At 43.5% G+C, this 144179-nt stretch overlaps 1 protein-coding gene across 2 annotated transcripts; it reads left to right on the top strand.

Moving 5' to 3' along the window:
- Nucleotides 1–33203: 33203 nt before the first annotated feature.
- flrt2 (fibronectin leucine rich transmembrane protein 2) lies at nucleotides 33204–94246 on the top strand. Of its 2 annotated transcripts, none has more exons than XM_080491289.1 (2): nucleotides 33204–33637; nucleotides 91481–94246. In XM_080491289.1, exon 2 carries the CDS (start codon nucleotides 91924–91926, stop codon nucleotides 93904–93906), a length of 1983 nt encoding a protein of 660 aa, XP_080347415.1. In that variant the 5' UTR covers nucleotides 33204–33637; nucleotides 91481–91923; the 3' UTR covers nucleotides 93907–94246. The 2 variants fall into 2 exon arrangements, with proteins under 2 accessions (XP_080347415.1, XP_080347414.1); XM_080491288.1 differs by lacking the exon at nucleotides 33204–33637 and adding an exon at nucleotides 88439–89077 and having other exon boundaries at nucleotides 91481–94240.
- The last annotated feature ends 49933 nt before the right edge of the window (nucleotides 94247–144179 follow it).

The following is a 144179-nucleotide window of genomic DNA, read 5'->3' as shown; positions in this document are numbered from 1 at the left end:
ATGTTCCTATCAGGATATAACGTGAAGGTTAGTGACATTTAACATCTGGCAAGATGAGTAAATTGGAACTTTTTAAAACGAGACTTTTGTTTTTAACACACAATAAGATTGAATTTGCCTGAAAATGATAAATAGTGTCACAATACATGAGTTCCCTTCCCTCTTGTGGTTATTCCTTCACAGGTGCATCTATTTCGAATTACAAGAATACCTGAGATGCTTTCGACTCACGTGTGTGTGTTTGTCACTGTACAAAATGCAAAACTTAACACGACTTTTCAAAAGCGCTCCGACCCAGTCACTGTGGAAAAGGGAGGAAAGAACACAACTTTTTTTTTCTTCTGATTTGCCTGAAGGAAAAAATATTTACCATGGAGGAGATTGTACCTATGTGGCGGTGGTGTCGTGGTGAAATTAATTTCTGTTTGGAGTTTGCATGTTGGTCCGGTGCCTGCATTTCTCAGAGATAGGATTTTTATTTATTTTTAATTTTTTTAAACTATGCATACATGCGCAGAGAACAATACACTATAAACTTTAACAATGGGAGTACATTCGTATGGACAGACAACCAAGTTGGACTGTTATTACGGCGACTGTCAAAATAAAAGCACCAAGTCCCAGGAGAATATGACGCTCTGGAGGCGGCCATGTTTGTTATTGTCCACCCACTCGCACATTGTGCAGAAGAATTGTTCACTACCACCACGGTGGACAGGCGCAGTAGCAACGTTTCCACCGTCTCCACAGGGACGGAGCCTGAGTCGTTACAAAAAGTTGCGTTTTCTCCATTTCCACGGCGAAAGAGTTCAAAAAGTTGCATTTTTAAGTCGCTCCGACTGCAGTTGCCTCGTGAACAAACTCTTAAAACACAAACAAAAGTTTTCTGTCTTCACTTGAAAACCTCCTCTTGGAAGTGTTTTGACGTTGCTTCGTCTTTTATTGTGAAGCACTCGTGAAATCTGTCTCTTATACAGACCGATGGACCAAATGGATGTTGCCGTCAAGTCATCTTTGATAAAATAGTACATCCGCAAAGCCAGCGTCCACACAGGTTGTGTGAAAAGAAACTTCTCGTCTGAGGAGAATTCAGGTGAGTCGACGCTTTTCATTTAATTAGTCGGTGTATTGGTATTGATGACTTCATTTAGGCATTGACCGATGACAGAAACATTCTCAATGACAAAGTGACAAAGAGCTTCAGGACATACAGAACGAGTCTTATAGCTTTAATCAGGGAAGGTAATCTTTCAGACAAAGAAGGGCTTCAGATAAATAGAAAATCAAAAAGAGTTTTAAACTATTTATACCAGTTTGTGACTTAAAGCTACTAGAACTCATTTTAAGGGGAACGGTTTTCATTTGTTACCAAACGAGGACTTACATTAGGAATGGCATTAATTAATGGATGTTCAATACCCAATTAGTTTCTTCACCTTGCTTTGTTTTTTTTTGTTTTTTTTCCCCATTCGTTTCGTCATCTGTCAACCTGCCTGAGTAAAGTTTCCTTGATTGGGCTTTAAGTGAAAAAGTTGTTGGCTCCAAATAACAAAACAATAAGCAGAAAAACACAAAACTGCAATAGTCAGACGGATAATATTCTGAGTTTGTCTTCACAAGTGAATGTTTTTCTATTTGATGTGTTGCAGTGGTTTCCAGGCAATAATGTAATAAAGCCAATAAAAATAATAATGTAATATAATAGTATGAAAAAAAATATCCCCTGTTGCATAGTGTATTTATATATATTCATATATTATAGTGTCTGTGGGGTAGTAATACAAACGCAGAGGTTTACTCACATGGAATTCACTGAAGACTTATTTCATTATCAAGATTGTTTTTGTAAAAAAAAAAGCTAATTAAATGATGTCGCCAGCCAATCATGTATTAAATTATCAAACTATTGGCAACATATATTCATGATATTGGCTCAGAAAACACTTTTGGGAAACTGCTGCAGTTTTGGCTTTCGAATAACTAAAGTTTTTACATGATTGGTTTGTTATTACAATATAGAGTAATATAGAGACATTTGTGTAAAGTTTATGGTTCATAGAGAAAGAAACTGCCACAGGTATTTAAATTCAAAATTCTACCTCTTAGGTTATTGGAAAAAAGAAAAAAGCACAGTGTATTTGTAGTTAAACACTAAATTCAAACTTGTATAAATTCATTTCATAACTGCCCTATTGGCAAGTCGCTGAAGGTCCTATCCCTTTAGAAAAAGTGGTATCAGAGCCTCCTTGGTTTGTATCTTCATTAGAGCCTCAAGTCATCAGTTCACGACAGTTTTAAAAGTTCACCTGTGCCTAATCCACAGCGTTGGTCTGAGCTCCGGCCAGCGGCCGCGGCGGCCCGCCTTGATGACCCGCGAGCTCATCCGTCTGTCCTGACAGACCCAAAGGGCAGTGGGATTAGTCACCTATTAAGCAGGCGACCTCACTCTTTAATCACTGGTGTCGCTGGGGAGACAGGAAAGCGTCGGCGTACGTGCCTCGGTGCCTCCCGACTGCGGCAGGCCGCCACAGGAACACAAGTCCCGGAATAGCGAATCCAATTGAAGGAAAGTTAACACAGTGTAGAGTTTCTAGCGCTGCAGTGGCTTGACCTCCTTTTAGATGAATATCTTATTAGCAGCGGCTCATTATTATTCGACACCTATTAGTTATTGTGAAAATATATGTCCTAGAAAGAGCAGGGATAAAAGGGACATAAAACAGTATGTAAATCTTACAGCGCGGTATTAAACACACCCTATATATTCGCCTTTCGGCTTATTAGATAAAGGAACTAGACGGTGTGTTGTTGCAATTGGATCCGTTATCACAGTTCTTCACCAAAGTGTACCCAAGTTATGTCTGTAGGAGGATCCATGGGGGATTATTCCCACTAAGAAGATATCAGGACAATTATTGCTTCACTTTGCAGAAGGTTCATACAGCAACCAGAGGGAGGGGCTTCATACAGCCGCGTTGAAACGTTGTGCCTCTGCAGCTCTGACCAGAGGTCACCAGGAAGAGCAAAACCAGCTCTGCTGTGGGTTACTGCTTGAAGCATTCATGTTAAAAAAAAAAAGAAGAAGTGTGTTCTCACTGCCTATAGCACTGGAAGCACGGCAGCTTTATGCATTAACCTCTCTGAGCTCAGCAGAAACGCTTCATGCTCTATTTATGCTCGCTTTCATAATTCACAAGACGAGCTTGTCATTATTCTGAAATCCGGAGACCTTTTTTCTACAACATTTAACATTCTCCATGCAAGTAATTAGTGACAGCCGTCTGCTTGCAGCTCGACTTACGAGTGATCACAGAGGAGTGTACGGCCAGATTGTCGGGTCCGAAGCAGGCCTTTTTTTTTAAGACGTGATCGGAAGATGTCCTGAGATGAGATTTCGTAACTTCTGCCGGTCCTGTACCTGAGACACTGGATGTTTACAAGAACCAACCTGAGAGGAAACTGTCACTAAACTGAACTAACTGGTCAGACTTTACTAATCCCCTTGAGGAAAGTCCTTTTTCTGCATTAACCTGTTTTGAGGAAGCGGTCGTCGGCCATCTAAAGGCCTTCTGGGGAGCCGGCCGGGGTCAGGCGACCTCACAGTGGTGACCTGGACGCTCTGGGATTTGAACCTCTGAACTTCTGACCTCGAGTCCGCTTCTCTAGCCTCTGGGCCTCCCACTGACCCCTACCCTGACCTCACGCAACACTCTGATTTCCTACACCTAAACACCTCTTTGCACAGCGTTAGCTCCAAACAGGGATCTACCCCAGTGAGGTGTATCCACGTAAAAATGGGTGTCGGCATTTGTTTTGTTCACCTTCGCCGACGCAACGTTTGTCACCATGGAAACCAATGGATCCGCCACACCAGTCCGTCATTTGTCATGGTCGTTTGAATTGGTTAAATATGTGACGTTTACATGATGTTCTGTTGGTTCCCCTTCCTTTGTGGTACTTGAATGCGCCGTAAGAGTGAGCTGGCCTGTGATTGGCTGAGAGTGGGGAATGTGAGGGGGCGGAGTTAGCACTGTGCTAGACAGACGACTCGCAGTGGAGCTCCAGCGTGTCGACAGTGGAGTAAATATCTTCCAGAATCTATTGGATTATATCAAAATATCCCAGAACCGTTCTTGCCAGTCGGGTTATGAGTTTTTGCGAGAAGTTGTTAAAATACATAAATACATACATGAATGGCGTTCACTGTTATCATCTGATGGTCCCACTCGTAGGTGCAAGTCTGCCTTTACAAAAGAAAGAAAGAAAATCATTGGACATGAATAAAACCCAACAAGACTAATTCAATTAACCTCGCAACATTTTCAAATAATCTTGAAAGAATGAAAATACAAGCGTGACGCTGCAAAAGAATGCTGTCGGGATGACGCGGCAATGGTTTGCTTTCACACGATTCAGAACAGAAGAAACTTAATCTAAGGGTTTTGTGTTTTTGTTTTAAAGGCCAAAGAGTGCAACAGCGATATTAACGTGACAACTTGACAGCTCTGAAAGCCTTTCAAGGGAAAGGCCTGGAGAAACAGGGTCAAGGGCCAGAAACGGTAAGGAAGCCTTCACGCTGGGTTCAAGCTCGGGTTCGACGTTGAGGACGGTCGTGGCTGCCGGGGCAAAGTCAAGTTCCAACACATTTCGGGCGGCGTGTTGCGGTGAAACCGTATCGTCTCTTGTCACAGATGCAGAGAGATTGCCTTCACTTTGGGGCTGCAACTTTATCCCGCTTGGCGCTTCAGGACTTCAAAACACAGAGTTTCGTGTGAAAATAAAAGCAGAGTACAAGTCTCTGCTCGCCGCCCGATGGCGAAGCGCCGCCGACCGTTGGTCTTGAGTGTCGATCTGTCGACGGAGCGCCACTCATCAGGTGCACGCTGGAATATTTCTGCGAAATTGAGAGAGAGAGAGAGAAAAAAAAGAGCTGTTGCATTTATCAAAAAGCTAATAAGTCTTATAATTTTTCACTCAAGGATCCTGGCTTTTTGTCTCCTCGCTGACAGCGCCCTGACAGTCCTCCCCTTCACTATAATAACTGTAGAGAGACGGATACAGCGACATGAAAGTGCAGGTGGAGCGTTAGTAACATGAGGGCAGAGCGGGATGAAGGCATTGCATCAACAGAGATAAGAGGCCAGGCACGCACGCACACGCACACGCACACACACACACACACACACACACACACACACACACACACACACACACACACACACACACACACACACACACACACACACACACACACACACACACACACACACACACACACTAAAACAATACCACCAAGGCCCCGCCATCTCTCACCTGTTACACAGCGACCTTCAAAAGGTGTCGTTTTATCTTTTGTCTACAAAGTGTCGGGGAGTTTGAGCAAAGAGGGGAGTGTGTTTAGTCTGTTGAGAGAATGTGTGTGTGTGTGTGTGTGTGTGTGTGTGTGTGTGTGTGTGTGTGTGCTGTTGGGCCGGCCCAGTGGAAGTTCATGCTGTATTGGATGAAACAAGTGAGAACGTTCCGGGAATGTTACCGAGCCTGCATCCTGTGTTCCCTCTCAATAAACCCACGTAGGCTGAGCATACATTGGTCCCTTTCTCTCGCTGAAGCGCTTCACTCACCTTCCTGCCTGAGGTGGCTCGGAAGCTCCGGAGCCTTTGAGGCCAGACGAAAACAACCGTCACACAGACGGGATAAACTCAGATTTGAACCCTTGGTATTGTCTGAGATGCTCAACTTTATACTGAGGCCAGAGATGATGCTCTTTCCTGAAGCAGTATAATGACTCATGGCCTGTTTATTCACAGTAGATCCTGTATAAATTGTGCAGGATCCCGAAATAGACGAAAAATGACCAAAAGTGACATCATGTGCAAAACTGGAGTATTCAGATGAGGTTTCTATATACATTAAAACCTGGTAAATTGTAAGTACTTACTTACTTTCTTGGATATGGCTCACAAGGTGCTTTATAGCACTAAAGACTGAAAAAAGAAAATTTAAGGTAAAATTGAGCAGTTACAGGTAAAAGCATGACTTTATGCTTGAGTTCATCACAGAGCCACAACAAGCACACAGTGAAACCATGGAGGGCGAAGTGTTGGTGTAGGACATTATCAAACTTATCGAACCACTAAATCCAATACATTTTTGGAATTAAAAAGAAAAATCTAAATGTGGGAAATTATCTTTTACAAAGTTGAGGAAAAAAACAACGTGACATAACATAATGCAACTTTGTCCTCTGTCCATACGAGTGTCCGTGTCCTCACCATTGTTAATGTTTATAGCATAGTGTTCTTTGCGCACATTTCTGTGTCAACAACGGCACCCACTAGTGGCCCAACAAGCTTCCTACTTTGCTTTCAGCGTCTCTTCAAAACACTGCCACGCAAACGGGAAACTTTCCTGAAAATATGCGTAATTTTAGGACTATAAGCCGCTACCTTTTTCACAGTGACGCGGCTAAATTGTGGATTTTTACGGGTTAACAAGCTTCATGCCGCAGATACATGGGTGATGTGCATCACGTAATTCCGAACTTTTTTTTTTTTTTTTTTCCTTTTTAAATTGGGTGGAAGTTACAGTAAATAAATACAGTAAATCACACTGGAAATCATGTATTTTTTTACATAATTCTCAATGCACCCTACAAGTAGACTTTTGCGGCAAAATAAAGAAATAAACAACAACAACAACAACAAAAAAGTTGCTGTCATTGGGAATTCTGCCCCACACTTTCCTCAGGTTCACTCTCGTAGTGGACCGAGCCGAAGCGCTCACCTCTCTTCAATCATTAATCACTCAGAGTCTTGCCAGCGAGGATAGCTCAATCTCAAAATGTATTAAAGCTAAAACCCAGTCTGGCAGGTCGATGAATTAATAATGATGTTCACATGAAGGTCTATTCAAAGTGTGGGGGGGGGGGGGGGGTGGTGAGAATCAAGGTCTCCTCGCCGCTATCGCTTCGAACTTCGCGAGATCTGTGTGAAGTGTCTGAATGAAATATTACCTTGGGAATATTTAGCGTGGAATCGTTTTGCTGATGTAATACCGGCTGGAGTCACATCAAACAAGCGCTCCTCCAAAAGTATTTTTAGAGCGTTTCAGGGGTCATCTCTGTGCGACTGGAGGAAGTGCGCTTTGATGGCGCTCCGAGCTCGGCTGTGTTACGTTGGGATTTTATACCGCCGCCATAGGAAGGTTGCAACGGTGCCACAATGAAAGACTTTTAATGTTTTAATCATGAAGTGTTGGAACCATCTGTTATCAGATCCTTATTAAAAACATGTTATTTTTGCTAATGATACTAGGGGTTGGAATTTATTGAAAGTAGCTGAGAATCACTGATTTACTCAAGAACGAGCGAAGGTCAAAAAACTGTTTTCCATCATCGCAAAAAAAAATATATATATATATACTCTGATTCACATCTAGCCTGAAGCTGTGGAAAAAGATACACACACAAAAACAATTACACCTTGTTAGAGGCTGATTTGGAACAACAACTCGAATTGTTATAAAATAGAATGGAATAAAACCCAAAATGTAATAACTGGTCGATAATGTAACAAGATTTAACAAGAATTTAAATGTGACCTTAATATGTTTAATGTTATACATCAAATCCAAACCCTAAATCATTGACTCACTTTTTGATGTAATAAAATTCTTACAATATTAGGGGAGAAATATTTTTTCATTACAATATTGACTGGTTATTACATTTTGGGTTTATTACATAATATTTTATTATATTTTGGGTCGTTCTTACATATCGGGCTCTCACACACCTCAATAATATAACTAACATTTTATAGATTTCCCCCCCCCATCACTTCACTTGTGATCTGATACATATCAACTAAGGATGCACCGATACTGATACCAATATCAGGTATTGGACCGATACTGGAAGGCGCAATCGTACTTTTAACAGATCCCCAATACAAAGCGAATATTGGTATCAGCAAGTAAATGGTTAATACGTGCTCGTACATCCCTAAAAATCAACATCTAAAGAGCGATTAAGGACCTTTAAAATAAAATATTTTAGAGGATCAAAAGCATCCATAAATTTTAAGTTCATCTTAAATCAATATTACATTGCAAATTGATTTTAAATAGCTGCTGATATCTCCTGAGGCGTACCTATCTCCGACAGCAGAGGGTTTTAAAACCAGACAATCCCCAAAATTGAATGGCGGGATCGGCTGCATGCTCTCATAACCTTGCTTGTGCAGAAATACTTGACCTGCACGGGAGTCGTGCCAGGAACCAAAAAAAAAAAAAAAAAAAGCCCTTGCCATCCTAATGGAATATTAGAGTCAAACTGTTCGACAATGAACAGACACAGTGAACATATGCTGTTCCCGTGTACTCGGTGAATAATGTAAAGCAGACAGCAAGCTGTTTTCTCTTGAAGAGTCTTCTTACTGGAGAACAAAGAGAACTTGCTGGAGCGTTTCCTGACAAAAGGGACAGAATCAGTGGAGGACAACTCTAAATGTGGCCCGCGTTCACCCAGTGAATACATTTTATTTTTATTTAAGCTGTTCTGTGAAGCCACGTTACAACAACAACATTCGGTTCATCCAGTCGACAGTCGTCTGATTCCAAGCTTCTCAAGTTAAAACAGCCTCATGTAAGCATGTTCTGATCAGTTGTCCATGATCTGATCAGGGATCATACAAACTGCACATTGGATCGTTTTCCGTTGTCGAGGCTTTTTGTTGTACGTCTTTTACGTAATGGCATCAAGTGATGATCCACACCAAAGAAAAGAGTCCCGGGACTGAACAACCGGTCAGCGCAGAAGGCGACGTTGTTCTTCAGCTGATTTAATGTCTAAAGTACTCGAAGGGCGCTTTAGATGTAAACTTTGCAACAGTGACTTAATTAACCAAGTCCAAGGTAATAAACTGAGAAATCCGTCTCCAGGATGTGGGTTCATGTGGGCAGATTAGAACGTCGGTTCAATTTTAAATTCATTTTATTGCTATAGTACAAATACAACACTGTCATTTCAAAGCACGTCCACAGATAAGAAGTCAATTCCACATTAGTAAGCAGAGGAGATGGTGGAGCCAGGCTCATAGACGGAGACAAAGACGGTCAGACCACAAACTTGTGCATTATGGGATTGATCGACGGAATCAGATTAAACTCTTAGTACGTTTAAACCGTCACATCAATCTGATCACTTTATCAAGTGTTTGTGTAAAAGGAAACTGTTTCCAAGTAAATGCAGTTAATGAAGACAGTTACCAAGTTCAAAGAACCTCTTTGTGTGTGAAACTAATCTCAAGTGACCCGAAGCTGGATGAAGCAGATAGAAGATGAAGAACTCTACCAGCAGGCTACTCATTTACCTAAAAATGCATTTTTTCTTTCCCTGGCAGTTTTTTTTTTTTTCTTTTCTGCTAAAGATGCACAAATTGCCCGTGGGCTATTTAAACCCATGACTTTGCTGCTCAAAAGTACATGAACGGAGGAATCCTGCGCAGTGAAGCCGCCGCCCTTCAACTTTCGTGTTTTCCACATTAATTACACGCTCACCTGCATGCGGCGGCGTTGCATCCACCGCCCCCGCCTGCCCGCCCGGCTTCGTGGCGCAGAACGGGGAGGTTTGGCCCCGGCAACTTCTCGTTCATCAGCAGATACTGCAGACACGGGGTGCGTCTGCTAAACGGTGGGTGACCGAGCGTAATGATGCTGCTTTCGGCTTCGCCCTGCGTGCGGCTCATGACCCCCGGCTGCTGCCGCCTAACTCAGCATTTCCACCGTATCTGTGGGCGGCGGCTCAAGCGCGGTGGTGAGCTGCGAAGAGGTGAACTGAGTGGAAGAGATGGTGGATTTCTTCTCTGTGTGTGTCCATTCTGCCAGTTATCGCCCTGAACATTCGGGGAACATGACGTCCGGCTTGGTTCTCTTTCATCTGCCTTTTATTAGTTCCCATGATAACGATAATATTTCTTAATGCTTTAATGACTTTCAGACATTTTTAGCTTTACCATCACCACAAAAACACACATGTGTTAAAAACACCTCATAACAAAGACACAAGTTCACAACTGGACATTTAACTCTGCTTTAAACCGTCTAACCAAACGGGGCTGTCTGATAACTACAGATACACTGCACCATAAAGCTGGCGCACAAGATGAAAACACCTGCAGTCTTTCTTGCTGACGGTTTCAAAAGGCCAATAACCCGAGAGCTCACAGCTGGAGTCGGAACGCAAAGGTTAGAGATTAACTAGATGAGATGGTGCAATGTCATTGAATATTTCGTAATTCAGCTCCTTAAGATCTGCCCTTGCTTGAAGAGGCCAGGCTGCAGATGCAAGGTAAAGGCATGTGATCACATAGCATAGCATAGCATAGGAGTTTGTTTTTTAAAATAATTATTTTAAACCACAATTCAAAACCAGCGTCTGATTTTCATTGCTTAATTTTCATGGAATTTTCATCTATTATTACTTTTGCCAGATTCAAGTTATTTCTGTGACCATTGGGGTTTTTTCTTTCATTAACAGAAGGGTACCAACAATTTTGTCCACATGTGTAAAAGTGTAAGATCGGGCTTTAAAGTCACTGATTTTGCCACAAGTGACAAAGTTAAACCAAATTTTTTCACACTTAAGTTACCCTTAAGATCGCCCAAGGACCAGGCAAGGCTACTTTTACTTAATATGTTCAGATTTTCCATCCATCCATCCATCTTCTCCCGCTTATCCGTTTTCCGGGTCGCGGGGGTGGCAGTCTGAGCACCGTCACCGAGATCACATTGCGCCCATTAAGAACCTTTCCTGCGGGTGGTGAGCCCACGGGAAGGTGACGCCCGGCGTGGGACATGAACCCTCTACCCTGAGATTGTGAGTCTCATGCTCTCAGGAACGTGATCAGATTTTCATTCAGAAAATTATCTCCTTTGTCTTTCTTTCTTTAAATACTAAAGAGTTGGCTGAGGAGAAACAACCTGGTTTCCCTCTATAGACATTGAGCAGATGGCCTCAGGCCATGGACGCGAAGTGCAAGCTCAAAATGAAAAGCGAGCTCCTCAAATCTTCACCAAGTGGAAATTCTTAATGCAGATTTCAAGGGATCTCCAGGGCCGAGCCCGAAATGAAGCTTTCTCGCGGCGGTGGGTCAATAATGCATGTGCTGCAGATCAAAACAACGGGAGCCGACAGCTTTCAGCACCTGCAGATACGTCGTCTTGTCACGCAGACGCTGCATCAGCTGCTCAGGTTCAGAGGTAAAAAACGTTTCCTCCAGTGGAAATGAGTGTCTGGTGTAACCATCCCTCAAGGCAACACTGGGAATAATGCGCCGTTTCAAGATTTGACTAATGAACACATTCTGATCACTTATAATCAAGCAGGAGCACACATCTGCTCGCCTAATAATTGCTTATTATTCACAAGCGTCCTCATAATTAGTCTCCCAACTCCTGGTTTTGGTTCATTATTGTCACTTTGACTGGATTCATCTCTGATTTGTTTGATGATCAAAAGGAACAATATGAAAGCTGACTAATCGATTCTGTTCCTTGACATGCTTTGGATGAAATGAACGTCAAGAGAGGGAATGTTGTAACGATCATGCTGGAGGCTGACTGGTTTGGTGAAATAATCTTTGTTCTTTTTGTTTAATTTCATTTACACTTTAAAAGGGACAATGTACAATTTAAACCTGGATGTTGCCATTTGATGCGTCGTACCAGATTTAGCCGGAGGCCAGTTCGCCTCTGCAGTCCCGTGGCAAGTAAAAGACAATCCATACATAAAGACATTCACAGGACAATGTTTAGCACACAGAGACGAATACCAAGACATGAAGCAACAGTAAAAAAAATAAAATTACCCTGACTTATCTCTGCCAGGGGATGGGTATGTACTTTTTCTTCTTCTTCCAATCAGTTCATATAATGGCAGGTTGAATAAAGTGCAAGGCTGAAACTTTGCAAAACTAAAAAACTAAAAAAAAGAAATTACAGAGAAATCCCCACCAGGGACTTTGGATCCAACTTCACGCATTTGCATAATTATGTTTACCATGTAAAAATGGTACCATAATGGCAGCTTTTGGAGGCGTGTGCACACCATGTAATTTCTTCCTCTGTATATGTGTGTGTGTGTGTGTGTGTGTGTGTGTGTGTGTGTGTGTGTGTGTGTCACATCTGAGGTTTGTAAATTGTTTATCCCAGTACAAAACGAACGCTTGATACAACTCGGGACTACAGAAGGAGTCAATGGAGTGTGATAATGGTGCAAGATCATGAGCAGGAAAACAAGTCAGTGGAAAGATTTTGAAATCGGGGGGGAGTTGGGAAGCGGAGTTGGGAAGAGAAAGCTAAAAAGCTTCAAGAAACCAAAAATAAGCGGTTTGTGGGTTTACTAATGCGGCGCTGCGATAAACAAAAATTACAGATCAGCTTTTTTTGGTTTCTGGAACCGCAAAGCTGATTTTGTGTTTATCTAGATATCGGTAGTGGAAATCCATACATCACTGAACTTCAACAAGAGCTTTTATATATATTAATTTTTTCTTTTTCTTTCCTGACTCGACATCTGCGTGGTGACACACACACACACACACACACACATATGAGTCATTAGTGCGAGGGGGTGTGTGTGTGTGTGTGTGCGTGTCACGCCGGGGTGAGGTAGGTCACGCCGTTTGCGCGCTGAACGAGCTTCTGTCAGCGCGTTGTGTGTGTGTGTGTGATGTGTGTGTATGTGTGTGTGCAGTGTTAACACTGACAGTGAAGGTTTATTGTGAGAACGTGCAGACAGGAAAACCTCCGAGGCACTTTCTCATCGTTTCCCCCAGACGAGGTCTGCCATGAGTAAAGGGTGTGTGTGTGTCTGTGTGTGTGTGTGTGTGTGTGTGTGTGTGTGTGTGTGTGTGTGTGTAAGGAAGTACACTTGAGAGTAGATAGAAGTTCAGATAAAAAAAACAAAAAAAGAGTGCATTTAAGCACATCCTGAAGAAATTGTAATCCGCAGCAGACGTGAACCTGTTAAGTCGGGTCAAGGCGGCTGTAACAAAACATCAGTTTTCGCGCGGATCCTCGTCAGCGACGGGGGTCTCTATGTCTCCATGTCTCCATGTCTCTATGTCTCCATGTCTCAATGCGTAAGAAGAACTTCCATTCATCCGGGGAACAAAGGCTGTACGGTAGCAGAACAACCATTGTGTTATTCACCACCTACGCCGATACTTGTCCTTGTGTCCGAATCAGAAGGTTTTACGAAATACACTTGAGCAGAAGACGCAGCCTCAAGCTTGTTTTAAATCTGAAAAAAAAAAACTAACAAAAAAAAAAAAAGTCAATGTGGGCATAATTTCCTCCGAGCAGTTGGAATTATCTCAAGAACTTTTACCCATTGTCCTTGTTGGATGTCTTCCAGCCACACATGTTGCACAAATACATGCTGTAAAAGGCAGAAACCTTGCACATGGACCTCATTAATTAGCACCGCTCGCCACACGAGGAGGTTAATATTTGATAAAAGTGCAACCTTGGGGTTCATGTAAAAATAATCTTGCGGGGGCGAAGTCGGAGTTAATTACCGTGCGGACCACCTCACAGAGCCGCTTTTGTTGTGCGACAGGAGTTTACGCCATCAGTCAGAAATGCACGAAGGTGAGCTTCCCTCAGGCCGAGTCTCTGACAGCTTCAACTCTCACTGCTATCAAAATACATCGGCTTTTTTTTTTTTTTTCTTTCTTTCTTTCTCTTTTTTCCTCCCTGAGCGCTGCAGGGCCGACGGCAAAACACCAGGCAGAGCCGCCCCGTCTCCGGCCTGAAACGTTATACAATAGCCAATAAATTTTGAACTTAAGCCTTGGCCTTAAAACCTTAACGCATAAATGTAAAACGACCTGACTTGTCAGGAAACACCCTTTTAGCACCAGCGGGACGGAGTGGGTGGGTGGGACGGGCTTGTTGGAGTCAATCAAACGGTGTACTTAGTGTTCATTCAGTCAGCGTGAAGTTGGATGTTGTCACTTTTTTTTTTTTTTTGTCTGACATATCAACACCTTTCATTTTATTGCTGTTAAGGTGGAAAAGATTGTTGTCTTGTTACAGTTTACTGACCTTCTACAGGTGTATGCTTCTGGTTTGGGGTTTGAAACGTCCGTCCAAGTGTTTTGACTCATTTAATCCGAGCCTGGCGAAGCCCTTTCAACCCTTCATCCCTACAGAGGCATTTCAACACAGGGTCTCGTCGGCCGGAGTCGCGGTGTGAAATTGCTGGTACGACCTTTTGCCACGAGCCTCGCAATAAAGCCAGAAACTCCGTCTCCAGTTCATCAGGTCTCACTCCTTGGGCCACCTCGACCTTGGATCTGTCAGGCCAAGTGTGTAACTGGAGCAGTGGTCCTGAGGCATCTTTTTTTTTTTTTTTTTTTTTTTTAAACTATGCCCCCTCGGATAAGTCTGAGGCGGCTGTAAGTTCACAACAAGTGACACGGCTCGAAAGAAAATTCCCCCCAGACTCTGAAGCACTTCGGACATCTGAGCACTGAAACAAAGAACTGTGTCTGTTCGTGGGACCGATTCTGAAGTACGGGAAGAGTACTGCCACTACGGCTCCGTTGGTAGAGGCGGCTCGTCTTTCATTGAAAAAGTTACAGGTTCAATCAATGTCAAAGTGACTTTGAGCAAAACACTGAACCCCAAATTGCTCCCAACGGATGGATTGACCGTCTCGGTGTGTGTGTGTGTGTGTGTGTGTGTGTGTGTGTGTGTGTGTGTGTGTGTGTGTGTGTGTGTGTGTGTGTGTGTGTGTGTGTGTGTGAATGGCTGAAGGTTATTACAATATGACATCCACTGACCATAACTGATAGGACGAGATCGATAAAAATCACTAAATTGATTCCCCTTATTGACATTATCTCGAAGCACCTCTTATATATATATATATATATATATATATATATATGTATATGACCGACCCCCAGAATGACATTATTAAGTGTGTAAGTGATGCAGCTGTGAAAACGACCAAACATTTTGCACGTAAATTAACCTCAGCATCAAATTTACTGTTGGAGTGCTTTCGTGAAAACATGGAACTTAACTTATGTGTCAACATCCAACTGGAAAGATAAAATGTGGAGGAAGGCATAAAGTTAAATTAAATCTTCTTTTTTTGTTTGGTAAGTGCAAACGGAAAGCTTAATGTATTTTACTGTATTTTGCTCCAGGAAACATTGCGGAAAAATGGAATGGTGTTGAAAATGTATGATGTTTTTTGTTTTTCTGCTTTTGATGGTCAAATTCACCCAGTCACACACACACAATCACTCGCCTATGAAGCTGCCAGGGAAGTTGGTTGTACGCCATTGGGAGAAAGTTTGGGTTCGATGTCTTACCGGACAATACGTCTGATACCACCGATGTGGTTTGGATGACAACCCACCCTGCTGCCCGAAATAAGACGACTTATCATTCCAGCATCACTTCATCTGTACTCATGTTCAGGCATTGATGACAAGACCTCATGCAGATTCAAGAGGTGTTTAGCAGGGAGGAGGAGGAGAGGGCGGCTTGCTTCATCTGCAAAATAAAGCTCCACTTCTGTTACACCAGTGTGTTGTTCCCCCCCCCCCCCCCCCCCCCCCCCCAGCTGTCAATAATCCACCACAGTGGACCCCCTTTCTAACTATTGGGATCATGACAAGGCAAAATGTCATACACCACAGATCAATATTTGCAACATCACAAGACTGGCTAATAAATTCAGTATTTTATGCACCGTTAACATATTTGGTCTGTCAGATGGAGCTGTACTGCAGTAGATTATGTTGATGACGGATCGTATTTCACTGTCTTACATTAACATAATGTTCTACCTGGTGACAACAGACCAGAATTCGGAGGTATGAAAGAGCAAAAATGGAAGGAAAATGTCTAAAGACAACGAATCTGCTCTGCTTCTGCAATGCAGCTGGTGGAAGCTGCTTTTCTTTGATTCTCAATAAGGAGAAAGAGCAAATACCAAAGACTTCATTATTATGTAATGCTCAGTATTATCTCATACTGCATGTTTAATACCATGCAGTCCGACGTGAACGATAACCAATCGCGATGAAATCTCTTGTTATGGCCTAAAAGTTTTCCAGATATCTAAACCGCACAGTGTGCCTGCTGCTACCGGCTACAGCGCCTAACAACTCATAGAAATATAGTAGAAAATCACAAAACGACCACGTCCACAGTCTCTGTTTACTTCCACCGGGAGTTTTCTGGTTTTGGTGCCGCTAAAACAACAACTCGACTCCTGGTTCACTTCATTTCTTCATTTCCTGAGGGCTCCAGCGACGTGCCGTAGATGACGTGCAGTTTTTTTTATTCTCAACTCTTGATGCACGTTGGAGCAATTGTCACTTCTGATTCAGTAGTGAGCAAAACTGTGCATTCAAGTTGTACCCAGGTGAAAAAAATAAAAAAAATCAACATTGAACAGCATATCAGGAAATGAACTCATCATTACTAAAATTACCTGCCGAAGCTTTAGGTTTCCCCATGTGGCGCCTTCGGAAATTACAATCTTTCAGCAATGCACTCAAATTAAACACACGGGCGCTTGTATGTCCAGAAAGGCTTAAATCAGTGAATTTCATCTTAAATTTTATGTTTTTAGAATTTAAAAAAAAGGCAATTCATCTCCACAACTTCAGCGAGCACTGCCAGCCTGAGTAAAATAATACGCTGCATTGTCGCTACGCTACTCAGAGTGTTAAATTCACAGCCAGAAACGCTGTAGGAATTCTTAACATTTTTGGGGAATGAGTTTCCCTCTGGCTGGACCACCGACTGGGCCAATTAAGGGTTTGGTTCTGGGCCACATGTGGCCCGCGGGTCGCTATTTGAAGAGGCCTGCTCTAAGGGTTGGCGGTGTTTGTTTGCTTGGTCAGTCTTAAACCGACGCCAAACAAGAGCAGAAGATATTCCGTTTAAAAAAAAAATTGGCCCGAGACTTTTAAATCCTTTAGGTTCCACTACTAAAAGAATTTTTCTTTTTTTTTCAGAATGAACCTACTACACAATCTCTCCACGTATCCCATGGCAGCTGCACAAATACCCCCCCCCGTGGTACCCGAACCCCTGGTTGGTAATCATTGATCTATCCACCAACTGAGCAAACGCCAACCCGAGTCGGAGCGTCGGCCCCCCGCGGGAACGTCGGCGAGGAGCAAATGACATGGAAATCGCCTCATACCACATGCTCCGCGAACTTGACACCCGCGACTGGTTTATTAGACACAGCCGTCCTTTAAGGCTCTTTAATATGGGAGTGGTGCGGTGGTGCGCTGCCGCCGGGCAGCGTTCACTGGGTGTCAACAGCGACAGTAAATCAGCTGCCCGCTCTTTATCTCCCGACCGCCTGAGCAGTTAACAGGATTGGAGAGTGACAAATTCCATGCCGCATAATTACATCCATCTGATTGCAAATTATGCTAATCCTATTACAAAAAGTGGTGAATGAGTAAAGTGGAGATACTTGTGAGAAGTATTTGACACATTTGAAGGGCTAAAAGCTCAAGGATTTGGGTGTTTTTGTGCTTGCCAATATTGACAAAACTATTTAGATTGCAATGATAAATCTATTTGCCTCTTTGGGGAGTTTTTTCTGGCTCTGAATACCTCGTCGGATAAACGCTAACGCTGCCCTCGTCGGGGAGGATTCACCTAATACCCGTGGTACCAAATCATGTTTTAGCAGGTAGTAGAGCTGCATTTCATTTCTGAGAGTGACCTTGCCCTGTTTCAGCCCAGCAGCTGCTCAATCTGTCAGTTTTCTTTCTTTCTTTTTTTTTTTTTCCACCGAGTGCCACAGCAGCAGCTGAGGAGCCATTTTAGGGCCTGATGCATTCAACAGCTGGTGGTGCCAAGCCCAGGGTGGGCGTAAGAAGGAGGAGGAGGAGGAGGAGGAGGAGGAGGAGAGGGTTGCGGAGCGAGGTCGTCTGCCCGTTGAGCCGTAGAAACATGGGACGCCGAGCATGTCGGACGGCGGGCGAGCAGCCAAACGGCCAAAAAAACAAGGCTTTCGCGGGAGAGAGACGGGAAACAGAGTGGCACTTTGCTCGCGTCGCTATTCCAAGTTCCAGCCCTGACCTGAAATCACATTTATAAACTGCGGCTATAAGCATCGCCGTCACTCAAACTCCGCGCGTAATGCATTCCATGAGTCGCCCGTACGCGACGTGTTTTTTTAGGGTAACGAAAGCCCAGAGCTGGTCTCGGTTCCCACCCACTCTGATTCCAGGTATGTGTGAGGGAGGAGACAGAGCGCCACTTGACGAGTAAAGTCAAAGAAAAGAGAAGAAAAAAAAAAAAAAGATGGACGGTATCCCTCTGCTCCTACGATCCCAGGATGCGTTTACATAAAATCAGCCTTTAGTGGTGTCTGGTAATGGAAATTTTATTTATTTTAAATCTCCCTTTGCTTCGAGTGTTTACAGACACTAGAGGATATGAGACAGGGAGTCAAGCCGGTTCGGCCGATGACATTTGTCTTGAAAAATCTCGAACCTCGAGCTGCAACTCGCTCCAACTCGCTGATCACAATACTGAACCAGATGTTCAAAGGCCCCCGTTTCTTTACTCCCTTGTTCGCGTCTCTGGTGCTGTTTGGAGAATTGTGGCGCACGCTGAGCATCGGTTTGGTCAGAAGAACACACAGAGCGCGCCACATGAAGGTGGGGTTTCCTGTTAACTTGTTTTTCCTCGAATGTAAATCGTCCTCGAACTGACGCTGTGAGACGAGGGTTTTTTTTTTTTTGCTTTATGCTTCGTTCAGTCTCGTAACCTGCTGGGTGTGTTGGAATTTCTCTCTGTCCTTACAAATTACGCTCTCTGTGTACTCTTGAAGCCTTCTGTGTGTGTGTGTGTGTGTGTGTGTGTGTGTGTGTGTGTGTGTGTGTGTGTGTGTGTGTGTGTGTGTGTGTGTGTGTGTGTGTGTGTGTGTGTGTGTGTGTGTGTGCTTTGAAGGGCGTCTGCAGAGATGACAAGACAGCTGAACAAATGAAGAGCGAGATAAACATTTGGACAGGACACACCAGGTGGAACGGCGAGCGCCGTCCAGACGGCCACTGTGGCGAATCGCTCGGTGACACAGCTCCGTACGTCTCTGAACGTTTCCTCTTTGTGGGAAAAATGCAAAAGGTTGAGTCAAGGATACTAGATTGGGAGACTTCATTGCGCATCGCAGGCTGTATAGGATTGCCGTGACGTGGTGCAGGTACCCTCAAAACAGACCACGGAGGCAGATCTCACACTGTCTGAAAAGCTTCGCTCAATGCATCGGCAAATAGAAGTGTGCAAAACCCAGAATGTTGGAGATTACAGGCCTCTCTTCACAGCAGATATTTGGACTTTGCTGCAAAACAAACACAAATGTTACTGTCGCTATTATTTATTCTGACCAAATAAACCAGCAAATGGAGACACTACTTAGATTTGAAATGAGAAAGACTCTGCTGTAACCTTTTACTCGACGCAGGGAAAGAGATTCTTATACCCACGTATTCTCAACATTTAATCTCTTCAATCCATTGTCGATGGGTGAATAAAGGTAAATACTTTATGATTCTTGAAGACAGCAATGTACCTCTTAACAGTAATCAACACTGAATGTAAAAATATGCCAGTGAGAGGTTCGATGCACACACGATGTATTGTTGGGGATGAACCCAGAGAGTCTCCACCTCGGAGTCTGGTTCTGCAGGTTTCTTCTGGTTAAAATGGAGTTTTCCATTTCCACCGTTGCCACTGCTCGTTTGTGAACGATTCTCTGTAAAAGTGACTTGAGATGACTGTGTTCATTTGGTTCAATAGGAAAATAAAAAAAAGAAGAATTAATTGAGTATTGCAAAAACGATATGATTTGTGATGAATAAAGACTTAAACAGGTGAAATAATTCGACTAATTAAAGGTTTTTATTCGTTAAATCGAACACTTCATATGAATTATTAGTAACAAGAGCAATCACAGATTTCTGACGAAGTTGATCCGAATTGGTGAAGATCCGTCACGTCCTTTTGCCTTAATCCTTCAAGTATATAAAGTGAAATCACCTCCAATGGCCTAATATCCATCAGTGGTGAACATTTGGACTAAATCCGTGCAGTGGTTTTGACGTAATCTTGCAAACAGACATGCAAACAAAGAAATATATTCCAATGATATTATTATGTTCTTGGCGGACGGAATCAGTCATATTTCTTTCATATTTAAAGTACCCCCAGCTTGAATTTGCAGAGCACGAATGTACAGTGCATGGAAATAATTTATCGCAGGTTTTTGTTTTTGTGACATCACAATAACGGTACATTTGGTTTTGTCTTTCTTAAGTAAGTGTGTGCCTCGTGAACGCCTCGGAGCCTGGTGAGGGAATTCTAAAAATATCTGCTGATGGCGTTCAACACACATATTCCGCTGTGAGGAAAATCCTCTGCAAGAGGCTGAACAATTCAAACAACTGCTAAACGTTGGCGGGACTGACTGTCGGCCTGGGAGCGGATGTCGCCCCGGCGCTTGATGCCGAACCAAATTTTCGATTGTATTAAGATCTGCAGCAGGTCACGTCGCCGCTGGTGTGTAGCGACTATCATAGTGCATGGGAACCGTAAAGTAAAAAGCCTTTGACATCCAGAACTGTTTCAGGGTTCGGAGTTAACCGGTGAGCATATGTTCATTGTATATTCTAATAAAAAGCACCTGGACTAATTATGAACACAAAACGAGGCCTTTTCAAGTTTCAAGAGACTGTTTTTTTTTTTTTGTTAGTTTTTTTTTGGGAGGAAATGTTTCGAGTTACTTCCCCTAGAACAATATGATTAGAAGTCCTTGTTTGCCCTGGTTTAGTTTTAGTCCTAGTAGGTCTTCATATTGCCTTTTAAATCAATATGGACTTGGCGACGTGGCCATGCAGGAGGTACATCGCATGATAAGCAGCTGCTGATTGGTTGTCGGTGCATTCGCAAATGAGCAAAGTTTCGTTTGGCGGTAGATGGGACAGTGGGCTGTTGAGAGGGTGAAGCACTACATCGGGTCATCGTGCTCCACCGGGGGGGTTGCAGACCTTCCATACAGTGTGTCCTCCAAGTAGCACAGAGGAACACTCAGCAACAGTGGGCTCAGCCAGAATGACCTGAATCTGTTGTCTGGCGTTGAGAGCAACGGTCACTATTTCACCGAACTCCTCTTCATACAGGAGTTCGATAATCCTCAACTCAGTTCTCCTCATGACAACATGAAAGATTTTCTGCTGTAATGTGAACAGTTTAAGCATTAGTTTAAGGAACCATTCACGTTTGAAGAGTCGTGGTTGGTTGTTATTATTTTTAATGAAATCACACACATGCACCCAGAGAACAATACGCCATCAACACTAACAACAGCGAGCTCGCAGACATTCATAAGGACAGTCGACCAAGTCAGATTGCTATTACAGGTGACTCTCACCTATAAAACTAGCAAGTTCCAGGTAGAAGATGGAATGGGAACCATGACACTCTGGAGATCGCCATCGTTGTTATCGTCCGTCTACTGAGCGTGTGCAGAAGAACTATTTACTACATCAAACACGCATGACGACCAATACAAGAAAAGAAAGAATTGTAAGATGTGTCATGAAGATATTGTCAAATTAAATATCTCTGCATTCCCCCTCTCTATGCAGTCGCTAAATCATAAACCTTTTTATTTTTTCCAATAAGCCTCAGACAGAATTCCTCCCCCTGTCCTGATAACGCGGCCAAGGCCTGATGTTGAGATGACTCACTGTGATTAGCCTGCATTTCCACCGGGTTAGATGGACAAGGCTGCCATATCCTTATTTGACACACTATACACCTCCTCTGCTGCACCCAAGGTGTGCCAATGAATATTTCAGTGAGTCAAAATGGATATTACTCCTGAGTCAGACGTGCTGGCTCAGGCTGCAGCGCTACAAGTGGGGCATTAGTGCCAGGCACGCTCAGAGCACAGGGGTAATGTAGCAAGACATTATGAGCTCAGGTCACTCCACTATTTGATTTTTTTTTTTCTTTCCTTCTTTCATTTTTCAGAAAGCCAGATAAGAGGAGGTTACATGTGGACGACTTGGCAGGAGTTACAGAAGGCTTCAGATAGATAAGGATGTGTCTGTTTTTAACTGTTCCACCATTTTATGTCATCGGTAGGCACAAAGCTATGGAGTGCATTCATTCCTGAGACTGATCAAATACTGAACTTTTCACTCAGGATTCTGGCTTAAGTTCACAATTTATTTTATTTTTTTCATCTATTATTTGTGTGTATGAATTTTCTGATTTGTCTAGGTAGAAAACATCTCAACCCAAGTGACCACTTCAATAAGGGGAAAACGTTTTCAAAGATATATAAGCAAGTCTAGTTGACCTGATTCGATTTGGATTGAGAAATAAGCAGGATTATGATATTTTCAGCTATATCTGATTGGTCCAAGCAGCCACTCTAATTAATAAATCAAATCAAGATTGAGCTCTCTTGCAAAAATACCCCAAACCACACTAATCTATCAGGGAGGAGTCCAACTTGCCTAACAAATAAAAAGTAAAACAAATTCCTCCCTCCCTGTCTAATATAAACATGAGAAACATGTTGAACTTAAATTCACAGCTCACTCAATTCAATTCAAGTACACACTGCCTGCTCTGCCAGCTGAAACACATTGAAGGCTGGCCACACCCCTCTGAACCAATCTGCCACCGGGCGACGTCGTCCCTCCCTCCTTTAGTACTGTTGTACTTGGTGGATTTGGCCAATCAGGTCGTCGGGACGGCACAGCCCTATTTACATAGTTAATTGGCAGGGAGAAGCACACAGAGGACTGAGGCCATGTTTACACGCATATTTCCCCCTCTACATTTAAAAAAAAAAAAATCTTCATTGAAACGGACCTGCATATACACCGAGGCCAGAGCTGCTATGAGCAGCCAGACCTGTAGGGGGCAGTGTAACAAGAAGCATGAAGCCTTGATAGCCAATTAGAATCCTGGAAAATAACACAATGTTACTAATTGTAATGTAAATATCCACCTGCCATCCTTTAGATGCAACCGGAGACACAGAGTTTGTCCAGATCTCCACTGTGGCCGGAGTTTTCAGGTCATCATCGTTTGTTGTGAGTCGTAGCTGCGTTTATGTATAAATGTGCGGCTCAAACGCAGAGAAATATCTCAGTTCTTTTTTCAAATACCTAAGTACGTGTAAACGTGGGCAAAAAAAAAAAGACACAGAGAAACGACCGCAGTCGTAACAGTCGACTTTAAAACTACCAAATCCCAGGAGAATATGACCTGCGAGTCATGACACTCTGGAGTCAAACATTGTTACTGTCGTCTACTGAGCATGTGCAGAAGAACTATTTATTATAGGCTGTGGTGCACATGCCCAGTAGCACCATTTTCAAAAAGCTGGGTTTTTTTCCCCCCCGATTCCACAGTGATGGGGTCGGAGCGTTTTCCCCCCCAAAAATTGTGCTTTCAGAGAAAAAAAAAATCACAGGGAGAAAATGCAAACTCAGAGTCTCATCAATCGGAGCTCATGGTGACTGTGTGGCCTCATCTGAAAAAAGAATAATCCACTCTTTGTCATTCCAGTACTTAGGCTTGCTGGAGAAATGAGTGACGCCGTAATCCTCTTTAACAGTTGCCATTTTCTTCAGTTTTCTTCAAGTAATATACCAGCCTGCATTATTACCCTCCGAGCGGCTGCCGCGGCTAATGATCGGTTTCATTCTGGTCCGTTGCCTCAACAGTAGCCGGCTGACACGTTCACCACACCCCCCCCCGTCTTTGTGGCGTTCCCACTCCCACCAGCAAAACGTCACACCTGCGGAAATAATCGCCCTCTGCCCGCATCGCCATGACGACACCGGCGACAGTGATGCCGAGGCGACGGGAACACAGGCGCACGTTTGAGGAAGCCTTATTTACTCACCAGCGGTGCCCCGTTATTACTTTTGAGCCCGACTGACATTGACGTATGGAAAATAAATTGGCAGGAGCACACTGGAATCATGGCACATCGCTTATGACGGCGGTTTAGTCCCCCGAGGAAACACATGAGAGGCGACGGATACAGGATGATAAGATGTATTGTCATGAATGAGACTGAAAGCGATGAGTGAAATCTGGAATAGGGCTCACAGAGCCGCTTTGGAGCTGCGGTCCAAGTGTCTCTTGCAGATTCAGAGCCGGCAGCTGAGGATAATGTGCCTCCCATGTCCAAATAATGGCTGCTGCGCTTTTTGCACATGCTCATAAGATCCCGGCCACACAGTTTACCAAGTTATCACTAAATAAGCTTACATGGATTGTTTGGGGGGGGGGGGGGGGGGGGGGTTTACATAAAAGCACAGAGTCCCATTTCTTCTTTGTGCCTTCTCTTTCATTAAACACCGTGGCGAGGGGTGGTGGTGGTGGTGGGGCCTGGTTAAAGGCAAATAAATACCTGTGCTGTGGGAAGAGACGTCTCAGCTGAAATGCAACAATTGAAAGACGAGCTTGTCTTCCGGCGGAGCTACGTGAGAATTGCCCAAAACTGTGTGGCTGACACATGAGCAGCCGAGTGCGAGTGACCTGAAATGTCGCTCTTTCTGCTCGCGGTATCGTGTTCGAGACGTACGAAGAGCACAGGCGGATGAATGGGTGGGATTTCGATTGCTTAGTCATACGAGGAAAAAAAACAACAAGATAGAAATACAAAGCTGTTGTGCTTCTTGCACCAGTGATTTTCTTCTATTTCCACCCGTTTGTCTTCGTGACTCAGGAAATCATCCCAGAAACAGGAAGATTCTGGTTGAATTAAAAAAAGAAAGAAAAAAAAAAGAGATGCATCGCGTCGCTCCGACGTTTCTTTCTTTTCTTTTTATATTTGGTGGGTGCGGCTCATATTCAGGTGCACTCAGTAGTCCAGAAATTACGGTATTTCCATCGCTTTCAGATGAGTGTGAAATGGTCTCAAACTCAACACCTCCTGGAGTGACGACTATGAAATGTCCTACTTGCGTCCCCCCCCCCCCCCCCCCTCCCTTGTCCTTTAACGCCGGTCAAAGCGAGCAAGTCAACTTCGAGCTGGAACCGCAGCGGAGCACAAGGCAGCCTCACAGAGCAGCTGCAGATTGCAGATCTCGTACACGTCTACGGAGGTGTCAGGGTATTACAGGACAAGAACTCCCTTGTAAGCACCGAGTGTGGTCTGCTGGGGATCTGGAGAGGCAGTGGGGGGATTATGAAAGACATTTTTCTTTTTCTCCACCTCTTGTTTGTTCAGTTCGGCCTGTTTCTGTCTCTCTGGGGGGAAACAGACCGGAGCGTGGAACACATCTGGGACCACATTGGATTGGACCACTGAGTGTATATGTTGGATGATGAAGGGGGTGGGGGGATGGGGGGGGGTAATACTGTAGTCTGGGTGCTGGAGAGAATCACCTCTGTTTTCTTTCTCAGTAGCGTGCCCTGCGCAGGTTTACATTGTAGCTGCGCCATACGCTCTACCCAGGAAATGGGCTTTATTAATACGTTTAAGAGCACGTCAGGCTCCGGTGACTTATGGTCTATGTGAGCCGATGTGAAGGCGCACTGTCGGCAACTTCTCACAAATAACGCCGGGGCGAAACGGAGTGGGGGGGGGGGGGGACAGAAAGGACGGAAAGAAAAACATTCTCCTGGGGGCCTCGGTGGAACCCGGGGGGGGGGGGGGGGGGGGGGTGCTGGTCCGGGGCCCCCGTCATTGCGGGGAGACGACCGCTTTAAGCCGAGCCTCTGCTTTCCAGGTGTTGCTTTTTAATTGGCAATTCCGCGATGGCAATAAAGCATTTCACTTACTTTCGCTTGTAAAGTGCTTTCATTCCATCTCCAAATGATGTAATTACCGCGGCCGTCCCAGGCGAGCGGCGTGGCGTGAGACGAGAGGGAGAGGGCTTTGCTCTGGGCGCCGCTCGCTCTCTCGCTCGCTCTCTCTCTCTCTCTCTCTCTCTCTCAGCACGATGCCTGGTGGAGGACTTCTCCAAGAATGTTTTCATTTTAAAACTCCAAACACCATAAAAGCGAGGCGCTCGTTTTGCACAATAAATATACTCTTTCATTTCATTTCCAGCGCGCCCACACTCAGCACCGTGTTTATCTAATGTTAACGAAAGCAACAGAAAAAGAAAAAAAACCAAAAAAAGAAACAACAGTGGTCGGGAGTCATGTTTGATGTATGAAGGTCGGTGGGAGACGTTTCTCTTTGTTCCTCAGACACCGATGGCGGTTGATTTTTGCTTGTCCGACATGAATCTTTTATTGGTTTTTCACGGAGCTCCAGGAGTATATTTTTGTTTTCATCCCAGTTTGAGATTGACTCTTTAAGCCAGCGCTTGTTCGCGGCTTCGTAAGCGGGAACTCGTCGGAGCCGATGCAAATGAGTTTTGAAACTTTGCAGCTCTTCAACCTTAAAAAAAAAAAACCAGAGCGAGAGGCTTCAGATTACAAATAATGCTAATCAATTCGGTGAACCCATGTGGCGATGTTATCGTTTGGAAATCTTGTGGGAACACGGGGGGGGGGGGGGGGGTATTTTCCTGTTTGGCCAGCGTGTGGAATTCCCTGTGAGATTCGAAAAGGTCAGAAGCCAAGCCAAGTGTGTGTCGGCCAGCCGTGCGAAGACGTGAAACACTAACCCGAAGTCGTTTGACTAAAACCCGACCTCGCGGTCAAGCCGCGGATCGTGAACCCTGGAGAACAAGTTCAGCCCGTCAGGCGCCGCGATCGCTCCGTCTGAACGACGTCAGGTGTATTTCACAGAATCCACGCGACCCGAATCGCTCAGGTCGGATGTGAAAACGGAACAAACTCAAAGGGAAAACAGTCTTTTTTTTTTTTTCATTGCAGAAGGCCTACCTGGCAGTGTTTTTTTTATTTTTATTTTGCATATCAGACCTCCCCAGTGCCTGTCAGTATTCCAGCAGAGGCGACATTGCCAAAAAACACAAAAAACAAGCTGTTCGCTATCACCGCCGTTCCCATGGGAACAGGCCCGCAGACGATGTGCCCGCTCCGACACTCATCTGCACAAACGCTGTGCGAGTCTACTCCCCAGCATGCAACACAAGCCGTGGGGGGGGGAGGGTTGTACAAGAAGCGCAAATGCAGTGCCACGAGAGGGGGGTTTAAAAAAAAATAAAAAAAGGATGAGGAATCCTGAGATGTTGGGTCTCGTTCGCGGCACTTCCTCTCCTTTAATAAAGACCACACGTCCCCCGGCGGCGGCGGGAGCAGCGACTCGGGCCGACGACGGAGCTCCAGTTCAAAGCTCGCCGGGGCCACAAAAAGAGGAGCGGCTCAGCAAGCGAGGGGGCGGCGGCGGCGGAGTCAACAGCAGAAAGTCAGCTGGAAAAAGAAGAAACAAATAAATGCCGACCCACTTCAATTATATTTCCCTTCCTCTTTTGTGGAAGGCGTTTTTTTTTTTTTTTTTTTTTCTTCCCAAGCATGACTTTGTTCTCGACTGTTTGTTTTTTGGCTTTTTTTCTTCAGCAGTTTTTTTTTTTTGTTTTCACGCTCGCCAACAGCGGGGGGAATGAGCAACCCCCCCTCACACCTCTGCAGGTGGCACTAACACCATATAATTAATACAGCGAGTGCACCTGCATCGCTTTATGGAGGCAAATGCAAATGTGTCATGAAACAGGTGTTGGCGATTGGTGAGGGGCTGTTGTGCGCGCAGCCGCAGCTCCAAGTCAAACCAGAAAGGTAGAGCTGCACAAATACAAACTTTAAGCGTTTGGTGGGGTCTTTCCACAGAGCAGAGCACGACCAACCAGACTTTTTCAACTTACTGTCCGAATTAAGGTATTTCACATAGAAACGATGAGTACCAGTGCACTTTTATCAACAAATGAATAGAATGTATCCTTTTCCTATAATCTGGTTGGGTGGGGAAGATATTTTAATTCGGGGGGGGGGGGGGCTATTCCGGTTATTCAACTTTGATTTTGTACATTTGTAGAATTAGAATAGGTCTAAAAAAAACAAAAACTACAAGAAGTGCAACACACACACACACACACACACACACACACACACACACACACACACACACACACTGCTACTCAGCTACGAGTAAGTTTCCCTTTAGACCCAATTCACTCGACACTTCAGAAAAGGTTTTGCGTTCACACGGAGAAGTTCTGAGAACAAGGTCCGCTCACACAGCAATGGCCGAGTGGTTCAGAATAGCTCCACCCTGGGGAGGTGTCCAACGTTGTGTTCGTTTTGCTACGAAATAATAAATCAGAAACAGCAATGACAAAGTTCATTGAAACAGTATTTTCTAAAAAAAAAATAAGTAAAAAAAAAAGTTCAGTGTTTTGGGAGTTTTCATCTGTGGATCAAATTGGTCCATTCTCTTTGTGAATGTGTCCATGAGTGTAATGACGGCTCTGCACTAGTTTGAAAATTGTTCAACCTGAGGTGAGTAGAGCAAATCCGAGCTCACAAAAGGTATGTAGACGCCAATATTATAATCATTCTGCCCATTTTAAATGTAATAATACAACAATATTTTTTTCAATAAATTGACTATTTATTAAATTCATCAATTAGGATAGTTTGTGTGCAATTTTCCAATTAAAAAATAGTTAGATTATATGTTCTCAATTATGTTTTTTTTATACTACTGGCAAATTACCACATTATTAGATTTATTGTCTTCAAAATGGCCAAAATCATTCCATTGTTGGTCATTATTCCATTATTGCTCCAAATCTTTGTAATGCCTGCAGCCAATGATGTAATAGGAATTTAAATGGGAGGTATAGTGGATGGCCTCGTCATTGTATTCATTCATTGAGGATTCATGTTCAGCAGCACTTTTTTTCCTACGATGGTCGTCATTTTCAGTTTGATCTTCATTCCAATTAAAAAGGTTAAAGTCATTACATTTGTGGCCGTGATGACATCATTAGTTTCTCCAAAGAACACGCAAACCGAAAGGCTCAACCTAACTACTCGATACACACCCGAGTACAAATACAAGTACTTTACACGATTGGGTTTAAAACAACGTTGCTAAAGAGCCACTTCTCTCCAGTTTGTCGCCGTCAAATTATTGGAAAATGACTGCATAATCCAAAGCGTTGCCAGCGTGTCGTAACGTTTGTTCCACAGGGCCAAAACGAACACAGTGTGACACGAATTAATTCCACTCGAAGCCCGGGACTTTCACCTCTCCTCCCTTTGAGAGGGCCGCCGGTGTGTGTGTTTGTAGTGTGTGTGTGTGTGTGTGTGTGTGTGTGTGTGTCGTGTGTGTGTAAATGGACTCTCATGCGGCGATGCTCTCTGGACTGATTGTGTCCATTAAGTGAGACAGAGCAGCAGGTGACCAATCAAAAGCCAGACAGGAATGCGAACGAGCCGCCAGTGTTTTGGACCAAGTGGTCAATCGGTGGTCCCACTGACAACACTCATTACAAAAACAGTGCGAAGGTGGATTTATGTTTTCTGGTTAAGAAATTATAGAAAATATTGAAAATCCTTCGGTTTGGATTGTTTTTTAATCTTGTAATAAAAACCACACATGCCACTGAATCTTTTTTGCCAATTCAGCATTAATAATTTCTTGGGTTTTAACATTTGTTTTATACTAATAATGTGAACATCAATGTCTGACTTTGACCTGTTAGCCTTATGATGTCAGGTTTTAGTGACTGCAAACTGAAAGTATGACTCGCCTGCTTCGTGGACAATAATAGCAAAACGAAACCTTTTGAAAAAGCTCCCACGGTACGTCTTTTACAAAAACGACTCTCTCTCCATGAAGATGTGCGTCTGTAGTAAATAAATAACAAAGTTTGCCTCCAGAGTATCATGACTCCCAGTCCATATTCTCCTGGGACTTAGTATAGTTGAGAGTCTCCCAGAATACCAATCCAACTCTGTTGTCTTTCCATCAAAATGTTCGTTTTCAGCATTTCTGCCATTTCCGTGTGCACAGACGTCGTTTTCAAAACGTTGTGTTGTAATGAGGTCTAAGCCACGGCAGAGTGTGAGCTACCACACACACTCCTGACAAAATGAGTCGACAGTTTAGCTGTGAGCGTTCTTGTTCCGTCCGACTTCAGTCATCCGGTCCAAGGAATAGGAATCTATGGTAAACGGGGCCGTTTGGTACCGGCAGAGGCGATTTGGCAAACATGAGCATTGCTGTTCATCACAAACACGTTTTCCTGACAAATGCTTAAAAAGAAAGATAAACAGGATTTCCAATGATGTCAATAAATCATTCTATTCTATTCTATTCTACTCTAGTCTATTCTAGCATCGTCGCCATGACAACAATCGTAATCATGATTTGAACTCAAGACTAGATAACACACACATCTAATCCATCATTCATGACTCCAAAAGCGAAAGCGATTTCCCACAGAATCTAAACACGAGCGCTTTGTTGGCTGCATTTTGGAAGCGGCAGTGGAAAGATCTGCAAGTCCAGGGGTTTTATAAGCACGGTCCTAAAAAAAGAGCGGCTTTGCAATAAAGGCCTTCCACAGGAATCGGGATTTACAAGTTCAATTAAACGGGCTTATCCAAAGCTTTTTCGGCCAACAAAACAACCTGAAAGCCTCAAACCCCAGTAACACGGCGAGCGTGGCAACAGAGGCTTCTCGACGCAGACGGGAGAATCCGGCTGAAACATCTTAAAGGTATGTTTCAGAGGCCTGCATGCTGGAAGAGATAATACTAATAAACTGAAGGCATAATGAGCTTGATTGAGACATAAGTTTTCTGCTCTGTATCCCCTGGCCGGAGCGGATCCCGAACCAGACTCGTTTTATCTCTTTATCTCATAGGAAATATTACAGCCTTTTAACATTGAGCCACAGTCTGTTAAAAACTATTAACAAACAGATGGAAAGAACCAGAATTGATGCTCCATTTTGCTGTATTCTCTTGATTTAGCTGTTAAACCGGTGTGTTTACAGCAACTTCTAATCAGAAGCCACCAGCATGCAAGTAAAGACCGAGAAAGTCATGATGCGATAATTAGAGCTTGGAGGTCGTCAACCTTCTGTCAAGAGAGCCACTTCAAGCACACCGAGTCATATCAAGGTCTGCTGGTTACCAACTATGTGAATAGTTAACAGTTTCTAATCATGTCCGTTATTAGAAAATGCCCGGCAGGGTATTCTCAAAGGCCCAGGGGGCTACCAGGTACCCGGGAGCGGCTTACCCCCGATCAACTGAGTCTGGAAGAACCAAACTTAAAAACCTTAAAGGACTTTATCCTGTGAAGCTTCGTGAACAAAGAGCTCGGAAAACGTCTTGATTGTAAAGGTGTTGAAGATCAGATATTTCTAGATGAAGGCTTTCAAACACCTTTTAGTTCTGGTTCCACATACAGTCATGATTTTGCCATGATGATTTATAGCAGTTTTTTGGTGGTTCGGTGGGTTAGAGCAGTGGTCCCCAACCCCCGGGCCGCGGACCGGTACCAGTCCGTGGATCAATTGGTACCGGGCCACACAAGAAATAAATAAGTACTCCCGTTTTACGTATCATCTGTGTCTAAACGATCTTTTATTTTGAAAAATGACCGGATTCTCTCGGTTACGTCTCAGTCACTTGAGCGCAGAAAAACAAGCTCAGGGCTCCCATTGATTTGGCGTTATGGTGAGTTAAAATTTTCTTTCACTCTATGTTTGTTTTTGTGGTGTATCTGTATCAGATTTGGAAACGTTAACATAGCGACCAGAGTCAGCGAGTGTTCGGCTGACGGTTCAAACTGGCACCCCCCCCCCCCGGGCCGCGGTAAAATTATCAAGCGTTGACCGGTTCGTGGTGATAAAAAGGTTGGGGACCACTGGGTTAGAGCATTAGAGTGTTGCAGTAAAGATTTGATTTGGGGAAAACAATCTTTTCCAGGGTTTCCCTTTCTGCTGTTCTGAAAAACCTCTGGAAATGTTCCATTGTGATGACATGTGATTGTGACTCACATCTTTACCACGACTCCTTGATTAAAGATTTTTTTTTTTATCTACAATCTTCATAGTCAGTCATGCTAAAGTTGTGTTATTGTGCTGAATTCATTTTCTACTGGTTTTCCAACAGTACTAATCGTCCCCATACCTGGAACGACGCCCCAGAAGTGAAGACAGTCTGTCCTCTCTCTCCCTGGCTTGTTTCAGGTTTTAAAAAGTGTGTTGCTCCAACCAGCCAATCAGGAATCAAACCCTATATAGTGTCATCGGGGGCTTAGCCAATCCCAATCAAGGTAGACCCCTCCTCTTTGACTCCTCCCACAATCAGGCAGCTCTGCTCTGTCACATGGCACCACGAGAGGAAGTTCTTCCTCCTCTTCCCAAGATGGGCATGCGTGGGTGGAGCCGGTCCAGCTCACACAGACACAGCAGATTCTGAATGCAGCTCCTATGATCCAATATTCAAATTTAGGAAAATCAAGGATTCAAGCTGGATTTGGGGGGCGATGAACTTCCAATGCAACGTTTTTGGACCAACGAGACTCATGTGAAAGTGTTGAAAAGTCCCATCGCTCCTGTGTCTGTAGAAACACCATTAGTGCGTTTTATCTCACTGTAGAATATGTACCTCTCGCCCACGGCTACTAAAAATGTGAAAACAGCAGCTCCACAAGAGACACAGAGAGACGAAGGAAGAAAAAAAAAAAAACGAGAGACTTTCTCCCCAGAGGAAAACACCCCGCTCTCTAAGTGAGCAATAAATCTGGCACTTAGGGGGAAGTTGTCTGTGTTTGTGTGTGTGTGTTTGAGCGTGTAAATGTACTCAGTGTCCTGCGAGTCCGGAGCCTCCAGAGCTGTCATACGCCCCCGCAACATCCGTAACCCCTGACCCCTGAAACTCCTGTTTTGTTCTCGGTACTCCACCACCACCACCACCCTTCCTCTCCCGACTGACAGACACCCCCTGTCGTCTCCATCACCCCACCCCTCGGCGCTACCCCAGGTCGCCTTTGACCTCGCCGGCACCTCTGCCTCTCCTCTGCACGGCTTGCCCTCGCATTCCACTGAAGGCTCTGAAACCTGAGCCGGCGGTGAGCTCATCGCTCCACCGGCTCGGGAATCAAGAGTTAAATGATACCAAAAAAGAAAAAAAAAACAGTGAAAAGTAGAGAAAGAGAGCAATAGAGAGAGAGAGAGAGAGAGAGAGAGAGAGGGAAGGGGGGAGGCTGTCGGAGGAGTAGGAGGAGGACAGGTCTGGAACTGGTTGTGTGCTTTTGCCGGGGGTTTAAGTTACAGCAGGAGAAAAGCGAGGAAAAGGAAGAGGAAGAATCAAAAGTGCTGGCGTCTTTGAATCCTCGTCTCCTCTTCTCTCCGGCGGCCCTCGCTGACTGACTTGACTGCTGCCTGCAGTCTTCCTCTTGACACACTAGTGCGAGCGCCGCCGCCTGCCGCCCGCCGCCCTCCGCCCCGTGCTTTCAAGTTAACGAGCCCCATCGGTCTCCTCGTCCCGGTGTCTGGGATTCGGGTCGGGATGCCAGTGTAATGCCGCCGGGGGGGTCGCGCTCCTCGCTCTCCCAGCGCCTCTGTTCTCCTCTGACCCTGCCATGACCACCAAGTGTCTACAGACGGTAAGTGTCTGTCTTTAAACTATCTGTGTGTGTGTGTGTGTGTGTGGAACTGGCTCAGTGTTATAAAGCAGAAGAAAGTAAAAGGGGGAAGAAAAAAAAAAAAAAAAAAGAATTTCGAAAATGTCACATCCCACAATCATTGTGATTCATGCCACATATTGTGATGAGTGCCATTAGGATGCTTAATCACTGCAAACATAATTAAGCCAATCAGTGTCTCGCTCAAGCTGGGTTTGAATGACTCGGTAGCAAGTTGGAAGGAGGGGGGGAGGAAAAAAAAAAAAAAGGCTTTTTAGCCAAGAGCGTCTCAAGCTGAAAGCAAAGATTAACTTTTAAAAGTTTTAAAGAGTGCCATTAGACGAACCTCCCGACCATGCATTATTCATGGCTGCCATGTTTTTCTCCGAACTCGCCCGCCTTGTTGTTCGCCGTGTCTCTCCGTGACCTTGTGCACTTGTCTTGTCAACCTCTGGGGTGACGAATCAGGGGCTGATGATTTTAATGGCCGGCCTACAGGAGACACTAAAATGAAAGGTTGCGTACGCGTTATGTGTATTTTTTTTCTTGACCCCCCCCCCCCCCCTCTTTAAACAGATAAAAGAATATATTCAGAGCCTCCTGTCCGGGGTCACTTCAGGAAAAAAAAAAAAAAACAACAACCCGGGGCCAGTTTACATTGTGAGATCTGCCACCGGCTGTGGCCTCCCAAGCAGAAAGCAATTTAAAATAATTGTACGCTGTTCCAGCAATAACTTTTAAAAATGTCTGAGGTGAAACGGTAACAATTATCTCAAACATCTCTCGCAATGGTCTCATTATTTAAATGGGTGTGAAGTCCTCCACTGCCTCTCACAGGTAAACACTCCTTGGGGAAGTAATGACATCTCGATGATCAAAAGCTGTTGGGTATTTTTACTTCTTTTTTTTTTTTTTTGCCAGGAAAAGCTGCTCTGAGTGCACTTAATTTACAAAGCTGTGTTATCCTCACTTGTTTTTATTTTTGCTGAATGCAACTGCCAGATCTCTCCATGACCATAATGAATAATGAGTAAATATCACAATGTAAAGAGAGCAACTGAAACACTTCTGCTGCAGAAGCATACGACCACCGACATTAGATTATCCCGCTGCTCTCACACTTGTTGAGTATTTTACAATCTGGATATCATGTTTTTTTTCTCTCTCTCTCTCTGGTTTACTCTGTCATGTTTCAAATAAATACAGTTTAGTTGAAAGTGACACTGCGGTTAAAACCAACACTTCAGTTCAGGTTTTGGTTCAAGATACAGGAGCTCTAATTTACCACAGAAATGTAATCAAATAGAAACACTTTTCCAGTACCTGAATTATCTCAAGAACAAGTATTACAGTATTAGAATACACAAGTACAAGTTACGCGGTTGCTTTTTAACCACGTTTCATTCAATTTCATAAATTGAAATCACAGACACACAAACTATATTTACTATTGATATAAATCTGACAGAAGAATCAACCTATTGGCTACAAAAATGTCGATAGAAAATGTTTTAAATATTCATTTAAAACGGGTGATTTAAAGATAATGAAGTAGATTATGTATTGTAAATTGTATGTATCATTAAATTTGCTTAAAATTTGTCAGATACTGAAAAAAAAATTATTGTTTTAAATTACCAGTTGAAAACTAATTTAAGGTAGTTTTTTTTTTCTATTGTTGCTGATTTTGTTGTTTTGGACTTTTGGTTGTAAGTTGTACATATTCCTGGTTATAGGATTGGCATGAATGGTGCCACTGGTTTCCTTTTCTTGGTCAGATAACGTGAACTGTATTAGCATTTATTGACTTATAATAACATTCATTCATTCATTCATTCATTCATTAAAATGCAACTTTTACATCGGTTTATCTTGTGGCGACGGCTTTTGAAAGTTGATCGTCTCTTAACTTGATGTTTAACAGGTTTATTTACAATTTATGTGGATTTAAAGTCAACTGCTGATAACCAATTCGCTCACTTCAGGTTGATTTTTTTATGGCACAACTTTCATCTTAATTGATTTCCATTTTATTTCTATTGCGCCAAATACAGCAAAGTCATTTTACAGAGAGAATCGAACCAATTTTACATTTGGATCAGATATTTATTGTCATTTTTCTTTTTCCACTTAAGGGCACCTTTTAATTGTATTTTAAGTGGTATCGATTGGATCTAAAAAAAATTGTAATAGTTTTATCGTGAATTTGAAATTTCCTCAGAACAACATCATCCAACCTTTAAAAGTAGCAGGATATTAATCTAAATTGGACTTATCAGAAATTCTTCTTTTCTTCTCATCTTGACCTTTTTTCTTATCATTTTTTTTTAGATAGTTTTTCTAATGATATTAAAACATGAAAACATTGTGCCATTACTGATATTTCTACTTTGATGGAGCTCAATACTGCCGTTGAAAACTCTCCAAGATTATCTTGCTGTGCTCACGGTATCATGAACCATGATGAGTCACAGCTTTAACAGAAGTGTAAAAGTCCTTTCTTTGCTCAGTGTCGCAGGACAAACGCTTTCCCCGTCGGTGCGTTAGCTGTTGAAAATATGTTACTAATGTGTCAGTGCTGGTGACAGCTGAACAGGCGCCTTTTTTTTTTTGGGGAGACGCCGGAGTTTAAGTGCCAAAAAGTGAGCTCTTTCACCTATAATTGCTGCGGGGGACAGGCAGGTAGTCAGAAACAGTTTCATACATTAGTGCATGAATGAACACACTCGACAGCTGGAATGTGTTTTCCCTTAAACAGAAGGGGGGGGGGGGAGAGAAAAAGGACTCGAGGTCCAAGCCTCCAGTTTCGAAAACGTCCATCCGAAGACGTTTAATTGCGAGAATTAAGAGCGTTTGACGTTATTTCAACAGAGGCGACGTCTTGAGAGTATCGAGTGAACGAGAACTGTTAATAATGAAGAGAGCAGTTTGATCTTTTATGAGTGGAGCGGTGGGGAGGCGGAGGGGAGGCGGAGGACTTTCTCCAACAACTTAAATTATTGTCTGATTTTGACACAACTGGAGCAAATTAGGATTCACTGGAACTCTGGGAGCGTGCGGCCGGGCAGAGATGGGCCGAGGTGTATGAATCGGGCGTTGTTTGGAGCGACGGCAGAGCCGAGATGTGCAGCAGAGGGAGAAGCGAGCGAGCGAGCGAGCGAGAGCGAGAGAGAGAGAGAGAGAGAGAGAGAGAGAGAGAGAGAGAGAGAGAGAGAGAGAGAGAGAGAGAGAGAGAGAGAGAGAAGGAGAGAAGACAGGCCTGGTTCTCCGGCCAAGTGGGCGATCCAACACAAGGAGAAGCTTGTTCTCGCACCGTCTCACTGTTCTCTGGGCTTGTAGCAGAAGGACACGGCCTCGCTCACATGAAAGAAAAATAAGAGTCAAATACCAGAGGATAATGTAATTATAGGCAAATAGGAGAATGGAGGTTAATTGGAGTTAAGTGTCTATAAAAAAAACAACAAAAAAAAAAAAACGCCTCTATATATACATCTGCTCAAATTCTTCCTGTCTCCTTTCAAATAAACACGACTCCAGTAGTTAAGGGAGAATGTTGCCAGTGTATATTTTCAGAAGATAATACCTGGACGGCGGGCGCTGCGCTCATTAGATTATAGCCGGCGACGTAGACGTTAGAATAACATGAGGACTAATGTAAAAAACATGAGGTGGCTGCACACGTGTCTGGAGGTCGAACCCAACCAGCCAATGACCCGCCCCCCCCCCCCCCCCCCCCACAACCACCGCCCCACCCCCCACCCGTCCTGATAAATCCAGGCAATAGCCGTACCCATCAAACGCTCGTAATCTCCGCCGGCGCCCTGTTTATCTGCGAGCTGTCATCCGCGGAGACGGACGGCCGTCGTGAAAAAGGTGAAAACAACAACCAGCCTTGACCTCCAAAAAGACAACGGCCGGGAACTTGAGGAGCAAAGAAAAACTATGTCGACATTGGCCGTCTTGTTTTTCCTCGTCCTCTTTTATTTCCCCCTCAAACGAATCACTCGGTGTTTTCCTGCACCTGCGATTGTTATTTGCGGAGGTTGGGATCGCAGCTTTGATTGTCTGGAGTTGAGAACATGCTGGAAAGGCCCCGTGATTGAAACCAGACAAGCGCGGGAACATTCAGAGCGGATACGCAAACCTGCCGTGCGCCGCTGCACTCGACCCAGGCACTGCCAAACTGTAAATAACAAATGGCATTATTGCGTTATTGGACCGGTTTGGGGTATGGCCTCGGAAAACTGGGCTGGATTAGACTCCAGATTTTTAATAGAAGCTGGTAAGAGAAACACTGTAATCACGTCCAAAAGAAGTTTCTGGTTTCGGGATTCATTCATAACAACGCCGACTCCTTTACTATCCTCAGGTGCTCCGGTTTGTACGGTTGCTCTTTCATTTGATTGTTGCAGGATGTGCGGGCAGACGTGGCTCCCTACGTTCTGCGATGTTGTGATTTCAATCTCCGTAGTCGGCCCCCGCGATACACAAGTCGATTTTTCCAGTTTTGCTTGAAATCCATCTCCAGCTGAGCCAATCATGAGACTTCTTCCGGCCAACTGGCTGTTATTTAACCACATGGATCATGTTTTAATCATTTAGCCAAGTTATTATTGCGGCTCAAAGAAAAGGGTATTTGCCATTCCAAAGCATTACAATGCTCCGTCGGGCAGGCGACGTCGCATCCTGCAATGCCAAATGTGGCCACTATGCCAAAAAAAAACAACATACCTCCTGGGTACTTTCCCAGCTAATGCTGACTAATACTACTGACTTATAATGGCTTAGTAAGTGTAAGATTGTTGCAATCAGAGAGAATTTAACTTAAAAAAAAGCTTTGCTGTCCAAGCTGAAATTAGTCACTTGGCTCACTTTCTTCGATTGTTGGTCGAGGCACTGGCGTAGCGTATCAAAGTACAAGTTTCTTTTACCATTTATGGATGTTATTTGGGACAAATTTCTCCGTCCACCAAACAAAAATTTCAATCAAGACCATTCAGCTGGTCTAAAAATCCTTCAGGAAGCAGTCAGTGTTTCCAACAATGACACAAACGTGTGCATTGAAGGAGTCATATTATTCAGCTTTTCGACACTTCCACATGAGTCTCGTTGGTCCAAAAAACATCCGCCCACACATGCCCATCTTGGGAAGAGGAGGAAGTGCTTCTTCTCGTGGTGCCATGTGCCAGAGCAGAGCTGCCTAATTGTGGGAGGAGTCAAAGAGAGGGCCTTCTTTCATTGGGATAGGCTTAACCCCCGATGACACTATATAGGGTTTAATTTCTGACACACTTTTTTAAAGAAAGATACAAGCGAGACAACAGACTGTCTTCACTTCTGGTGCGTCACTCCAGGTATGGGGACGATGACTGTTGGAGAACCTTTAGAAAGTGAATTTTTCATCCCCCTTTAAGGATGTTCCACGAGGAGCCTTGAATTACAGCGTTCAACAGGCACGTCAGATTTTAAACGCTGCTGAACTACAAGGTTCCACGTGCTACTCTGGAGGTTAGCATTTAGCATCCCGGCAGGGTTTAGTCAGACTCAACATGTCTCACTAACCTCTTGGAGCTTCAACAAAGTGGATCTTGTGAGGTCACTGTCATGATATACTTTGAAAAAGTAGACTAAAAGAACTTTAAAAGTAAAGATTTTGATGCTACTGGCAGAGGAGCACAACAATGTAGAGCCTAGCATGGGGCCCGCAGCTGAAAGAGGTCCTGACATGTGTCCATCACATTGGAACCACTGGAACAACTGTCTGCTACATTCTGCCAGGAACCCCCTTAACTGGGCCCCTTACCTTCCGCCACTGCGCAGAGCCCCCCCCCCCAGTGCCAGCTGACAGTTGGTCCATAGGAAGACACCTTTGCCCTGTTTAGGCGACAACAGAAAACCTGCATTGCAATTCAAGCGTCCATTTACACGACAGCGGTGGTCGGAGCCACTGGAAAACGCAACTTTTCGAAAAACGGCTCGCAAGGTGAAACTTTTTGAAGGGGAAAAACACAACTTTTTGAAAAGCTGCTACTGTGCATGCATACTACTGCTGTAGTCTGCTGCAATGTTCACCTCCGGGGTGTCATGACTCCCCGTCCATATTCTCTTTAGAACTGTGCGGCTCCATGACGAAAACAATCAACAGCGCCAACTAGTGGCTCTACATGGTTTTCAGTAATTCTGCCTCTTCCATGCAAATTTCTCTTCTGAAGCTAAAATGCAGAAACGCGATGCGTTACGACTTGAAACATCATGTAAACGGGTCATTAGGGTACAACAATAGAGTCTCCCTGGTTGGGCTTCTTGGTCCTGCCAACAAGAGAGACACCGGGGGGTCGTCCACGCGAGAACGCCGGTTCACGTAAACGTACCGTTTTTGGCCGATCATCCACACGAGGCGGCGTATTAGAAGCCCGAAAACGGAGAATAGACCTATATAACTCGGAGTTATTTAGAAGTCTATGAGCAGGAATCTACTTCTAAATGTCTATGTGCACTGTGTCTTCTGCGTTTTTGGTGTATTTAGTGAGTCACAGCACCCCTAAAGGCCTGACATATGTACTACATGCCCTTAAGCCTTGTGTTGAGCCGTGTTCAACGTGGTGTCGTTTTTCAAAAGAGATTTTTCTTTTTTTTTTTTCTCATCTCATTAGGCATCATAATTTAAAGTTATTTAGGTGTTTTTGTCTCAGTGTAATGGGATAATGTGAGTAAATTCTTTAGATTAATTTTTTTTTTTTTGAAGTCGAGTGCCGTCCATGATTAAGTAAGCTCACACATATGTTTTACGACCTGTAAGCGGAGCCAGTCCTGTTTGCTTTGGAGCCTCCTGAAAGCGGCCAAAAAAGCGTTGGCGAATGCCAGCTCCGCACGCTGCCAGGAGCACACGCCACAGAGCCCCTCTCTCTCTCTCTCTCTCTCTCTCTCTCTCTCTGCTCCTGCCGATCTGAACTTTTAACAGGCTTCATGCCGGCGACGCTCTCCCAACTCCCCCCGTCCTGCAGCCCCCTCGCCGCCCTCCCTCCCTCTTATCTCAGGTTTTTATGTTCACACCTCGTAAAAAGTCAATTTGTTTCCCAGAGTTGATCTCTGGGAGGGAAATCCTGATTGTCATTTACTAGCAATGTTGCATTTGGTGTTCAGACATCGCAAAAAAAAAAAATCCCCTTCGAACACACGCCCGCACACACACACACACGCACGCACGCACGCACGCACGCACGCACGCACGCACGCACGCACGCACACACACACACACACACACGTACACACACACACACACACACAGAGTGACTCACGGAGGCCTTTCTCTGGAATGAAATCAAAACAGAGAGCTGGAGATTAGATGAAAAATGGAGATGAATCCTCTCATGCTTTCACGCCGCAGCAGCGCTGGTGGCGCAGGCGGCTTCACCAACCAGGAATGTTCACCGCCGCTGCAGTGTGTTTACTGTACTGTACAATTTCAAGAAACCTGAGTGGGGTTTTTTTTTTTTTCTTATTCTTCTTCTTCAGGTTCCACATTCCTGAGGGGAATATTCTTCATGCCACTACATTTATGTAATGGCTTCCTGTCGCACGAATACCTGCGATGTACTACAGAGCAAAGTCACCTCTGACAGCCGCTTCACAAGGGCTTGTTTACTCATTTTATTTTGGAATGACTTCATGAAATAAACATTAACATGCACAGAGTCTATTTGCGCCGCTGCGAACAAACATTTAACAACTACTTACATCCAATTAGGTATTCACACTTAAGTCACACCTATTAGATGGGAATAAACGGGGAAACAGTCATTATGTGAGGGTTTCTACATGTAAAGACGTTCCACTAACAAAACCACACTGTCATCAGAGAGAAAATATAAAATCCTCACCGGTGATTTATGTCCAACGTTTAGTGAACATAGAGCATCTTAAAGTTCAGATTTATTTCCATCATTTCTTTCAGTTTCACCTGTAATTTGATCCTATCAAACATTTGACATATTATGGTGGTTATACCGGATTTACAAGGATTTTCAAAAAGGATGCCACCATTCAAATAGTTACAGGGAAACATTCTGACCATGCGTGCCATATCCTTTAATCTCTCGCTCCATGGAGAACCCCTAGATTACCTCTGAGCCCCCCGTTTATACGACAACGGTGCTCAGAGTCACTGAAGATTTAATTGAAATTGAAATTATTTCTATTGCATGGCCGGAGCGCCGTCACACGGCAGCCATGTCCCGTGACCCTGGACGGGATGAAGCAGTTCAGTGACGTATGCTCTCTCGTGTGCATGTGTCTGCGGTTTCATTACAAAATCAACCAACAGCGCCAACTCGTGGCCCTTGTGTGCCTACGACCTCGATTTCAGCGTTTCTGAAAGGATTTTTTCTCTCAGGCGCACCTGAGAAACGTTGCGTCTCGGCGCGTAAAAGCAAATCACGATTAAACACATTTCCTCTGTAGATAAATAATCGTCGAAAATATCCAAACGAGTTCATTCCAACGTCGAGTGAAACACAGAACTCATGCCCGCAGGGTGTGAAACACCCACAGCTGGTCCCTTTCTGACCCAGTTCTGGGGTTTTCAAAATAACCTCAACTGGGTTACTTTTAACCCAACAGATTGCAGAACAGTAGGCTGGACATCTCCGGGCGAGATTACATGTGTAAAATAGCTCAAAGCGACGTCGCAGTTTCAAGCTGCTCGCTCACACACACACACGCACGCACGCACGCACACCAGCAGCAAATGTGACCTCATAAAACCACAAATAAATCCACATCCATCACCGTCAGCTGTGATACCTTCAGTAAATTGTGCTCTTGATTTTAAATGAATGGTTTTAGTAGATTTAGTGACTTCCTTGACAGCCAATAGACAAACCAGATGTGAATCTTCCCAAAGGCAAAACTGCCTAATTATAGCTGAGGTCCACACTGCAGATCCTTATCAGGCGTAGGCTGGGCCCGTTTTTCGCCCTTCACACAGTCTTGTAGGCAATCCTGGCGTACCTGAGAGAAACCTCGTCAGGATTGCCGGCTGCATGGTGTCGGAGTCTTTCACTTAGAATCACTTATTTGTCATTTTCTCTGTTCATTTCAGTATTGCTCGATATATTTATTAGGTTTTTTTCTTATTTTCGTGCAAATGTCTCCGTCAGATTCTGACCCAACTTTGTGTTCATAATAAAGTCGATTCGGTTGTATTTCGCCGTGTTGTCGACATCGTACCCAGACTACTTTTACCGAGGTCGTAAAAAAAAAATTAAAAGACATACGTTCCATCTGATCGGGTCTGCGCGGTGTAACATGACCAAGAGTTGCTTTTAAAGTGATGTATGCGTGTGCAGCCGGAGTCTGGCAGCCAGGTGTGAAGTCACCATCATGTGTTGTGCGTTATGCGCTCGCAGTGACGTAAAGGGGACAGCGTCTAATCTGATTTAACCAGCTACGGGCAAAGTCGCTTCAAATTTGATTTGAATCGGGTTTCAAACCACCTACAGTAAAACTCCTGCATGTTTTTTCTTCCTTGTTATCCACACTTGATAAAAAGCAATCTGATTCCAATCTGGATACAGCGAAAATCTGATTTAAGCTGCCAGTCTGAACTGAACCGAACGCCCTCGGCTCGCCACTCCGTCCGGGGAAAAAAAAAAATGTCGACGTGACATCATCGTCTCACTTTTCAGCGTTTCGCAAACCCCCGAGCCCATGACTCAGTCCTGCAGGTGAGAATAACGCTCGCGTCGAGACAATGCAAACCTGTCCAAACTAAACAGCGCGGAGACGTGATGCAACCACTCGCCATTGCTGTTATTGCTCACCTCAAAGTTCTTTATTAAACTTTCCGCAATAAAACCCGAAATGAAATAATCCCTTTCATGTGGGAGCGGATCTAATCTTTCTCTTCATATGTACTGCTTTACCACAGGATTCCATCTCAATAAGAGAGCGCGCTCTCTTTTTGGATATCCTTCTTTTTTCTCTTTTTTTCCCCCCCCTGTTTGCATATGCTCCTTTCGCCTGTCGACATAAATTGCCTTTCCCCTTGCCTCCTTGTTTATTGTACGCCTCAGTGTTGTAGGGACGTTCTTCACTTTTGGCACTCCGCACCATTATTTTCCTATTTTGCATGTCGCTTGCTGAGTTAGCTCACGCTGTCAGCCGCCCGCTGAGTGATGCATTCCACCCCCCCCCCCCTCCACCTCTATCTCGAAAGCCTCACAGTAATTGCGCGGTAATTGTCCGTCCGGTTACGCGGCATGCGGAGAGCGCGGCCTGCGTCGAAATGATCCATCCTTTCAAAAAAAAAGAACAAAAATGAAAAAAACCTCAAATAAATAAATGAGTAACCTTCTGGCGAGACAGCGTCACGTGCTTCGCAAACCTAATTATTCAGATCGTGGTATAGAGACAGAGTATAGAGTAATCTCTCCCAGGTGGGATACAGTTTTTCTCGATGTTTTGGGAAAAAATAAAGCTTTCCTCCGTGAACACATGCCTCTGGCAATCCTCCACTTTCACACGACCTTCTGGGCGGACCCGGCCCGGAGCCAGCGTCCCCGGGCCACGCCTCCATAATCCCTGACCCCCTCGTCTTCGCTCCTTCCTCCGCTCCCTTGTTTACAAGTTTGACTCGCCTCCAGAGCCGCCATCGCCTTGTAAAATTCTCCCCCTGCCTAGTTAGGCGATTCCGTTTACGAGGACCAAACAGTGGGAGCCTTTGAATCTGATCACGGCGCCGAGGGTTGTGTCAGGTGTTTTCTCTTCGGGAGGGCTGAAGAGACGTTTTGTTTCGGGGGCGTTTTACGTATTTGTGAATTTGCTGTTTAATTATTGACATAACACTGGAGAAAATCAACCTCATTTGTTTACTTAGTAGATTGATACTACTCTCATATCAGCAGGAGCTAATCAGTGACGTTATCACTTCTATCACCATTGAATTATGCTTAATTCAGAAAAATACTTATGAAAGGCAGTGACTTTTGGGGATAATCACCAATACATTAATTCTTATTTACATAACCATCAAATAAAGAACATGACTCATCGGAATAAGTGAGTTTAAGAGATGCTACTTTCTGAATTTTGATCCTTTTTGACGAGATGTGAGCATCATGAGACTTTAGCTCTGCTTGACAGCGTGTCACTGAGAAATCCAGAATCAAATGTAAATTACTGTTATTATTGGCTTTATTATACCTAAAATGGTCAAATCTTTCATGTTATTGGCCATTATTGCATTGCCGGTTGAGTCGAGCAGAGCTGGCAATCGTTACCTCATGAAATTGGAGTTTCACTGTAATTGGTTAGTGAAATAAACATAGTTTTTATTTACTTATTTACTGAGCTTGAAATTTAGAAAAACATAATCAGGATTCACAGACAAAGACTGGGAAAGAAAAAGTGTCGTAGAGCAACAGTCTATCATAATTATTTAACAAGAGAAATTTTCTTTTGAGCAAAATTCTAATTAATTTATGTCTCCAGTGCAAATTTTTCATGTTGGAAAATTAGCAGCTGATTTTGACTGTGAGCGTTTCTTAAAGCCATGGAAGCACCCTTTTTTTTTTTTTTTTTTTTTCTAATTTCAAACCAGCTTATTTCAATGAATATTTGCCAACTATTTTATTGTGCGCTTTAAGCGGGAACATTATTTGCTCCTATTTGTAAGTTTTGATGTGATATTTAGTTTGAATTAAACCCGAGGGATTATACTGTATTCAGCAAACGTCAGGCACAAATCAGCAATAGACTTCCAGGGTTTGTGCAAAATGTTGTCATGTCAGTTTGAAAAGACAACAATGTGAAAATCGTCTTTTGAAGCATTCATAATGCAAAAAACAACGAAATTTATTTTTACTAATTTCGGCCTACCAGATATGAACATTTGTAGCTTATTTAGCAATTATTCATAATGTTTTAAAGAAGATGTCACTAAACCTCCTTAAACGAATGACACTTCAAGGAAAAGGACTATTTGCGACTTCGCATGGCTCCCCTAGTGGTGACTTTGATATACCGAAAATTCCTGGATTAAGGTTTTTATTTGTTTTTTTTGTTTTTTTTCTGTCTAAACATCGGAGAAGCTGCAGAGCTGGTTTCCAAAAACAGGAAATGGAATTGGCTTCTGCAAACGACGCTGTGTGTGTTTGTATTAAGGAGTCGGAGAGACAAAGCCGCGCAGTACTTTAATATCCCCAATAACGCTGCGGAGTCGGGGGCATCTGCTCGAGAATCCCACATCAAACGAGGCGGCGTGTCAGCCCAGGGTTATGCATATTATTTTCCCTTGTTCTTCCCATCCGGCAGGAGCGTTTCGGGGGGGAGGTGGTGGTGGTGGTGGTGGTGGGCGGTGGCGGTGGGGGTGGAGCTGATGAGTGGAAGGAGATACTGTTTTGATCAAGAGTGGAAAGTGAGGACAGAAAGACAGAAAACACAGCCGGCGAATGTGCAGATGCGGAGTCCAAACAGCCCAAAACAGAAAGTGGCGAATCAGTTACGTTGATCAAGGTTGGGTTCTTGTTGCACGGCAGTTCGGGGGCAGGAGTGCGATGCCCCCCCCCCCCCACCCCCCTCAAAAGAAGGGCATCTGGAGGAGATTAGAGGTCCAAACCCGACACTACAGCCCCGGTGAAACATGACTCAGGGATGGATGGAGGCTTTTAGGCCGGTGTCTGTCTTCCCACACGTTTGTTCTTCTATTCTTTATTTGTCCGTCACCCAATAAAACACGCACGCCGTTATCTGATACCCGCACGCTCGGCGAGCAAACACGCCTCTGCCAATCTGCTTCTCTGCCTCCGCCCGTCTTTTTCAAACAAGACCTTTATTGCTGCTTTTCTACTCAAGTTTTGGAAAAGGAAAAGGCCGGGAGGAGTGGGGGAAACAAAACAAAGCAAGACGGGCCTGGTAAAGACAAGATGTTACTTGCGATATAATTCATTTCACATCAGCTGTCTGCGCCGGCCGTACATCCCTGTGAGGGAATGTAATTTGTAAGGTCAGCAAACGTGTGTTTCTTTTGTTTTGTTTTTTCTCCCTCTTGTTCAAGCAACGAACCGCAGCGAGGCGGGAGCGTGAGGGAATGTAACAGAATAACACAAGTTTCGGCCCTGCCGAGACCAAATTACCTTCCGAAGAGAGGCCCGGTTATTCACAGCCCGTGTTTTGATACCGTCTGCACGGCTCCGGCCCGGACTCTCATCAGACTGCATTCTCACTCGGTTCCGTCTTCGTCCTGCTGCTCCTCCGGACTCACATTCGGCCCCCTGCTCCGGGTAGTTATGGGCTGACGGGGGGGGGGGGGGGGGGGGGGGGGGGGGGGGGTTGGACTAATGCATGTCGCTGATGCCTCCTGTAGTTAGAGCAAACAGAGCTGCCCACCACTCAGCTGGGCACTAATGCAGCATAAAGAGAGGGGAGGTCAGAACCGGAGCAAAACCACATCAGCGCTGTGCGACGGCGTCAAACGACCCACATCGTATCACCGGAGGATTACGTGTGTGTCATTATCTGCACGTTTCTTGGATACATATAATCGAGTTGAAAACGTACGCCTTTTTGCGCTTTCGTTTCAGATTTTTCGCGTTTACATGGCAACTGAAATACTGAAAAGCTATTGTGCATGTTGGGCCTGGAGTTGGCGATTTCCGTTGTTCACAAATTTACAATGGCGAGTACATTGGCATGGACAGACAAACAAGTTATTCTAGGCGACTCTCAACTATAAATCTACCAAGTCGCAGGTGAAAATAGACTTGGAGTCACGACACTCTGGAGGTTAACACTGTTGGTATTGTAAATGTGGTTGCGCACGTGCAGAAGGACTTTTTACGGCGGCCGTGGCGTGAATGTGCAGTAGCCATTTTCAGAAAGTTGTGTTTTCAGTGACAGAACCTCAAAAACAAGATGAAAGTTTTACGTATTTTACTTGAAAACGTTCTCGTGGAAATGTGTGGATTTAAAGCAGTTAATGAAAGGCTAAGGAGTTGAAATAATCAACACTGTGTCACATCAAACTGATATATTTATATGTCTCTTAGAAAAATCTAGAAAATCAGAGTTTGACAGAGATAATAGCAGAGTAGGATCTGGTATCTTTAACCTCACTGTCCCAATCAAGTCATCGAATATGTTGTGATTCAGATTAATTTCATGCTCTTTGCTTCCCGCTGTCACGCGCCTTCTTGTCTGTGTGTCTCTGCTCGGTTTCCCGACGCTCCAGGAGCAACAGCACATGGCGACATCAACAAAACAGCACACGGTCTTAATGGGAGACGACAAAGAAGCCAAACTAGACTCCGGCAGACCTCAGCTTCTTTTGTACCGCCTCGGTATCTGAAGCCGATTCAAGGCAACACTCTCAGAAATGTGCCCACATGCTGTGGAATGACCCGTTTGATTCGGAGGTTGTGGTAGAAGGCTCGGAGTGGAATGTACTGGGAGGTTTTCTTTTTTTTTTTTATTATTTCTAATATTCTTCTAAACCTCAGCAATGTCTCGTAGCACAATGTAGTCTGGTTGTTCACCGCTGCACAGCTCAAGTGTGACCCGGGTGAGTGAATACCTTCACGTCGTATTGGTATTGTCCTTAATGAAGTGTCTATGTGCTTGTCAAGCTTTGCTAAATGCTGTTTAATGCAGCTGCCACTCACCCATAACAGTGTGTGAAACCTGGTTTGTTCCCCGGATAATTGCCTGACTGTTTTTTTTTTTTAATTGTCCTGCAGAAAAAAATAAAAATATGTAAGCCGAAGTAGCGACTTGACACATTAATGTAGAGTCATATCTGCTGGCTTGGCGTGCCCGGCCTGACAAAAAGCCTTCCGTGGCCCCGAGAAAGCGAAACTCGGAGGGAGAAAGAGAGGCCGTTTCCATTTCTCCGAGACTACGCGGCGCTGTTTTCGTTCGAGCCACCGCTCTCCCCGCGCCGGGTTTTCAATTTCAAAACCCCTCAGCACATCGGCGACACAATTTGCTTCCTACTGCAATTTATTACGGGCAAAGTGAAAGATTCCAAGGTGCGAGGCAGTTTCGTGTTTGCGCTTCTTCTCTCGACGTGCCCGGAGCTCCTCGCCCCCGTTCGGGTTTTGCGAGCGCTTGTAGCTGTTGTAACCGAGTCCCCAACCAAGGAGAGGGGAAAAAGAAAAAAGAAAGGAATCACCGGGAATATAAAGCATAGGAATGGCAGTGGTCCCATTAGCTGACACACCCCCCCCCCCAGGCGAGCTCTCCGGGGGCGTATAGGCTTACCCGCTTTGGAAACGTTAAGGATACGCACCAGGCATCAAAGCTGCTCGCGGGGATGGAGCACTCTCCCCCGTCATTACCGTCGATCCTTCGCATCGTACACTTATAATCAATTTTCCGTCGTTAGGGACACGCCGGGAGAGGAAAAAATAGAAGATGGGAGACAAAGAGCAAAAAAAAAAAAAAAAAAAAGCAAAATAAACACACATCGAGGGTGTGGAGGGCGAGAGAGAGAAGAGGGAGGCACAGGAGGAATGACTCTGCAGGGATTGCTCACATAAATGGACCCAGACATGTAAAAGTAACAGTGGTTTACTGAGGGGATTTCTTTAAAAAAAAAAAAAAAAAAAGCCACTTAGTTCATACTCCTACTAAAAAGCTCCCCCGCTCCTTCTTCCACGCCCTTTATGTTTTGTTTTTTTGTTCTTCTCCTAAATCGGCCTGTAAACTGTGGAAAGCCGCATCATTATTTGCAACAAAATGGCCTCGTTTACAACTACAAGCGAGGCGGGTAGTTGAGCAAACATTGTTCTGCTCGCTCTCCATCCTCCTGCTTGTGTTTTATTATCTGGAGACTTTTTTTCTTTTTTTTTTTCTTTTTGTTTTCCCTCCTCAACTCTGATTACTCCCCGTATCGTTTTACGCCTTCTTTCTTTTTTTTTTTTTCATGTGCGTCGCAAACGCACTCATGAGTGGAATTTGTTTTTGCTTCGCTTAAATGTCAGAGGAGCCGCGCTGTCAGGGGACGAACGCACGTCTGCAAAGACTTTTCTTTTTTTTTTTTTTTTTTTTTTTAGCACGCCCGGATGACAAAGTGAAATGTAGCTTTGTGTGTGTGTGTGTGTGTGTGTGTGTGTGTGTGTGTGTGTGTGTGTGTGTGTGTGTGTGTGTGTGTGTGTGTGTGTGTGTGTGTGTGTGCGTGCACTTCCTGAGAGGATGGGCCGCAGCATTCTTGATGGAGGTGATGAACCCGCATTGTGATGACATCCCCGTCTGAGCGCGTGTTTCGTCCCGCGTGCCGTTTCGTTCCGTCTCCGAGAGGAAGTGAAGCCCGCGACGGGGAAATATGACCAAACACAGAGACAATGGAGGTCAAGCGTTCTTTTTTCTTCTTTTTTTTTTTTTACCCCTCCTCCTCTTAATGCGTAAGCACTCATTCGGAGACACGTGGATCAGGTTTGCGGCACGTCGGGCCCTGATCGCCCCGCCGAGACGGTAATAAGCCTGGAAGTGTAACCGGCGCAGGTTAAAAGAAACAAATGGCGCGTTTGACCTTTGTGTTAATCGCTCTCATTTTTCTCCCCACCCCGTTCACTCCGGGCCCGTCATCACCGTCAGACGTACGGTCCGGAGTGACATCGCCGAGCCCCTCTAGGCTTATACACGCCGATATTTCATTGGCCACATATCTGAGAGGACGGGAGGTCCATCCGCTAATAAAAGAGTCACGACAAGCTTAATTTTACATATTTGTGGGTTCGGTATATCAGATAAGTTATTGATATAACGATCCATTTTTGTGAGATCCTGACAGAATACAGTTCATATACGTGGATATACGGCATAGATCCTATATCTAGGGTCCACAGATTGCAATGTTTGATCCGAATTAAAAAAATGTCTTCAACATTTGTTGTTTTTGAAAGTTTGGAAATCTGTGATGGACTTAATTTTGATTGGAGGGCAACTTATGGCAACCATATATATATATATATATATATAGCACAGAGCTGCTTCAAGGAAATGTGTGTGGAATACTCTTCTCACTGTTTTCCTCACTGCACATTAGCCGGGAACTTTCTGCAGTAACAGTTCACAGAAGCTTTTTATCTGTGTGTGAGGATCAGTGTGAGAATAATAAGCTGCCACATGTGCTGCAGAGTTTGGCAGAGGGTATTTGCAGTATGCACTGTTGAGACATAAAGGTCTGGTACACTTGTATTATTCAGATGCAGATTCAGAACAAATTTCCCAGCTGCAGATATTTATCTTTTTTCTACTTTATAGAGCCTTAGAATTATCCTCAAGAATGATGTCAAAATGTACAATTATTCCAATAAAACCTCCTGCAAAGGATAAATATCAGTCAGCTTATCATTGTTAATATTACAAACACTATATTTTTGTCTTTGGGTGTCAGTTGTTGTGCAAAATAGGAGTTTTACTTTTGGTCCTTAGAAAAACAGTGGAAAGCTTTTAATCAGATAATTATCACAGTTTTTACTACTATTTAATAAACACATGTCTGAATGAAAACTAACTGGGGCACTTCCTGAAATACATGCAAATTGACCTGTACAACAAAATGATGTCATTTGTATCTATTTTAATTATATATTTTTTTGTGTAGCCCTGTGTAAAAATACCCTATTAGATATTATTAGATACCACACATTAGTTGGAATATGTGAATAAAAATATTTTGTTTTGGGTTGAAATTTGAAAAGCACCTTTTTTGAGGAGTTGTTTGTTTGTTTTATGTTTTTCAGTTCTAAAACTTTTTGATTTCTTTTTCTGGTGTTCAGAGATGAAGTTTGTTTTGGTTGACACCCACATTGTGTTGTAACTGCTGATTGGAGGGAGCCAACAGAAAGGGGTGGGGCTAAGGGTGGGTGCAGGTGAAGTGAAGTGCCTGCACTCAGTCTGTGTGAGAGAGGCATCAGCAGCAGAAGCTCCACCAGTGAACCAAATGTTTGCAAGTCGACAAATCGTGGGCTTAAGGCAAGCATTTCTTGTGGCAACCAAAGGTAAATTGTAATTTGTGTGTTTTGGGAATGCACTGCCCGTAATAATGAAGCTTAAAGGTGATCAGCTGTTGAGCTAATGTGAAAATCCATGTGAAATCCTGTGCAAATCATGCAGAGGCAGAAGAAGGCCAACAACCTGCCACCTGTTTTGGAACGGTCCTGCTGTTTCTTCTACTGGAGAAAGACTCCTGAAAGACTCCTGCCCAGTTCCTGCTACCCCCCTGCTCTCCCTCCATGACAGAACCCCCCCCCCACACACCCACACACAGCCCCTCATCAAACCCCTGTGAGTACTGCACCGATCATTTTGCAGCTCCTTGAGCGAAGCGGCCAGAAAGTTTGGGCCTCACCGGACCCAGACGTCGAAACAGGCCGGCCGCCAACCTTTTGCCAGTGGTACCGGGTGGAGGGGTGGGTGGTGTGATTAACCATTCAATTATCTTGTTTTGGGGGTTGTTTTTGTTGATTGATGATTTGTTGCATAAACGAAGCGCCTAGAGAGTTACAAGGATTTTTGATTTATTGGCAAAGTAGAAGATTGTTTTTGTTTGAGTGAAGGATTATTATTTTGAGTTCGAAGAGTTAAAAAGGTTCTGCGAAACCAGTTCTGTTGACCATAAGATTTAAACCTCATTTGTTCAACGGTTTAGCGTAAAATAGTTTTCATTTTAAGAGAACCCTTGGTTGAAATTGTCTTGCTCTAATTTATTTTTTGTTTTATAATAAATGTCCAGAAATTTGGGTATATAAGTTATTGTTGTGTCCCATTACTTTTTGTTGATATGAACTCAGGCCCTCTCTCATAGCCTTCACATGAGAATCGGGGTTACATAAGTGGAGGCACTGCTGGGATTTCTACTTTATTAACAAAGTAACAAAGTAAAATCTACGGGACACAACAACTTTAAATATTAAAAAATGGAAACTCAAATGGGCAGCCCGTTACAAAATGAGTTGGTTAATTGGTGCAGAGGAGAGTCAGTAAATGTGAAACATGCTCTCTTATTATATGGAGTGCCTGAAAGTGTTTCAACAGCTGAGGTAGAAGAAACAGCAGAGACTATTAAAGCTTTGGGTAAAGTAGTGGTTAAAGGTAAAATGTTTCACCCTCAACAACAGTCCTTAATGGTGTTGTGTGAATGTCGGGAAGAAATAGACCCCACTAGAATCCCCCCAGAAGTGATGCCAATCAGTGGTGGAAGTACCTGGAAATCAGTGTACTACATAGAAAAGCCACTTGATGAGTTTGAAGTAAAACTGCAAGCTTTTCTAAAACAGGAAGGAAAAACTTTAGAAGATATTCAGAGTCCATGCATCTCACCAGGAGAGGGAGACAGCAACTCTGAGTCCATCATCCGTGCAATGGGTGATATAATGAGCAAAACAAACAGATCAGCTGACAGCCATGCCTATAGACGACTACGGACATTTTCCGGGGTCAGTCCCACACCCGCTGGAGAAGAGTCGTTTTGTGTGTGGTTGGAACAGGCAACACTCCTAGTAGAGGAAGGGGAGTGCTCTGACAAAGAAAAACGACGACGAATACTGGAAAGTCTCAAAGGACCTGCTTTGGAGATCATCCAAGCTGTTCGTATGACAGAACCCGATGCTAGCTCCCATGAGTACATAGAGGCAATAACGAGCATTTTTGGTACTGTGGAATCGGGTGAAGAACTCTATTTATCATTCAGAGCCCTTCAACAGCAGCCTAATGAGAGTTTGTCTGATTTTTTACGAAGATTAGAGAGGTCTCTTGTTAGAGTTGTGCAGGCAGGGGGTCTGCCTGTTACCTCAGCCAATAAGGCCAGAATAGAGCAACTTATTAAAGGATCAACGTCAGATCTTATGTTGCTTCAGTTGAAAGTGAGGGAGCGAAAAGATAATCCCCCCACCTTTCTGCACTTGCTACGAGAAGTGATTGAAGAAGAAAATCGTCACTCTGCCAGACAAGCAGCCCCTGTACGACGGCAGCAGGTACGTGCCATCCAGGCCGAGAAGGAGCCTTCTGAGTCCCTTTCGCAGCAACAGTTAAAGGCTCAAATTCAAGATTTGAGAGCACAGTTGGAGAGGAAGAACGACAGCTCACGGCCCCAATCGATTGCTGCTGGTTCCGTCCATGGATCAAAAGAATGGAGAAAAACCCCGAAAATGGAGCCATCAAGTGAACTGGAGTCATTAAAGAAACAAGTGGAAGTGCTACAAAATAAAATGTGTGTAATGGCAGTGAACTACACATCCGCCCAGCAGCAAGGGAACCTGACACAGCCTAGTAGACATAAAGTAGTACAAACCAATAAATCTACTCCGTTTAACCCATCATTGTCCAAAGATTCTAATCAGTATTTCTGTTATAGATGTGGGGAAAATGGTCACATAGCCACCCGATGCACAGCAGCAGAGAACCCACATAAAGTAATAAGAAAACTAATTCGTGCATTGCGAGAAGCGTCTGATCCAAATAAAACAAATTCAAAGTCTACGGCAGGCGATGTTGCTAATGTCAACAAAATTGAAGTCCCTTCAACAGATGCAAGCTTACCTGAGGGTCTGGTGGGCCCATCATTCATTCATTCCATTAGGGTCAATAATGTATCCTGTGATGCTCTGATTGACAGTGGGTCTAATGTGACTATAATTTTTGAAAGTTGGTACAAGGAGCATCTAGCAGATGTCCCCATACAACCACTCTCCCGTCTTGGTCTGTGGGGCCTTGCTGATACAGAATATCCCTATAGAGGTTATATTGTAGTAGATATGGAGTTTGCTAAAGAGATCACCGGTGTCTCCGGGCAAGTAGAGGTGCTTGCATTGATCTGTCCTGAGCCGAAAAACAACCAGCAAGCCCCTGTATTAGTAGGCACTAACACATCTTTGTTCAGCCGGTTATTAGACTTGGTAAAATCAAAGGGCACCATAGATGATGTGCATTCAATGAGAATCCAGTCTGTGTATGCCCCAGTGAAGGCACAATCCGCCAAGGAAGAAGTAGTCTTAGGACAAATAAAATGGACAGGACCTGGTCCCCTCATTGTGGCTCCGGGTGCAAACTATTATGCCACGTGCAAAATAGATAAACATAATGCCTCAAGTAAAGAGCTTGTATTGATTGATGCACCCACTGTTCAGGCTTTACCTGCTGGTGTACTGGTACAGCCCGGTGTGCTCCCAAATGCTAATATAGATGGCAACAATTTCACAGTGCTCATTCAGAATGAGTCTAAAAAAGAAACAGCGATACCAGTGGGAACGGTTATTGCAGAGATGTATGTTGTGGACACAGTCACCCCAGTTCAATCATCCGAGTCCTCAACGGAAGCAATAGACCCAAAACTTTTTGACTTTGGAGATTCCCCAATCCCTAAAGAGTGGAAGAGGCGGCTTCAGCAGAAGTTAGCTGAGAGGCAAAAAGTTTTCTCACTGCATGAGTGGGATGTTGGTCTGGCGACAGGAGTAGAACATCACATACGCCTGCATGATCCCCGACCGTTCAGGGAAAGGTCAAGGAGAATAGCTCCAGCAGATATTGATGACGTGAGGCGGCACATACAGCAGCTGATGGCAGCCGGGATTATAACAGAATCCCGTAGTCCTTATGCCTCCCCGATTGTCATTGTCCGAAAGAAAAATGGAAAAATAAGAATTTGTATAGATTACAGAACTCTTAACAACCGCACAATACCAGACCAGTACACAATGCCACGCATTGACGACGCTCTGGATTCATTGTCAGGCAGCAGGTGGTTCTCTGTACTAGATCTCCGTAGTGGCTATTACCAGATCGATATGGCTGAGGAAGACAAAGAAAAAACTGCCTTTATCTGTCCCCTTGGTTTTTACCAGTTCGAGCGCATGCCACAAGGAATTACCGGAGCGCCTGCCACGTTCCAGCGTCTGATGGAGAAAGCAATTGGTGACATGCATCTTCTGGAAGCCTTGGTGTATTTAGATGACATTATAGTGTTTGGGAAGACCCTTGAAGAACATGAGCAACGTCTATTGAAGGTGCTGGACCGATTAGAAGAGATCGGGTTGAAAGTGTCCATTGACAAATGTCAATTCTGTCAGCCACGAGTCAAATATGTTGGTCACATTGTGTCTGCTAATGGTATAGCGACTGATCCAGAGAAGGTGGAAGTGGTGAAACACTGGGAAGTGCCCCCTCACCTAAAGCCTCTCAAGTCATTTCTTGGGTTCTGTGGTTACTATCGGAGGTTTATCAAAAATTACTCCGCTATCATCCGTCCCCTCACTGAGCTTACCAAAGGATATGCCCCCACTTGGTATGATGCTAAGATTAAAAAGAAAGCAGATGCAAACAAAGTCTATTTTAAAACCTCTGAGCCTTTTGGAGAGCGGTGGACTCCAGCCTGTCAGGAAGCATTTGAGAAAATCCGTGACTGCCTGGTAAATGCTCCGGTGTTAGCATTCGCTGATCCCACCAGAACTTACATCCTGCATGTGGACGCCAGTATGAATGGATTAGGTGCTGTCCTGAATCAAGAATATCCAGAGGGCCTTAGACCTGTTGCTTTTGCAAGTCGGAAACTCAAAGACTCTGAGCTTAACTACCCAGTCCACCAATTGGAGTTCCTGGCGTTAAAGTGGGCCGTCGTGGATAAATTCCATGACTATTTATATGGTGCAAAATTCCTTGTAAGAACAGATAACAACCCACTAACCTATGTTTTGACCTCAGCAAAACTCAATGCGGTGGGACATCGCTGGCTCGCTGCTCTCGCCACATATGATTTCATCATACAATATCGTCCAGGGCGACACAATACTGATGCTGACTTACTGTCTCGGCAGGAGTGGGTTAGTATCCCAACTGCTGGTGTTAAAGCGCTTTGCAAAAGGGCCTGTGTCAGAAAAGAAGAGGTGGTACCTGATCGATTGGTGGATCAGCTTGGAGCTCCAGCCACTGCGATACCAGATGTTTTTGTGTTTCCTGTGAATCTCAGTTTAAACACCCTTGATCAGTTAAATCCAAAGGAAATCCAAACATCACAAGACATGGATCCAGCGATTGGACGGGTCAAGAAAGCAATTGAGAACAATCAGAAACTGAATCTTTCTAAAACTGACTCACAAGAAACTGTTTTGCTCCTCCGTGCAAGCACCAAACTGGAGGTTTCAGGCGGAATACTCTTCAGAGTGAAAGAAAAACCATGTGGGAAACGCATCAGACAGCTTGTCTTACCATCCAGGTATCGACCAATGGTGTTAAGATCCCTGCATGATGAATGTGGACACATGGGGATAGAAAGAACCAGAGAGTTGATAACAGACCGGTTCTACTGGCCGTGCATGGCAGCTGAAGTTGAGAAGTACATTCAAACCTGTGGGAAGTGTATAACAAGGAAAACACTCCCTAAGCGTGCCGCACCGCTTAAGCAGATCACAAGTAATGGTCCCTTAGATTTAGTCTGCATTGACTTTTTACAGATAGAGCCTGACTCCAAAGGTGTTGCTAACGTGTTGGTAGTAACTGATCATTGTACACGTTATGCACAGGCATTTCCTACCAAAAACCAAAAAGCTATCACTGTTGCCAAAATATTGTGGGAAAAGTATTTTGTGCATTATGGCCTGCCGGCGCGGATACATTCTGATCAGGGCAGAGATTTTGAGAGTCGACTGATTAAAGAGTTTTTGTCCATGCTAGGGATCCGTAAATCTCGAACTTCTCCCTATCACCCACAGGGTGATGCGCAACCAGAGAGATTCAATCGCACACTTCTGGCGATGCTTGGGACCCTGGACACTGTGAAAAAACAATGCTGGAGTCAGCATATCAGTCACCTTGTACATGCCTATAATGCCACCAAAAATGATGCTACTGGATACTCACCTTATTCACTCATGTTTGGAAGAGAAGCCAGATTGCCGATTGACATCTGTTTCGGTATCTCCCCCGAGGGAGAGAGTGAGTCATCCTACCAGCAATACATTGCTCGGTTGAGGAGAGACCTGCAGAATGCCTATAAGTTGGCATCTGATGCTGCTACCCAATGTCATTTACAAAATAAAAAACGCTACGACCAGCGAGTGAGAAATCAGCCCTTGGAAGTAGGAGACCGAATCCTCATTCGAAATATGGGATTACAAGGCAAACACAAACTACAGGATCGATGGAAGCCAGTCCCATATGTCGTTGTTGAAAAGTTACCCAATCTGCCAGTGTACAAAGTTAAACCAGAACATGGTCCAGGGTTGATCAAGACATTGCATCGAGATCATCTTTTGCCCATCGGTTATTTGGTCAGGATGTCAGAACCTTCTGATGATGTAGGACCCGTTAGGAGACCGGTAACCCGATCCGATACCCGTCAAAGAAAAACTCAACCTGGTCCTCAAACGGAAAATGACACCACAACATCAGAGTCCGAACTTGACACTACCTATGTGCCTTGGGAGTTTGATGAGGATGAGGTCAGAAGGCAACTGAAAAACCACCATCGACATCCTAAAGCGAATAGGAGCCCTGAAAGTTCTGAAGAGGAGAGTTCTGAAGTTCCTGAAACCCAACCTGGCATAGAAACTGAGAGTGACAATGCTTCTGAAAACTCCCAACCTTCTACTTCTGATTCAGATTCCCAAGAGATAACTGACTCTGCAGAAGAACAGCATTTAGAAGGCAAAGCAAAGTCACCCTTTTTGAGCAGAGCAAGAGGTGAAAGTTCTGATACAGGTATCAGACATCAAAATGAATCATCGTCGGCCCCTGTTCGAAAGTCTCAGAGAAAACCAAAACCCCCATTAAGACTTAACTATGACAAACCAGGTATTCCTTCCAGTGAACCAGTTACAATCATGCATCATGGCATGGTCATTGAATTAAAGCTTAACCCTCCCGACAAAGTCGGAAATACTTCAAGACAAAACCGTAAAATATGCAGAACGTTATCAGATGAGGAAGGAAAGAAAATAAAGAAACGGGTTTCCAAATCCAAGAGACACCCAGTGTAATGAGGACATCTACACGGTTAGAAGGGGGAGGGTGTAGCCCTGTGTAAAAATACCCTATTAGATATTATTAGATACCACACATTAGTTGGAATATGTGAATAAAAATATTTTGTTTTGGGTTGAAATTTGAAAAGCACCTTTTTTGAGGAGTTGTTTGTTTGTTTTATGTTTTTCAGTTCTAAAACTTTTTGATTTCTTTTTCTGGTGTTCAGAGATGAAGTTTGTTTTGGTTGACACCCACATTGTGTTGTAACTGCTGATTGGAGGGAGCCAACAGAAAGGGGTGGGGCTAAGGGTGGGTGCAGGTGAAGTGAAGTGCCTGCACTCAGTCTGTGTGAGAGAGGCATCAGCAGCAGAAGCTCCACCAGTGAACCAAATGTTTGCAAGTCGACAAATCGTGGGCTTAAGGCAAGCATTTCTTGTGGCAACCAAAGGTAAATTGTAATTTGTGTGTTTTGGGAATGCACTGCCCGTAATAATGAAGCTTAAAGGTGATCAGCTGTTGAGCTAATGTGAAAATCCATGTGAAATCCTGTGCAAATCATGCAGAGGCAGAAGAAGGCCAACAACCTGCCACCTGTTTTGGAACGGTCCTGCTGTTTCTTCTACTGGAGAAAGACTCCTGAAAGACTCCTGCCCAGTTCCTGCTACCCCCCTGCTCTCCCTCCATGACAGAACCCCCCCCCCACACACCCACACACAGCCCCTCATCAAACCCCTGTGAGTACTGCACCGATCATTTTGCAGCTCCTTGAGCGAAGCGGCCAGAAAGTTTGGGCCTCACCGGACCCAGACGTCGAAACAGGCCGGCCGCCAACCTTTTGCCAGTGGTACCGGGTGGAGGGGTGGGTGGTGTGATTAACCATTCAATTATCTTGTTTTGGGGGTTGTTTTTGTTGATTGATGATTTGTTGCATAAACGAAGCGCCTAGAGAGTTACAAGGATTTTTGATTTATTGGCAAAGTAGAAGATTGTTTTTGTTTGAGTGAAGGATTATTATTTTGAGTTCGAAGAGTTAAAAAGGTTCTGCGAAACCAGTTCTGTTGACCATAAGATTTAAACCTCATTTGTTCAACGGTTTAGCGTAAAATAGTTTTCATTTTAAGAGAACCCTTGGTTGAAATTGTCTTGCTCTAATTTATTTTTTGTTTTATAATAAATGTCCAGAAATTTGGGTATATAAGTTATTGTTGTGTCCCATTACTTTTTGTTGATATGAACTCAGGCCCTCTCTCATAGCCTTCACATGAGAATCGGGGTTACATTTGTTTTTGTGTGAATATTTCACTATTTGTCCTTTAAATTTGATTATTTTCTGACCAGATGTATGAGAAACGTGTTGCATCATGTTGCCACGTCCTTTAAACTGCATACAGTAATATAACATAATGTTATATTATCAATTTTTTAAAAAAAAGTACCTTAAATGTGACTGAGTAGATAAGAAATGACCAACAATTTGAGCGAGTCTCAAATAAATCTATCAAATTATTGGTGTTACTGGGGATTACCAATCACGATGAATGTATAAAATTGATCGGACCGCCGTTGGCTTATCTGGCATTTGTGAGACGTGAGGAGGATTTCGAGGTAAATTTCCTGGAAGATGCGGAGCCGGTGGGAGGTTGTAGGGGACAGAGAAGCTCGAGTGAAATTATGGTTTGATTTGATGAGTGTTTTCGGTCCAATGATAATCACTTCAGATTAGTCTTGTGTGTCCTAGTAATTCATTCGAAGTCAAGATTTTCTTTCAGTGTTGTGGTTTATTGGGTTTTGTTGGGTTGAAGTGAAAATAGTGTTGGTGTCTATGACGAATTGGGTATCATCAACAAAGAAGAGGAACTGGAGACCATGAAGGCTGGTTGATGCCACCAAAGATAAACATGTAAAAACTAAACTACAACGGGCCAAGAACTAAACCTCGAGGTACACCTTATTGCACAAATAAGACAATAACTAAAAGGATGGAGGTCATCAGAAATGTATTGGAGATATTTTACAGAACTCAACTCAGTTTAGTGCTTCTCAACTTACTTTAGTGTATAAAAAGGTTTGTACGGGTATTTATCCACACTATTTTTTTGTCGTCTTGAACTCTTGAGATAAACTTTGATGCCATTGATTTAGGGAGCGGTTCAATTACGATAATTCTGAGATATGTCCCAGTTTCATCAAACGTATTTGAAGCCAGGATTTTACTTCAGCGTTGTGGTTTGTGAAAATTGTCTTGGTGGAGATGAAGAGTTGGTGTCATCGACAAAGCAGTGGAACCAGAGACCACGGCATTGAATGATGCCACCAAAGAAGAACAGATAAAGAGGGTCTAAGAACTGAACCTTGAGGGACACCTTTTAGTAAAAATAAGATGGAAACTTGTAAGATGGAGGTTATTCAAAAAAAAAAAAAAAAAAGTTTAACAGATAGAAATTTTGAAGTTTACTCAATTTAGCCATTTTCCACTGACTCCATTGTATAAAAAAGATGGTCAAAGTGTTTATCTACACTGAGTTTTAATGTCTTGAAGTCTTGAGATATACTGTATTGACATTTGATTTGAAATTCGCAGGTATTGGAATGACTGCAAGACGAAGGTTTAAAGTGTGAAGCTGAAACATCTGCGATGCTGAAAGTGCTGAAAAGGGAGTTTAGTGTGAAATCCAAGCGGTGAACTCATGGAAGGTAAAACTGAGCCGGAGATCTCTGTTGTGGGTGCTGGAACAGGAGACGATGGCGGTTCGAGTGCTGGGAGCGGTAGATGTCGGTTGTATCTGTCAGTTGATGCATAAACACTGAAGGCAGCTGGAGTAAACTGCAGCGATCAGTGGAAATGGGCTGAGGACATTGAGGGAAAAGGTTGGAGGTGTGAAGAATGGAAACAGATGCGACTGAAAGGGGGAGCTAAAAATACCACCGAAGCTGCAACCGCACAGATCAGGTATACGAGGTGAATGAAAGAACTCTAATAATACGCTTTAATTGAAATACAAGCAATTAAAAGCTCAAGCACAGGAACAGGAGGGGGGGGAAAAAAAACTGGTTTATTTGTACCAGTTGGTAGATCACAGCAACAACACAGGAAAAACTCAAAGAAGCTCAAGGGTACAACTACAAGAGAAGGACAGATCCTGGATAGGAGATAACATTTAAAAAAATAACATTGATAACAAAGATTTAACCAAACTAACCCAATATGACTTTGTGTCGACTGCACCAGTAAACTGAGCATAATAACTGATTTGTAAACATTATTGGACTTTAAATGTTTGCCTTTGTTTTGGAACCTTGTTGTTTTACAACAGAACTTATACACATTATGAGAACATTTACATTAGTGCAACATCTGTTTAAAAAAGCAGATAAAGAGAAAATAAGAGAAATATTTAGCATAATACCATCATTACCATTGCCTCAAGGTGCAAAATACTGTGAAATCTTTCAAAACAAAGTCTCCCCATTGTAGTAGTTTGCAGCCTTCAGCATACATGCATTTATAACTTCACCCTCACAATATGGCTCTCATGTTTGTGCTACTTTTCAATCAAGTAAAAAAAAAAAAAAGTACCCTCACAGACAAGTCAAAGTGCATCAGCTTACTTTTCAACAATTTTATTAAAATACCTGCAAGTAGCACAAAGAGATGCTAACTACTAATAAATACTACAGTTCATTACTTCAGACTGGTTGGTGATAAGTTTTTTTTTTTAGAATGAAAAAAGATTAAAAGAAAGTTTAAAATGTGGTGAAAATGAAGTTTGTACTGACGCAAACTGTCCAGCTGCAAAAAGATGAAAGGGGATAATTTGATGTAAAGGTTTGTAAAACTTTATAGTTACAAAAATACTGTGAAAACATGTTTCTTGCGGAGAAACCATCTGTACGAAAAGTTTTTGCTGATTTTCTTTGTTGTTATGCAGAGTATATGTTGTGAAAATGTCTATATTTTCACAAAACACAAACATTTACCATTGAAAATGTGTTGCATTTTAACAAAATGTATTTAAATGATACTTTCTGATGTAAAATACAAAAAGAAAACCTGTCATTATAGGTGTTTTAGCAAACTCACCCTGAGAGAATGGCTTTGAAGCTAATGCTACTTTGCTAGCTTTAATGGCAGAATGACTGATATTTCTTATCAGGTCTCAGTGGTTTGTTGTTTCCGCTACTCTTAAAAAAATTTGTTAAATAATCAATGTTTTCTTTGTAAAATTTCACAAGTTGCTTCGTGGGTTTGACTGGCCGGATTCGAGTATCTTGCAGGCCCGTTTCGGTCCACGAGCCTTATGTTTGACACCTCTGCACTCGGGCTGGGCGATATGGCCCAAAAATTAAATCTCCGATTCTCTCACAAAGAATTTGAGTTCCATTTTTTTTCCCGATATTTTCGCCCCCCAACTTTTAAAAGAAGACAAAATGCCAGCTGTTCTTTTGTAAAACAAAAAAAAAAAAAAAAAGAAAAATCTTCAGTTTGAAAGGACACTTTATTGTTAACATTCACATTAATAGCTGCACCATTTTCAAAAACGGAAGCTATGGAAGCTATAGAAGCTATGGAAACTACAGAGCTATGGAAGCTACGGAAGCTACAGAGCTATGGAAGCTATAGAAGCTACAGAGCTATGGAAGCTATGGAAGCTATGGAAGCTACAGCGCTTTGGAAGCTACAGAGCTATGGAAGCTATGGAAGCTACAGCGCTTTGGAAGCTACGGAAGCTACAGAGCTATGGAAGCTACGGAAGCTACAGAGCTATAGAAGCTATGGAAGCTACAGCACTTTGGAAGCTACGGAAGCTACAGAGCTATGGAAGCTACAGAAGCTACAGAGCTATGGAAGCTACAGCACTTTGGAAGCTACAGAAGCTACAGAGCTATGGAAACAATGGAAGCTACAGAGCTATAGAAGCTACGGCGCTACGAAAGCTATGGAGCTACGAAAGCCACGGAAGCGCACAGGGGCAAAAAGTGTGCTGTAGCAAGAGAAGAAAAAAAATGAATTACTTATATTTTTAAATCGTTCGCAACACAAAACTTGAATTAATCTAAAAAGAATCTATATAAAAAAAGAGTCAGATTTCAGATTAATTCGTTTTTTTTCAATGGTTCATGTCTGCTAAAACAATTAGAAGAAAGGATGAATGCCACCAGGGAGTGTGAGTGTGACAGGAAAAAATAAATGGGGTAAAAGTCTCGGGGCTGAGCCCTGACAGTGGCGTCGGAGGGGCTTCTGCCCACGCCGTGGAGTTATGTGACTGCTTGATGAGTAGTTGTGTCGGGTCGGGCGGTCCTTGGCGAGAGGCCTTGGGCACCGCTGGAAGACTATCAGAGCGCCGAGTCATTAGAAATCCTTCATTCTCGCCGTGTAAACGGCCCAGCGGCCTCCATCCCAACGAGCCCTCAGGAAGGATCACCTCCGTCGAGCTGAAATTGGATCGTGCGCTGAGGACGGAGCCAGAAAGACGGAGAAGTTATGTGTTCCCCACACTAAGCTGTTAGAAAGGAGAGTAAAGTTCGGGGTGTTTTTTCCCCCATCAGCACTGCGGGCATTAGAGGAATAACAAGTTACCTTCATAAAAACCTGAATGACTATTCAGAAGTGAACTCCATTAGAAAGATACTTAAACCCACAGGTTGACAATTTACGCTTTGCTTGTTTAGTTTTTTTCCCTGCCTGGGCTGAAATGGTGCTTTTTATTTAAAAGCTGACCTAAAGGACTTTGCCGGAGCAGCACCTGCGTGTAGCTCTACCTGAAAGTCCTCACACGTTCCTGAAATTTGTTAAAAAAACAACCTGAAAAACAGTCTCTCCTCGCTGCAGAAGTTGCAAACCCATTAGATAAGATGGTTTGTGCTCAATTGCATCACATCAGCTCCTGCCTCTCACCGAGGCAATCGCTTTGGTCTTTAAATACGCCGCGGATAAATTAGAATATTAAGTTTCCCATTCGTGAAGCCAGCTCTGCATTACCTCAGACGAAGGTCACTGAAACACAAAACCACTCGTTCACACCGGAGGCTGAAAAATGCACCTGCTTGGATGAGGCCTCTCCAGAAAAAAGGACGGGTCCCTCTTGTAAAGCTCCGTGTTAACCGAGCGCCGTCGTTCGCATTCCAAGTGTCCAAATACAACGAATCAAAATATAAATAAACACAAAGTGTCAATCAATCAGAAGGTTATCTGCCGTTTGCAGGTTGTTACACATTATTGAAAGCTCAAGTTTAGGACCGGTTTACAAAATGATTCAAACGGAAAACTAAACACTTGAATTGCATTTTGGGTGTTTAGTCTGCGGTGCTCAGAGCCTATGAAAACGCAACTTTTTGAAAAAGACTCCCCACTGCGGGCGTAGTAAATACTTCTTCTGCACACGCTCAGTAGTCATGACGCCCAGTCCTTGGTTTTATACTTGACTCGGTCAGAATAGGAATCAAACGCCAATTTTAGCCACTTCAATATTTAACCAAATTCCTTCCTTTTAAGTTGTTTTAGCAGTTTTGGGCATTCTTGCGGCTTTTGCCATTTGTAAGCTATTTTGACCATTTTAATCTTTTCTCAAATTTTTATTTTTTTTGTTACCATTTTAGGAGATTTCAAGTGAGAGATTAAAGTCCTTCTTGGAAGATGGCCTGCTGTGCAACAAAACTAGAATAGGATAAACAAGCTCCAGCCAGATCAGGCAGTGAAAGAAGCGTGAGAATTCGGTTCTTGCGCCTCCCAGAAAGCAGGCTCCTATTTAAAGGCTGACAGTTCCGCAATGAAAGTCTAATTCAACACGTCGCTTACAGTAACACGTGTGTCTTCTTTTTTTATGTGGCTTTCTAACGCGACCACAACCGCTGCACCGAGCCTTCATATCCAGCCCACATCCACGCTGCGAACAATGGCACTGGAACTAGATTATGCAGAAACGGTGTGTAATTGCCATCGCTCTTTTGTTTTGTTTCACCTCTTCAGTGGAAGTACTGAAACTATGAGCGTCGGTAAAAAAAAAAGAAGTGGAAATAGCCCTCATTAAACGCGATAATAAGCTGCGTGATTAAGTCACATCAGTGGAAAAGTGGAGTGGGAGGAGGGGCAGAATACGTGTGTTATATAAAAAAAAAAAATGATGGCGTGTGTCAGCGAAGACATGGCATAAGACGCTTCTAATGGATTCTTGAAAACAACAGGGGCATGTGACATCCGGGGTGGAAAATAAGCAGCGTCACAACAGAGAGAGAACAAAAAAAAAAAAAAAAAAAAGCTTTTGGACACAGCGAGCACACAGTGTAGCTTTTAGACTTCTTCAGAAATAATAGGGTTTCAGGGGGAAAGTGTTAACACCTCGCCTGCAACACACAGACTTTCTGGCTTTGTTTTGTTAAGTGACACACACGGTGAGCAATGCAGCCCGTGGCCTTGGCAGCACTGTGGAGAGACGCAGCTCACACATACATTCTACATATATGCCTTCACCTCGCCGGTCAGCTCACAGCAAGTAGTGTTTTTCACAGCTTCTTTCCCTCTCTCGTGCACACTCCTCTCTCATCTACCTCGCACATGTGAATATATATATATATATATATATATACATATACTGTATATATGATGTTGGCACGCCTCTGGGATTCACCATATGTTACCTGAAGAATGGCAGACGCACTGCATCTGCTGGTAAAATAGACATTTTCAAATGACTTATGAGGCTGAATTGGCGGCAGAGAGATGGAGTGTCGCTAGAAGCCTGAATGTGGTATAAAAAAATAATCATTCAAGAAGTTATTAATTGGCTGAATGGTTAAAGGGGTCACATTATCCAGCTTTTCAACACTTCCATATGAGTCTCGTTGAACATTGTTATATTGGACGTTTATTGCCCCGAAATCCAGCTTTTCCTTGATTTTCCTCCATTTCAATATTGGATCATAGGAGCTGCATTCAGAATCTGCTGTGTCGGTGTGAGCTGGACTGGCTCCGCCCACACATCTTGGGAAGAGGAGGAAGTACTTCCTCTCGTGGTGCCATGTGCCAGAGCAGAGCTGCTTAATTGTGGGAGGAGTCAAAGGGAGGGGGTTTACCTTGATTGGGATTGGCTAAACCCCCGATGACACTATATAGGGTTTGATTTCTGATTGGGTGGTTGGAGCAACACACTTTTTATAAACTGAAACAAGCCATGGAGAGAGATGGTGTGGGGACGATTATTACTGTTGGAAAACAATTAGAAAGTGAATTTTGCATAACATGACCCCAGTTATTTAAACATGTACAATGCACTGCTGTCACGCACCCACTAAATCAGGTTTGGAAAACCCAGTAGCCGTTTGAGGAAACAAATAAGTCAAACTTATATAATTAGGGTCTAAGACGTTTTCTTTATTTAACATTTCCTGTGAAAACACATCATTTTTGCGTTTTTGTTTCAGTAACGTGTGCCTACATGACAAGCTGAAAACGATGTATTTTTCATGTTAGGCCACTAGTGGGGGCTGTTGATTGTTTTTGTAATGAAGCCACACACGTGTGCAGAGAACAATACACTACTAGCGTTAACAATGGCGAGTATATGGGCATCTGAGCTGTTTTTGTGCAATTTTTGTCCTTTTTTTTGGTGCTAATTTAGCTTTAGAGAATATTGTAGGGTTAAGATTTGTACCCAATCCCACCACTCCCTTTTACGATACACTTTATTTGAACAAATCCTTACTTCAACCACTGCTTGATTGAATATTTTTGCGTCTTTTTGCCACTCTTCGGATTCCCCTTCCCGCTCGCCATCAATCTGAGCAGGTCTTGTTTGTCCGATCAGACTTCCGTCTTTCCTAACAAGCAGGTCGGCTCTCTGTGATATAGTCTGTGAAAACCAGTGGTGGATGGATCAATAGCAAAAGTATCAATACGACCAAAGTCTTGTTTGGGTATCGACAGCAGCATCAGAGTAAAGAGCAGAAAATGGATCCACTTGTTTTCACCAACAACGCAGTGCATTAGCCACACACATACAAAAAAAAGGAACATTATCAGTGTGAGTATCAGTTATTCTGGGACTTCTGTGTCTTCATGTGAGATAAAAATCAAATCCAGTGTATTCAGCTGCACTCCACTGTTTTTCAGACGTGGCACAGTTCGTCCGACCAAGACATCACAACACCAAAGCCCCTTTTTCCTGTGCGGACGGTTTTTGCATAAAGGATCAGATTCATGCGAGAAGGAACATTAACCCTTGAACATCCTGTCAAAGAGAAAAGCAAAGGATTGTGTGTGTTTTTTTTCCTTACACCCAAGCTGAACTCTTTGATATAGACTGAGATATTAAACAAAAACCACCAGGATTCTTTATTTCTAAGGATTTTTAGGGTATTTTAGACCTCTACTTTTTAAAATACTGCTGGACTCTCAAAACCAGATCAACATTATTTTAAAGACACTCCGACTCTCTTAGCGGGACTCTTTAAATCATACCTGGGCTCTTTAAAAATAGAAATAAATTCTTTCTGCAAGACCGTTATAAACTAGACTTTGGACTGTTTAACAAATAATGTGTGTGTGTGTGTGTGCGTGTGCGTGTGCGTGTGCGTGTGTGTGTGTGTGTGAGAATTTATTGGGATGTTTGATGTTTGCATTTTTGTGTCTGTTGATCAATGTGCACTTTGGAGTGTCCGTGTGTGTGTGTGTGTATGTGTGTGTGTGTGTGTGTATGAGCGAGCATGAGCGCGCGCGTGTGTGTGTCTGTGTGTGTGTACAGCTGGAATAAAGCACCCCATTGATAAGAACAAGTTCTTCTTGTTAACGTATCAGTAGAGCTGGAGCTGAGCCAGCGCTGAAATCCCAGGGGCGTATTTCTACACAACCCCCGCTATGACACGGCAGTTACTATTCTGCAACACACACACACACACACACACACACACGCGCGCACACGCGCACACCCCCCCCCCCGGGAACTGAACATGTGTTAACACTCTCTCTCTCCAAGAGATACATTGAAGAGGACATTGAGCAATGTTTGGTCTCACATCTCTGCAGAGGACGCCCGCTCTGCAGTCCTTCTAAAATGTTTCCATGTGCACCCGCCGCATTCCAACTACCTTTCTGGAGCATTTCTTCCTGAAGATACCCGACACCCAGGGGAAAGCAGATAGTCATGAGAAATACCTGCTAGCTCTTACCAGTTTTAAATAACAGGAGGGGGGGGGGGTCGGGGATTTTTTATTTTTTTTGGTTTTGTATTTTCCTTCCTGTCGTCGAGTGCATGTGCCAGCGATTGTTTTGGAGATGGAGCCAAGGCTGTTTTTATGACAGTCATAATCACCAACCCCTGGCGGCTGCAGCGGGACATCAGCTCCAGTCGGCTCGTTGCGCGCCGCGCCTCCGCCGTCAAATAAAAGTGTCCGCGATGAAGGTCGGAGAACTTTAGCACCGGTGTCGAGTTTGTTCAGGCCATCGCGCCGCGCGCATTCCTTGACCACGGAGTGGGGGGGGGGGGGGGGGGGGGGGTCGCAGTAAATCTGTGACTGTGCAATTAATCCCGACAGCGGTCTCGAAACAAGTGGCCCGCCGGCGTGACCAATGCGTGTGTGGCGGCGGCGGCGGCGCAACGCTGGGAGCCGGGACACGGCGTTTAGCGTGCGAATTGCATACATCAAAAGGGCACGTTGTTAATATGAAGCAGGCGCTGATGTGAGGGGCCCGGGAGAGAACGCGCTCGCGACGTTAACATCTGCTTTCCTGTACAAATCAGGAAACGCGAGGGCAACATGAGGGGATGTACACAACCGCAATGACAGACAAGGGCCCAGATCGCCGTCTAAATTTAACGCGTCGTCGTCGCCGTCGAGCGTTTGAAGCGCAATCACGGAGGATATCGAATCGATACGGGGCCCGATTCAACACAGGATGTAACGTGGGAATTCGAGTATTTAAAAGAGCACCAGCTCTTATTTTCCAGATGGCCTTGATATGGATCATAGCGCTGTCACCACCAAAGCATGCTTCCCGTTATTGGGAGTGTTTAAAAGCTTTGCCTCTTAAAGCAAATGCAAAGTGACAAATTGAAAGAAATAAAAAAACAAAGAAAAGTAGGGGTAGGTCTTATAAATGAAATCCCCCCCCCAAAAAAAAAAAAAAATAATAATATTCGGATCAAGCCTGATCCATCCACCGTTCCCATTTCTAACCGTGCAATCAAGGGCTCTGCCAAAGCTGGCGAACGTCCCCTGATGAGTTCGACGATAAGAGGGAACCAGCGTCTTGTGGAAAAGTCGCGCTCTCGTTAGCATCCTCAGCCCGGGGGACCAAATATTGGCTCACGGGCGAAACGCTCTTCGTCTTTTCATAAATCCCATTTGACAGGAAGAGAATAATCCCATGAGCCGCAGAAAGTTCTTCCACTCCTCGGATGAGCACCGTTTGACTTGTGATACCTTGTCGAAAAAAAGACAAGAAAAAAAAAAAGAAAAAAAAAAAAAGGACTTTTTTCCCTCTCGCTTTCTCGCCTCGGGCACGACACGGCGTTCCCAAAGAGGAGGGGAAGAAAAAACTGGGAGAGCTTATCGTATAATTATGGCCGCCTTTTTTTTTCTGGAAAGGATCTCGTGATTACAAGAAAATGCAGAGCGCACTAATGGGGCCACGGTCGCAACTTGTCGGAGAATTTCTCCAGCATTGATGTAAGTAAGTTGCAGCTGAGAGTAAATCCAGTAGGGAGTCTAAGAGAAGACATTGTGGGGGGGAAAATGTGCTTAATGGTATTGCATCAAAATCTATAGACGCTACCTGTATGCTCAACTATACATAGAAACTGCTTACGGCTAATTGAGTATCCTGAGGTGGAGGTTCAGGTTTATTAACATTTACACGAAGTGAGCATCTTGCCAAGTCACAAGTGGTTAGACTACCTTTAACCTCATAATGACACAATCGTAAAGGGACTTTACTCACAGAACGCCATTTATGGCTTCAGCAAGCTCAGTGCACTTCACATGATTTATCACCTTAACACACGTAAACACTTGTGTAGATAGTCATGTTGGAGTACTTCAGAATCAGTCTCAGGCCCCTTAAAATCTTGGTTTCATTTCATTTATTAGTTTATTTGGACGCGACGGTGCAAATTAATGAACGGGGCCATCTCTAAATGAAGTTACTGCAAATATGCCGGATTTAGTACAATGCTAATTTCAATCCATTGTCCCACAAAAAAACATACAAGGTTTTAAACATATGCAAGGTGCAAAGGTGCACATGGACAAGGTCGCTAGGGAATCGAACCGCCAACGCTGACATAGGACGATCTCTGCGTGAACCAAAGATGCGTATTATCAACATGCAAATGTGTGTTCAATTTATTCACTGTGAACATCTTAGCATGCTAACATTAGCCTCAGAACGCTCATCCGCTGCCGTGTTCTAGCGGAGTTTTGACTTGATATACTCTAAAAATGTTAGGATGTAATTGAAAAGTTAATTTATTTGTCGATCAATTCTACACTTGAAACGTAAACATAGACGCTTCATGTTCACTACTTTTCAAATGTGAGAATTATGGTCACGGGAGAAAACGAAAGCAGAGTAAAACATTTGATCTTAATATTAAGATATTAAAATATTAATTTCTTGACCAATAAATTTAAATATTTCATATAATTTGGGTGAAATTCCATTGTATAATCTGAAAATAATAATCATAAAAAATTGTGTTTATGAGAATTTTAGACCAAATCAATGGAATAATGCATTTTCTGGTGTTGCACTTAATATATTTTCCCCGATTGTAATTGTTTTCTTTACGAATACAGTGATTTTGAACTGAAGAGAAGCACAGTGTGAGCTGTGGGTGTCACTCAGTTCGACTCAAGTTAAACTTTTACGATCTGCTGCACTATATCTTGAGTCCACGCCTCTTCGCGTGAGCTCAGTGTAACATCCAATAATAGAAATCTGATTATTTTATTAAACTTCTTAAGTTCGGCTCCAGCGAAGTCCCTTTCCCTTCATCCGCAGCTCGATATCAATCCACCAACTTAAAACGCTTTGGGTTTTCTCTCTCGCTGTGCTGATTCAAACAATGATCTCTTGAGATGAAAGAAAAGTTGATTACCTTTAAAAAGAAAAAAAACATCAGCAGTGGGTTTGTCTCATTGATCAAAGTCACTTCTCAGCTCCGAGTCTTTCATTTGTCGTCGGCGCGATGTGGAGTCAGAGTTCTGCCTCCTGTTTTGTCCCCGGTCGTTGGCGGAGTCATAGGTGGGGTCGTGTGGTCGCCATAATTGTAGGTCTCGCGCCGACGTGAGCTTGTCATAAACGCTAATGCCGATGTAACTAAATATATTTAGGAAGCAGACGCCGCTGCGGCTGGAATGGCAGCTGTGTTTGGGGGGGGTTCAGGTGTGGGTGGTTTCAGGTCACGGCGGCTGGGGTCTGGGGGCGGGACTTACCTGGATGGAACCAAAGTAGTGTCCGATCCAAAACAGGCATGTCCTCGTCTCATTTCTGTACGTTTCCTGTGGCTCACAATCTGGACGGCTGATTTTTTACCTCAGATTAACGTCCTCAAAGGAATTCAGGTAAAATCAGAATTCAGCCATTTCCAAACTGGAGTCTGATTTATTCCTAATGAGATAAAGTTACAGGCTGAACAGGGTTTGTTTTGGGGGTTTTTCCCCCCTCCCTCTGGGAAAGTACGATTCTCAAACGTGTATTTTTAACTGAAAATACACATGTGAAACTTTGAGGTTTCCGAGCGTCATCGTCTGCAGGCTTCACGAGTGAGAGAGCCATTTCACCCACTTTAAAGCAAATAAAACGGATTCTGGAGCCACAGAACGTGTTCATCCTGCAGCATGAAAAAGAATCCTCGGCTTAAAGTAGCTGCAGATTTGGTTTTACTACCAAAACCTTGAAATTATCAAGCGTACCTACTTTTAATTAACGTAGGCCTAGTTAATCAATGTTATCTGTTTTAGGTGCTTTAACCATTTTATACGTTTTAAAATTCTTTGCTGATTTTCACAGTTAGTTTTGACCATTTCATCAATTTTTACTCTTTTAATTGACGTATTGTCTTATTTTCTTCACTATTCTAAGTATTTAAGTTTGCACATCCTATGTTAACTATTTTATCCATTAGAGCAGTTTTAGATTCATCTGTTGTAAGATTTTCCTAACCTTATTATTATATTATTTTTAGATGTTTTAACCATTTCTTCTAAGTCCAGCTGATTTAAAGGCATTTCAACATTTCCCATATTTTGGCTGATTTCATCCCATTTAAGCAGTTTGAGTTATTTGAACCATTTTAGCCCTTTTCGATTTAAATTTTTTTAAGCTCTTTTAACGTTTTTTTAATTCAATTTAATTTTAGCTTTCAAATGAAAACGGAAAACTTTTGATATTTTGGAGGTTTACATGTTAGAGCTACTAAAAACGTATTGATAAACACGCAACGAACGAGCAGATGGACAATAACAACGCTCGCCAATCATTTCAATCAAAACTTTTCTGAAACGAAAAAGCAAAACTGATGCATTTTCACCTTAAAACGCTGCTGTGTGAATGGAGCCTGAAGGAAAAGATGCCAAGTCATCATTTCCCTGCAGTTGTGACACAGTCTGAGAAGAGAGTCGCTGTGTTTACGCCGCGGTGACGTGACGGCCTCACTGGATCTTCCTGTTTCAAGACACTTCTATCAACACTTTCACAAAAAAACAAAAACCATGCGTTCTTCCCCCTTTCCTTTCCCTTTCTTTTTTTTTTTTTTTTTTAAATTTACTGCTGTTATTCTGGGCAGCGGCTCTTATAAATAACTAATAAAGACCAAAAGCTGTGACGCACCGGTCTTAATGCGCGGTGGCATCGGGGACAGGTGCGCAGCCTGATTCCCCACCTTTGGTGCGACAGCGCAATTAATCTGCTTTGTGCCAAGTTAAGAGCAGAGGAGTGGACGGTGGAAGGAGACAAATGAAAAACCAAAAGGGAAAGTCATGAATTTTACAGTGGAGCGACTAGTACCTGACCTCGGGCAGCTTTCTTACTCCATCTTTCTCCCCCTTTTTTTTTTTTTCCCCCCTTTCTTCCACCCGCCTCTAAGATAAAAATGAGCGAGACGAGTGAAGCCGCCGTCTCCTCCCGAAATAGAAAAACAAAACGAGGGATAGGTGATGCTGGCGTCCGTGGGGAGGAGATAGCAGCCATATGCGATTCATTTACAACAGCATGCTTCAATTAATCTGGGCACGGTGGCAGGCGCCAGGGTTGGGCCCCGTGCCACCTCGGCGAGGGAGGAGGAGCGACGGGCCGAGGCATGAGCGATGGAATCAGATCTCCCAGGATCGATCAGCCTCACTCCTGCCTCTTTCTTTCTTCGCTGTCTGCCAGAACTACGATGGAAAATAAAGCGGTAAATCTCACGTCCACCTTGAGGCCCGATAACGACTTTTTTTTTTTTTTTTTTCCCGAAAGCGAAGGGGTAAAATAAACCCCACAGTGACCAGATGGAACCGCAGATTGTTTTAAAGGGGGCTACTGCCTCAGCAGAACCATCTCCCATCTCCTTTTATGTTCTTCACGACTGGCACTGGAGAATCTTGTAAACTAATAAAAAAAATAAAAAAAATCCCACACTTCTGTGTATCTCGGGGGCATGTCGTGAGGAGGTTTATTCCAACTCCTGATTCCTCAATCACTAAAAACAGCGTCGGGTTACAGTGACGCCTGCCAACGATAACGCGGGGATTGTTCCTGGAATAAATACCCTGAAAACTTTTTTTTTTCCCCCTCTTTTAATCTAATGATGATGAATAGAACAGAGGAAAGAATCAAGCATTAAGATGTGAGATATGGAATTACAACACTTGATGGGGAGAAGACAAGCGGCGTGGCGTAGCATTAAAGGCGCTAGCTTAGCCTCGCATGACGGCATAATTCCATTTTCCGTGAGCTGGTTTACCTACTTTCCTCAAGCGCTCTGGATTCGTCCAGATTCTTGCCTCCCGCGGTGGGTGGGTGGGTGGCTGGGCGGACGTGAGGAGGGCTAAACCTGATAATGGGGGGGGGGCCTTTCAGACGTCCCTCACAATGGACGCGCCGCCGGCTAAAGCGCCTCCGCGCTTCCCAGGCAATTAAACATCTCCACCAGGAATAAAGATTGGCACGGCGTTTAATCCGAGAGTGAAGACACTGGAGCGCAGAAGTGGAGTGAAAGTGAAGAACATCCCCCTCCCCAGAGCGTGTGTGTTTGTGTGTGTGTGTGTGTGTGTGTGTGTGTGTGTGTGTGTGTGTGTGTGTGTGTGTGTGTGTGTAGTTCAGATAAGCTAGCCCGCTAAAGTGCTAAATATGTTCACCAGAAAAAAACAAACTGCTTTCATCCTTCCAATATTCCTGCATGTTCCATACACAAACAAGCAAAACTACATCATAAGCTCGGACGCTGTAATTATCTTTAATTAAAATATTGTAATTAATAAGTGTCTCAATAAGTGTCTCTGTGAGCGTAGACGGTCTCCGCTCGACACTAATTTGAGAGCGTTGCGATAATAAATCAGCCGTCGGAGAAGGTTCAGGGGACTGCGGTGTTTTGGCGTGGCGGGGTTTAGTTAATTAGTTGAAGGGGGAAAGCTGAAGATAAACACAGATTGCGGCGCGCAGGCAGAAGCTCCAGACAGCTGCGAGGGGGCCTGATCAGATCAAGGTGGCGGTCAGACGGGAAAGGCCGGCGAGGCCTGTGCTCGCCGTCTCACGCTGGTAGATTACATCCACATGTGTCTTTGTGGTGCTTCTTTTCCTCTGTGTGACTGTTTTCTGATTGGTGTTGTTGCTCTTGTTCCACACTAAAGGACTTGGGTTGAGTTAACTGAAATATGCATCACATCACCAAACGACATGAGGTAATAGTGAAAGTGCTAAATGGCTAAAAGACAACAGCTAAAATCACTGTAGTAACAACAAGCCAAAATAGCTGGGATTGTTAGAAAGGCTAAAACAGCAAAATGGTAAATACTTTACTTATACACCACTTTTTTTCCCCACTGATTTAACATTCCCCCAAAGCATTGGACAAAGTAAAACACTCATTCACACACCAATGAACGGAGACCCAGTCCATCCAGATCGGGATTGTGTGTCTTGCTCAAGGACACGTCAACAAACGGGGAGTTGAACCAGCAACATTACGATTGAGAGACGACCCGATCTACTAACTGAGGCATCGCTGTCGGGCAAAGTAACGGCTTAACAAGCTAACATGGCGATGGCGGCTAAAATAGCTTCAAATAGCAAAAACAGCCATAATGTGTGAAATATGTAAAATGGCTCGAATGCAGGAGTGTCAAACAATATTTTTTAGTTTAGACACATGCAGCTCATTATTCTACCTGTCTGGCTGACTCAAGATAAAACTAACCTTTACATTTTGGCGCCAAGCACGAGTTTTGAAAATGTTGCGATTACTACCAAAAACGACTAAAATCAGGACATAAAGCTAATTTCAAAGATTACCTTATAGAGTACCTTATAGCTTATACAATGACATGTCCTAAAAACTTTGCCTATAACTGTTGCATTATGGTTGTTTTTTTACAAACTTTACAAACCCTAACATCTTGGCTTTGAGCCGAGTTTTCCAGTTTTTCGATGGGTGATATATTTGACACCCCTGCTATAACGGCTAAAGCTACTTTAATGGCAACTCCATTGAAATCAGCTAAATTGGCTAAAATGGTTACTATAATCATGGCTAAAACATCCGGAACATCTAAAACAACTATAATGGGAATTAAAACAGCCAAACAGCGACAACAGCTGTAAAACCTTAAACAGCGACATTGGTTGAAAAAAGCAACAATAAAATGAGATAAAATAACTGTAACAGCCAAAACACAAAAAACAGTTTTAACATCTAAATCAGTGTCTAAACCAGCTAAAATAATTGTAAGCACTAAAACAGTATGACAGCTGTCGATGATCAAATATCTGTAATGACGTAACCAGTTGAAACAGCCACAACAAAATAAATCTTAAACTTATCTATAATATCATATGTATAACCAATAACATTCACCAATTTTCAAGTCTGAAATTGGTGAATATTTTGATTTTTGGGATGTAGTTTCTCAGACTTTGTGTTAATCTGTTTTAACTCGAGGTACTGCCTGAGTTCACCGGAGAACAAAGTACATATTGGGCAAAAGGGAAATCATTTTCCTAATCTGGAATCATCTCCTAACCCTTCATGTTGGTTTCCACCTCTCAGGTTTGGGGAACCAAGCAGCTTAATGAGAAGTCGTTCCAGGTCAAACAGAATAACGCGGGCTTAAGAAACCAGACAGAATAATCCGAGATGCTCAGTCTGAGGTGACAGATCTGCTGATACGTGCCCCTATATTCGAAGCTGTTAAACACTCTTACTCTTATCTGCTGCAGTCAAAACAGAGCTCCTGACATGGTGATCGCTGAATCAGGGTCTGAGTGTCGGTTTTGCTCACTGACTCACCGACCTCCAGCATTCGGAACACTTTCGGCCTGGAAGGCCGCGGCGGCCCCGAGCCCCTCCTCCACCCACCCAGAAGACTTCCTCTTCGCCTGAGTCAGGAGGGGAAATTTAGCCCAGATGTGACTTCAAACAGCAGAAAAGCTGCAGGGATTGGAGGTGGGATCAGACCCATCTCTCGCCTGACCTTGAGCCCTGCTCCTTCCTGGCATTTGTCTATTTTCCTCCTCCACTGTTCTTTCTCCGGCGACGCGTCACGAGGCCGCTTTCACTTCTTCCTCCAGAAAACATCTCCCGCTGTTTCCGACAAGCCTCGTGCCGCGTCGTTCCCACTTTGGTTTGCGCGGTCGCCCCAACAGCGATAGAAAAAAAACCAAAATAAAATCCTCTGATGCAGCAAGTTTATACCAAATAAAGTAAAAAATGAGGGATTTTGTAAAGTTGTGAGAACACACGCTGAGAGCCTTTTCAGCTAAAAACAGCCACACATCAAGTACACTCAGCCTGGGTTTTGTGTTTTTCTCTCATAAAGGTGCAGACGTGCCAGTGTTTCCAGGAAAAGCTTCAGTGGAGATCAAACTGCAATGTGATTCGCTGTAAAAACATCAGAGGTCATTAAGAAAACAGAGGGATGGAAATTCAAGGGCTTCTTTGTAGTTTTTTTTTTTTTTTTTTTGGCATAATTACACAAGACAGAAATTAGCATAATTTCTTTTTGTATTAGGAATACAAATCTCAAGGACTTTTAACTGACGTTCCATAAACTAGTATAGTTTGTCACATTCCTGCGCCAAGTTACCAGTGATTGCCTGTATGATGCTGCAAAATCAGAGCAATCAGGATTATATATCATTTGAATACAATGGAATTTCCATAATATATTACATATTTGGCGGTATATTTCTTTCTGAAGCACAAGACCCTTTAAAACATTGTCAGATCATGCCATCATACCAATGCATTGCACCCTGGATGTCACGATAGTCAACAGACAAAAAATCCAATCCATGCCAAGTCTTTTTGGTGACCAACGACTGAACAGAAAATGTGTAGTATGGTTCAATCAAAATGTCCCTTCCAATTCAAAGGGTAGGTAAGGTGGGAGAATACCCAGATTGCTTCCGAATAGTCCCTCCCATCTCCCTATCTACCCCTGTGATGTCATCTACGGGGTTAAGGAAAGGCATTAGGAGGCTTAATGAAGGAGTTAGGAAAGTCGATCGTGTTGTTGTGACAGTCAGACAGCACGTCCACTCTGTGACGTAATAACAATCCGATGGCGGCGAAGGTTAGTGACGTCAACCGTGATGAAAAAAACGACAAATCTTCAATAACGGATTATAAAAAGCCCATTTGTACCATTTTCCATTGTGGCTCTAACCGCTGAATCTCAAATATCACAAGGTTTGAATGTAAATCAAAGGAAAAGAGGCGGCCAGGTGAATAAATAACCAATCAAACTGAGAATAGGCTGCACAAAAACTTTACTATGTTCGTTTTACAACATCCGCATAACATTCACAGTTGGGATCTGGGTTTTAGATTATTTAAATTTGCTCGCGGCATTTCATTGCATTTCTGCAGTTTCAGTGTAAAACGGACATCGTTTGCCAAAGTTTGTCGCTTAAACGCAAAACTTTTCTGAAACGAAAACGCAAAAACGATTAATTTTCACATAAACAGCTGTCATGGGGCCTAACATTTGGTTTACATCATCGATATCTTCTACACGATGTGAACCCCCCCCCCCACAATGCAACAGTATGTAGGGTATCTTGTTAATGCCCCTCCCCAAAATAAATTTCAGATATCCACGAGACAGTGGTAAATGAATGTCATACATTAAAAATGTATTACGTCGCTCTGTTTCTATCCAGACTTCTGACTATGCCTCCACTTCCTCCTGCCCGGAGCCCCCATAGTGCTCCACAAATTGTCGCACTTAAATCCCAGGCTGAAAGCAGTCACATCAGACCGACGGCTTGACGAGAACCAACAAGGTGCTGACAAAGAGGATCACTCTGATGCCAGACTCTGCACTGTTTAGTATAAATGTTGCTTGAGAGGCACAAACCGGGGGTTATACTGTAACTCTTGTGACGCGTCCAGCAAACATCAGAGACTCCTGGCGTTGAATACCGCACCACGCTGCCGGGGTGGACGGCTCCTCTCAGATATAGATTTGTCACCGTGTCGACACAAACCGGCCGCCACTTATCTTAACAATTAGACGTCGCCACAGGTATTACATCTTCAGACGACAGGGCAGCCACACATTCTCTTCTGAGTGACTTCAAAATGACTCCACCCTATTTGTTTTTTTTTTTTTTTAAAGAAGAATTTTTGCCTTTCCTCCTTCACATCCCCTCCCCCCACCCACTCTGCCTCCTCCCGGCGCTGCACCCCCTCCCTCAGCAGAACTACAGGGGCTCGCTTGTTGTCAAGTCAGTGTTTTTACAGCCTGGCATTAGCACAGGGCAGCATTCAGTCAGTCAGGCCCCCTGCATTCACCCGGGCTCCTCCTCTATAATTCACGAGTGAGAGCGAGCTGCCGCCGCCGCCGCCGCCGCCCTCGTCGGCCCGGCTCCCGTGAAATCACCCCGGTTGAGCGTCGGCAGGATCCTGTTGACAGCCCCGTGGAGTTGACCGTTTTTACACTCGTCTTATTAAAGCGACTTTACGCCTCGCGGATAAATCACTGAGCATTTTAAATGCCACATGTAACACCCACCCTGACATCACGGAGGCAGATGGAGCCTTACGGGAGAGTCTGGGACTCATTTGTTCCACTTTAACGATGAAACGGGCGGGGAGGTACACGCTGTTTACCCCTATCTATATTTCATCATTAGGGAGAGCCCACATCCTCTTTCAGTTCGTCGTATGTTTATTGTGCATCCCGATTTGGTAAAAAGAGGCCGAACATACTGACTCGTCTCCCTCCCCGGCTGTGAACGACGCCCCCTCCCTCTTCCCGGCGCCGTGCTGTGACATTAGATGCACGCACATTGATAAACCGACGGGGGCAAACATAATTACATCGCCTGAGAAATTAATGAACGCATTGATCGCCCACTCTAAACGGAATCAGCATATTTCTCTTGAAGCCAGTGGAATCTCGAGCAACAGGCCTTCTGATTACACCGTAGACTGCAGTAATACTGTCGGTGTTTTTTTTTTATAGATACTGTACTTCTTAAATGTCTGAGCAACACTCGCGTTCCTCTCTCGGTTTTTTTGGCTTAAACACTGATGTTGTTGCCACCTTTGAAGTGCTTTCAGTGTCCAGATGTAAATACATGCAAGGGGGGAGGAATGTGATAAGCTAATGATGTCTCCTGGGACCGGAGAAAACATAACCGAGGGATAAAGCGTATCTGCATATCTGAGTGGACCGAGGGGTTATTTTTATTTTTTCCCCTCTTCCTCCTTTAGCAGTTGTTTGGGGCCCCGAACGGGAGCAGATGGACGGGGCGCGCTTTGATGTGCTCCGTGGGGTCATGTGTATCTGCAGATTTATCAAGGTACACAAGCGTGCAGAGTAAATACGCCACGCCAAAACTCGGGGAAGGTCTCTGGGCACGGCGAGGGGAATTTCCGCTTTGAGACTCGGGAGGAGGGTGTCGACTGAAATATTTCCCTCCGTGTGCATGTGCAGAATTCGTTTTAAACGCAGTCTGGGAAAAAGTTAAGTGCGCCCTGAGGATATTGGTGTTTTTCTGGTTACCTATTTGGCATCAAATATTTGATCCGCTTTGAAAGTTCAACTAGTAATGAAGGTGATATGGCCCGAAAAAAAAAAAAAAAATCAAGATGAATCTATATTTTTACGATTGATATTAAATGGTTCCATGTAGGGATGCACAGATATCTCTTTTTTTGAAGGACGAATATAAATGAGTACTAACCTTTAGCTACTTGCGAATACCGAGTACCAATTCGAGTACTTATTAAAAGCCATAAAGCCTAATTGCATCTATAAGAGATCAGCTTATTAGCCTTTTTAGACGAAATCGTTTCATGGGGAAACTAAACGCACCTTAAAACCCATCCCTTTCAGAGCTTTTCGATTAGTCGCCAGCAATAAAATCCCAATCTTGTTTAAGCTACTCAGACTCGGCTGATCTCTTTGCAATTGAAATATGCATTCTTATCATTCCAAGATACTTGGTGCCTTCAGACGGTGTGAACCCAGCAATCTCATGTGTTCATTTCAGCCTGCTGCACATGCATGTTCATGCGGCTAGGAACTGGGAGAAATTACCAGTTGGGGGAATTTCTATCTCCGAGTTGAGAGCGTTCACGTTACAGCTAAAGACTACAAACAAGCTGTTACACAAAAATCTGCGACAAACGTTATCATTACCGATATAAGCGAGCGCAATGTTATCTGCTAAGCCACCGCTGCCCCACTGTATTGATGGTCACATCGATTTCTGTTGGTTGGTGAGTCGCGGTGGGTCGTGGCAGCACTCTGACATGACATTCCAAGGACTCGCATGTACAAGTCTCAAGGTTGGTTGTAAAAACACAATTTGTTCAGAGGTCAAACGTCACTGTTTGGCACAAAGGCAGAGGCCTCTGCGAGAGCACGGGTTAGAACCAACCAGGAAACGGATGGCGACCAAAGCCAAAGCGGACAAGACAATGACCACATACCATAAGACGAGGGTGCATGTGTGTGTGTGTGTGTGTGTGTGTGTGTGTGTGTGTGTGTGTGTGTGTGTGTGTGTGTGTGTGTGTGTGTGTGTGTGTGTGTGTGTGTACAACAATCAACAAGAAAGATGCTGCATTAACAAAACAAAGGCCCAAAACAGCAACTCAATCAGACATCAGTCACAACACAGAACATAAAACACAGACTTGTGGTGAATATTATTATTCAATAAGGATGCACCGATACCAATATTGGGTACTGCACACGTACTCGTAAAAGATCGACAATACAAGCAAGAGAATATTACATGACGTCAACTGTCAGCAGTGGGTAGACAGGAGAAGACAAGCCATGTCAGCGGTTTTGGAGATTCTTAAATATTTAAGGAAATGCCAAAAGTAAGAAAGACTGTAAATTATGTTTTGACAAAATATCAATTGGAGGCGAAAGATAGTTGGTACAACCCCAGCAACTTAATCACCAGAGACATTTGGACCAGCAGAGTTAGCCCGATGTCGCTCAGTAGCTTAACTGCTCAGTGGATCGATTGTTACATGCTACATGCACCAGCCATGCTACATGCTACATGCATAAGAGTTCTGGGGCTCATACACCAACCATGCTACATGCTACATGCTAAAGAGTTCTGGGGCTCATACACCAACTATGCTACATGCTAAAGAGTTTCGGGGCTCATACACCAACCATGCTACATGCTACATGCTAAAGAGTTCTGGGGCTCATACACCAACTATGCTACATGCTAAAGAGTTTCGGGGCTCATACACCAACCATGCTACATGCTACATGCTAAAGAGTTTCGGGGCTCGTACACCAGCGGTGCTACATGCTAAAGAGTTTCAGGGCTGACACACCAGCGATGCTACATGCTAAATATGATTGAAGTATGACTGATACACTCATTAACAGCAAGCTTGCACGTGTGGCGGCACCCGGAAAGCCTTTAATAAGTACTTTTACCGGTACTCGGTATCAGGAAGTAGCTAAAGGTTATTACTTGTACTCAAACTTTTTAAAAAGTGGTTTCAGTACATGCATATTATTTAACATTTAATTACAATGAAAGACACGCAGAAATATCCATAAAGTTGAATCAATGACAAACTTCTGCTCCAAATGACCACAAAGGGAAGCTTTGCCTCTGGGTGTACAACTTCCATACAGTTCTAATTATGATGGGAAACTATGACGGGACAACAATACTTGTCTTCGTCCATATATGTCAGACTAGTGTGTGTACACTATTCATACATGACAACAATCAGGAAACAGAAGAGGACGTTTATAGGAAGGAAGCCACGAGATTTCATTAGCTTCTATTAATCAGTTTTTGTTCGATCGTAATGCATTTGCTTTAAAGGATGGTTTACGTCCATACCCTGCTCGCTTATTTTGCTTGACAAGAATGAACGAAATCAAATTAACAAGCTCTATAATGGCCTCGGTGTATTTGCCTATAGGCACTCAATTTTTTATTTTTTTTTTAAATGGATCTGTCATCTTAGCCCCCATTGGCGTGGCACAAAGAGACGTTCCGTGATGCCGCGCCGACCGAGAACAGAGCGAACGGCTACAAAAACAAACACGTCCGTCAAGGAGAAAATAAAAATAGGCTGTTTCCTCTAAATTCACTCAATCAATAATTCATGCCGTGCAGAGAAGCTTGATTTATGAAGGAATTAAACGTTGTGGACTGTGCCTGGCGACGGGCGAAAATTAAACATGAAAGGTCTCAGAACGCCGAGAACAAGCAAATCATCGTACGTGGCGCCTGACGCCTCTGACGGCGCTCGCATTCCGATTGGACGGAACGCCAAGAGGGATTCCAACGTGTTGGGAAAAGCGACGGATGACTGGTGCTGCGGTGGGTCACCGCGATCAAAGGCACACGTGCACCTGCTGACGTGCTGGGGGGTGGGTGGGGGTCCTGTGACTCCCGTGACCTTTGGCCCCGACCCCGACCGAACGGGAAAAACACCGAACATGACAGTTTTACTGGTATTAAACCACAAGTGGACACTTGAATCACCCTCCCCGTTCTTTCACATGGTGAGTTATGCTTCTTTGCGTTTCTGTGTCAGGAAATAATAAATTAAAAGGACAGTGTGCAGGATCAAAGAGGGAGCGCTGCTGGAGTCTCCGCCTCCGCCACAAGCTTGGAGGGGAACCGACTGACCAAAAAGCACGAGAAAAATACATTTGTTCCAACTTTTTGGGAACAAAATATGTCTATTTATGCCAGTTATTGGAAGCAGGTCTCCTGAATTTGTTTACAAAATAAATAAAGAACACATATTTAAATGTGTATTGATTGTGTGGCTGATTGATTGACTGACCTTTATCTATACTCTGACATTCATAACTTAGAAAGTGGGTTTGTATTGCTGCCGGAGCCTAGGCTGGGCCATATTTCAGGCGTGTCAAACATAAGGCCCGTGCGCCACAGCAAAGAAAAACTTGTCTTGTCTGTTAAAAAGATGTCTCCAAAACTAATGAGCGGATGTTTATGAAAATTGGTCCATGTGTGAATTTTGATTAAAGGAAAAACCCATTGAACTTTGGTGGCGATCCAGAGCAATAATAATTGTTTACAGTGAGGGATGGAAATCGAAAACCGGAATTGATCAATTCCATTGGAATCGTACACCTTATATGTGTTCGATTCTTCTTCACGATTCATTTCCCAGCACGACGTCAAGTCGCGTTGCGGTACGTTGCATGACGTCACACTCTGCGACGCAGACCTCCTTCAACCAGGAGAAAACATGGAGGAAGAAGTGGGAGACGATAAACGACAAAATAATACGATACGTTAATACATGTTCCACTCACCACGTCCTGAATCCACAGAGTCCACAGCCTCTCGCCTCACAGCCACAGGGTCCAGTTCTCGGTGCAAATCCCGGCAGGAGCCTTTCTGTGTGGAGTTTTCATGTTCTCTCTCTCTCTCTCTCTCCGTGTGCTGGTTCTACTCCGGTACTCCGGTTTACTCCGATAGTCAAAACAACCTGCACCATGGCTCCCTGTAACCACCCTGTGTGGCTGCTGAAGACGGTCCATTTGGTGAAGAAATGTCCTGTCTGAGGACTAATGAGGGACTTTTAATAAATTAACTCTGCCGTCGATCTGTCCCGTGTCGTGAGCGTCTGCTCCAACGAGCCGACAGTGTAGACATATGCTAGTAGATCCTTCAAATATGTGTGAGCCTCTAGTTTGCACGCCATATACAGTTCAACGATCTACTACAATATGTCTACTGTGTAGACGTACATAATCTAGTAGAGGACTACTACTGTATATCTATATATTAGATCATTTTGTGTTGAATATCCCCTCAAAAAAGCACCAACACAATAAGAAAACAACATTCCCTGCAGACCGAGAGAAGGAGGTCCTCCTGCACTTCCTCATTCCTCTCCAGTCTCCGACCTCCCAGAGAGGGTTAACTTGTCAACAGCACAAAATTAGAAAAAGTGTAAATTCCAGGGGGCATCCAATGAAGGCAAATACACATTTGACTTTTTCTTTATTAAGGGAAAAATTATAATTCAAGTTTCATGTTTGGAAAAAATTGAATTGTTCCTTTTGATGCAGAAGACTGTAAAACTACTTTTTTCCCCCTCAAAGAATACTCAGGAATCATTAGGAGAATTGATCAAATCTAATCAATTCCCACCCCGAGTAATCTACCTGTTTATTCTCCTTAAAAAAAAAATATATATATTTTTTTTTTTTTAAATCGATAAGAGAACCGATAAAGAATTTAATTGTTAAATAGAATCGAAAATGGAATTGGAATCGGAAAAATCTTCTCAATTCCCATCCCTATTCACAATAGACATTTTTCATTTTGCAATATATTGTCTTATCTTATATATATAATATTTATAGGCGTCTGTCAGAGCACTCAAGGTAACCTCACAAAAATTAAAAACAACATAAAGTTGTCTTGTGTTCTTTAAAATTCTCAAATCAAATCAGGTCACCAAACTAAATTTATCAATAAAGTCAGTTGAAGTGGATGTCTCCATGTCGACTGTTTCACTGGTCCAGCCCACTCAACATAACACATGTGACCACTGAACTAAAATATGTTTGACACCCCTGACGTAGGTCCACTCTTATGAATTCTTATGATTCACTTCCGTTTTATTTCCACAGTTCGAGTCACACCGGCACTCTTCATGGAGTGAACATTAGACATCTCAGTAAAAACGAGAAGTGAAATCCAAACTCACATAGTAGATAAACAGCGGTTAGGAAATTGTCCCTTTATGAGGAAACATAGCATTTATGAAGAGACAAACACACGTAATGTCATTCCAAAGTGGCAGATATATATATATATATAACTGGTTACCAACAGCGCTCAGAGCCCATGGCAACAGACCCGTCACAACATTCCACGCTGTGGTGTTACGTTTGTGTTTCACTCGGAAAGACAAATCGAGCAGGCGGGTGTCAGCTAACATGCTAATTAGCCTGGCTTTGTAACGTCGGTTGTAGCGTTCCCAGAGTGCATGAAAAGGACTAACAAGTTTAAATGTATAATTCAGTCTGAACAAGCACTTCATTAATGGTGTTTTTCAGATTTCAAATGTTTTTGGGAAAAAAATTCACAAGAAATGTCTTCATTTTTAAAAAATTTTTTTAATAGATTTTCATCCTGACTCGGCAAAAACGTCCCTCGTTGCCCAAGCGAGTCACAGAATTCACGCCCACATTCTCTATAAACTCCTCGATCAGGATCGCAGATGCTAAGTGACGGTCATCGTGACTCACGCGGCAGTTATTTAAGTTTTCTATTGTTCAGTGAGTATTGCACTAGAGGTCTGTATCGTGAGAGGGAAAGAGTGAGAGTGGTTGCACACTTTTTAACGATGTGTTTTTGAGGCCACCTTACAGTGACCGTATGGAATTTCGCCCCGTGTGAAAGCGAGCCGATACAGAGTCAGAAACGGTCTCCTTACAATCGTACGTGGGAGCTTGAGGATGGACGAGAAGAAACTGTAGATTCGAATTGGAGATTTACCAATAAATTGAAACTCTTAAATCTAAGATTATCTAATAATCTACTAATCTTTGATTTTATGTTACGTTCAACTGGCTGGATATTTGATTGCGTTGGGCTATAGAAGGCAGTCTGCTAATTACCTATTGTATGCGTGAGAACTGTTAAAGACACTTTCTCTTTCTGGCTAAAAGAACAAGGCCGTTCACAGGACAAGGTTTCAAGTGGAAACGCATCATTTTTGTGTCTTCGTTTCACAGAAAAATTCATGTTTATACAGCAACATTTTGAAAATGATGTACATTTATCAGAAACGCTGAAAACGATGTAGTTAGCATGTCGGGCCACTAGTGGGTGCTGTTGTCTGTGCAGTAGCAGCATTTCAGAAAAGATGCGTTTTCCCTGTTTCCGCGGAGACTCTACCATTTTTAAAAGCATATGTCTGTTGGAAGGTGCCGAGCATTCTGCAACACCCCCTTTTGGATGGTAGAGGAACTGCATGTGTGGAAGTCAGTGTTAAAAAACTTTTCAAAATTTATAAATTGGGAGACAACTTTAATATTTGTGTCTGTAAACCTGTTTTTACAGCTGCTTGTATGTTACTTAAATTTGACACTCACTGTGAATGTGGCTCCTCTTCAGTCTTTATACCTGATTAATAACTGTCTCCGTACTTTCAGCATTTTCTTGTGAATTTTTCTCATACTTATTCTCTTCACAGAAAAATATGACACAATAAATTATTAATTGCAAAGGTTTTACTTTGTAAAGAAAGCCTGGGTTACATATCTTACAAGAAAAAATATGGACGAAACTCACAGAATCTCCCATATATAAGCGCGGTCATCACTCTGGCCGTATTCGCCCCTCAGCCAGGCCAGTTTTTGGGCTGTGGGCCATATGTTTGACCCCCCCCCCCCCCCCCCCCCCCTCAGCAGGAAGCGACATGGCGGAGTAATTTATGGCATCCTGCCCACCTATGCCCTTTCAAACATAAAAAAAAAAAGAAAGACAAAGAAAGAAAGAAAGAAAGAAATATAGGTCTTTGACAAAGAAAAAATATATACTGGCCGTGCACGCGCACTGATGAAGTTGAGGCAGGCGCGCGCGCTTCTGAATCAGTATTAACGCTGAGGAAGCGGCGAAGTCAGATGAAATTAGTTTGGCTGTCAGCGTGTGTCTAAATGACTCAGATCACCACGCGAACGTGCGGGAGGCAGAAATGAGACTGTGCTTTTCACTGGGGGATAATTATCCAATCCTGGGCTAATTAAGAAAAAAAAAGAAAAGTTGTGTAAAGAAGTGGCGCTAAAGTGCGCATGAATCATGGGCATATTAAGAATGTTTACCGCATAGTGACTAAATATAAAAAAAATAATTATGGCGGTTTTCTTTTTTAATATGCAATATGTGACTTCAAGCCAGATTCCTTGGTGTATTTATTTTTGAATGGCAGCTCAGACACTCTCTCCGAATGAGGCGGGCCGTGCGTAAAAGCGTGTGGGGATAAAGTGTGTTGAGAGACAAACTATTTTCTGCAGTGTTGAGGGCAGCGGGGAGGATCTGTGGCTCGAAGCCATCACGGAGAGAGAGAGAGAGAGAGAGAGAGCGCTGCTGGAGGAGAGGAGAGGCATTCTTTATTCTGAGGAGGGGGAGGAGAGAGAGAGAGAGAGAGAGAGAGAGCGAGAGAGGTGAGCGCAGCACACACGTTGCACTATCAACTGAATCCATCTAAGAAAACAACTCGCACTGAGTCCGGGTCTGAGCTGCGCAGGCACTGAAGGCAAGTTTGAGCTCCCTCCCTCCCCACCACCACCTCCTCCTCCTCTTCTTCTTCCCCACTAGAACAGCGCACCGGACGGACGCAACTGGCAGTCATGGCCCGTGGTGGCGGATCGGGCGGCGGACACTTCGGAGAGCGCGTCCTCTCACAGTGGAGACGGGGAGAAGCGCCCGCTGCTGCCGCCGCCGCGGCTTCCTTCGCTCTTTACGCGCCGCAGACGGCGCTGAGTTAAAGCCGAGGAAGGCACCTTGGAGCTGAGAGGGGGAGACATAATATACACGGTTATTTAGAGAAAAAAAAAAGTACGGACGGACGCGGAGCCAGAGAGAGATTTATTGGCACCCATGCAGGGAAATATGCTGTTCCGTGGACCCGCCGGCTTTACGCAGCTGATCGGAACCGACTCGCACCGGCGTTACGCACGGCCACACAGCGGGACCGCATGAAGGACAGAGGCGTACAGAAAGGGGAAAAGTTGAATGCGGTAGCGGGGTTTGCGATGGAGAAAGGCTCGCCAAAGGTACAGTGGATGTTTCTTGAAAAAAAAATAGCGTATCTGGAGAAAGAAATCCGCTCGAAGTTGCACGTATTTTTTGATTTTTTTCCCAAGGAAAATCGGTCATTTGCATGTAGTATTTGGAAGCCATGTCTTTAACCAAGCCGATATGCAACTTACAGCTCCAAATCTCCTGTCAATTTAGAAGATTAATTAAAATTGTTGGCCAATTTATTTGTAGGTTAATTAGACGTTTCATCGAGGTAAAGATTACTGCGCTACAAAGCTGCACATTTTTCACCCGAGAGAATCCTCACTTTTTTTCTCTGTAGTGTGTGTGAGGGGAGCTTTCAGTCTCAGTGCACTGCACCCCCCCCCCCCACCCCTTTGAAATAATTCATTCAAATGAACAGATCTCACTGGGCAGCCTTTGAAGTCCACCTGATCCTCTTCTTATCGCCTCTTAAATACCCAATCCATTTGAAACTTTTTAATTGCGTTTCTGTCGCTTAAACCTCAGTTCTAATCGGATTGTCCTGGCCACATATCACAGCGCTCATCTGGTGGTGAGAAACTGCTCCCTCGGCTGGAAATTAAATTTCAGGAGAAGAAAGGCAAAAAAAAAAAAAAGAAGAAGAAGGAGGAGGGGAGAGAAAAGTCATTAAAACGCACAATTTCACTCCTCCATCCAGGTTTTTATCAGGATCGATGCTGTCAAGTAAACTTGCGCTGTTATGTAGTGACATTTTTATTTATGCCGCTATAATAATCTCGATGCTGCTGCCTTCTGCTGTTGATTCTGCTGCTGTGGCTGCTCATTTTTATCGCCTCATGTGGTTGCTTGTGCCCTCCTCGCCCCTCTAACCCTCCACCCCCGAGCTTATTTGATTAAATTTAGCCCTTTCAATCTAGAAAAGTAGACCACAGATGTGTGTCAAAGGATTGTTTCTCCAGCTCCTTCCACAAAAGAGCAACCCCCCCCCCTTTTCCAACCTCCTCCTCCAAGTCAACAAACGGGAGATTTCAAAGAAGCGGGTGCGATGAATGTAAATAGATGTGCTGAGGTGTATTTATCTGCCTCTTGCTAAAGTATAGGTCCGTGTGCTGGCCTCCAGACAGATTCCTATTTCAAAATAGCACTACCTTTATGCAAAAAGCTCGATTTGTTCTCGTTTGGTGGAGTTTGAGGCCCAGTGGCGGTTCCAAACCCCCGCAGGATGCCTTAATCCACACTCCCGGCCGCTCCGGTGCTTAACATTCAGCCCAGCGTTCCCATCGTGGTGAGACATCCAACACTGACTCAGGGTGGAGCTTCGCTTCAACTGGAAGTGCCACATGACAACCACTATCTTTCAATCATGTAAGAACGGAGGGAGGAGGTGGTGGCTGTTTGATGGGTCATAAAAGTTGGAATAATAGATCTTTGCCGGGGTGGGATGGGGTGGGGGGGTGGGGGTGGATGGGGTGTCTCCTGTCATCCAATGGCCTTGTGCTTTACTAGGAATCCTCCCCACGCTGGAAAACAGTTGGCATCGATCATTTCTCGCAGGTGTAGGGGCTAAATTATTTTCCAATCCCATTTCATTTGACAGCTCGTGTATGTCACTCCGGCCCGAGGAGGAGGGAGGAGGAGGGAGGTGCTGATACGCAGCGTCTCTATTCCTCGACTGCCTCTCCTTTGTTTAGTAACCTCCACAAGCCTTAAATCGGAGGTCTGACGACGGTATGTTCATGCTTGCACGTAATAACGAGCTCCTCCTCAGGCCACCGGCAAAAACAATCACCTCTGTTTACTGTAAGCGCTGGTGTGTTTACTGGTGTACCTCTGCCCACAGTGTCTGCTCAAGCAGCTGGAGAAGAGGAAAAAAAACGAGACGGGCCTTTGCAGCTTTCTATTTATGTTCATTATTAGCTGTTTTGTTTTGTTTTGTTTTCTGTCTCGAGGAGATCTCTCTCCAATCCATACTGACGCACAAAGAGCCTGTGTCTTTATTAGGCCTTATTGCATTTTAGCATGTTTTCCATCATGCTGGGGAGAACTCTTGTGAATCCACGAGCGTGTGTCCTTGCAGTGCTCTGTTACCTCCTTTGATAGAGCGCGGGTGGGATAAAAGCCTTCTTTATGTCTGAGAAACCGGATGTGTAAGAGCTGTTCTGAATATTTATCAGACACTCTCTCTCTCTCTTTTTTTTTTTAACATGGCCAGTGCATAATTCCACACGAGCAATGAACGATATGTTTTGTGACTCTTGTCTGTGTGCTCATGAGAAGGAAGGAACAGTTGGTATGTGGTGTGTGTGTGTGTGTGTGTGTTAAATAGAGGAGTAAAGGAGCAGAGGGAGAAAAGAGGCCCCCCCCTATTTTTCCAAGAACAGGCCACCCCCCCTGAAAAAAACCTCATCCAGCGTTTCTTTGTTTTCCCACAGGTCTGCGGATCCAAATGTCACCCCCCTCGGACTCTGCCCTGGTCGGGGACCAGCAGTGTGTGACGGACAGGCGAGCGGAGCCGGCGGTGGCTCTCTACTGCGTGGCTTCAAATTGGCCCTGGCTGAGCTCTGCATGGCGCAGCAAATGAAGAGTCCTGCTATGGTCTGATGTCTCAGCATGGATGGAGTCAGTCCGAGGACCGGCCGCCACTAATGAGACCATCGCTCTTCAGCTGAGGACTAGCATTTACAGGATTACTCCCACGGTTTCCTGCTCTTTTCCTGGCTAACTGCATCATTACCCAAACGCTCCTAGGTGGACTTTTCGTGGCTCTGGCTTTTGGTGGATATATATACGTCATTGCCTTTCTAATTTTTGATTTTTCTTTTTTTTTTCTTCTTTTTTTTTGTTGGTTTCCCTCTTCCTGTTTTGGTTTTCCACTATGGAGTTTCTGGCTGGACCCTGGAATAAAGATTGGGCCTCATTCTTGCAGTTTTGGTTGACTGTCATCCTGAGCCTCCAGTTGCAATTCAGCCCCGGTGCCTCGTGCCCGGACGAGTGTCGTTGTGACAAAGGGTTTGTGTACTGCAATGAACGCAGCCTGACATCAGTGCCTCTGGGGATACAGGAGGGCTACAAGGTGCTCTACCTACACAACAACCAGATCAACAATGCTGGCTTCCCTGTGGAACTTCACAATCTGGAGTCCGTTGAGACTGTGTATCTCTACGGCAACCAGCTGGATGAATTCCCCATCAATCTGCCCAAAAACACCAGGGTCCTGCATCTCCAGGAGAACAATATCCAAACAATCTCCAGGGCAGCCCTGGCTCAGCTGACTAAGCTGGAGGAGCTGCACCTTGACGATAACTCCATCTCCACTGTGGGGGTGGAGGAAGGGGCCTTCCGGGAGGCACTGAGCCTCAAACTCCTCTTCCTCACCAAGAACCACTTAAGCAGCGTTCCCATTGGTCTCCCGGAGGACCTGAAGGAGCTGCGGTTGGATGAGAACCGCATCGCCGTCATTGCGGAGGAAGCCTTCCAGAATGTGACACGCCTACAACGCCTCCTGCTGGACGGGAACCTGCTGACGGACGAGGGCATTGCGCCAGGGACCTTTCAGGAGCTGGCCACCCTCCGAGAGTTGGCTCTTGCCCGCAATTCACTGACCTTCCCCCCTCCCCTCCTACCGAGCCAGTCTCTGGTCAAACTCAGCCTGCAGGAGAACCAGATTGACCAGATACCTGTGGCGGCCTTCGCCGATTTAAACAGGCTAGAAAAACTGGATATCTCCACCAACCAGCTCCAGACTCTGACGCAGGGTGTGTTCGACGGTCTGTCGAGCTTGAAGCACCTCATTGTGCGAAACAACCCCTGGCGCTGTGACTGCTCGGTGAAGTGGGTGGTGGTGTGGCTGAAGTCTTTGCCTTCCTCCATCAACGCCCGGGGGTTTGTATGTTCGAGTCCGGAGAAGGTGCGTGGCATGACAATCAGAGAGCTCACGCTGGATATTATCGAGTGTCCCGTTCACCCCGACCAGCCGCCTTGGCCCACCCTCCGCTCCACGCCCCCTCCCCCGCCCACCACCACTGCTGTCACCACCATGATTTCCACCCTCATCACCACATCCGCCCCTTACTTATTTGAATCCCCCTCCCCTCCTCTACCGCCGATTCACAACAACCCCCCTGGGCCCCTGCCTCCTTACGAGGACCCTCTTCAGATCTCCTTCCACGTGGTCAACTCCACCAACATCGAAGTGAGCTGGGCTTCCTATTTCACCGTCACAGCCTACAAGGTCACTTGGGTCAAAAGGGGCCAAAGCCAAATAAACGAAGGAATGCGGGAAAGGACGGTCAGTGGGGACCGGCGGCAGATCAGCCTAGCCAACCTGGAGCCTCGCTCCGTGTACCGGATCTGCGTGCACGTTCTGGACACCTTGAACTCCTACAGGCCCGGAGAGGATACGATATGCTCGGAGGCCAGGACCAAGCCGCCTGCGTCTACCAAGCCTCCGGGCCGAGAGCAAGCTCCCCAGGATGGCATCAACTCCACGCTGCTCATGGCCGGGATCATAGGCGGCGCGGTTCTCATCGTCCTGGTGACGCTGCTCGGCCTGTTCTGCTGGCACATGCACAGGAAGAGCCGGTCGGCCTCGACCAAGTGGAAATACAACCGTGGCAGGAGAAAAGACGACTACTGCGAGGCCGGGACCAAGAAGGATAACTCCATCCTGGAGATGACTGAGACCAGTTTCCAGATAGTGGCGCTGAACAATGAGCAGCTGCTCAAAGGAGATTTCCGCATTCAGCCCATCTACACGCCCAACGGGGGCATTGGATTTAGAGACTGTCACCTCAGTAACAACAGCATAGCCTACTGCAAGAGCAGCAACGTGCCCAGTACAGAATTCTGCCACACGTGATGCAGCAGCACATAGTACAGTGGCACCGACTCACACACACACACACACACACACACACACATACGTACATTGTTTGTGTAGACAACAAAAAATATAAAAAAAAAAAAAACTCTAGTGAAATATAACTGTACTATATATATTTCCAAGTTCTGTCTACGATGTAATTTATACTGTGGATAATAATGTGGGATTCTCTGCTATCTTTTTTATTCGTAGGAAAAAGAGATACGAGTGATTCTTTTTTTATAACCAGCAGGGTTTTGAAAGTTGTTTTAATGGTCAGTACTGTACATGAACATGGGATTTGTACAATCACGGCACCCTGGGTGTAGCTTCTGACAAAAAAAAAAAAAAAAAAAGTGAAAACGCTGTCAGCCTTTTGGAAAACGTTGGGGGCGCTTTAGAGGGCTGGGATCCTTTGCTAACCACAGAAGCAAAAAAAAATGGCCTTTTTTTTTTTTTTTTTTTTCACGCTTCGAAACCCTTGCACACCCTCCTCCTCCGGTACAACAGAACAGCGGTAAAAGACAACACAGCACAGGGGAAATCCAAACACTGCTGATTAGAGCGCTGTGGAAATATAGCACCGGTTCAATGGTGGCATGTTGTTAAAGAGGAAAAGAAAAGACTCGAAGTGCACTTTTTTTTTTAATAATGGTAGCTGAGGCAGGAAATGAGCAGAGGTGGTGATCGCATGTAAGAGACTGTGGATGTTGTGCAGGGAGAATGTCAGCGGTGCTGTTGAAATTTCCCAAAAGGGCCTCGCCACTAAAAGCATCTTTGTTCTCGTTCGTCTGCAGCGGAACGAAGGTGGGATTAGTCAAAAGGACGCTTTTGGAGGAGAATTATTAACACGGGCTGAAAAGCAACAAAGGATTAATGTCTCTAATGAGGTGCATGGATGTGCTGAGACTTACACATGGCTCCTTTTGAAGAAATCCCCCTGATTTGTTCCAGTTTAGCTTTTTTTTTTTCCTCTTTTCTCCTCTGTTCCTTTGGCATGTGTGTCCACAAGGGGGCAGTTTCCCCCAATGTGGTGGTTGAGGGGCGGCTGAAGACAGGGCAGAGAGATCGCTTTACCTCCACCAGCCCCCCCCCCCCCCCTGGAGCCCATTACCCAGACAGCATTACTCATGCTCAAACAGCATTGTGTGGCGTATTCTTGCTCATTGAGCTACTTAATGATGTGGAATCATTTAAAACTAACAGTGCTCTCTGTGTTTGGTGGCTAAATGATATGGATTTTCACCACTGTGGTCTGTTATGGGGTGGGATTGTCCATGTGTGTGTAAGGAGAAGCTTGATGAATTCCGAGATGGTTCACATATAACACTAATTACACACCCACTTATTTCAACCCTGTCGCCGCATTCATTAGACTATATGACGAATTAGGGAATTACGGGAAAAGAGACGGCGATCCGGCAGAGCGCCGCGACCGAACGCCCCCGTCTGGCCCCTTTCGTCGTTCATCCCTTTTTGGTCCGGGGCCCCGTTTCGCTCGCGGTCGTCTCACCTGAACAAAAGCACCTGCCTGGAGACGTCTGATCCCCGGCGTGGGCTCGATGGAGGCCGTCTCCCCTCCAGCTCGCCGCGGCGGCTCTTTGACTAAGAGGTCTTCGTTATGCACTCCTTCAGAAGACTTTGTTTGATTTGACAAGATTTGATTTTGAATGGGAAAGGGGTGGGGGTGGGGAGGGGTGCAAGCTTAAAGAATCTGCCCTACCTCTTTTTACCCTCCCTTTTCTCATAATCCCCAACCAAAAAAGGGAGAAAACTATGTAAGCCTTTATTTTCACTTGGCTGCATGAAGCTTTTTTCTTTTTCTTTTTTTAACTCGAGCTGCTCTTATTTCCCTGGCGGAGGACCGAGGCAAACCAGGCCGAATGTTTCAAAGAGAATAGTTTTTCAAGGGCTCGTACTTATCGTGTTATCGCCGAGATTATCTCTAAGAGGATTTACCTCAGCAGTCGGAGTATCTCAAAAGTAGCTGCACTTAATGTAATTCCAGCAATAGCTCTGATCATGATCGCATGGACTTCGGTTTTTGAGACGTCCCCAAGTGCTTGAAGCCTTTTTAAGTTTTTACAGAAACACATCAAACGAGAGCCGTCCCCTGTCTGAACAAGCCATTCATGTGGGTGTTGCATCCTAAAATCTTGTTTGTATAAAAACAGCTCATAGGTTTACCAAAATCCCGAACTAGATCAGGTTCTTGGTCTAGATCACTTTTGAGATTTTTTTGATTTTTTTGAGCTCGGTACAGATTGTCTTCTGAGGAAGTGGAAACATTTTCCAACTCAAATGGATAATTCTGCTATTTACCTAAATGCCCCAAATCTTAAGGAATTAAAATGTCATTTAAGAGTCAATATAAACAATAGTTTCCACATTTGGAGCTAACGTTGCTCTACAGCAGAGGTGTCAAACACATTTCCGCTCAGAAGCCACATGCAGACCTAACTTCATCTTTAGTGGGCCTGAATAGTAAAATAGTGCCATAATAGCCTTTAAATTTAAACTTAAACTGTTTTATTTGGCATGGCGCAGATACAATCTCATAAAAATGTCCATGTTTTCACAAAATTATAATGGGAACATTTTAATGAAACTTTCTGTTGCAAAATACAGTGAAATTGTAAAATGCAATAAGAAATCTGTCAAAAAAAGTCGGTTTTCTTTAAAAGTTTCACCCTTTGCTTGGTGGTCTGGCTGGATTGGATCTTGCGGGCGTTTTTTTTTTTTTTTTGCCCATGGGCCTGATGTTTGACACCCCTGCTCTACAGCCTGTATTTTAATTTTGGGTCTTGCCAATAAAACCTAAAAACAGTTAGCCGGTCTTTGTATCCTTCCACGCTCTGGATTTTTGTCCGTCACATTGATTTGGGATTGAAGGCACCACTTCCACCTTGTAGTTTTCTCATTGTTAGTGTATGTCGTCACCGAAAAACTTGTTCCAACTAAATCCCTGCTTCTTTATGTACTAAATCACTTAGAAAAACAGAATGAACTGAGTGAGTTAAGTTTCATTGTGTAGCAGTACTACCTGGTCTGCCTCAGATTCATATAATAATAATAATAATAATGTATTTCAATTGCATAGTTTATATTAGGAGGTCACAAAGTGCTTCAATCATTTTACCATTCCTCGATTGTCAAACCAAGTTTTAATCTTTGTCACATCTAAAGATATTAACACGAATAGCTGTTGAGCTCTACGGGCAATGAAGAGCATAATTCATCTGCCAGTGTCTTTTAATGAATTATATAAAATATGCGACTGTTACTCTTGCACTTTAAGCATATTGTAAAATTTTGTATTCATCTCCCACAATAAAATCAGTATTAATAAGTTCGTTTTGAATCAAATTGTTCACAAGATGTTTTGGCCTCCCGGCACTTTGAGAATCACTAGTTTACAATGCAAAAAATTTTTTTTTTTAGATACTCATAGTTTACTTACTTCTTCCGTTTCTACGTTGTGTCTGTCATATTTACTAAGGCCACTAGAGGGCAGCCTGTTGGGCTCTCCAATCCCTGAATTCATGTGACTGACAAAAACTCCAATGAAAGCATAAACATAAATATTCGAAAAAATTTAAGTAACGGAGCTGAGCTAACTTGCGATTAGTAGTTGACCGATCTATATATGCGTGCTTGTTTCCAGCCGAGTGACACTAATCTGTCTTACTTTGCTCACTTACAGAAAAATGTTGGTTCCTGTGAGGAGAAACGTTTACGATCTCATCCGTTCTGGCCCGTGGCGGCGAAATCTAGTCCCATTTTCTTTTTTTCTTTTCTTTTCTTTGGGGTTTTATTATTAATACACGGAACTTCTGTGGTTACCAAAGCATCTCCACTTTTTAATTTCAACCTTTTTCTACTAATATCCACATATCAGCTCACTCACCCGATCACACGCTGTCCACGGAGCCGCGGCGTGCGGCTCGCGCACCGGCTGACCACGACCCCACGGCAACACTTGAACACCTCCACCTGATACCGTTTCCATTTTCCGTCTCATATCGAAGCCCTACTTTTAAGTCAAACAAACGAGTCAGGTGAGACCAACTGCTGCATCTCGTCCCCCCCCCCCCCCCCCTCCCCGTCTGTGAATGTGTACCAGAGACAGATATTTGCCTTACCGTTTATGCAGGATTGAATGATTAACCGGGGAAGGTGGAGGAAGAGGGAGCGGAACAGATGAGACGGCGAGCAGAAAGCACAGTTTTCTTTCTTTTCCAAACCGACTGCTGCAACACTAGGAAGCGTTAAAGGAGCAGGACGCCCGGCGCCCAATGAGCAGTGCGTGGCGAATGATTGAGAAGGAGCTTCCGTTGCTTGTTTTCTGCGGCAAACATTACTCTCAATTTGCTTTTTTTTTTTCTTTTTTTTTTTTTAATGAAAGTGGGAATTAACCCGGGACGTAATGCAAGACTGCAGGAGTGGTGTTTTTTTTTTTTTTTTTAATGCATCGATTCACGTCGAAATAATCACGTTAAAGCAGTCAACTTCGGACGGATCACGTGAGAAGAGTCACGTTTTCATGTCGCGGGCAAACTTTGTGCTGCAAACATCTTATTAGCCAGTGATATTCATTGAAGAATATTTGCATGTACTGTATTAAGCTTCATAGCCTTTCGTTTGTTTTTGTCATACAAGGTTTGGACTTTTTTTTTTTAATTTTTTATAAATTTTTCTTAATTATTATTTCCAAGCAGCGTGAGCGACCATCCACATAGGTTTGTTTTCTTGTGTTTTTTTTTTGTTTTTTTTAAGAAGATGTTAGGCTGGAAAATTTACAGTGCATGTAAAATGGCTATGTTGGGATACTCCTTGCCATCCTGGCTTCTGATCGAGACACCCCAGTGTTTTTTTGTTTTTTTTCTTTGCGTTCGCCATCCTCACCGAGACGTTTTCTTAGGAACCAAAGTTGAAATTTCTGTTCTCATGATGAAATGTTGATGTTGTTCCATGTATGTGCCTTGAGGTTGAACTTACAATGTAAAGTCCTTGAAACCTTTAAATGTTTTTGCACAAACTGTAAATACTTAAGTGAAGCTTTTTGAAAATAAAAGAGCCATTGGATTTGAGCGATCGCTCCCCTTTTTTTTTCTTTTTTTTTTTGCATTCCTGTAGGTTTGCCTGTTTTTCGGTCAGACTCTGGTGAAAGATTTGTGCTGTAACCCGCCATGCCAAGTTATCCGCTTCGTTCTACGCGGAGAGCTCGAGACGGGTTAGCGTAGCCACCACCGCAGTTTAGCATTCAGCTGGGAAACATCCAGGATCCTGTCTCACTCCGCCCGTGCGCCACGGCTGAATCCCAATTCTCCCAATCCTGGCGTTCAACCCCAGTCAAACTCCTCTCTCCTCGCCTGCCCGTTAAGAAACCCACATCAGCCCCGTTTTAATTCACTGCAGCGGGAAGACAAAAGGGTACGCCACCCGGGTATTCTGAGCGGGAAATTGGCGCATTTCTGCAAACCCCAACCCCAAATGTCGAAATGTGATTTTGTTATTGCAAAACTGGATTTTTATTTTTTATTTTTTTTTCCAAGAATGAACTGAGAGCTTTGGCACTGAAATCCTCCGCTTAAGTGTTCTTCCTTTCTTCTGTCTTACGGAACCGACGTCGTTGGAGATACGGCGTCACACGTCGCCCGTTTGGCTTGTGCCGACGTGGGAAGAGCGACTTGGCATATAATGTATTCATCTACAACAGTTCATCTCTCGTCTCATTTCTTTCACACGACAACGTTTCATAGCTCTCTGGGTGCCGATGAAAACTTTGACATGTGGAGGTCAAGGGGAGGCATTTTCTTACTGAAATATTTATTTTTCCTTCTAAAGCAATTTTTTTTCCCCCTTGGAGACACTTTTCATGAATTAAGTGAAATTCCTTTATAAAATAAGCGTTTAGTGCTAAACCATAAATCGAACAACAGTTACAGACTGTATGTAAAGAAAGCCGCCTACAGAGAAGAGTTCTACTTTTTTTTTTATTGGCAATTTTATGGCCAACGGAGCCCAACAGCAGTTAATATCTTATTAAAAAGATTATTAAATCCGCCGTTCAACCGTAAACTTACCACTTGGCACGAAACAGGACGAGTGCAGGGAGAGGTTGGGGGGGCCTACGTTGTGGTTCAGGTCATCCTCCGAGATGCTTATGAGCCGTCGCTATTTTTATGAAGCGAGATTGAGATTATTTTACTTGTTGGTTCTCAAAATCCGAGGTCAAAATATGTCAACCGTCCGTCACACTTGAAAGAAAAGCTAATTCGGTAATTCAGTGAGCGTCACAGCTGTGCCTGTTTATATTTAGCAGGAGCTCGTATAGCGCCGCAAGCCGAAACACCTCAGAGTATCCGTTTGAAGTGAGAAAAATATCATTGTTGTGCTTTGTGAGTGTTGAGACCTAAAGTAACTGAATCGTGAGTTAAATAAGCATTTAGCCATGGGTTAATTCACTTCGCAGCCGCTCCTATATTTAGCAGGATACTAATCACAAAGTAATCTGACGTTACAGGCCGCAGAGTTTGACGCTAGCATTGCTAAGTGTATTCGCAAATCTCTAATCCTTTGAAATATGATTGAATACTTCTAATTGTGACAGTGAAACAGTATTTTAGAAGAAGCATGGGGTAAGCTGTGTGAGTACTATACAAAGGGTCGAATCATTCTAGTATCTAGCTACACTGAAAAAAAGAAAATAGTTGGACAAACTTAATTGAATTGCTTCAATCGGTAACATCTAATTGAATCAGGTTGTTCGAACTTGACAAATTTTATTAATTTAATAAAGTTAATAAAGTTCAAAGAACTTGAAGGACGTTTTCAAAAACTACTCCGTAGAATTTCCAGTGTCTGTTTATAAGGTGGTCAGAGGGCCTGAAAATGCAAATTGTGACTCTGTCTCCATGGAAACGGGATAAAAACGCATTTTTTTCAAAAATGCTGCGACTGTAGATGGACAACAATGTCATGACTCCCAGTCTATATTCTCCTGAGACCTCGTAGCTTTATTTTGACAGTCACCGTGATGACAATCCAACCTGGTCGTCTGCCCACGAGAATATCAATGTGCTCGTATTGTAAATGGGTCACAATATATTGTTCTCTGGCACATGTGTGTGGTTTTATTCCAAAACAACCAACAGCACCAACTTGTGGTCCTACATGAAAATTATAGTTTGCAGCGTTTTGACCGTTTTCGGACGTTGTTCTCAAAACGTTGCTGTGTAAACGCGAAACTTTCCTGAAACAAAAAGGGCAAAAGCGATGCATTTTCACTTGAAACGTTGTGCGAGCGGGTTTCTGAGTGAGTACCGCTACCCTTCTGAAAGCAGATTGTTCTTTTACGGTATATTGTGTTTGCTCTGTAACTCCTGTTGATAAATCACATACAATATTATTTCGTAGAAGAAGTTGCAGGCTTATAATTGATAGAACGTGAACCAAAGAACCTGCCACTCCAACTACAAGTAATCTACTAAAGGGGGGGTCGTTGGATAGGTTTAGGGCTTTCCTCTCGTCGAAACCTGTCCTAATCTTGTTTTGCCCCGGTCTTACCTTCCCCGGCTTCAAACACCGTTTTCATGAGTGCCAGGTCAGACGTGTCGACCATCAGACCTTACTATGTCAAATTAGCACGCTCGTTAGGATTTGATGGCTTTAATTCGGTTAAGCCACACAGCTGCTCCGATTTGCACCTCGGGCACATCTTCCAACATGAAAACAGTGAAGGAAAAACTGTGAAAGTAAAAGTCCCGCTTTATTTTTTGCGCTTTCTGCTTTTTGCAGGCGATCAAATTTAGTCTCACAGCAGAACTGGAGGAATCAAATGAGGCTTTTGCAGGGATTAATCTCTGTTTACACAAGAATAATCTGCGCTTACGCGACGTTCGGATGGCACCGTTTTGGAAAACAATATTCATTTATATGGAAGCGGCGGAAAACAATGTGGCTTTCATGTTCGGCCACCAGTGGGTGCTGTTGGTGACTGTTATAATGAAACCACACACGCAGAACAATAGGCTATGAATATTTTTTTTAAATAACGTTGCGTTAAACGGACACCTAAAACACAATGAAAGTTTCCCGTCTTCGCTTGAAAATGGTGTCGTTGTATCCGGGGCCTCAAAAGAGTAATAATTTGTTTAATAAAGTAATGAGGGGGGCAGCTGAAGAAATATACATCTTTTCAAATGCGTTAAAAACCGACATAAACAAGACAAATGTCTCTCCATCTGTCGACATAAGCTCTTGCAAGTATTTCCCAGCCGATATTTATGAATTTGCGTGTGTTAGTAGATCCTCTTAAGAGGACGATTGTGCTTCTTTTTGCAGACATGAGCTCAGATTCTCCTTTGAAATGTGGAGTAACATTTTCAACAAACCAATTTGTTGTCGTCCTCCGACTTTTATACAAGTAAACTAATTGGATATCCCCACCAGCGTGTTTCGTACATCCCGTCTCTATTCAGCGAGGCGTACATTTTCCCAGAGTAAACACTTTGCGCCGTCTTCTCCGCTGACTTAATTTACACACACACACACACACACACACACACACACACACACACACACACACACACACACACACACACACACACACACACACACACACACACACACACACACACGCACACACACACACAGACGCACAGACGCAGCGTGATTCACCTGGACGGAGGGGTTTGTATTGTTCGACGCTCAGGTGTTGTCAGGTCGCTAAGTGAGCGTTCAATTTCTAAGGCGTCTCCTAATCGGCCGCGGCTACGAGGAAGAAAAGCCATCAAAGGGCGCCATTCAAAGCAATCTTATTCCAGGTATTACAAACATTGACATCTGCCGGAATTACCGCCAAGCCGGCTGGTCTGAAGCCGTGACGCCCGTCTCTCATTGCCCTTAGTAGTCTTTAATTAAAGACCGAACGCAGGCGAGGCCTTCGGCTCTTTCACGGTACGCCGGGCTAATGCGTGTCGCGCCGGGTCACTGAATTCCTGCCCGATTTACCGGCAGGAGCAAATGCCATGAACATTAGGTAAAAAGCAGCCAAATCAATTTGGGATTCCTGCGCTTTGAAAACGACGCGAAATGGCAAATGAATGGGAAAATTGGTCCAAACAAGCGTCACGGTTTGCATTTGCCCTCCGCGTGAAGGTGAAAGTGAAAATAGCCTTCATGAGTTTGTGTTTGCTCTTTTCTTTCTTTCTTTCTTTCTTTCTTTCTTTCTTTTTTCTTTTTTTTTCCTTCCCTTCCCCCGAGCCCCGCCGCCACTTCCTGATCGGCGCTCGCCGCATTTGATGCCAGTCATTAAAATTTGATGCCGCGACTTGAAAGAGACCAAAAGGAGGAAAATAAATAAATAAATAAATAAAATAAAAGCAGCGCAGTCACTGTGAGAAATTCACAAGCAGAGAACACGGTGGGGATGTTTTCAACAGTCTTCAATCACGAAATTCAATTTGTCGTCTTAACTTTAGATTTACCATGCAGGCAGAATACTCGTCTGCGTTTTTTTTTTTGGTGGAGAAAATGCATTCAGTGCCATTGAGATAAGATATTCTCTGTGCTGAAATGAGTACTTTGAATCCTCCCCGGCAAGCCTTTAGTGCCCGCAATTAGACTTGCTTTCAAAACAAGAACACCGCAGCACTTTTTTTTTTAAGGGGTCGGAAATCGACACAATATACACTGTTTCCCCTCCGCGGCTCGCCGGCTGCGCGGAGCCCTAATTGGTTTTACATTTACGACTGCAGTCTCGCTGCCTGAAATCCTTCTCTCTCGGGCTAAAGAGGGCATTTGCAGGTGCAGATGCAATAAAAAAAAAAAAAAAAAGCTCCTCCTGCCGCACGCAGGAATGATGCAATGCACGCTCAACGCCCTGCAACTTTTTAGAGCTTTGAGTTTGTGTGGATGGCAGCTGGTTAATGTTGGTTTTACTGGATCGCAGGGTTTTCAATGGCGACATTCATATATACGTTTTGTTTACAGCTTCATCCGACTGTGGGAGATCACCAGGCCTCCACAGGAGAAAAAAATACACGCATGTTTTGTTTTTTGTTTTTAAATCTTGTTTACGTGGCGTTTCAAGAGAAAACACATCGTACATTTACCACATCATTGTCTGCATAAGTGGAGACAGATACTGAGTGGGCCTGATCGACACAGCAGGATATAAAAAAAATAAAAATAATTCATCAGTTCCCACGAGCCACCCTTGATCTAATTATTCAGTATTTGGGTGGTTTTGAAGTCTTCATTATTTTCCAGCGACCTCCGGTTCCCAACCTATTTACCCAGTAGCACCTCCACGTTCACAGTGACACGTTGACTCTCACTGACTTCTGTAAGCATGAACCTAAAAGCAATGGGAAGTTCCCCGGCTCTGGTTTGGCGTCTCCACAGTGTCCGATCATCTATTCTCCTTGTCCACCCCAGAGCAGACGGAGCTTGGTGACACACCATGTTGTGTTTTTGGACTTCACAGTGGAACTCGATCCAGACTGCCCTGAGGAAAACGTTGATGGGATTTCTGCTGGCTTATACAAACTAAACTCTGTGTCCAGGAAATATTTACACAGAGAATAATTGCGATAAATGAACCTCACTTATGGGATTTTCGAAAAAATGCAATACGGACTACATGATTAAAAAGCTTTTTTTTGTCGACGTCTGAAAATAGGATGGTTTTTGAAAAGATTTCATTATATATGTTATATATTATAGATTTTATTATTTACAAAAACCACAACATTTTGAAGTTAAAAACATATATAATTCCCCAGAGTGTCATGACTCGCAGTTCATATTCTCCCTGGACTTGGTAGTTTTATAGTTGGCAGTCATCGTGATAACAATCCAACTTCGTTGTTTGTCCATAACAAAACGTCTGTGTTTTCTTTGCCATTTTTACTGTTTTACCGTATTGTCCTCGTGTGTGTGGTTTCATTACAAAAATAAACAACAGCACCCACTAGTGGCCCAACAAGAAAGCTACATTGTTTTTAACTTTTCTGCCGTTTTAGTGTTAACAGACATGGTTTTCAAAATGTTTGCCACGTAAACGTAAAACTTTTCTGAAACGATAATACAGAAATGATGTATTTTCACTTGAAATGTATAAACCTAAAAGAAAGTGTTCATTTCCATGTTGCATAATGCTGCTGACACAATACCAAGAAAGAACATAAAGAAAGTGCAGAATTTTCTTCACAAGAACTGCTTGTCAAGACCTTTTGATGCCGATGTGGTCATACTGCACTCAGGTGAGGGGAATCGACGTGCGACGACAAACAGCTTCAGTGTTCTTATTGATGAATTTTTTTTTTGGTTGGAGTGATGAACAAGTAATTTCTAAGAGATACTTCCCCTTCCAGGACCCTGTCCAAGCCTTCAATTGGTTTGAGATATGATTCACAGCTTTTTCATACACATCCAACCACTGAGTGACTCATTGTGCCCCCTGACAGGGACATCGCCGTCCATTCAGGACGGGAATGTTTCCTGACGGGACAAAGGTGGTCACCCAGGACAGCTCAGTATTGATTTGCAGGTTGTTGTTTTTTTTTTTTTTTTATATTTTGACACCATCCACATCACAAAACTGCTCTTCCCTTCGCTGTCAGGGTCAACCTCGGAGGCTTTGCTTTTGATTTGTCGCCTGTCGGCAAGACGGTTTTACACCTCTGGAAATAAAAGAGTAGCAGAGACAGCGCCACGCTGAGGCTAAAGCTAGCGCCTACCTCATTGATAGCATGCTAGCGTTAGCCTCAAAGCTGTCAAGGTGAATTTGTAAAAACAATCATTCAAAAGATTGTAAAATGCAGCAGCTCTTTGGACATTTCACAAAATTTTGAAAAAGAAAGTATCATTAAAATTTGCTTTTTGTTCAGATTGTTGTCATTTTTCGTACTATTTGGGTATTTTTGGTTTGCAACACAACACAGACCAACTTTAAAGTTTAAATTTTAAAAGTTATTATGAGAGTATTTTACCGGTCCGGTCCATTCAAGATAAAATTGGGGCGTGTGTGGCTCCTGAACTAAAATGTATTCAACAACCCTGACTTAGAGGAATTACACAAAATTTAAATGTCTGTTATTTTTATTTTTTTAATCCGATCACTCTGACTCACAGCCTCAGACTATCCCAAAATGTTAGAGCAGCATTTCAGAGGATCTGCCAAAATAAGAGATTAGAATTACAGAAAAGTCCATATACGGATCACTGCTCAGTAAATCAGCAGTTTTAAATAGTTTTGGTACAGTGGGGAAGTGGAAATAAATCTGTTGTTTCTCGATGCAGCTGCAGCAGCAGAGAACAGTGCAGAACATATCGTCACTGACTGGAGACGAAACGGACAGGAAGCAGTTTGGAGCCTCGACACTTGAAATCTGATTTCGGCACTGACCGAGGTAAGACCCGAGGAGACATTTGACACTGAGGATCTGATCTATAAAAGCATAAAAAGCAGGAGCAAACACGATATTGCATGCATGATAAGCTGAATCCCTTAATTTTGGAAATGTTTGTGATGTTTATTGTTGTTCTTTTGTCTTTAAAACATTTGAATGGGTACAAATTAGCTAAGATATTAGCAGATTTTCTTCTTTCATTGTAAAGACGGACGACAACAACAATGGATCCAGAGTCCATTGACTCTTCTAATGACTATTTATTGTCTATTATCAATTGTTCTGCATCTCTCATTGTTTTGTTTTTTTCATGTCTTTTTGTGGTTGTGTTTGTGGTCATTGTTAATTGTTACTTAAATAAGTAAATGTAATGCATCTTTTTACAGTAGTTTTTAGGGTTTGTGATATTTTCTTACTTCTCTTTGTGGTTTCTTTTTTTCCCCCTGGTAATTATGGCGAGAATTTCTTCGTTGACGCGGCAATTTTAAGTGGAAATACAAAATGTTTGCTGCATTTTGTGGTTGTCCGGTTACATGACAATGGTGCTCGGTGCAACTGAAAACTTTGTAGATGGCGGAGACGCTGCTCCAGCTATAGTGAATAGGTCTCTTCTGCACATGCTCAGTAGACGGACAATACCAACAATGGTGGCCTCCAGAGTGTCATGACTCCCAGTTTATATTCTGCTGTGTAAACGCGAAACATTTCTGAAATGAAAACGCAAGCGCTTGGAACGTTGTCGCGTAAACGGCGCCGCAATCTTATTAGCCTGGGCGCGCAAATTCGCATGCTCTATACGGGACCCGAGTAAATCTGAATGTGCAACTTGTCGGCCATTTCCTGGATCTCTCTCTGCCTCTTGTTCCCCAGACTCTCGGCCTCGCTCCGCTCCTTGTCAAACTCTTCCACCTTCTTCGGTGCCTGAAACGCCTCCCCGCTGTGTTCGCACGTCGTCCTGACACTCAGCTCTCCAGGAATCCGCGTCCCGCCAGTTTTTAACATTCAGCTTCCGTCTCAGAATTCTTCCTGATTGATTGAGTTTGAACTCAACCTGAACCCACACATTCATGGGATTGTGATAAATTCTGGTTAAATCTTTTCTTTCGCCGGTAAGCTGCGGACGGTTACGCCGAAAAATCGAGAGCATATCTTAGTCTGCATGTCTTCATTCAAAAATGAGCGACGTTACACCAAACAGACTCGGCTTATAAGTGCAGCATTGCATCATCGTGAAAATCTCCACAAAGTCCACTAAACTTTTAATGAGATTTCAGTCTTCCATTCTTCTTGGGTTTTTTTTTGTTTTGAAGTTTTCTTCTAAATAGGTGTTAATTGTCTGCATCCTCGGCTACAAAGCGAAATGGCTGTCGAGTCGCTCTGGCAAGTTCGGATGTTTTTTTTCTAACTAATGCAAATGTGTAAGCCGCTTTCTTCCACACGTTTTGCATCCCCCGTAACAATCCCGTCTTTGTTTCCACACAAGGTAGAAGACGATATGCATATTTGTCCTCTAATTGGTGGGGTTTTTATTTCCATCTTGCCTACGTCGCAGTGTCGGCCGCCCCGGAGAGCCTGTTACCATACGAAAGGTGACGTCTGCTAACACAGGAGCGTGAAGGAATAATTGGCTTGGACCTAAATACCTGACAAGGCAGTTTCCAGGAATATATTTAAAAAAAAATTATCATTGCAGAGGGATGCAGTGTTCGATATAGGAGATGTTTATGCATGCGCAGAGGAACACAGCGGTGTTACAAATGGGCAAAAATGCTCAAAAATCAACAACAAAAAAAAGTCTGGTTCTGGCTGCTGGTTGTTGTTCCTGATGAAAAAGTCATTGGCGGCTACACTAAATATAAACCCAGCTTTTTCAATAATTAAACCACCACCTGGCAAAGGAAACTTGGAGCGAATTCCCTGCGAGCCGGCTGTATTAAAGTTTTAACTTTCCCTCCCGGAGCACACGGAGCATGGCAGCGCCTCCATATGTTGGGCCGGTGGGTCACACGAGTGGCGGTTCCAGGTGGGACGGAGCAGCTGTGACCTTGAGCGAAGGCGCGCCGTCTGCTAAAGCCCCGTAATGAATGAAGACGGTGATGAATAGCGAAGGCGAAAGGCTCACGGCTTTTCTGGAGGTGACCAGGAGGAAGCAAATTTTCTTTTTTTCTTTTTTCTTTTTTTTTTTGTTCGGTGGAAGTTCAGAGCGTGCGAGGCCTCGACCCCGGAGAGATTTACCGACATCGTTAAAAGCTCTGTTGGATTGGATTTTTCCAAGGCACCCAACCTTCAATAGGAAAAAAAAAAAAAAATCTACATATTTTTAGTTAGGAGCTCTTTGGATCACTTTTTGGTTGCGCTTAAATAAGATCACGACCTTTGATGTCGACTGCGGCCTACAAATCTTACCGCTGAACTCCCACTCGATGGATTCTTGAAGGGATGTCAATCAATACAAGGCCCTGCGCCACGTATTTATGATTGGTGGCGGCGACTTGCACATCGAAGGTCAAGTTTTTCCGAAACGTGAGTTATGAGGAACCTTGATATCAGAAAATGAAGTGTCAAACCTAAAGACTCTTTGGCGGGATTACTTCTAAGGCTGGCAATGACATTCAAATGGAGCAAAAAAACTAAACAAAATCAACATATCATAGAAATAAAATAGAAATTTGTTGATGAATCTATAGAAAATGTGCTACAGTCAGTGTACAATTCTGTGTGTGTGCGTGCGGTTTTTGGTGTTTGGGTGTGTCTATGCATTTATGGAGTTCATCAGTTTTTTACAAAAATAAAACTGTCGATACGTTTCAAACTAACTAATTTGTGACTTTCAAAGGACCACAAATCACATTTTAAAATTCTTGTAAACAACAGGATGAATGATAAAACCCTCTATTTTTCCGGAGCGTTCATCCGGCAGCTTCAGCCGCAAACCTGGCTCTCTGGCCCCGCCCTCGTCCTCCTCCTGTCGCGCCGTGTTCACGGTCACACGGGAAAGCGTGTAGCTGCAATGTACGAACACGCCGAGGACCGTCCCGAGTCATAAAGCCTCCCTGAGTCATGAACTTCTTGTTCGCAGCTGCGTTTCTTGAGCTGGAGTCATAAATATCCTCCTCGGAGAAAGTGAAGCCCGTGGTGCGGCGGCGGCGGCGGCCCAGAAATGCAGCTTTGATGGGCAAAACATTTCCCGGGTTTGTGATGGAAGAGAACCGCCGAGTGATGTAACCCTGGAGAGCGGCTCATTTACAGCCAGACTGTAGTTTATTTTTACCCTGATATCAGGAGACGGATCATTGGGTACCGTTCAAATATGATATCTTTAATCATAGTATTTACTAATTAATAAAACACATTGAACATAGGATACAACAAAAAAATCCCAAAGTAAGCTGTAAAATACAGAGTGAAGAAATATAGAGTGAAGAATAGAGGGAAAAAATAATAGTGATGTATTCATATGATGTTATTTTTTAATTATAATAAAGTCAATTAGCACACAAGTGTATTAATGTGAGGCTTGACAGTGCAGTTGTGAATATAAGTTGTGGATTTGTTGGTATTAAGGTATAAAATGTGGGGATCACTGTAGGATAAACCTTATAATTAAAGATTAGTCTGAAAAGTAGAAAGAAAAAGCAGAATCATCAGCGAATAAAAATCTCACGGTACAAAACGATAGGAGGCGGCTGGATGGGGACAAAAACACGTTGTTTTTGTGTTTTTATTAGAGAAAATGTTTGCGTTTAAACTGCAGAAATACTGACAATGACGTAGTAAGGATGATCGGCCACTCGTGGGTGCTGTTGGTTATTTTTCGCAACAAAACCAAACACACAATACCGTCTAGTTCCCAATAGAAGACCACCGCTTAAAAGACCCCCTCACTATTTGATAAAATACTGTGTGCAAAGAACATTTCAAATCGATATTTATGTTACAGTATAAGAGCACTCCTAATATAAATTAAAAATAGAAAGTTTAAAAATGTTAAAAGGGTAGAGATTAAACACGACGACACACTCTTTTTAAAAGCATCACGAGCAGGATTGCAGCGAGACTAAAAACACCAATGTCCAGATCAGCTGTCAGAAGTCGGAGCATTTTCGAAAAGGTTCCACCTCGGGAGCCGTTTTCCAAAAGTAGCGTTTTTCAGTGGCCCGGTAAAAAAAACACCCTGTAGCGCCGCATTACGTAATAATGGCAGTCATCTTCAACGCATTATGTCACAACGCTGCATTTTCTAATGAAACAGTTATTAAAAAACGCGGGTTAAATGATTAAATGCACTCAGTTGCACAAACATTTGGTTTCATTTCTTCAAGAAAATAGAAACGTCTGGTGGAAATATTGCTTGGCTTGTAATTTACTACATAATGCACCAAAATACTAGATTTTCTTAAAATAAATGTGCAACACCCAGCAAATGACTACAAATTGTGGCAGTTTATTAGAAAATGCGGCAGATTAGTACATATCAAGTTGAAAATGTATTGCATTATTACATATAACACCATTATTACATAATGCGGCGCCACACCCAAAAAGTGACAAAAGGTTTTGTGTTTTCACTTGAAAACATTGTCGTGTAAACCGAGCCTGAAGTCACGTTAAGCTTTCTGCTGGATTCCAGTCGTCTTCCAGTACAAAGACTTTCACGTGAGGTATAGTGACTATTCCAGTGTTTTCTCATCGCGACGGACCGTCGACCTGTCCAATGTGTCCCTTCCTGTCGCCCGCCGTAATCCCGGCCACCGCCCAAGCCCTCGGGCCATCCGACGCTTTTCAACAAGACGGATCGACGTCTGAAAGAGTTCCCACCGTTTCTGTACCGGCAGTTAGAAAGCAGTTTGTTCGTTTGCCGTCACGCAACGGCTATTTTTCTAATGAGCTCCAAACTCCTCGTGTGACTATAATAGAACACGTGTGCTTCTATTTGCGAAAGGCGGGATTCTTTAATTCTCCCTTGGCAGTGAGAAACACAGGCAAACACACAGGATGTGGTTTCTATCGCTCTCTAACGACCTGCAGACAAAATATACCTCTTGTACCCGACTTGTCGGAAACGGTAGAGCCTGTTTGAATTCTCTGGAACTCCTGTTTCCACCACCCCCACCCCCACCCCCACCCCCACCCCCACCCCCCTCATCTCGTGTGTATCTTCTGGTTCAACCTGCACCCACTTCCGAAACACTTTTTTTTTTTCTCCAAACCCCAAACAAACATCTCAGTCTAAATTGGGAGCTCATTAGAGTCTCACACATCCACGTTGGGAAGCCAGACGTTATGAATTGATTTTTCCTCTCGATCTGGCCCCGTAAGAGCCGAGCGCATTAGCATTAGAGGAGATGAACGTTGCGTTTCAGACCGCGGCGAGAGTGGTACTGAATTAAACAGACATGTTAAACAAGCTGTTCACCCCTCTCACCGTCCTGTTCACCCTCTTTTTCTTCTTCTTCTTCTTTTCTGTTGAGTGTCTCGGACAAAAAAAACAAAAAACAGCCGCGGCCTGAACCAAGATGGCCTCCGTCGTGGAAACGGTACGACGGCAGCGTGCCTCAGAGCTGTTTAAATGTTATGTCGGGCGGCGGCGCTTCTTCTGCGCCCCGGGTCCGCAGCGCACATTGCAACGTTAATGACTTGGAACCCAGACAAGCGGCGCGGCGGCTCAAACTGCCGATTAAGCATATGCCACAGACGGCGGTGGCGTTTCGCACACGGCCATCTGATAGCGCTCAGGCTTGGCCCGCGGATGTGTCTCTCGGTGGGACGTGGAGGAACTCCAACGGTGACTCATTTTAGCCACAGACATAACGGAAACCACGGAGGATCAAAAAAAATAAATAAAAAATAAGCAGCTGCCGATTGGATGTCGGACCCATGCAGGGGCTCGCCGTTGTCTCGGCGTTGTCTCGCCGTCGGTTTGGTCGAGGTCACGAGCAAACAGAACCGTATTCCGTTGGTTCTGTGAAGTGGCTCTACGCTGGGAAAAGTGGAAGGAATTAGTTACCTTGCGTTTTATGAGCCCAACACCTTTTTTTTTTTTCTTTAACGAGTAAACACCCTATTTCTTTAATGTTTTATTGTTTTTCAGTTCAAAGTTGGGTTTAGAAACCTTCTAAGTTCCAGACTGGCAATTTCAAATCCCTCAACAGGCAGGAGTGGAAAATCAGCTGTAAAAGATCTTCATGCCTCATTTGTACCCAAACAAAAGCCCAGTTCTTCTTAAATATTTACATTATTTCTGATTGTATGACATAGACGTTGCCCTAATGCTCTTTTAAAAGTCCAAACAGTGAAAGTCTTACGTCTTGATTTACTAACATCCTTCAGAAATCGTGATAAATTGCAAGCGAATAGATTTTTGTGGGTGAGTAGCTAAGAATAACTTCACAGAGGAAACAAGAGTTCTAAATGCCTGCGTTCACAGTGGAGGGAGTGGAGTGTTCCAATTAAGGTTCCACATCAGGAAGTCGTGGAAATTTTTTATTTTTTTAAATCTAAATTTGAAAAGAATGAAGCAAAACACAATATGGAAGATGATCTGTGACCAAGTCAAAGCGGCTGGAAATAGAAAAGCAACAGGAGAGATTCAGAAAATGCAAGAAAAAGAAAGGCAGACACAATATTCCATAATCATGCAGCAAATGCTCCAAACTGAATTTTTTATTTTTTAGTAAATCAGGCCCTTTATTATTACTTGCTGAAGTTGTGACTAAATCTTTATCTTCTTCACCTGCTTTAGGTTACATGTCAACGTTTCACGTGCAAACGCATAGTTTTTTGCGTTTTTTTTCTTTCAGGAAAACGATAATAATAATAATAATAATATAATAATAATAATAATAATAATAATAATAATAATAATAATAATAATAATAGTAACGATAATAATAATGAGAATAATAATAATACATTTTATTTGTATGGCGCTTTTCAAGACGCTCAAAGACACTTTCCATCATCGTAAAACCAACGAGCATAAAATGGAGAAACATAAAAACTGTCATCCGAACACATAATAAAATAAATAGATTTGTGCACGGCGTTAAAAGCAGTTCATGTTTTTCATTGACTTGACTGGGAAGTGTGACATGGGTCTTCCCTGGGGGGGCGCCAGAGGCTTCTACAACAATCTGGGGTGGGGGGGGGGGGGGTCAAGAAAGCAGTTTCAGACATACAGATAAATCAGATACTATTTTATAGAATCCATTTCATTTTTATTAATTTTTTTAATGGAGTGGCTGAAGGAGGTTCTGTGTGGGTGGGCTCATCTTCTCAAACTTTGAAACCGCCGTGATACCAAACCTCCACATTCCCCCGTCCAGAACAGTCATTTACAAACACACAAAACAAAAGGTTGCGTAACAACAAAAGTGTTGTGCATTTTTCACCCCCGTTCAGAAAAGGACAAACCACACACGACTGGGCAACCGCAAAGGCTTCCATTTCCGCTTTCCCGGTTCAATCTTATAAAATCTTTTGGAAACAGCCATCGTGGTGGTTTTTCCCCCATGTGACTATACGCCGATAACCACCTCCTTTCTGAGAGGACAACTGCTTGTCCTTCCCCTCCCGCAGACCCTCCGCCGCCCTGCATGTTTCAGACGCTTCCCGCACATCTGATTTGAATCAATGTGCAAGACGCTGGCATCTGCACAGGCCCGATAATGACCCTCTCATTTGAATCAGGTGCGCTGCAGCGGCGAGACGTGGAGAACATGCAGGGGGGGGGGGGGGGGGGGGGGGCTGAGAAACAGAGTTTTAAATGTCTCGCTTACACCAGCAGCACATCTGACTGAAATGAGGGATTTGTTCGCAGGTTTTTCTGCAGAGCCTGATCTCACTGGAGCGGAGGAGCATGCCCCCCCGAGGAATGGCTGCATGTTTTCAAAGCCTTCACCAATAATTATCAGATAATCCTCTAATGATTTTGTATTATTAGTAACTGCATGGCTTCATTGACAAATGACTGCTGAGTTAAAAACTGTAGAAGATGAAAAACTGTCAACAAACGGCTTCTGGAGATTCGAAATGCCCGAAAGAAATGAATAGATAATATCCCAGGAGGCCGCTTGTGACAGAAATGTATGAGCGCTTCCATCTCTTTTATCATGTGAAGCCTGGAAATAAAAATAAATGTTGTGATTTTTTTTTTCTGTCTTTCATTGTTGGTCCATCTCTTATTGGCTGGTTTCTCTTTTTTTTTAACCAACTCAATGTAATGCATCTTTTAACAGTTGTTTTGAGGGTTTGTAATATTTCTGTTACATCACCTTTTGGTTTCTTAGACATTTCCCGTCATCATTGTGGCGATTATTTCTATTGTATAAATTTATATATTCTATTTATTATTTCTAAGACCTCATTTATGAAATTTTTCCAGTGAAAACCCAAAGCTTTCATCGCGTTTTCCAACTTTGTAATCTGTCCATACGAATGTCGGTATACTCCCATTGTTGATGTTTAGAACGTATCGTTCTGGGTGTTTGTTTCATTACAAAAACAAACAGCAGCAGCCACTAGTGGCCCAAGTGACAACTTCAGCGTTTTCAAAACATTGTTGTGTAAACATAAAACCTTTGTGGAACGAAAACGTCAATACGATGTGTTTTCACGTGAAACAGTCGTGTAAAGGTCGCCTCAATTTGGTTGTGTTTTTGTTTAGACTTTTCGTGTCTCAACATGTTTTTTTTTTTGAGTTTTTTTTTCCAGTTGTTTTGTGTCTCATTAAAACTGGCGGTCACTTTCATATTTCTTGGCCGTTCCCTTTTGCATCCTTTTAGCATCTTACTTCTATTACTTTGCTTTCTTGTCGAGTCATTTGCCAAGTCTTTGCTGCTGTTTGTCATCATTTGAACATATTTATGTTTTGTGCGGTCGGCGTTCGCATGTCTTCACGTGGTTTGGCGGCACTTTGAAGTCGCTCTATCATCTCTCTGCGGTTGCTCTGCGAGGCGGACGGGGGCAGCGTTGGGGCCGTGCCACCACTGGCCACCCTTGTGTTGTGGATCCTGTTTACAGTATTGACTCAGCCTTTGTTTAATTAAGTCTTTTTTGATGGCGGGGAACAAAAAAAACACAAAAAAAACCTGTCAAAGTGAATAGAAATCTCTACAAATTGATCTAAATTAAGAGCAAGGATAAAACACGAGACGATTGATTGCGCAATTCACCCACAAAGTCAATATTTAGTGGAGTCTCCCTTTTGGCAGCAGTCGTAGTCTTGTACTCTTGTACTCTTGTGTCTCGGTTTTCATGTCTGGACACTGTAGGATTTCCCCGTTTTGCATTGCCAAGCTGCTGGAGCTCTGTGAAGCTGCATGAGGTAGACGAGTGAACTGCGTCTGCACCGGGTTGAGGTCTGGACAGCGATTCGGCTGTGTCAGAACAGGAACTTAGATGTTTTAAAACCGTTCCTCTGTGGCCTGCTCTTTATATTTATCCCCTTTCAGATTCTCCTCCACGCTGTTGCAGCGCATAATTTATCTGTCCGAGGTCTGTGGCGGAGAAGCAACCCCTCGGCGTGGTGACCCCGGCCAGAATCCACTGTGTTTCTGCTTACGTAGCATTTAGCACGCTATCATCAGATCTCTAACTTGTCGCAGATGTAGGAGTGAACCCCGCCCCCGTCCTCCTCCTCTGCTCACACAGATCTGAAATCTGAGATTTCGTCCTAAGAGTGGTGCTCCTGGGGTCTGATTCTCGAAGATTCCAAATAAAAAATGATGAATTGCACACTCAGGCAAACAGATGTCGCCTTTGTTTGATGCGTGATTGACGCCACTCGCAAACACACTGACAAAAGGAAATAGATGGAGCAACTTAACTGAGTTGCTCCAGTTGGTAACATGTAAATGAATCCAGTTGTTCAAACTTGATTAACTGAACTAAAGTGAATGAATTAGATTAAACTTGATTTATTTAGATTTTACCAATTGAAGCTATTCAGTTCAATTGGTCCAACTATAGTTTGGTGTGAAAATGGAAAAATGTCTTTGGGCGTCTGTTTACATGACAACGGTGCTCAGAGCCACTTTTTGAAGCTGTTCTGACTTGATCTCCATGGAAATCGGGTAAAAAAATAAAATAAAATAAAAAGCAACGTTTTGAAAAGAAACTCCATCTTTGTGTAGACGGAGGAAATGGTGCTACGGAGCCGTAATAAATAGTTCTTCTGCAAATGTACGAGCAGATGGAGAATAACTGCAATGGCGTCTCCAGAGTGTCATGACTCCCAAAGTCCATATTCTCCTGAGACTTGGTAGTTTTATAGTTGACAGTCACCGTAATAACAATCCAACATGGTTGTCTCTCCATACGAATGTCCATGTACTCGCAATTGTTGTTCATTGTGAAAGTGTGTGTGTATTCATAACATAAACAAACAACAGCACCCACTAGTGGCCCTACATGCATTTCGGGGCCAAAATCAGGCCTTTGTATGTGTTACAGCTTGCATACCATGGAAATATGAGATGGAAAGCCACTAAAGGATGTAAAAATAAATGGTAAAAACAGGTGCAATGATGACAAACACAGTTGCTTTTAGACATTATAGATCACATTGCACGTGGAAAAAAACCACTTCGGCATATACTCTGACCAGCAATTCACACATAATGGTGCATACACCTGATATTCCACATTGACTGGGTGAGAAAATAGATAGTACAAGCTATTTTCTTTCTAATGCAGTTCTCTGAGTATCTCAGCTTCCATTTACTAGCTTGAGATGTCATGTTTGTAATGTATCTTTACAAATACTTTCAGAAATCAGGCCTTCACTTGAGTCAAGTGGCGCTGCCTCGGGCTGTATACGTTTATACACAAGGTGAATCTCACCTCTGCTTTGCTGTATTGAGCTTCGTGTGATAAAGTTTGTGTCCTAATTGGTGAAAACTGAATTGGATTATGCATATTTAGTTGTATTAACACAAGCAAGGCCAATTTAATTACATAGTAACACTCAGACAGGAGGCGTTTTCAAGGTGCTCCACAAAAACACGGAAATACAAAATAGAACATCAAGGAAAGATTTAAATTCAATTTGAGATCATTAAAAATGGAGGCTAACAGTGAGGAACTCTTCATGAAGACAAGAGCTAAACATGGTCATCATAATAAATTCTCCATTCAGCACCATCTGGCCGTCACACCAGAAATACAAAGAGGAAAAAAAGACACAGCGATCACTCGTAACTTCCCCCAGCTCATCCTTCACCTCTTCACCGTTCACCTGAGAGACATAATCTCTGCGGCGGGTCCTGAGCTCGTTTCAGTAACAGAGGCGATCGGGTGGAATTTCAATCGGAATCATGAATCAACTCCACTGGACCAGAACTGTGATGTGGTACAGAGAAAATAAACATGTCTGTTTTCAAGTGAAAATGCCAAATTATTTACATTTTTGCTTCAGAAAAGTTTTGCGTTTACACGGCAGCATTTTTAAAATCATGTCTGTTTGCATTTCTCTTTATGGCCACTAGTGGGTGCTGTTGTTTGTTTATGTAATGAAACTACACACACGCACGCAGAGAACAATACGGTATAATCACCAACAATGGAAGTACAAAGTGCAAAGTACGAGTACTAATCTTTAGCTACTTGCCGATACTGAGTACCAATACAAATAGCGTATAGTTTGCAATAGAGGTGAAGCGGGTGAGCAATATTTTACTGGTCCGGACCACTCAAGATGAAACTGGACTGTTTGTAGCCCATGAAGTAAAATTTTATTTGTATACATCTTTGTATATATCATATACAAGTGTATATATTTCTTCAGTCATGTGTTTTTACATAAGTATGTTTCTTCCATAGCATATTTGGTGTTTGGTTTGTTCAATATCAACTGCAGCTAAATCTGCTGGTCCAAATGTCTCTAGAGATTAAGTTGCTGGTGTCGTACGAACCATCTTTCACCTCCTCTTGATGTTTTGGCAAAACATAATTTGCAGTCTGTTTACTTTTATTATTCTAATTAATATTAAAGAGTCTGCAAACTGCTGGCGTCACTTGTCCTCTCTTGTCTATCGGGTCTGAAACCTGGAATACCCGTCATAGTGGATGAAATATTGTTATTGGTAATAATGAGTCCACAAAACAATACGAAAAAAAATCTTGGATACATATATATGTATCTGGAAGGAACTCCAAAATCAATGAATCAAACCAAAAAATTATTCAATTAATCAATCATGGCAGTTTGAGAGCAGTTATTCTTGAAGTTGAAGCTTTGAAAACAGGAAAAATATGCAAATATCAGGACGCGAGCAGGCATGACTTGAATTAAAATGTGATCCCTGGAAGACGGGGTCAGAGTTACTCCAAAGCCGCTGCTCTTGTGGGATGTTCCTAGTTTACGGTGGTCAATATCTGCGAACAACATTGGTTCGGGAGAGGAGAAGCAGTGACGGCAGGGTCGTCGGGAGGCCAGCGCTCACTGGTGTGAAAGCTGGCTTGTGTGGTCCGATCTTCTGGAGGAGCTCATGCATCTCTGACTGCTTCCAAGGACACAATGAAACTTTTTAATACATTTTTGTTTTCGTAACTTATTGCTGGAGCCAGAAAGTCCTTGTTGTAGCCAGACTGCATCTGGGAATCAAACATTTTCTGATCACATAATAATATCTGATGCACGTTGGTCTGTATTTCTCACATAGGTGTTTAATTGGGTTCTGGAAGACACGGTGACGGTGAAGGCCGCGGCGTATGACTCACATCTTTTAACACTCATTAAACCATCCAGCTGACCCCCGCGCACCCCGGGTGGAAGCATCTGCATTCATTAAATTGGATAAATGACATTATTTGCTGTGCTGTGCGAAGGCTCTCAGCGTGAAATGTAAAAGATACGATAGTGTTCCAAGATAAATGCCACAGTCGGGATTGATGACACACAGCAAAAAACAGATTTAGAACCAATCAGGTGCCTCCCTGACGGCATTGCGATGATGGATACGAGTCTTTACACAGCAGAGTATAACTGAGAGGATAATCGAATGGATCCCTTTTCGTTTAAAGGAATACCTTCATGCATCTCGGTGGCAGCGATCCCATTCTCTCACTGTGCTCGGGATCTTTGTCATCCAAGGCACAGGGCCGGGACCTTCCTATTGCGCCGTTGTTGAAAGTTCATTTTCTCCCTGACGTGCAAGCAACAAAATCAACAGTGACAATTCAATTTTCCACGTTCCATGACTTACCCAGCCGCTCCCGAACCCCAAACCACACACATCTGCTGATAAGCGTCTCCGCACACGGAGGAAAGTTGGTGCCAAGAGCAGTTTGCGCAGCATCTCTTTGACCTTGGCATGATTGCCTGTGAGCCACTTTAATTTAATCATCCCCCCCTCCCCTCCTCCCCTTGCCGCCCACCCCCCCCTCTGCCCCTCCAAGCTTGAAGCTGTGCTCATTGTTAAAGGGAGCAGGACAGGGGAACACTTCACACACATGTACACACACACAAGCACATAAAAGGCAAGGCTCCTCCTTGTGCCAAAGCAAGGTTAGGAACGGGGCCGAACACTCCGGGGACCCGGGCCTCACATGTCCACACAAAAGGCCGACAGACAGCAGACTTTGCCAGGCATCTCCATCAAACAAGACCGTCTCTAATTATGTCATCAATCAGGGTCCGGATGACGGGCAGGTACTCAATTAATGGCCATCGGAATGCGGCGCAGGGTCTTCGGGCACCGTGCCATCTCTGTCATCTTAGACAGGCAGCAGGACATACACATCAATGCACTCGCAGAATGCGCCGGAGCCGCGGCTAGGACAAACACACGCGGCCATTGTACGAGACCCAAAGAATGTCTCGGCCGCATTTTTTCGCCCGGCGACGCCGCAGAATTAATCTTCCACTTCTGAGAGGATCCTCAAGTACACGTCCATATCGGCGAGTTTGCACTGCTGCGGTTGTTTTTTTGTTTTTTAACATGATGGATGTGGTTTGTTCCCGCTTCTACGTCTGCTCCGCTAACGTGCTAAGACGGAGGAATGATGTATTGTCAGAGTTTTTACGGCTTTTAAAAGCGGTCTAATATGTGCGCCGTATAATTTATTTGAAGTCATTTGGTTCAAGAGGTAATTGCTCCATTCTGGGCCCCGTGTTCTGGCATTCCGACAGTGCAGTGATTAGCTTGATTGGGTGCTACAGTTAAATTGTAAAATTTAAAGGTGCACGGTGGAGTTTTTGACCCCACTTGCGGTGCCGTGGAGCAAGACTTTGATGATGTCAGATCCCATTTTCCCCCGCCGTAATGTTTGCTCAAGCACTCTGGACTCCATCTATTCAAGGAACGGGATGCCTGCTCCAAGATGTCAAAAGTACCTGAGCGCACTGATACACTCCCCTTTGGCTCACAATCATATTTCAATTTAAACGTGCAAAGTAAACTTTTCCAAAGATCTGGTTTCCCCGTGAGTGGGTTTCAAACGTAGCTTTGACATTTTCATTCACCAAATGTTCAGATTCCCATGAATAAACTTTCCGTCAAGCTGTTTTGGAATTTATTTTTTTATTTTTTTTAAATTCATACATATTGTATAATTGAGGAGGGGAAGTCAGAGCTTTATTATGTTGGCTGTGTTTCCCTGAGGTCAACAGGTCATATGTATTCCTCAGGTTTTAATTCCCTGAAGGTCTGGCCTTCCGTTCCACAGGTCCGAGGCACCTCAGGTCCAAAATGGTTTAATATTTGAGTTTAGATTTAATAATCTATGCTCTGTTCACTCTGCAGGGCTGAAAGCTCAATCCATTTCTATTTCTTATTTATTTATTTTTTTGCTGGGATCTGATTTGTTTCGTGTGCAAGTTGTTCACATTTGTTTTGAAAGTTCCCGCCATTAGACACCATAGTGAAGAGTGTGTCTCCTTGAAGTGAAAACATCTGCCTCTGTGTTGTGACCTGAATAACTAACATGGTGTGTTTCAGTTTGAAAGGTCACAGGTTTTACTCGACAAAAGAATACTGAATCATAACTGAATGTCTTTCGTTTGCAAGAAAGTCAATCGAAAGATTTGAGATTTCGCTTGAAAACATTGTTGAGCGAACTGCGCCCTGCGAGACAAACATTCCCACAGACTCGAATTTCCACCTACGGGCAACATAGTCACTACTTAACATTCACCAAGTATTTTTGGAGTGAGAGAATACCAGAGAAATGAAAACTATACATATTATTATTATGCTGCCGGAGGCACACATAGCACTTTCTAGGACAAGTACGAGTACTAACCTATCGCTACTGGCTGATACAGAGCGCCGATACCGATACCAATATCGATACCGATACAGATACCGATACCTATAAAAAGCAGTTTCGTAGGACGAATAAATTTCTTGACAATTACATCATGGCGGCGGCTCGGACACAAACTGTCTCTCTTATTACGGAAACAGTTTAACCCAAAAGTATTTCTGAAAAAAAATAAATAAATGAAAGCGAGATGTAAGCTGTGCGTTTGAAAAGTTAAAATGCCGCTTCACACCCTCCCGCGGTATCGTCGAAACATTGAGAGAATTGTGCCTGTGGCGAGGGGGCGTGGCCCGCGAGTTCTCGGAGTACGGAACGTCCTGACGAAAACAAATTTTTTTTCTGCTGCTGGCTGACGTCACAAAGTGAACTTTGTTGTTCTTTCTTTAAGTATAAAGACTACACTTTATTATTATTTTTTACTACCAAGACTGCTGAGTAAGCACTTTAATATTTGCACTTTATGACAGGTTTTTAGGAACTATTTTATCATCTTTGTCTTTGTTCTACCATATTGTTTTTAGATGTTTTTATATGTTTGTAACCTTGTACAGTTTAATGTGGGACAACGGATGGAAATTAGCATTGTGCTAAATCCAGCATATTTACAGTAACCTCATGAAGAGATGGCCCGTTCATTAATATGCACTGTCCCGTCCAAATAAAGTAATAAGTGAAAATGTAAAATGCTGAGGCCTTAACTCTTCCGGTCTCAAGGTGATTAAGTTATACGAACTGTCTTTCACCTTCTGTTGATATTTTGGCAGAACATAATTTAGTCTGCCTTACTTTTGTCTTTTTCATTCATTTTAAAGAATCTTCAAACTGCAATATATATATATATATATATATATATATATATATATATATTTATTTATTTATTTATTGTCTTTTTGTTTATCTGAAATAAACAAATCCACAAAGAAAAGCCTCAATCCAGATTTGAACCCGAGTCGGCCACTAACACCGCCGTGCACAAATTCCGATCATGTGCAATCGGGTAAATATAGACCTTTGGTATTCCGGCGCATGCAGTGTAAAGGAGAATAAATCCCAGCCAATCAGAAACTCTGATGAACAATTTCACTCAGAGATGAAAGATAATATCGAACCCTAAATATAATCATTCCATTTAATCAAGGACGCACACACATATAGAATCCCTGTAATTTGTTTACGGAGAGTCAGAGGCCTGCCATCATCTATTTTTTATTTATCTACCCCCCCCCCCCCCCCCCCCCCCCCCCCCCCCCCACAACAGCTATTAGAGCGGGCCGAGATGGAGTTTGATCAGTGATTTGGTTACAGAATGAATCGCACTGGAATTAATGATGTTCGATTGGCGCGCGGGCCCACTTGTGAGACTGCACTCATTAGCCTCCGGAGCGGGCAGGCGTGAAAGGGGCGCCTCCAGAGTGTCAATGCTGGGCGTTCCCTGGATGTGCAGCGCACAGCATTATCAGCAGCTGTTTGGACAGAGCCGGCTGATAAATAGGAAGGCAGAAATACACTTAAACTGATTCATTTGATTAGTATTGGATGCTATTTCTTTTTTTCTTTCCACCCCTCCTGGCTGGAGATAACCCATGTCTGATTATAAGGGCATCTAGTCTCTCTCTCTCTCTCGCTCTCTCTCTCTCTCTCAGCCCAGAAATACCTCCACAACAAGTGAATTTAGGTGAAGCCAATACTCGGTGCCCACACCAACACATTCTTTATATCAGCTCAATCGATAAGTTTCCTGCAGTGGAAAGATATCCCGGGACCATTAGCGTGGCCATTTCCTGTTTCACGCCCGCAGCTTTAAATATAATTCGGAGCTCGAATTAAAATTAATGCTCACACAAAGACGAGTCTGGCCGGCGAATGAGGGAAATAAATGGACCTAGTGTGACTGAGGGGAAACAGCTGGGCGCTGAGCTGCTGCTCCTGACGCACGGCTCAGCCTTAACCTGGTTTCTATACAAGCAAACGTTTGAATCCTGGATGTAGATTCAGTCATAGGCAAAGGGGAGGTCATGGATGAAAATAAAGAAGTACAATAGGAACCGTCAAAAACCTCAAAATGTTCATTTTCATGAGACGTTGATGAATACGGTGCTAAATACTAATCTATATATATATATCAAATAATGTCAGAGAATTTAAGCCTTTTTAGTTTTTTTTTACTAAAATATGTGATTTCAATGTAAGTCATGTTTGCACTTTCAACAATTAGAACATTTTCTTTTTTTCATTTTCAACCTCTAAAGTGTGTGTGTGTGTGTGTGTGTGTGTGTGTGTGTGTGTGTGTGTGTGTGTGTGTGTGTGTGTGTGTGTGTGTGTGTGTGTGTGTGTGTGTGCGTGTCAGTAAATTTTCCTCAATAACTTTCAAACTGTCATAAATACAATATTTTTCGATGATTGTAATTTGACGCCAGCCTCTTCACTTTCCAAGCGTCTCGTGTTTATTAGCCTTCAGTAGTCAGTGCTTCCCGAGGCTGTGAAGTGGTATAGGAAAGAAGAAGAAGAAGAAAAAAAAGATCACCAAAATATTTTTCTTTACATTTCAATTCAGGAGGACTGTCTTATTTCTTCCTTTTACAGAACGCCCCCCGCAGCCTCGGTGGAGGCGTTTCACCCCAAAGCTGTAATTTCACTCAGAAACGGTTGAATACTACCCTGAACTGGTTATTGATTTCCCTCGCCACAGCTCCGTGCGTTCACTTTCCACATGTGGAGAATCCAAAGCCTGCAAACACCTGAAGCTCGATCCACTTCCAGTGATGCAGAGTCTTTGACCTCCAAGACAAATCATTAAAATAAAGGTTGTATAAGTACAGGGAGCAGTAAAATGTGATGTTAAATGGGCGGGTCAGTGAGGTGATGACAGTTCAGGTTAGTGTGGAGACACTGTTAATGCCGTGCGGCACATTTGATTAAACGGAGAGCAGCTGAGTGCAAATCTCCCCTTCCGTTTCATCCTGCCTCCCTCTTCAAACCCTATTGACGGATAATGACACACTCCAGTTTCAAGGGGTTGGACAAGCGGAGGACTCGTTCTTTCTGCTCTCTCTTTCCATTCTGCTCTGGAAAACAATAAGGTACGCAAGTGGCGGAGCGAAGTCATGCAGAGAGAAGCACTTTCTTTTTTTTCCCCCCACATCTGAAGGCTAAAGACCAACGATGCCACGTTCACCGGCGCGTCTTCCCAGCTCCGCCGTCGTTTCTTTCATGCGGCGTGTCCGTCAATGCAGGACCACTTCCACGGCCTCGAGGATGACATGCAGATAGTTGGGTTAACCTTTAATTACAGCCTCAGAGTACAAAGCGTTGAAAGGCGGCCATTCATGGGATTTAATAACTCGTATTCCTGACACACACTGAAAGCCGCATCATGCCAGATGCAAAAGGACACGACCTGATTGTCTGGGTGTAAAGTGCGGCGGGCCTGCAGGCGGCGGGGACTTCTGGTCATTGGAAATGTTGTTAAGGGAGCGCACTCTGCAGCTGAGGTCCGCCTGATAGCATCGCACGCTACACAAAGCCCCGCTTTCCAAAGCCGGGGCTCGGCGAGGGCGAGGATGAATTTGAGGTTCAGAGGTCCTCTCCTATCACTATGACGGATCACCTGCTGCCGCGCTGAACCAGCACAAACTATTGATGCGTCGCATCGATTTGTATTGATCCAAACATCTCTCCATGAGACCACTGCTGACTCCACAGGGGCTGTGGAGCAAATCTTTTACTTGCTAATACAGGTACACCCAGAAGGAAAAGTCATCAGTCAAACCGTTCGTCTCATTACTAGAGGGGGGGAAAAAAAGACCTGCCATTCTCCATGATATAGAATTCCTCTGGCGCCACATTGTGAATGTTTTTCTCAGATTTCCCAAAGTTGTCAGAGGTCAAAGCATTTTAGAATGCTTTGAAAGAAACCTAAAAAAAAAAAAAAAAAAAGCAAAATAAACTGCTTTTTTAGGCTCTTTGATTTTCAGTCCATAATGAATGTGAGCATGTCTAAACATTTATAAACATGAACAAGTCAGGACAAATTTGCTAAATCCTGAACATATTTCCGTTTGTGTGCATTTAAATATAACTATGATGGAGAAGGTTGAACTTGACCTTCAGCTTTTCAGCCAAATTTCTTCTTTCACGCCGGTAAATTAGAAGAGATGCGACAGAGTTGATCATCAGAGACTCGCCGCCTGTTGTCTTCATCTCAACCTCTCGTAGAAACACGAGAGAACAAACCAGATTGGACTTTAAGTCGCCACTGCTGCAGACATAAATCACGTGTGACGTCATCAATCAGTGTAATAAGGAGGGAAAAAACGAATAACTTCATTGCTTTCACTCAGCACTCATAACTTTTCTTTCAATAATGGTGCAGAAATTACTTAAATTAAATGGCACATGTGATACATCTTTATTTCTCTTTCAAAGTCAGGCAGTGTGTTTAAATTTCAGGTCACATTCATAGCTATCGTCACTCATTCCCGCTTAATATCAACAGAAATTCCGATTTCATTGAAACCAGTCATTACTTATGTGCTGATTATCCCCCTGAGCTTCAGTTACAATAATTATGAAGCCATAGATATCCATCAGTTAGCTCCGCACTGACTTCACTTATTATCCCCCTCCCCTCCGGTTAAGTTAGTCGCGGTGGTCTTGGGTCGAGTCTGTGGTGAACTGTGGATCTCCGGTGAAGAGGAATGTTAAGGTGGAGGCTAATGAAGGCTGACTGGGTGAAAGAGCAGAACGGCGCCGGGGAGCTCGCCTGGCCTCATCCCCTCCAGGGAATCACAAAAGACCCACAAGTAGAGGAGATCATGGCCCTGCCAATCCCTGATACCCTTTCAAAAGGACAGACATTGTCTGGCCTGCGCTCTGGTGCCTGGAAATAAGCATTCCTCGGGGCAATTTGAGCTGACGTGGGTGCCAGGAGGGTGGAGGGAAGAATTTGGTGATGCAAGGTTTAGAGTGGTGGATGAAGACGAAAACGACCTTAGCTGCTTAGACATTTTGGATATTAACAAAAATGTAGGAGAACGAAAATGTCACTAGGTTTGTTTTGTTATTCACCTGGAAACAAAAATCATAATTACATTTCTTACAAAGTACATTTCTAGTAGCCTCTTACATGAAAGGTTTCATCCGGCCATACTGCATCGAAGATGGTAACAATATCAAAGAAAACATTCATTTCCTCAAGGAATTTCTCACGAGTAGACGACACGACACTGAGCCTGACCTGAGCTGAGATATCGATGATGCTGCCATGGAACCAGCATTAGGCTCGTCTTAGATTAGATTCTTCCTCTTTTTTTGAGTTTAACGGCAGTTTGCATCCATAAAGTTGCATTACCGCCATCTGCTGGTTCGATCTGCAATGTTTCCCACCGCTCTCGTCGTCCCTGATGACTGTTTCCCTCTCTTATCTGCAGCTTTTTCGTCCCTGATGACTGTTTCCTTTCTTCTTCTTCATTTGGGTTTAACGGCAGTTGGTATATGTGAAGTTGCACTACCGCCATCTGCTGGTTCCAGCTCGTCTATAATATTCCCACCGCTAAAGAAAGAAGAAGACGGGAAGAAATAAAGAAGCTTAGATTAGATCAGCAGTGAAATGCAGTGACTGTCCACCAGACTCTATGACCACAAAAACATGTCAAAATAGGCAAAAGATGTAGAATACAAAAGAAAATACAAACAATACCACAAAAAAACACAAACAGGCAAAACAGGAGTACATAAGAAGTTCAAGCAGACTTGCAAGTCTTCGCAAACTAGTTAAAATAGAAATGTATGCATTGCTCCGTCAATAATGTTGAGGAGAAATTAGTGTCATCAAGATCACCTAATCCGAGACCGAGTCAAGACTGTAAAGGACAGAGTCTCCTGACTGGTTTTGAGTATTACAACACGAGCAAATGAAACACTAAAACCGAAGGAAAAAACTACAGTTTTCTCACTTCGTCACCCCAAATGACATTTGCTGAAGAATTTTGTTGTTCAAGTGAATGTCACACGAGCTCCAGCAATGAATTACATATAAGCTTGAAAAAAAATGAATATTGTGTAAAATATATATATATTTTAATATATTTTCATGAATGCAATTTTACTGGTATGTGAGTTTGAAATAATGAGATTTTTTTTTTTGCTTGGACCTCCAAGACTTCTCATGGCAGAACCGTCTTTTCGACGGCAAGGCTTTGATGCAGTTCCGCGGTCGGGGTACGGGGACCAAATGGGCCAGCAGCAGGAAGCGTGACTGCATGGGAACGAGTGGATCCATGATTGCCATAATCACAATGAGTCGCGCTTCAATCAACCGGAGGAGCCGAGTCAGAAGCTTGACCAGAGCGGTGAGCAGGTTAGAACAGCTGGCGAGTCTGGAAGGATCCACATAAAGGAGATAAAGACAGAGCAGACGCTCATCCACATATCAATCACCGCTGGGAGTGCTTTCATGTGCAATCACGAGCCGAGATGTCAGAGGAAATTGTTCAGGCCAAAGTAAAATGGAAACACGCATCATAAACATAAAAAAAAAAAAGAAATGTGGAACAATTTCATGAAGGCTTGTCGGGATTATATATTTAACACATCGGCGGATGTTTGTGTGTAATTTCCTCTGCCTGTTATGTAAAAAGGGACAGAGCAGCATCAATCAGAATGAAGTTATGGATTCATGAGTTTGCGGCTCCTTCTTCTTCCCGGTTTTTTTTCCCCGCCCGCTGCCATATTGTGCCATAGATCTGCGGGAGCTGACACTTCGATGAGCCCATTCCAAGCGAGTGATATTGCGCCATAGATTTTAACAACCTGACAGAAACACCAATACAGTGCTGAACAAAGAGGCATTAGGGCAAAGATAAACCTCCGAGAAAAGGGCATAAATCTGCAGGGGCTTGGCTTAAGATGGAGCCCAGGAGGGTGATGGCCGTCCTTAATCAATACCCACCCTCATCGAGGAAGGTTTCTGCCACTCTGCTGAAACTTACACCATGACTGGAAGGGCGATCTGCTTTTAGAGCACACTTAGCTTCCCTGGACCAATTAGTCACCAGAACCCAGCTGAATTCCACGAATGTAAGCAAAAAGGTACGTTTTGGAAATGTCATCAAGTCTTCTTCAGATTTATTTTTTGTTTGTCCAAGAAAACACAAAAAAACTGTGAAATTCAATAATGTGCAGTGATTAAGATGGAAGCCTTTTTACTAGATCAAGGATTTCCGACTTAAATCACCCAAATAACCACTTACTGTCCGTTTCCATCCATCCATCCAACATTTTATTGCAATCTTAGCGGTTTTAGACATTTTGGCCTTTGTGTTTTTCTTTCCTTTTTACTTTTCTAGTAGTTCAAGTTATTTTGTTAATTTTAGCCATTTCAGGAATTTAGGCAGTTTTCACCATTTTACACTATTATCCACTTTAGCACTTTAAGTTGACTTTAGCGCCTTTTGAAAGATTGTATTAAATTGTATAGACTTACATAAACACATGTTCATTTCCATATAATTTTGGAAAAGCTTCAGGAAGAGACAACCGAGGGGCTGAAGGTGTTACGAGTTTGTTCAAGGAGACCCCAAAGCCGAGACTGAAGCAGATTAAAATGCAGAAATTAGAGTTTAATGTTCCCACAAACAGCGAGCAGGTCAGCCAAAACCCGGAATCCACAAGATGAACTCAGCGAGGCAGCGAGGCATCCCAACGACCACTGCACAGCAGAATTACCTGGCAGAGTAGTGGAGTGAAGACCAGGCGTTTATAGGGAGGATGAGGAGCTCAGTGGAGTCAGGTGTTCTTCGTCTGCTGCTGGAGAAACCAACCACGCCCCCAGCCACTCCTACCTGCAGGAGAGGAGAGCAGAGAGGGGGGGGGAGAAAAAAGGAAGAAAACAGCAAAAGAAAAACCCCGACAACAAAACGAAACAGAATCATCACAGAAGGTCCACATGGGGCTCCGGAGTCGGAGGGTGCAGACCCAAAGGTCGGCTCAAGTGCTAATCCCCGGATCTCATCAATGAAGAGGACAGTTTCTGGCCAATGAGCGTAAAGTTCACAGTGAGTTCACACAATGAGAAACTATGATCAGACTCTGTCACTCAGTGGAAGACCTCCAGTGAGCCTCGCATGTCTCAGTCGTTACATGAAAAATGGCACTACTGTGCTTCTTTTCTGCTCCAATAACACTTTACACGAACTCCAAGCAGTTTCGGTGTCTTTAAAGCCTCCCCTTCCAAAAAGTCCAACTTCTTTGCTCATTTCACGATGTGAGCCAGTCATTATAAGTTCACATCCTTTTATACCAACATTAGCACTGCTCCGATAATGAAAAACTATTTTCCGTCTTTTAGTTTTGGGCACCCAAGAAGACATGGGTGAATTGAAAGAGCAGAACACCAGATCTTAAGTCAACGTTGCAGTGTTTTCCTGTTATTTTAGGGGCATATGTTCACACAGATGGTCTTCTCATACACTGTGCCTTGTAAACTCCACGGTTTTGCCCAAATGTTTTATGGAAGTTGGGTTGTGTAGCTTTCAATTGTTTGCTGGAGGATTACCACAGAGTTTACTCAATGCCTGCGGCAGCATCTGCATGTGGGGCTTCAAAGCAAGGCACATTGCAGAGCAGTAATATAATTAGTCACTCAAACCCAACATATGGTGTACCCGGCCACTTTTTCTGCTGGCTATCGGGTCCTTGTATTCCTGGTTTGAAGATCGTGTTGATATCCTGCATTAAAACATGTTCGAGGTTGGTGTTGGAAGTCAATCCAAGCCAAACCCAAGAGGATGTAAAGGTGTGGCTGAACTGCTGTCTGTGAGGGTCTTAGACATCTTGAGACATGTCACACAGCTCCAAGGCTTATTACGAAGCCTATATCTAACAATAAGCATGAAGGAATCTAGAAGCAAGGAAGATGATTAATACATGGACTTAAAAAGTGAAAAGTGGATCAGTCAAGAAGAGGAACAGAACATTTCATGTTTTTACACACTTTATCTGTCATAGTGTGACTTTCTTCAGTCAGGACCACAGGAGAGTGCTGACCTACGGGTTCGGGAAGCAAAGTTGAAGCCACATGGTTAAAATTGCTGCTCCCAACTGGCTCAGATTTTATCAGGAAGGACATCTGTGTCACATGATCCTCTGTGGACCGAGTGGCTGGTACATATCTACAAGTACTACCAAAGACAAAAGGTCTTGAATTTCACCAGTTTAGATCAGATCTTAACAGATGAACCATATGGTTGAAGACCAAGGTGTTGCTGTTGGTTACTACCAAAACTCAATAATAGTGTGGCGATCATATTTTGTGATATATTTGCTCAAACTGTTTGGACGGGATTCAGAAAGTTCAGTCTGTATATAAAGTGCAGTGCAGCCTTGAGAATGATCTGAAGGTGGCCCGAGGCAGTAGGGACCATCTGAACATCCGCCGCTGTTTGACTGAAGTCCCCGGAGAACAAAGCTGGGACAACAGTCGATTTCTGGGATGTGACAACCTCGTGTCCTTGACATTTACTGAAATAATTGCATTGCTGCAGAGATCAGACTGACATGATACAATAAAGAGAGAGTGGCAAGTGAACAGAGACCGATCAAAGAAAAAAAATAATCCATCAAAATAAATCCCTGTGCCATTCAAGTCTCTTATTTTTTTTTTTCTTTGCTTTTTGCTGCCAAATCATAAATCTAGAGTCAGAAACATGGAATGAGCAACGATCATGTGTCTTCATATCACGATCTGGCAATGCGTGCAGGTTATTCTAAATATCTGTTCCTGTTTGGCAAGTACGCCGCCGTTGTTGCCAAAAGCAAGAGAATGTGATTTATTTAAAACAGACACTTTTTGCTGCGCATATTTTTTGGAAGGTACCGGGGTTTAAATCAACAGAGGAAGACATGACAGCGTCCTGCTCCCGTTCGCGGCGAGTGCAGCTCGACTCGCGCTCTCCCAGGGAGTTTAAGGCCCTTTGTGCCCTGTGGTCAATTGTCATGTTGTATTAGACATGTGAAAGGAGCCTCATGTGGAGGAGTCATCTGAAGTTTGGCTTTGTAGACTCAGCGCAGTTACACCTTTGAAGCCGCCTTGATCTGCCAAAGCAAGCAAAGCCGGAGAGATCAGTCCGCACACTTCAGGGTCTGTGGAGCTTTTTTTTTTTTTTTTTAGGAGAAACATCCAAGCACTTCTCAAAACACAAAAACACCACACATTTCCAGACTGTCAAGCTCTGTCTTATTATCACAGCTAAAACATCACCACAAACGTTTAAAGGGTTGATTAATGCCGACAGCAATCCATATGCTGGCAATCTGTTGCACGAACGCTTCACAATAACTTTGATTTGCAGTGAGTTCTTTTTAGGTTTACACAATTTCAGTTACAATTTACAAGATCTTTCCTCAGTATGTCACTCTTATTTTTATTGACTGTGTTATTTCAGAGGCTGGATGGATGGATTGATGGATGGTATAGGTTTGTGCTTTTAATGGTATGTTCTTGGGTAATTTTATTGAAGGGTCTCACTTCCTCCTGCTCATGGGGTGAACCTGGAACCATCCCTCTGGGGATGTGGGTGTTTATGGATAAAGATATAAAATGGACTCACTTTTTTTTTTATTGTGTTCAAATGCCATAAGAGACACCCTCTCACCAACAAGCTATTTTTTTTTAGACCAGCTTCACGATTAGGGTGAGATCGCAGTTGAAGGGTTCCAATACCATCAGAAGTCCACCACAAGGCAAACAGAAAAACAGTCTTACACAAATTTAGTATGATCGATGAGCTTCGTATACATGTTTTTGGACCAAAGGGACAACTGGAGAAATCTGGGCCGGGAAAACACTTGAACACTTTGACTTGAAGAGTGCCAACCATCATGTTGCCCCACCTTAAATAACATCTATCCATCTTCTTCAGCAGGGTCGTGAGGCGGCTGGAGCCAATTCCAGATAACTATGGACGAGGGCAGGATTCACCCTGAACAGGTCGCCAGTCCATCACATAGCAAGCCCACACACACACACACACACACACACACACACACACACACACACACACACACACACACACACACACACACACACACACACACACACACACACACACACACACACACACACACACACACACACACACACACTCATAGTCACACCTCGGGGGCAATTTAGGGTCACCATTTAACTCCACCTTAAAAAAATCTGATCAATAAATATGAGTGTGAAAGAATAAGGAATTATCTTATTAGTCAGACCACCTTAAATTGACTAAAGCTAAGAAACACCAAAAATTAAGATAATTTTAAGGTTCAAATGTTTACTCTATAAACATTGCCGGTGCTGTTCTTGAGAGTCAGGAAATGTCTGGTTTGTGTGTTTTGACTGATTCGTGTGTTTTTGTCTCTTTTCGTATCCCCGTTCCAACAAACCTGATTTAAATAGATGTTGCTAACAAACAGAAGCCTGATTACCATTTTGGGAGACAGAGACAGACTCTGTTTACACGACAGTATGTTTCAATTGAACGACCACCGTTTTTTGCATTTTCGATGTAGTTTTTAATGTTGGGCCACTAGTGGGAGCTCGTGGTTGTTTTCGTAACAATGGAAGTACATGAACATTCATATGGACAGACGACCATACTGCGGTGACTGTTGATGTTCGGTTTGCCGCTTCCTCTGTCTGTTGGACCTGTGAAGATTTAGATGAGACTTGGAGGATGGAGGCAGAAATACAACCTGTACCAACTAGTGGTCATGATAGCTCTCCTGCCCACTTCACGAGGAGAATACAGTCTTTTCTGGAAACTGACACGGAAAATCACCTGTCAGGAAAAGTGGTTTCATTTGGCTTTTTGTCACTTCACAAAATTACATGTTCTGCATAACGATTCCAGTGTGAGCTTTTTAATTACACATGGAAAATGTTTTCACTTTAACCCGACTAAAAGAGGTTTCCGCTAAGTACAAAACCGTGTTAGTTGATAAATAATGTTTTTGAACTAGTTTGCAGCCATAAACGACGCAAGGAGGATTTTTTTGTGCATTGTCATCAAGTTAAACTGGGCGATTTTCTCATTCACTGTATTTTCACTGAACTGGAATTTGGAAATCACAGGCAAAAATAGGGCAGAAAATGTGTCTGCAATACAAACCTACACACAAATGGAATAAAGTGGATGTAGATGAGACTCGTTATTGAAAAACACATTTCACACAAATGTTCATTCGAAAACACAACTAAAGTCACAACTAGATATATTTCTTTAACTGTGCATTAGAGATAAAACAACCGATTAATTCAATTCAGCTAAAGTCAGTATTTGCCATCGTTGTCAAGACTAACTTTAAGAGGCCGAGACCAAGACCTTGAAAATGTGCTCATGAAGAGGTAAGTGTTGCTTGGTTTGTGCTGAAAGCACTTTGTTACACGTCTTCTGAAGAGCTGCTGTTCTTTCTCTGCATGTTAAAGTTGATTCAAACTTGAATCCTTCATTACCACGATGTTTTCTTGAGTTTTACCTTTGCTTTGAGTGTATCAAAACTTGGTGACACGTAACGAAAAATATATAGGAAAGGAAGGAAAACAAATATAGGAAAATGTCTGGCGGGCGGACGTGGAGTTGTGAGAAAGAAGTAGAGAGGAAGAAGTAGTGAGGAAGACTCTCATTAATATCTGACTGTATAGCACGGTTGTTTGTGGCTACCCATTAGCCACAAGTTAATTAGCCTAGCCACCACGGGCTAAAGCGGCATGACTTCCTCTTTCGGTGCTAACCAATCAATGAGCAGTGTTTCTTCTTCACGTCCTCTCTGGTGGGTGTTTGTTTTGGGGCGACAGCGCCCCCAAACCAGCAGCTGTTGTACTTACGTGACATTTTCCCGGTGGTTTGATCCGGTTCCAAAAGTGCTGCTTCGACGCAAACCGAACCAAGCTAACACATCAGAGTGTGGAATTCATCCCGTGTGATGACTTTGCAAAATGTAAAATGTATTATGACTTCTCAAAAAGATTAGTACATCTAATATAACTCTGAGTAGCATTAGCATTACAAGATTGTGTGAAAACATGCACGCTAAAGGCCACAGACTTTGTTCTTAGACATTTCACACTATTTTGCACCAGTGGGCCTTTTTAAGAAAATGTGGTATTTACAATAAAAATAGTACTTTGTTCGAAATAGGCTAATGCTAACATAAGTTATGGAACCACGCGAGCTAGTTTAAAAGCCTTTTACAGTCCTCAGAAGTTATTTCTTCTATTTGCCAACATGTACATGATGATAAGTGAATTTAAACAGAGCACTGTTTGCTTTTGTGCAAATTAACGCTGAATGTCTTCATGTTCATTCCGCTTTTGTTCCAAAGGCAGCACATCACAAAACTATCTGCGAGGTGTAGAGTTGGCCAGACAATACAGGGAGGGGGAAAAAAAACCCTCCACATCGACTGACAGGCAGAATAAGTCAAGAAACGCTGCAGACCAAATTACTTTCCATATCTAATTCCTGCAGTTTTGAGTCTTAATTAACTTCCACCGTGTTGTTACTGCAGAAATGTAACACTCACAGGAGATGGCATCTCATTTATTCATTTCTCAATGTAAAGCTTTCCTACATCTATATTCAGAGAGTCTGACAAATATCAAACTTTTTTTTTTTTTTTTCTAATTAGGTTTCTGGCAAAAAGAGAAAAGACTCATTTTATGATTTTCCATTGGTGAATGATGTAGCAAATATGCAGAAGGTCTTCGTTATTCAAGTGAGGATTTGTTTTTGCTTAAAGTTTCAGTCAGTATTTCAGCCCGCCGTCCTCAGAAGACCCCTGCACAGTGACTGCAACCAGACTTCAAACAGGCATGAAAAGGCCAAGAAACGGAGATAAATCAGAGATCCTGGAAAAAGACTAAATGTTCTGTAGCTCTGACAAGAGAGAGGAGGACACAAATAAATATGCTCTCCAATTGAATTAAATTTCTCCTTTTTCTTGTGTATCAAGTCTTTATTTTGAATATTTCAGGAGCAACGTAAGAACACTTCACTGGGCCGAGTCATTAAATTAACTCCATTGTGTTCAGTAATAACAGATTTTCTTTAGAGAGTTGTACAGAACATGGTTTGATGAGGTTCTATTCCTGCTCAGAATCAGTTTCTGAATCAAATTTCTGCTTCTCTGATCCCCACCCACTGAGCAAAGAGTGGTCCAAATAATAGTTTTTTAAGCTTGTCATATATATATAAGTGACTTGCTTACAAAGTGCACTGTTGGTTTAGTGGATAGGAGTCATACCTCTAATGAAAGAGGTTTGGGTTTGATCCCAGGCGGTGTCACATTGTTATTATTATTTTTCTTTTCTTTTTCATTGGGTCACGTCATCGAGAGGCCTTGTTTGGACGTTCATATGACGTCCAGACAGGACGTCCATACAATGTCCAAGGAAAGACTTTGCTCAGAGGGATCAATCTGAGGCTTTGACTTAACTAAACCAGGATGTTAATGTTCCCACGTTTTATAGGGAGAGAACAAGAGAACACAGACTAACAGGAGAGAGGACAGTGTGGGTCTTCCAGCAGTCTAAACCTACAGCAGCTTCACTACAAAATGGTAGAAAGGGGCCTGAAGGTGCTGCAACTGTGAGCTTTTTTAAATAGAAAACTTTAAAGTAAAGACCATGTCAGCCTGACTAAATGAAACTGGGATCTGGTTCCACATGAGAGGAGCCTCACATTCTACTTCTAGAAAACCTTGGAACCACCAGTTACTGAATGAGTAGATGGACAATAACAACAATGTCGGTCCCAACAGTGTCATGACTCCCAGTCCAACTTGGTCGTCGGTCCAATACGAAGGTACGTGTACTCCCATTGTTATTGCTCATAGCGTATTGTTCTCTGCGTGGATGTGTGTCTAGTTTCATCACAGAAAGAAACAACCGTTTTTGTGTGAACCGCGAAACGTAAATGCAAATTTTTTCTGAGAAGAAAATGCTCAAATTCTGCCTTTTCCCTTCAACACATTGTCTGATGCCAGCCGAGAGTTTCAGGTGATGGAGTGAGAGGAGACGAATGAAAGACGTGTGACAGCAGCAGGCGGCTCAATAAACTCAAACTCCCACCGTCCGTCTCATATCGGTCTGATCCGGCCGTAAAAAGTCACACAGGGATGATGCCAGAGGGGAAAACAAAGCACGTGGCCTTTTTTTATATTCCCGCATGTGATAAACCCGCGTCTCTAATTCATGAGGCTTTTTGTCCGCAGAAGATATCGGGGACAGTTTTTGATGAATACTCGGCGGCATTGTGATACAAATGAGAGAAGAAGTGGCTGGTATTTACTGGAACAAGTGGGAGATAGTCGGCGGGCACAAATCTGATGGTGTGCAATTATCAGCATGCAAATAACACCCATCTGTGCTTTAATGTGGCCTTCATTTTTTTTCCCCCGTCCCCCCCACACCCTCCACCAAAGGGTAACATTTCTGAAAGGACAGTAATTACTTTTTACTCGACTGAGAATGTGGGTCCCATTAATTGTTTTTTTTTTTTTTTTGCTTTGGCACAAATACGTCTTATACCGAGCTGCAGCTGAGATTTATTAAAGTTCAGCTGCCGTGTTGATCGCCACTGTGGGACACTTTTCTTCCTTCACTTTTTAATTCGAAATAAGCATCAGATATATTAGGATACAGTTTCCGAACATACGGGTAGTCCATTTCAGCACATATGGCCTCTATAACAAAGATACTTGAGAATTAGCTGGTGTAAGTAAACAGTGGAGGGGCAGTAAAAGTGGTGCTTTGCTGCGGCGTTCCGGTCGCAAAAAGCTTTTTCTTTTTTTTCTTTTATGTGTTTCTCTTAAACGCTTCCAGCGTTTAGCAGAGGACAGAAAACTTCAGTCAGTGTTGGAACACCACGGATGTTGGACGTGCGCGAATGCAGTGGTATATTAATGATTATGGTAAAACATGGTAATCAAAGGGATGAAAATCTACGTATAGATCAAGAAAGACAAATACAATTAGTTCAGGGGCCACATACAAACCAATTTCATCTGGAGTGAGCTGGACTGGTATAACAGTGCCAGAATAACCTTTAAATTTAAAGTGACTCTACTAGAATCCACACGGGAAAAAATTAATAACACAGGTCCCAGTTTTAGTTGTTTTATGTACATCCACAAAAGAAACAATTACTACTGAAAATGACTACAAACTCAACATAAAGCCGATTTTAACGAAACCTTCTTGTGCCAAATACAGTGAAATGTCCCCAAAACACTCTATTATCATGGTGACTCCCAGGAGAACATGGACGGGGAGCCATGACACTCTGGAGGCAAACATTGTTGTTATTGTCCATCTACTTGTGCATGTGCACAAGTTTCAAATGAAAATGCTGCGTGAAAAGAGCCTAAATCAACTTTTCTAGGTATATGTGTGTATTTGCAACAGTCTTCTTGCAGGCGATCAAGTTGCAGCTTGTTGTGTTTGCGCACCCCCCCCCCCCCCCCCCCCACACACACACACGTTACATCCCGTTACTGTAATGAAGAAGAAGAAAACACCAATAGTTGCGCTGTTTGAGTCAGAAAACGATAAGGCCTCATCCCGAGAACGTACGACACGATCGCCCGCTCGTTTCCGACTTGTCCGTCAATCCAGATCCGGCCTCGGTGCAATAAATCACTCACTGACACACAATGTAATTGGCCATGTGATGCAATGAAGTGTGCTTGAGTATCTGATGGCCAGAGGGCCAGTTCATAAGACAGCTCTCACTTTGCTTCCCAGCATGTCATAATTACTCGGTTTCCCCGCTGGCTCGCGGTCCGTCTCCATAGTGATCCGCCTTTTTTACATTCGGGCCATGCACAGTCATGCACACACACACACACACACACACACACACACACACACACACACACACACACACACACACACACACACACACACACACACACACACACACACACACACATGCATGTGTAGACTCTGCAGCAGACCGACAGTAAATGAGCCTCACGTCAATAAAACATGATGCGGGGAGGTCTGCAAGTGGCAGCATTTAAAAGTAATTCATTATGAGAGTTGTGTTCTTTTAATTTCTTTATTATTTTTTTTTTTTTCGTTGTCAGGTTACATCTGAACTTTTAATGGGACCTCGTGAATCCTCCCCGGGAAACCTGGGGACGAGCCAAACGCCGCGGTGTTTTAATCCATAATGCATCACGAGCGCGCGTCCCGGTCCCAGTGATCACTTTAGACCCAATCATTTCCACTTGACACATTCTGAATATTCAAGGGAGAGAAACAGTGTAATCATAACCTCATGAATAAAATAGCACACCATTTACAACCTTATGAAGACTGTAATTTACATTTCATGGTGAGATAACTTAAATGATAGCCCAGGGACAGGCTTAGTGCTCGCAGTCATCATTTACAGGACGATATAGACTTTCAAAGAAAACTTTTTTTTGGGGTGGAGGGGGTGGGGGGGGGGGGGGGGGTTATTTTACTTAGTCTGTGCTGAAATGACTCCTTAAGGCTTTTCTCATTACATGGTTTCATCGTCATGTCTTTTTTTTTTTTTTGATAGGTGAGCTTTAATTATAGGTCATTTCCTGCTGATATCCTCGGGTTAAAAAGGAGTAGCAATGACTTTTTGTTAAAAAAAATAAATAAAAAAAATCTAGTTTAATGCAACCCATTTGCAGTATTTGATCCAGGATCCAAAAGCCAAACTGAAAAATTAAAAAGTCAGTCACCATGGGAGTCCCGCCACCGCTTAATAACACCGGAAAAGATTTAGAAAGAGACACGATCAGGAAGCAAAGCAGAACTGTTTGCAGCAGCGAATCAACCCATAAAGTTTAAATGTGCACTTTTTGGATTAAGGCTTGGGGTTTAGAGAGGCGTAACATTTATTTCACAGGATATTTGATGGAGTTCCCGGCTGCTGGAGACTACATAAAACATAAAAAGGCTTGGAATGATGCAAAATGGGTGCAAAGTGTCAGATGTTGCCTGTGCACCCTCTGTTAGGCAACACATCCGCGACTCGACGTCTTTGTTTCCTCACAACTCCAGTCCTCAGATAGAGGTCATAAAGCTCGGAGGGGGGGGGGGGGGGGTCAGTGAAACAGAAACTGAAGAATAGGAGAAGTGTGTGTGGGGGGGGGGTGTTTGGCAAACATCAACAAATTCATTCTCCTTGTGAGGCCTTTGAGATGTGACAGTTTGACAAGTGGAAACCTCTGGGGAGATGATTCCCATAACCCCGCAGGAAATGAAATATGGATTGTCAGGAACTATCCATGAAGGACACCGTCGGCCAGACAGCGACGAGTGTGTGTGTGTGTATGTGTGTGTGTGTGTGTGTGTGTGTGTATGTGTGTGTGTGTGTGTGTGTGTGTGTGTGTGTGTGTGTGTGTGTGTGTGTGTGTGTGTGTGTGTGTGTTTGGGGGGAAAATTAGTCGCATTATCCCAGACAGGAGCGTATCCTCCATCGGTTCCTTCTCCACATGTTTTATTTATTTATTTATTTATTTTTCATGTTGAGCCTATTTATTCAATACTTCTTAACTTGATTCCTTGAAGATTTGCCTTCCTTTGCCGATCTCGCCCCCCACGCGATTTCTGCTGATAGTGTCCGTGAAATAGACGTGCAAGAATTGTTGAAGCTTGATCTGTTTTTCTTTTGCTGAGGCCAATATAGAGATCCAGAAACGGAATATCTTCAACAGCAATATCAACGCGGTCTGACTCTCCAGTGGGGAACTGAGCTGGAAACGAGCAGTGGGACAGGAACTGCGTCAGATTAGCCCCAAATGGTTGTTAATTAACGGCCTTTGCTTCCCCTGGGAGCGACGGGGTTCATGGAATTATTTCTCGAAAATTGACGATTACAGAAAACACGAAAAAACAACAATGTAGGACACTGACATGTGTTTTTTGGGGTTTTTTTTAGAAGCTATATAAATAATGACAAAGCACAGCATTTTTATATTTTAAAATCTTCATAGTTATAAAAACACTGTTTTGCCATTTTGTAGTCTCCTGCTTGAGGACACCACATCTGATCACAGTACTCACAAAACAAACATTGTGGCCATGTTTAGTAATATTTCTCAATAACACAGTAACTTGTGGGACAGTCTTACTGAATACTGTTTTCAACCAGATTTATTTTTTTTCCAATCGCTTCCAGAAATCCAAAGATAAATATGTAAGAAAATATTCAGAAATAAATCATAAAGTTGTGGAACCCAATTTCATGCTTTTCCCTCTGATTTCATTAGTTACTAGAGACAAGTCTCATTATCTCATTGTCTCATTATGAATCAATTGTAAATAAATTGCACATAATGGTCACTCACCAATTCTTCCAACCGTTTTTAAGTGATAAAAATCATGGAATGTTACAGGTGTTTATGTGGTTTTCTGTTAAGTTCATTGTGTTTGTGTATTTATGTAACACAGAAGTAGATCAGGCAACATTTGATGACCAGTTATTGGCAAAAACACACAACAATATTAATAAAAATGTGCTTTCTGCTCATTTCTAAATCATATATTTGCTTGTTTTTCTTTCGCAAGCTGCAGCTGTCACAAACCGATCCCACCCGAAAAGGACTGTCGTCGTGGAGCCGATCGCATTCCGCCACGAGACGGTTGAAAACTCTCCCTTTCTGACTCATAAGCTTGAGTGACTGTGAGCGAGCGGTAAGTCAGCTCCCACTCATCGCTGAAGTGAGAAGACCGGGCCCTCGTCACGAGTCCCGAGATGAATCACGAGTTCAGAGCAGAAACGTCCTGTACTCCACTTTGAATCGAGGAGTCGTGGTGTCAGAACAAGTGTCGCTTAGCTGAAATTGTATTCACAGCTCACTGCGGCTCGCTGCAGTACAAGTATTTAAAGTTTCTGGGGAACTTTGACAGCTTTGGAGCTGTGGCGCGGACAGCCACGGGAACCTATTGAGATATAAATGATGCACGATGTACTCAACAACGATTGTTTCTATTCACAGTGGAATCTTCATAATTTAAGTGCATTCATCCATGTCCGACACCGCTTTCTCAAATTTAGTGTCCAAAACATCCCTGGAGGGGATTCCCGGCTGACATTACTGTCGGAGGAACTCGAGTACCACATGGGCAAAAAGAGAACATGCAAACTTCAGAGGGAAAATGATGTTCAAACCTCCATTCACACCAGGAATGTTCTGGATTTGTTAAATAAGAGCTATCCACTATATCACATCAGCCCCTTCAAAATCTATTGGCCAGTAATGGAAGAACCTGGAAAATCAAGGTATTTGCAGTTTATTTCAAGACTTGGTGACTTTTTAAAAGTCAGTGTAAATATACTAATTTCCCAAATTGAAGGTTGAAAGTTTCTCTGAATCGGACAAATTCCCAATATTACCGGAGGACATTGGCACAATAATCGGCTTGAACCCAAACAGAGACTCAGACACACAAATAAAGTTCCAACCAGCACTTTGTAAACAAACCCAACAAGGGTATCCGAAGAAGAGTGGCTCAAAAACGTCTTTTGCTCGCGACACCCCCCCCTCCCCGTGTTCATACGCCAGTAAACAAACATGGCCGACCTGGAGTGGTATGACTCACGGTCCATATTCTAGTTTTATCGTCCATAACAGTAGTTTTATAGTTTATAACGTATTGTTCTCTGTACACACGTCTCTTTATTTTCTTTACAAAAACAAGCATTAGCGCCCCCCCCATGGCCCGGCGTACTAACTACTTTTAACAAATTAGATGTTGTCGCGTGAAACATCACGTGAATAGGGCCTTAGATGACACTTCAAGTGAAAATGCATAATTCATGTATTTTTGTTTCAGAAAAGTTTTGCGTCCTGAAAACGATGTCCGTTCACGCGGAAAAGGCAAAAAACACTGAAAATGATGTCGTTTTTTTTTGTTAGGCCACTAGCGGGTGCTGTTGTCTGCTCTTGTAATGAAACCACACACAAGTGCGCGGAGACAGGTGAACCACATTCGGGAGGCGTTCAGGTAATCACACACTGAGGGAAGGTAAACAGGCACAGGGGGACAAGAGACCTGAATAGAGACGAGACACGTGTTTAAAAAAACAAAAGTCACATTAAAAGAGACGACACAGGTAAAAAATAAAAATCCTGAGAGCTACGTCTTTTTTGCAAAAAAAAAAAAAAAAAATTGTTTGCGAAATGCTCATGCAGTACAATGCAGTAGTTCTTTCAAGACTTAACAAAATCCAATCATTTGTATTCTGTGACTGCTAATAACCTATTGGGAGTTTGTAAGACACAGAAAGGAATACAGAATGGTTCCCTGCCTGATAAATGTTTGGTCTGAGCAAAAATATTGCAGCATATGAAGCTAGAAAAGCCTTTTTTTCTGCCACAGGCAAAGAAGCAATAGAAAACAGGAGCAGGTTGATTGGACTGGCCTGCAAAAATAAGGTATTGTTGCGGCGCTCTCCTGGCTGATAACAGGCAAATCGGGTATTAAAGCAGCAGCAGGAATGTCGGGCTAGTATCAACAGCTACTTAATGCAGCTCTGATCCTGTGCACATCAGAGAGTAAACATCAAACCGCGAGGCTTGTGTCACCGCGATAAAATTACATTTCAATTCCTGTGTATCCCAACAGCGTGCGTCGGTAATTTATGAACGTCTGTCGCTCCCACTTCCTCTGAATGTGCAGTTTCTAAAAATAGATCAGGTCGTAAATGTTATCAAAAGTGGACACCGCTTCTACCAGTCTTTGTCGCTTTGTACTGCCCCCCCCCCCCCCCCCCCCCCGGGGTGACCGCCACTGTCCCGCCGTACTGAACGTCCCCAGTGTTCCCCTCCGCTCCAGTGGACAACATCTGGCTCGGTGGCCTCGGGGACAGGACCCGCCGGGCTCTCGCCGCCACGTTCTGGCGCTCTGTGTGCGAGTAAGAAAGTCACTGGTGTGTGTGTGTGTGTGTGAGTGTGTCCCTCGTGCAAACCGTAGCATCACGGTAAAACACAGAGACACGAGACTTTAGCTTCGCTGCCTCCATCAGGGGATGGGTAACTGATTTTTGGCCACGTGAAAAACTAGGATTACTGCGGAGCGCCGAGCCGTGAGTTCTACTTACTTCAAAATGAATATATGGGGCCTTTCACACTGGGACAGTCCAGGACTCGGTTCACTTGAGGAGCCGAGAATTTTCACCCATTCAATTGGTCCGGTTGTCGTTCACCATCACTTCTGAAACCGGATCAAACCGCCTGGAAAACAGCTGCTGGTTTGGGGGCGCTGTCGCCCAAAACAAAGCCTGACCAGAGAGGAAGTAAAGAAGAAACTCGGCTCATTGATTGGTCCGGACCGACACCGGAAGTCCCGTCGCTTTAGCCCGTGGTGGCTAGGCTACTTAGCTCGTGGCTAACGGTGTAGCCATGGTTTTTTCCCGGAGGGACTCTGGTCCGGATCAAAGAGGGGAATGTGAACATGTCCTATGATTACTATGAGCAGTCCTCTAACTCCCCTCCCCCGTATGTATGAGTGTATGTGGGATAGATATTATTTATCTATTTTTTTTCACTTATTTATTC

The sequence above is a fragment of the Lipophrys pholis genome (genome assembly GCF_963383615.2).
Source record: "Lipophrys pholis genome assembly, chromosome: 21".
NCBI lineage: Eukaryota > Metazoa > Chordata > Actinopteri > Blenniiformes > Blenniidae > Lipophrys > Lipophrys pholis.
Note: the sequence above shows the minus strand (reverse complement) of the source record. Positions and strands in the feature narration are given on the sequence as shown.

Bases quoted from the DNA above. Each gene is read 5' to 3' on its own strand.
- flrt2 (XM_080491289.1), top strand. From the start codon at position 91,924: ATGGAGTTTCTGGCTGGACCCTGGAATAAAGATTGGGCCTCATTCTTG.